We start from the raw sequence: 144,179 nt of genomic DNA on the forward strand, positions 1-144,179 counted from the left end.
CACTATGGTTAGGGGAAGTAGCGAGCAGATGATAGGTAGCAAGATACGTGTACGTAGCGCATCCAAAGCTACGCTGTCATGTGTAGTTGATGTTATGACCTCTCCGATGAGGAGCAGTGGTGGACATAAACCAATCCACAGTGATTGGATTGCACGTTTATCACAAAAACCTTTTCTTATTTTTCGTGATACATGTGAAGTAATTTTAATGTCAAGTTTTCGATATTCTTTTAAGGTTTATAACTGGAACAGCAACAAGCCACAAGTATGCTTGAACAAGGTTCATGTGGATCAGACCACTACCGGTTTTAGATATTTTACAAATCCATCTTCAGATGGTTGTTATACGTTTCGTTTAGTTTTCTGGTTGTCACAAATTCTACGCAGGCCAAACAGATACAACATTTGAAACAAGGTTTAAGTAACACCTGGATATCCTACAACTGAACAACTTAACCAAATCAGCCTTTGGATCCATCTTGCAGAAAACAATCACACAGTCGACAATATAGAAAACAACCTCCATATCTTACATTTGACAATGAATCTTCTACAGGAGATTGAGATTCATATGCATCAGAAAAATTTTCCTGATTTCATCCTGAAAGAACAGACAGAGTCATCCAACATCTCCTTCCTAAATAATTTCAGAAAGTCTTATCGTCGTTTAAACCAATCTAATATTCCCATAATTCACGACAGCCATAGGACTTTAAAAGTTATACCTTCACTGTTAAATTCAAATCTAAATTATATCCATAGTCTGATGTATTAAAACGGTACTATATATTATTTAAAAGGCCACCAGAGATTAAGTGTTCAAACTTAGCTTTATTACTGTAATAGAAATCGTATCTTCTGTTCAGTGTTTGCCATCATGTTCTGGTTGAAAGTAAATTATGAAGGGGTGTTACGCCCTTCGTGGGATGTTACATCTGTGATCGAATCACCAGATAGGTCTTAATAGGTCGCCAAATTTGGGAACAGATGCATTTCGTAGCCGACCACTGTGGCAAAATAAAAGAGGTGAACAAGAATAACTGGAAAAAAAAACAGAAAGGAAAATACTCAGAAAAATTTTAGGACCATAAAAGATAAAAGATGACTACTGGACGGTGAGGACAAATGAAGATCTGTATGCAAAGAATCACAGACACAATAAGAAAGACGAGATTAAAATTTTACTGTGATATGCACAGAATGAATGACAATAGGCTAACTAAGAAAAATTTTTACTTCTTTTACAAATAAAAAACACCACGGGGTGGCTGGAAGAGACAAGAAAGGACTTGAGAAAACTCAGAATCTCACAAAACACCATACATAGCAGGGAATGTTTCAGGCTGCTGACCAATACAGCAAAATTTTTTGTCCAAGAACGAAATTCACAAACTTGGAGTATGATGTCAAATGAACAGAGGCAGGCCACCAGCCAACGCATGAAGAAGTTCTGGGAAGCTAAAAAGAAAAAGATTGTACCGTTGTCTAAGGTTCTATGTGGTCTATAATTGTCCAAATTCCGTAATAATAATGAAAAAGAAAAGAAATCGTACCTTATCGTGCTTATGTATTGTACACGTTGTTTGGATTGCCTATAAGTGTAATCCTGACCATTCACCATATTAGATACTGTTGTGAATAATTCTGCTTCTTTTTTCGTTTTTTAAATTAATTCCATTGCATTAGCTAAGACATATTTTACTAAGTCCATACACACTCACAGCATCCGTAACCTAACGTCTTCATGACAGTAATATCTTTGAAAAAATTGTTTATGCCACTCACGTGAAGTAGGGTCACGTTTTCGAAATATTTATCGTCTATGCTGCCATTAGAGAATAATATGGAGTAAGGTGATTTCCAAGGAACTGAATAGCACTTCCACCTTGGACGTCAACAAATATGTTAATTTCAAAATTCACAACAAAACACAGGGCGATTTCGTCACCCAGAAGCAAACAGCAAGTAAATTCTCACCATATTTCAAATTGTAGTAAGTGCAGCAAACCAATAATGGTTACATATCGAGGCCCCCAATAAAAAACAAACGAAACATGTAACAAATGATTGAAGATGGGTTTCTGAAAAAAGTCCGAAATTGGTCAGGGGTTGATCTAAATAAATACTGCGCTGCTTTTTCAATCATAAATCCCGTAGTATTACGGACACAGTTGTCAAAACGTAAATTTTCGACAAAATAGCATTCGATAATCTTGTTTTTGCTGCTGCTCAAAACTACCGTTCTATCTTTGTTTCACTCTCACATCATTGCTCTCAGCAGTTGTAGAAGTTAGTTAAGTAGTTATTTCACTGTTCCATAGGCCAGTTGAACGAATTTTTTATCGAAATTATGTGCAGCGAGTGAGTTTACAGGTATCTATTCATGATTCCTCGCAGTGGACGGTTACAAGCTGCCAACCTACAAGTTTTTAAATGGCAAACATGCCTACATTTAACGTTAATTAACATAGTACACTGATGTACAAAAATCGCAGCACCACAAAATTATTAATGTAGAGTAATTATATTTCGGGAATACATGTTAATCATAACATTGCAACAGGTTAACGTAAACGAAAGATAAGTCATTGCAAACGTGAAACGCTGATACATTAATAACTGGTGTAACTGCCTGAATGTTGAATTTAAGCATGCAAACTCGCATGCATTGTTTTGGTCACGTGCCAGCTGTCAGTTCCTTGCCTGTAGCACTTCGTCGGGCAATACAGGAACATTTAATGCCGGTTATGGACGACCGTGAAGTTGTCGTCCAATGATGTCCAATATGCGCTCGACTGGAGACAGATCTGCTGATCGAGCAGGCCAAGGCAACATGTGAAGACTTTGTAGGTCGTGCTGGGTTACAACACCCGTATGTGAGTTAACGTTATCCTGTTGTGAAACGCATTCTGGAATGCTGTTCATATAACGAGAGTGACGTACAATTCGGCAGTCAGCGTGAGCGGGTAGCCACGAGAGTGCTCCTTCTGTCATACGAAATCGTACCCCGGACCGTAATTCCAGGTGTAGCTCCAGTGTGTCCAGCACCAGACAAGTTTGGGGCAGGACATCAAATGGCCGCCTCCTAACCAACACACGGCCGTCACTGGCACCGAGGCGCAATCAGCTTTCATCATAAAACGCCCTGTCCTCCAACGAACTCTCGCTTGACACCACTGAAGTCGCAAATGGCGGTGGTTTGGGGTAAGTGGAATCCACGCTACAGGACGTTTGGCTCAGAGGTGTCCTTTTAGTAACCGATTTGTAACAGTTCTTTGTGTCACCATGGTGCCAACTGTTGCTCAGACTGCTGCTATAGATGCATTACGATGCGCCAGAGCCATACGCCGAACACGATGGTTTTCCCTGTTGGTGGTGATGATGATGTTTGGTTTGTGGGGCGCTCAACTGCGTGGTCATCAGCGCCCGTACAAAGTCCCAATGTTTCCACAGTCAAATATTTACACAATCCAATGTAGCCACTGTCACGAATGATGATGATGAAATGATGAGGACAACAGAAACACCCAGTCCCCGGGCAGAGAAATTCCCCAACCCGGCCAGGAATCGAACTCATGACCTCGTGATCGAGAGGCAGCAACGCTAGCCACAAGACCACGAGCTGCAGACTTCCCTCTCGGTAGTGCCACGTGGCCGTCCGGAGCTCGGTCTTCTTTTGACCTTACGTTCTCGTGACCACCGCTGCCAGCAGTCGTGAACAGTGCGTTCATTCCTGCCAAGTCTTTCTGTGATATCACAGAAGGGACATCCACCTACTCGTAGCCCTATTACACGATTCCAGCTGCATGAGGTGTTAATAAAGGCGTCTTTGTCGCCTTAAAAGCACTCTTAATTAACATCAACTCACTACATCCAGTCTCAATGATAACGACCGCTCACGACCGTTACAGCCTGTATTTAAGTCAAACGTGATTTGTATCCTCATCTTGGCGCCATTTTCAAGCGACTGACGTGAAATTTCAGTAGACATTATGTTTCATGTAGAAACACGCCTAACGTGTTTCGTTTATGCCGCACAACTCTTTGTTGGTGTTGCAATTTTTTTCCGTCAGTGTAGATATTGTGAAGGTGCAGTTAAAACGCCTAAATCCTTGAAGAGGTATATACGTGGTGAATGCGGATGAACACCATATATTATTCTTACTGCTCGCCTTTGTGTAGTCACAATTCCTTTATAGATGATCTGCTGCTCCAGAAAAATATTTCATAAGAAATATTGGATGAAAATATGTAAAATGTGTTAGGAGATTAAATCGTTCGTTTCCAAGACTATCAAGTATACGAAGAATAAATGATAGCTGATCTTAATTTTTTGAGCAGCTCAGTAATGCTCCTTCAAAAAGGAAGGAAGGTCAGGGTTTATCGTCCCATCGACATCGAGATCATTGGAGACGGAGGACAAGCTCAAATTGAGTCAAGGATGGGGAAGAAAATGGACCGTGCCCCTTCAATGAAACTATCAAGGCATCTGCATGGACCGTTTTAAGAAAATCGCAGAAATGCTGAACCTGCATGGTCGGGCGAGGAACTCAACCGTTGTCCTCCCGAATATGAGTCCAGTGTACTAACCAATGTCACCTCACTCAACGTGTTTCTTCAAATTAAAGTTTTGATCAATATCCACACAAAACTTTTATAATTCTTCCGTGTTATAACTGCTGTTCAGAACTACATCAGTTACTGGTACGATTGAATTTTCTGTGTATAACTGAATACAGCGTGTCTTCTCAAAATTCAGAGAACCACTTAATAATTATTTGAACACCTTCGTTAACCATTTCTTCTGCTGCTTCTTCTCTTTTGGGATTTATGATAACACAAGTATCATCTGCAAAAAGTAGCCTTCTGCTCGGTGACTGTTAAATGAATGGTGATTTACGTATCTATGGAATAGCAGTATCATTCAAATCAGTTGTCTAAAAAACATCAACTTATTATTTTTCTACGAGCGTTACTGACCTAGACAATCAAAGGCCTCGGACAGACCACAAAAACCAAAATGACATATAACGGCGTCGTTATCATCACTCATAAATAAATCACTGATTCAAGGCTAAATTAAGGCATCTGACGAAGACGCCACGCTGTTAAAAGCTCTTGTATCGATATCGTTGGAAAGTAATGACAGAAACAGTAATTCCTAGCTGATATATTGCAAGCCATTCAAAGAAACACATCCGTCTCCGTAGCCGAGGTGTCTAAGGCCCGCCTGTGCAGAGGCGTTGAACTCCGGTTACGCCAGTTCAAATCCATGGTGCTGGATGAAGTTTTCACGGCCATTATGTGGCTGGCATGGGGAGGAGAGGTGATGGCGTAAAGTTCTTGATCACCAGTCTTTGCTCCAATTCTACTGAATTTAATTCTCTTATGAAATTAGGGTAACTGACACTCTTGAAAGCGGTCAGTCCGTCGAATGGGGACGGTAGCGTTGGCAGACACGTGGGAGAGGAACAGGCCATGGGCAGGCGCCGGGTTTCAACCTTTCACTACTCTCGGCATCATCGTACAGGGTGATTATAATTAAACTTTCAAACCGCTGTAGAAATAACACCACTGGTCAGAACGACTTGAAATTGCGACGGAATATTATCGGAGAAGGGGAAAACGTATGGCAGAAGAAAAATAATTAGTTACAAAATGTAGCAATAGATGGCGCTGTAAGCATCATAAATTAATAGAACGGTCGACTACAAATGACAAATGAATCATACAGCAATGCCTAAGGTGTACGTTTGACGTTAAACAAACTGTACTACTCAGTGTGCATGGGTGTATAAGTGTGATATTGTTAGTTACGTAAGGCCACCCACAACAGCAATGTCATATCACATCGGATGGGAAAAATCGATTTTTAACTGTCCTGAGCCAAAAAACAGACTAAAAAGCATCACTCACATCGATTTTTAACTATCCTGAGGCCAAAAACCACATAAAAAGTATCGGATAGGATTATTAATTTCCGCGTGAGGGCGCAAAACATGTTCAATTTGGGGCCGAGCGGTTCTAGGCGCTTCAGTCCGGAACCGTGCTGCTGCTACTGTCGCAGGTTCGAATCCTGCTTAGGACTGGATGTGTGTGATGTCCTTAGGTTAGTTAGGTTCAAAAAATGGTTCAAATGGCTCTGAGCACTATGGGACTTAACATCTGTGGTCATCAGTCACCTATAACTGTGAACTACTTAAACCTAACTAACCTAAGGACATCACACACATCCATGCCCGAGGCAGGATTCGAACCTGCGACCGTAGCGGTCTCGCGGGTCCAGACTGTAGCGCCTAGAACCGCAAGGCCACACCGGCCGGCGGTTAGTTAGGTATAAGTAGTTCTATGTCTAGGGAACTGATGGCCTCAGATGTTAAGTTCCATAGTACTCAGAGCCATTTGAAACATTTTTCGCTGTCCGCCGTTTCCTGCAACAAGTTGAAATCGAGAAACAGCTTGTTCCACAGCTGATCGAAGTGTTTCCGGCGTCACGTTCAGAATGTGTTGCGCAATTCGTGACTTCAGTGCAGCTAACTTTGCAATCGGTACACTGAACACAACAGCCACAGCCAGAAGTCACACTGATTAAGATCAGGTGACCGGGACGGCCAGGCTGTAGGCAAATGGAGGCTGATAATTCTAGCATTTCAGAAATGGCTCTTCAGCGGCTGCTTAACTGGATTTGCAATGTGAAGATGTGCGCCATCTTGCATACAAATGATCCCATCCACACATCCTCTCTGTTGGAGAGCTGGAATGACGTAGTTATGCAAAAGACACTCATAGAGCTTAATAGTGACGGTACAGGTAACATGACCTGAAGCACCTGTCTCTTCGAAAAAATATGCACCTATGATAAATGATTCCGTAAACCCTCACCACACATTGACCTTTTCATGACGAAGTGGTACTGGTTGATTTGCGTATGGCTTTTCCGTTGCTCATATTCGACAATTCTGTGTATTGACATATCCTGTCAGATGGAAGTGGGCTTCGTCTGTCCTCAAAATCTTCCACGGCCAATCATTGTCCACTTCCATGCGAGCAAGAAATTCTAAAACAAAGGTGTCTCTGGCTGCCAGGTCAACAGCAAACGATTCCTGCACATGGATAATTTTGAATGGATAGCAAAGAAAGATTTTAAGCATCGTGCTCACGAATATGTCCAGTGTTCGGGCAATTCTTCGTGCACTACACGTTTGCACACCACCACTCGTCTCCTGCACTGCTGTAGCCACTGTTTGTACTAACGTCGAATCAATTCGTTTCCTCCCTCTACCAGGTTGCACACCAAAAGAACCAATCTTTCCGAATTTCCGAATCATTTTCTCCAAACCCACGGCAGTCATCGGACCAATGCCTTTTTTCAAACCCTTCAGTATCCGGAACTTCTGCAGAGCGACGTATTCATAGTCATCATTCTTGTAGTACAGCTTTACAAGCAGAGCGCGATCCTGCATTGAGACAGTCATGGCGAACGTCGCAGACGCGAGAGGAGGAAAAGCCGTGCAACCGGCGTGTTTACATCAACTTCAACGGGTCGTGCGGATGACAAGTGTTTTGATATACGTGTTCCGACACATACAGCGCCATCTGTTGATCAATTTTCAAACAATTTTTTTTTTCTTCTGCAATACGTTTTCCCCTTCCGATGCATTTTGACGTCATTCTGACCAGTGGTGTTATTTCTACAGCGTTTTGAAAGTTTAACTTTTATTATAACCACACGGTAAAAAACAAACAATACTCTACATCATACACACATTTATTACACTCACCTACACTCCACAACTACACATACGACACAGCTCTCACAGAGATGAAGAAAAATATGGAAACATCAAAAACACATTAAAACTAAAGTCCTTCCGAAAAGGCCACGAAGGCCCAACAGTACTGACCTGCCACCGTGTCATCCTCAGCTCATAGGCGTCACTGGATGCGGATGCGGAGGGGCATGTGGTCAGCACACCGCTCTCCCGGCCGTGTGTCAGTTTACGAGACCGGAGCCGCTACTTCTCAAGCAAGTAGCTCCTCAGTTTGCCTCACAAGGACTGAGTGCACCACGCTTGCCAACAGCGCTCGGCAGACCGGATGGTCACCTACCCAAGTGCTAGCCTAGCCAGACAGCGTTTAACTTCGGTGATCTGACGGGAACCGGTGTTACTACTGCGGCAAGGCCGTTGGCCAAAAACACATTACCATGCCTAAAAGTGTAAGAAATCCGTTGGTTTTCAAAATAGTATCCATTCCTCTCAGAATGGACAAATACACGTCCTAAATGGTTTTGAAAGAGATCTCATACCTTTCTCCCCTCAAAATAGTTGAAAGTTCATCAACGATGATGGAGGTGCATAGCGATCGTGCCCCCTTCTCTCCAAAGTAGTCCACAACGGCTCAATAATACTGAGGTCTGATGACTGTAGTGATGAGGGAGATGCGACGATTCACCCATGTGTTCAAAAAACCAGTCCTGAACGATACGGGCTGTGTTAACAGGGACTCTGTTGCCTTGGAATATAGCATCACCATTAGGGATCAAACACTGTGCCAAAGGATGGACCTGATCAGCCAGACTGGTAACATAATCCTTGGCAGTAATGTGACCGTGGAGAGTAAACATGCGGCCCATGGAATACCACGAAGTAGTTGCCCAAAGCTTTACCGAAACTCCACCGTGTTTCACTCTTAGGACGTAAACTGTGCCAGAACTTGGAAACAGTGTAAAACGACCTAAAGACATTCTTCCATTGGTCCATGGTCCAGGTGTTACGATTTTGTCACCAAATTTTCTTGATAAGGACATTTCCATCACTGATGTCTGGTTTTGGAATTCCAGCTCGCGCTGCAATTCCGAAGTTATGGAGCTCCCTTCGTGTTGTTTTTGTGCTGACGGAGACCACGAGTGCGACACCCCCCAGGATAGCCGAGAGCGCAAACGCGCTGCTTCCTGGACTCGGGTAGGCGCGCCGGCCCCCGATCGAATCCGCCCGGTGGATTGACGAGGGCCGGTGTGCTGGCCAGCCTGGATGTGGTTTTTAGGCGGTTTTCCACATCCCGCTAGGTGAATACCGGACTGGTCCCCACGTTCCGCCTCAGTTACACCACTCGCCGACATCTGAATACGTTCGCACTATCCCATGAATTACACTAAACGCAGACAGCTGGGGTACGCTAATTCCGTCCCGGGGTTTACGAGGTGGTGGTAGGAAGGGCATTCGGCCACCACTTCATACTAACCTCGCTAAATCCGTTCCTAACACTGCCGACCCTGCGTCAGTGCGGGACATGGCACCAGTGAAAGAAAGAAAGAGTTCATGAGTGCGACATTCAGTTCTGCAATGACCTATGCAGCTGTCGTCCTCTCTCTACGAGATATGAATCAGGTACGGTACCTTTCGAAAACTAAACGCTTCGGCTACCTTGATTACAAATGCACCTTGTGCACGGGCACCAACAATTTGCCCGCATTAAAATCAACTTAGCTCCGACATACCACGCTCATAACTACACAGAACACCGTTCTGACCTCGCCTGACTCCTGCAACGTTTTGAGGACGCTGCACAGATGCAGTTCGTCGTCAGATACAGCAGCGCAGCCTGCAGACTTGGCTAATATCTGCGTTTATGCCCAAGCATGTATTTCTCGCAGTGATAATCTTTTCAGTTTTTTGGGCCTTAGTCATGTAGTAACATTTGAATGATATTTCCGCCATTTGACTCTACAACTTCTTTATTTCATATTACTATCATGACTTCGACCTTAAGTCATTATCAAGTAACAACGAAGTTGTGTATAATTAGACTTTGTTAAGTGAAGTTATCGTCAGGATCTACTGAAGTGGGTGTTCGAGTTTGTAGATAAGTACAAAATCAATGCAATGTATGGCGGACAAGTAGCTAACATAAAACAACTAGGAAACAACTGAGACACAGAATGAACACCAATACAGTGGCTACATGCGCAGAAGTTGTAGAGTCAAATGGCAGAAATACCATTCAAGCAAAAAAGGTTTCAACACTCCTTCTGCTAGGAGGCTGAATCCACCCCGTGGGGTTCTCAATCAGCAATGCCACACGAGATTCAAATTAATTTAAAAGAAAAACAGACGCAAATACAAATACTCATTTACACCTTGCGAGAAATTAATACGACGTTACTTTGGGAAATCTGAATAATTACGTATGATTCATATCTTCCAGAGCATCTAAACCATTGCCAAAATGACAGAGGCCCTTAATAATTGTCGGTCTCTTAGTGTACAACACCTAAAGTACCGACGCTTTCTTCTCGTGGTATGACGCGTGAATGGGCTGCTCTGGTGGTCCATGCCGGGCGGAATTGTTGTCTGATACACGCCTCTCTAATGACCTCGTCGTCTAAAGACAGTGAACTCTAATACGTACATAAACTTGATTTTTTATCCAAAACAAAAATAAGCCGTTTAATAAACACGAAATATGTAAAATGGCCACGGAAAGAGAACTTGAATTACGGCTTGAGATTCCAGAGTCTCAGAAGAAAGCACATGCTGTCCTTCATTGGTTATTTTGGGCACTGTCCTCTACTGGTTGATCGTTGGAAGGAACATACTGGAATCACAAAGCAGAAGGGTCCAGGGGACACGGGTGGGACAGTAGAAAGCACATGCTGTCCTTCATTGGTTATTTTGGGCACTGTCGTCTATTGGTTGATAGTTGGAAGAAACATCCTGGAATCACAAAGCAGAAGGGTCCAGCCGACACGGGTGGGACGCTAACTAGTCACATCCAGTGTGTGTCAGTTCGTCTGCTCCAATGTGTGCGCCAGGCGGTAAACAAACATTTGCCCGGCACAATGTTGTAAACACGAGATAGGGGCCGGGTGACAGCCAGAGCACACAGATTCGTATGCTCACTGCTGCTGAGGCAGGAAGTGTCGCAGCACTTTGCCTGACACCACAATGCGTATTCATGGAAACAGAAGACGGCGTGTGGCCACTATTATTTTCTGCATCGTCACTTGCATTTACATTCCACAACACTGTTAACTGTTTATGATGGAGAACACTACCCTTCCTACTTCATACCCAAGGTGGTATCACTTTAAGCAGCTAGAAGTAGCACCAGCATCCTTCACTGAAATTAATACTTTCATAAAAACTCTAAATACAAAGGCTAGTATTGGAGTGATGGAATTTCAAACAGAATCCTGAAAAGTTGTTGACAAGGAATGTCCTTAGCGATTTTTTCCAGACAAAATTTGCAATTGTTAAACTAGTTCTTCGGAAAGGTGACAAGACAGACTTAAACAATTATCGTCCAATTTCTTTACTGACATCTTTTTCTAAGATACTCGGAGACTCGTTGCACAGGTAATTGGAAAGAATTTACTTAGCACGTTACAGTTTCTGTTCCAGAAGGGTTTCTCGACAGAGAATGCTGTTTGTACTTTCACTCATCAAAAACTACAAGCCTTAAATAATAATATATCACCAGCTGGTATTTATCATTCCAAGGCGTTTGATTGTCTACATCGTGTTAATCTCACAGAAAAACTCAAACTCAAGTTTTATAGACTTGATGGATTTATGCACAGCTTGTTTGAATGATACATGAAAAAAGAATTCAAAATGTCATGCTGAATGATTCAGAAAACGTCGGAAAGCTAGAAAATGGTAATGATTGGGGAAGAAAAATCACAAACGGAGTCCCACAGGGTTCAGTTTTTGGTCCGCTCCAGTTCCTTATATATGTGAATGACTTTCCACATAACATTAAACAAGCAAAAGTGGTACTTTTTCCAGACGATACTAGTTGGTAAATGATATTTTAAAAAGAATTATTAAGTTTTCTTCTGAAAACGGACTCTCCTTAAATTTTGAAAAAAAGTTACATTGAATTCTGCACAAGAATAATCATATCAACAAATGATGTAGCACATGAGCAACAGTCAGTAAATACGGAGGAATGCTCCAAATTTTTGGGTGTGGATTTTGATGAAATGTTGAACTGGAAGAAGCATTTTAATGAGCTTCTATAGCAATTAAGTTCAGCTACTTTTGCTCTTGGTATAATTCCTGATGTTGAACACTGAAGTATCAACCTCCTGACATATTTTTCATATTTCCACTCAATAATGTATTTAGGAATAATTTTCTGATGTATCTCATCACTTAGAAAGGAATTATTCACTGCACAAAAGCGAGTAGTAAGAATAGTATGTGGTGTTCACCCACAGACATCATGTAGGTACCTCTCCAAGGAGCTGCGCATTATAAGTGTGCCGTCACAGTAGATATATTCGCTAGTGAAATTCGTCATAAATAATACACCCCAATTTGGGAAGAACAGTGACTTCCATGCCTACAACACTAGAGAGAAAAATGACCTTTATTACCTATTATAAAGCTGTCTCTGGTTCAGCAAGGACTTCAATATGCAGTAACAAAAATTTTTGATCATTTGCACAATAATATAAAATGTCTGACAGTTAGCGAAGCAAGGTTTTAAACTAATTTAATATCATTTCTTATGGATGACTCCTTCTATCCACTGACGAACGTCTACATACAGTATAGACAGTAACAAATTAAGTGTAGTTGCATGAGTAGAGCCAAAAATAATAAAGTGTTCATTGATGTTAACACAAATCATGTGCACATTTCCTGCAAACTGTCTCGTTCCACATCATTTTGATTAAAGAAAGGTTCAAACGATCTCTGGAACATGTAACTAACTAACTAACTAACTAACTGGCTGTATGCCTTTGTTGGTATTTTAATGTCCCCTGCGTTGTTATCATGATTACTATGTTAAAGATAAAGTAATGACAGTAGAGATGTTGCTCAGTCTATCTCGAATACCCTATCTCTACATTAACCATGAGGGACGCGCGAGAATAACGTCGTTATTCTTCCAACAATTCCCATTTAACTTCCCTCAGCGTCGCAGCTACAGTATTGTAGAGACTACAGCCACCTGTCTCCCTATTAGGCTGACGTGACAAATGCCTATCATATAGGAGCAGTTCTCTAGAATAGAGCAGGTGAGAGTAGAGCCGCGCATACTGTAAAAACCTGCACCGAAGTTTTAAACTGACCGCATCGATGCAGGAATTCACCACCAGGTGGCAGGTGCGGCCTATCTAACGTGTTGTCGTTACTTCTCTGATATTTTATTTGAACATTGTACATTGAAAGCCGGAAGGTGTAGCCGAGCGGTTCTAGGCGCTTCAATCTGGAACCGCGCGACCGCAGGTTCGAATCCTGCCTCGGGCATGGATGTGTGTGATGTCCTTGGCTAGTTAGGTTTAAGTAGTTCTAAGTCTTAGGGGACTGATGACCTCAGATGTTAAGTCCCGTAGTGCTCAGAGCCATTTTGTACATTGAAGTTAGAAAAGTCATGGGATAGCAATATATACGTATACGTATGGTGGTAGTATCGTGTACATAAATTATAAAATGACAGTTACTGGCGGAGCTGTCACTTGTTCTCAGGTGATTCATGGGAAAAAGTTCTCGGAGAGAATTAAGACTTTGCACGCGGGATGGTAGTTGGAGATAGACGCACAGGACATTCCATTTCGGAAGTCGTTAGGGAATTCAGTATTCCAAGATCCACAGTGTCAAGACTGTGCCGACAATAGCAGATTCCAAGCATTACAGCGCCGTGGCCGACGGGCTTCACTTGTAGATCGACAGTATCGGCGTTAGTGTAGAGCTGTCTGTGCTAACAAACAAGCAACACTGCGTGAAATAACCGCAGAAGTCCAAATGGGACTTATAACGAACGTATCCGTCAGAACAGTGCGGCGAAATTTGGCGTAAATGGGTTCCGGCAGCAGGCGACAGAAGCGAGTGCTTTTCCTAACAGCAGTAGTGCCTCTCCTGAACTCTTAGCCATATCAATTAGACCCTAAACGACTGGAAAACCGTATCCTGATCAGATGAATCCAGATTGCAGTTGGTAATAGCTGCTGGTAGGGTTAGATTGTGGTGGAAGTCCCACAAAGCCATGGACCCCAGTCGCCAACAAGGCTTTGTGCAAGCTGGTGGTGGCTCAATAATTGCGCGATCTGTGTTCATATGGAATGGTCTGGGTTCTCTGGTCCACATAAACCGATCGTTGACTGGAAATGTTTATGTTCGGCTTCTTTGAGACCTTTTGCTGCCATTCATGGTCTTCCTGTCCCCAAACAACGATAGAATTTTTATGGATGAAAATGCGGCGTGCCGGCGTCCCATATGTGTTTGCGAATCGTTTGACGATCATCTGTACAGTTATAGAGAATGACTTGGCCACACAGATCGCCCACCATGAATCCCATCGCACATTTAAGGGACATAATACAGAGATAAATTCGTGGAGAAAATCTTGCGCCGGCAACACTTTCGCATTTATTGATGGCTACTGAGGCAGTATGACTCAATATTTTTGCAGAGGACTTCCAACGACTTGTTGATCCATGCCAAGTCGAGTTGCTGCACTACGGCGGGAAAAAGAAGGTCCGTACATTGTATAATCAATGGTTGGAAAAGAAGAAGAGACAATGTACTCGTTGACAATACAGCATTTGGTTTTCACTTTGACGTTGATATAATTGTTCTATTTGGTCCGCAAAATCAAGATAGTGCATTTTTCAGAAAACGGCAAAATGGGGCACATCCCCGCAGCTCCAAAAATGTGGTAATTTATCCTAGTCAACCCACAATTACCACTTTTCGCCATTTTCTTAACATTTATGTTTAGAATATGTTTAGAATATGTTTAATGCAGTCTACTCTCTTTTAAAGAATTTTTGATTTGTATAGGAATGTTATAGTATTTATTTAAACTTATAATCAGTTCAAATTTCTTTAATATTGTACTAATTTCAATTTTTTTATTTTGTGGTCGAGGAACTGTATTTAAAAATAAAACAGAATTTAGAGCTAGGGCGGACATCAATCTCAATGAGGCACAGATGTTAATTGTAGCAGTCTTCTCGATTCGTAAGGCAGCCATTCACACTGAATTCCACGAAGGCACGCTAAGAAACCAATTGAAGAGGGGAGGAGGTCTCAGACTTGAATGATTGGAGAGTTAATTCCGTTTAGTTTGATATCTTAGTCCCTCATATATTTTTATCTCAACTGCACTGAAAACCAATGCAGGTGTAGAAAGTAAGCGCTTTGTGTCTAGTTTGGAAACAAACTTGTTCTATTCAGTAACAGTTCAAAATGGTTCAAATGGCTCTGAGCACTATGGGACAACATCTGAGGTCATAAGTCTCCTAGAACTTAGAACTACTTAAACCTAACTAACCTAAGGACATCACATACATCCATGCCCTAGGCAGGATTCGAACCTGCGACCGTAGCAGTCGTGCGGTTCCGGGCTGAAGCGCCTAGAACCGCACGGCCACCGTGGCCAGCCAGTAACAGTTCTTGGTGCTGACAATCAGTAACGCCCCTCGCCCCTACCCCCTTTTCAATCGCTGCAATTAGCCTTTAGTGCTGGTCGATTTTATCTCAAGTGTCTTTACTGGCAGTGGTACAATATGGATGGCGTTCCTGATGAAGAGTTGACCAATACGCACCTTGTGTAAGGGTTCACTGGATCCAGTAGAAAAGAGGCACAATAATTCTGTGCTGAGCTCTCCTGCAGCGACGGGGTAACCACATCACAGCACTTTTGCATCTGTCAAATATTGCATTACCTTCATACTGCGTCGAACATTTTGGTGATCGTTGTCATGAACGTACTTTCACAGACACACAGATAATTAATGTAACAAACCAAATAAATCATATTAATCTGGAACGAACCACAGAAGACGACCGATCCCTTATACCAAAATACTTGGAAAGTCTCACTATGAAACGCCCAAAATTTTGACGATGGATTTCGTCTCGCGCTCTGTCAGGATGGCTAAATGGCTTACTTCCGACGGATTAAAAAGAAAAACTGCGTCTTCGACGTGATTGGTGAACTCCATGACGGGCGCACCTCAGCTCTAGCAGCAGCCCAACTGGTTTCCCACCGCCCCTCTCGTACAAGCACACTCACACACGCATACACGCACGCCCTTGCTGTTACTATGCGGAGCCCCACAGGCAGACGTAACCCCGCCACTGCTATGCACGTAGCCTGCATTCAAGGCGCTAGCAGGCGCGGCCCAGCCACTGGCAAGACTATTTCTTCACCTTTCGCATTGCCTCATCTCCGTCGAAATCTGTAGCACGTTCTGAAGCTGAACCATGTCGAGTTTTAATTAATACAGTGTTCTGCCTTGATCGTTTTCATTATAAGTACACACAATTTTACACCTTTTTGGGCTAGGCCATCATCTGTATCGTATTTAAAATTGCATCGGTTCACACATTTCCGTCGGATTTCTGTATGCGAACACGTAAAATAGATTAGTGTTGAATCCTCTGTACTGGTATTCCCTATAACATACAATTCAATTGCTGGGATACACCAAACCGCATAAAGTTGTATCGTATGTGTAAATAAAAGCCAGCCGCTGTGGCCGAGCGGTTCTAGGCGCTTCAGTCCGGAACCGCGCTGCTGCTGCGGTCGCAGGTTCGAATCCTGCCTCGGGCATGGATGTGTGTGATGTCCTTAGGTCAGTTAGGTTTAAGTAGCTCTAAGTCCAGGGGACTGATGACCTCCGATGTTAAGTCCCATAGTGCTCAGAGCCATTTTAACCATTTTGTAAATAAAAAACGATCAACATGGTACTGATTAGAACTTACGGTCGAGGACTCTTATTATTTCACATCTCTATGATAAAAAGGTCCAGTTTTGCCTTTCTGCACGTTCGATACGGACCTCAGTTGCTTCTTGTAATTCACCAGGGACTTCATTATAGAATACACTCTTCAAACAACACCATGAATAATCGATTTTACCCGCAGAGGATAGAATTGTTTCGTTCTAGACTGCTGTATTCAGGGGTATGATACTCTATTTTTTCGTCACGACTATCTGGTTTTAGCATTGGCATTTGCAGGTGGTACCTATGAAACATGGAACGTATACGTAGTAAGTTACGTAAAGATTATATGGCTAATTAGTTTCAGCGACACGGTTTTATACTACCGAATGGCTATAATTACAGTGCGGCTGCTCACAGAGGTCGTTAGTAATCTTTACCGTGGACTTTAAGTATCGTACGGCAGCGAAAATTGGTAGATATGCTAATGCTTTAATTCGGAATCGTCTAACAATGGAAAAAATTAGTTCCAAATTGAACCAGCAGGTGCAAATCTGGCGCTGTAAAGCATCTCGTCGACGTGTCCGGTGTTCATATCGAACAAATTGTATAAGTGGCAGTTAATTCAGAAACCCAGATTATGCATTTCTTACTTGTTTGACCCTCCTTCTAACGGCCCGTTCCTAATTCTTTACAATTGAAACATTTCTGTAAGTCTTTCTTGCATTTAGAACGCCAGATTTGCACCTAATGGCCAAAACTGGAACTATTTTTTTCTATCGTAAATCGGTTCCACATTAACGCATTAGAATATCTAACAAGTTTCGCTGGCAGACGACAGTTGCAGTCCACACTGCACCTCGGTGAGTAGGTGGTCTGTAGTTATAGCCACCCAGTGAATATCGTCTGGTGGTATGGTCTTACCGACCTCCAGTAATTAAACAGACTTACACAGTCTGTTTAAGGGGGACATAGAGTTTAACGTGAACTCAGAATCACGGAGCAGATTGGCATTTTTCACATTACTACATCACTGCCGTAAGCGATGGAAGTGATAAGTGACAGAAAAAACATTTTAGCCAACTAGATACAGGTGCTGTGACACCTTTGGACTTATAGTTAGACACTCACTCACTCGTCGAACGAGAAGAATATACATAATACTTTGAAATGGATACAGCACGCCATTACGTCGTCATTAAAAATACGTAAATTTGTGTCGTGCTAGCTTCATTTTTGTAACTTGCCAAATCTCCAATCAGGTCACAATACAGGGATGGATAGTCCAGATGGGCGTTATAAGTACTTTTAATATTGTCATTCTGTATTTCACAGTTTAACCTTTAACTATTCTTGTTATTAACCACCAATATCGTTAGTAAATAAAGATATCGGCACATAAATGTAAGAATAGCAAGGTCCCACAGGAGATTTCTGTAAGGAGTTAGGTTGGTAACTTCCCAAACTATTCGTAATGTATTCTTCCCAAGAATAAATACGTGTCTGATTTTACCTGGGTTGTCCCACATTATTATGTCACAGATCAATATAGAGAGAAATTATGCAAAGTGTGCTAGCAGTCTAATCTGAACGTCAACACAATGAGAGAGAGAGAGAGAGAGAGAGAGTGATTTCTTAATGCAGACCACACATTACTGAGCACTTTGGCTAGCTTATATGCCTCAGTTTATTATCCATTATCTACATGTCCTTTCTTGCCACAAGCGCAACACTGAGCTTGTCAGGAGAGGCAGTCTTGACGTTTGTGCCGTGAATAACAAAATGGTTCAAATGGCTCTAATTACTATGGGACTTAACATCTGTGGTCATCAGTCACCTAGACTTAGAACTACTTAAACCTAACTAATCTAAGAACATCACACACATCCATGCCCGAGGCAGGATTCGAACCTGCGTCCGTAGCAGCAGCGCGGTTCCGGACTGAGGCGCCCTAGAGCCGCTCGGCCACAGCGGCCGGTCTAGGAACTTCACAGGTGAGGTTTCATATAGTGGGTGTTCTTTCTGGTACCTGTAAATCATTTTTTGTTTTCGGTTGCTTGACCCCATAATTTTATCCGTAAAATAACTGCGTCACTGCTGTTTAAAATTCTCCGTCACCACAGAGAAAATAAGGTCCATTTAGAGCAACATTTGTATTCCTTAACACGCGGGAGATGTTGAAAACGATGTTATTACTGGAAAAGTTAGACGTGTTGGTATTTAAAAGTTACACGTAAATCCTTCGTGTGCTGGGTTTGAAAAGGAAATTGCCCCCCATTTGTTGGTCGTAAATGACACTTATTTATTGTCCCAGAGGACACGAATTTCTGAAAGTCGCACTCCTTGAGTGCTGTTCACCTGTGGTGGAACGAGAAATAGTAGATATGTCTGCAATCGTGCAACTAACTTCTGGCACCCTTGAGAATAACTATACTTCTGTTGATGTTCGTTAAAGTCATAAATACCTGTAGTTAACTATACCCATTTTTATATTTGCATCAGGCCTCTCGACGTTACCAAACCAGTTAAAGCAGGGGTTTTAGGATATGTATCTTCAGCATGCCTTTTATTCTATAAAGACCTTTCCACCAAATCACTGCTCTCTTCGAAGAGTAAAAAATCATTGTCGATGAAAAACTTAATTAATAGTAATACTAAAAACGTACATTTATACTTGTAACTTCATAAGACATGGTAAGTGATACACCCGATCGAGAGAAGCTTATAGAGGGCATGATTTAGTTGCGAGAACTTGCAACAGCATCTTTGTGATCTTCACTAGAGCACTCTCTGCTGACTGTGGCACGAACGAAAACTGTAATCAGCATGTCCTTGGGTGTATAAGAGGTCACTACGGAGCTGTTACTGAAAGTTGTGAATATGCGTGGGGTTAACAAGAGGAGAACCACAGCGGTAATGGCCAGGGAAAAGCCCTCAGACGTTAGTGCGGCAGGTACATATAAACTCTGGCAGCGAGATGGATTCCAGTCCGTCACTAACAATGGAGGATGAAGTTTTGACAATGCCAAACACTCGTGCTGGCGAAACGTCAGAAAAGTCGTCAAACAAACATTGGCTGAAGAACACGATATAGAAGCCAACTGGGATTATATCCACAAGTGGCCACGGAAGCCTGAACAACTTTGTAACATGTTATGCGGTCGTCATGAAAGTGTGCCGAATATGGTTGCAACTTACGACATTGTTTTTGATTGACCTACACTTGGGACTAGCTGATCACTCGCACTGCCTGCTTACAAATTATTGCAGTTTTATATTAGATAAGAAACTGATTCAAATTTGTGAATAGGATAAATTAAAGTTCATGATATGTGCACCTGTCGTGGTTGACATCAGTTCTCGTCTTTCAAAATTATGCTTTCGATTTCACCCGCGAGTTCCACCCTCGCCCGTGTGGATCACTTCTCAACACGCTTGTCACCAATCAGCACAGGGCCTCGATAACTGTGGATTTCAATGTAACTTCTTTCGTTTGCACATTTTATGCCCCTCACGTCTCCAATGCACTTGTTAGGGTGCAAGAACAGTCGTACCTCAACATCAGTTCAAAAATGTTCAAATGTGTGTGAAAGCTTATGGGACTTAACTGCTAAGGTCATCAGTCCCTAAGCTTACACACTACTTAACCTAAATTATCCTAAGGACAAACACACACACCCATGCCCGAGGGAGGACTCGAACCTCCGCCGAACCACAACATCAGTTAATTCCAGAAACTGTCATTCATGTACCACCTTTACTTCAAATTTGTTGTCAGTATTCCAGAGTTATGCTTACATGTCTTATTCCTCCACACCGAAATCCAGAGATAGCTGTGCTAGAGTTCTCTTACCCATTCGGTGTTACTTCTGGTATTAAGCTATTCGCTGATAAGCCGAAACATTATAACCACTGCCCACCGCGACGTTGGTGGCGTTGCGGACAAAATGGCTCTGAGCACTATGCGACTTAACTTCTGAGGTCATCAGTCGCCTAAAACGTAGAACTAATTAAACCTAACTAACCTAAGGACATCACACACATCCATGCCCGAGGCAGGATTCGAACCTGCGACCGTAGCGGTCGCTCAGCTCCAGACTGTAGTTCCTAGAACCGCACGGCCACTCCGGCCGGCCGTTGCGGAAAAGTGACGCGATAAGAAAACTGTGTAAGCTCAGCAGGCACGGACGAGGGATCACCCCAGCGAAGAAGCGGGTTGCAAATGGGGTAATCCATTGAGATAAGCGACTTTGACAAAGGATGCAGAGAGCCTATGAAGGAGTAACGCGAAAACGGCGAAGCTGGTCGAATGTTCACGTGCTACTGTCGTGAGTATCTACGGAAAAAGATCGAAGGACAGTGAAACTTCCACTGGCCGCTAAAGTGTTGGACGTCGACAAGTATTCATAGAACGTAGGGTTCGGAGGCTTGTCTGCTCTGCAAAGTACGATGGATGGTGGTCTGTAGCATCTCTGCCGAAAGAGCACAGTTCTAGTGCAGGTGCAAGAGTTTCAGAGTACACTATTAATCGCACATTGTTCAACATAAAGCTCCGCAGCAGGCCACCCCCTACCTGTTCACATGTTGACCCAACGACGTGGCCAATTACGATTAAAGTGGGCACGAGACTGTCGGGATTCGATCGTCGGTCAATAGAAACATGTCGGCTCTTCGGCTGAATCACATTTTTGCTACACTAAGTCGATGGTCGTCTCCACAAACGCCGTCATCGAGGTGAATGGTGGCTCGCAACGTGCAGCGCGCCAGGGACGCAGGCTGGGATGAGCGGTATAATGCTATGCTTCTGCGTTTGCATGTAACCTGCAGCACTATTGAAGAAATGCCGACAGCTGCGATCCACCTGCATCCCTTCATGCATGATGTCTTCACCGGCGGCGACGTCATCTTTCAGCAGTAAAATTGTCCGTGTCTCGGAGCCAGAAGCGTGCTATAGTGGTCTGAGGAGCATTATAGTGAACTTACGTTAATTCCTCGGCGACCATATTCGTCTGATGTCAATCCTACAGAACCCATCTGGGATTCTATCGGGCTCCATCTCCGCGTACGCAAATCATCGGTCCGTTATTTAAGCGAAATGCATGACCTGCGCGTAGACATCTAATGCCACATACCTCCACAAACCTATCAACAAACTATCGGATCCCTGATGGGCAAAATCAGTGATGCATTTCATTCCAAAGACGAACAAGCTATTAAGAAGGTGTCATAATGTTTTGGCTCCAGACAGTGACCACACTTTGTTTCTCCGGCGCGAACTTCCGTTCTCTGAGGCCTCTGAGGTTTCAGCAAGGTGATTGGACCAGCCTGTTAACTATGATCACCACCGCACAAAGGTTCACAGTAGCTAAACACATTTCTCACCTGATTGTCTGACGAGCACAGTACTTTTCCCAATGATTCCTTTCTGCACAGAACATTTATAAACTTTAAAATTAAAGGGAAGCCCAATCTAGTGTGAAAGTCATATATTAAGTTACATACTAAAAATGAATATATGTGTTAATAAAAATATGGGGTGACATGTGACGTATCTGAGGATATGGTACCCTTACATGTGCATACAGGGCGAACACGAACTACACCGACAAAATTTTGGAGGTTGTTCAGGGACCTGTGGTAGCAACAAACATGTAAAGTAATGACGGCCGCTATACCTCTACAGGAAGTAGATCGAACAATTCGTATTTTGTTACTGAGTCCATAGCTAAACCATCACTGAAATAAAGCTATGACATTTTAAACAAGCGGCCTTTCAGCTTGGAACTGTGTTGGATTGTGTGTTGTTGTATGAGACAATTCTAGCTTTCGTTCATCGCTGCTGATTCAGGCTCACGTTATTTGCAACGTTCGCTCTGTACTGCGTTTTCGCCTATCGGATTAGCATCGATTCTGTTTTCCCACTACGGGGCTCAGATTGCGATAGTGACTACACCAATCGAGTGGAAAATTTTTTCCGTAAAAGACTACCGCTGGGAAAATTCTTTCGACAAAACATAAACAGTTGCTCTCACCTAACAGGAAATCTAGCTCCGGCGGTATCGATAATCTTACCTCCCAATAAAAATAAAGTGCCACCCCACGTTCGTAGTTCCAGCTCGTAAACGACCCGTTATATACCCTGGCCCTTCTCCAGATTGGTCGTAAACGAAAGGGGGTCACCAGGAATTTATATTTGTCAGTAAAATGTTACTGAATTTAATTCTGTTAGCTAAAGATAGCAGTGTATAGAAAAACTGCGGTAACTGTCGTAATATGAAGAAAAATGAAACAAATGCCTAAAAGTGGTACAATTATAAGGTTACACTTACCCATCAGTATAGCAGTATTGCGGGAGCAATGCCTGTAATCTGAAGTGAGCTGCTGAAAGAACTTGTCCGCGTCGTGACATCGTATCGCAGAGATTTTGATTGCATTTCTAGTTGCGTTGGGTTGTCTTACACGTTTCTCAGGTAGTGGTATTTGATCGAACTACTGATCATTCCTGGTAACTGATACGTTTCCAGAGTTCATATTGCCTGGTATTCTGGAATGTACTGCTTCCTACTATGTCACAAAATTTTGTGGTTTCAGAGAGATAACAAGGAGATTGAAAACATGACTTGTCGTCCATCTAGAAGTGACGAATTGTCCATTGCAGTCTCGGATGTCTATGCATCGTTTTCCGCTTCGTAATGATAGAAACAAAAGATACGTTAGACAGTATGATTTAAATTCAGGGTAAAAGACCAAGTGAAGAATTACAGGTCGTGTTGAATAGGACCAACAGTGTGATGAGTACAGAACATGGACTGTGAGTAAACCGATGAACCGGCCGGAGTGGCCGAGCGGTTCTAGGCGCTACAGTCTGGAACCGCCCGACCGCTACGGTCGCAGGTTCGAATCCTGCCTCGGGCATGGATATTTGTGTTGTCCTCAGAAGTTAAGTCCCATAGTGCTCAGAGCCATTGGAACCATAAACCGATGAAGGAGGAAAGCAATGAGGAGTAGCAATAATGAGAGTAACGATAAGCTTAACATCAAAATTGGGAACCGCGAAGTGGACAATGTTAAACGAATTCTCCTACCTTGGAAGCAAAATAGCAAATGACTAACGAAGCAGGGAGGACTTTAAAAGCAAATTTTCAGAGGCAAAGAAGGCATTTCTGGTCAGGAGAAATCTGCTAGTATCAGACAACGACCTTAATCTAACGAAGAAATTTGTGAGAATCTACGTTTGGAGCACAGTATTGTATGGCAGTGGAGCATGGATTGTGGGAAAGAAGAGAATCTAAGCGTTTGAGATGTGGTGCTACAGAAAATGTTGAAAATTAGATGGACTTATAAGATAAGGAATGAAGACGTTCTCCGCAGAATCGATGAAGAAACTAACATATAAAAAACATTGACATGAAGAAGGATGATAGAGCACATGTTGAGAAATCAGGGAAGAAATTTCATGATTCTAGAGGTAGCTGCAGACGGTAAACACTGTACGAGAAGACAGAGATTGGAATACGTCTAACAGATAACTAAGGATGCAGGGTGTAAGTACTACTCTGCATGGCACAAGAGATGCAAGAAGAAACATTTTACCTGGCTAGAAGTGGAACGTGGTCCAGTTGCGCTTCTCTGTGGTGTAAGATGAGCACATTTTGCACTCCCTTGCGCCGACTGTTGGAACATGTGACCAATCGGACAGCTGTTCTCTCTCTCTGTCCTTCTCTTCCCCTCCCTGTTTACAAAGTTTTAAGCCTACTACAAAATTCAATAACTGATAGAGCTAGGGTTTGGTAGGCAGCTTATTTAAGGTTATGATGAGAAAACGCAGCGTTGCATCTGCATTCACCACATTTCAGTCATCACCCACTTTTTTCTTTTTCTCTTCAGGTTTTTTTATACTATCCTTAATTTGTCTCGTTATCTAGACGCTTGGAGTGTCCGGTTCAGGTAATTTCCAGAATATTCGGAAATATGTGATATTAGGATTGTTTTTAATCGTACCAGTGTAACATCAGGAGCTGTACTTTAGAAAAATTTAACAATTTGTCTGATACTTACTGAATTCATAAAACTTTTGAGACGAACCATTTAAAGCTCCATACTTTCGAATTGTTCGAGTCAAAATGAAGGTATTACAAGGTGACGATACTGATGCAAGTGTTGCGGAGCTACTATTTTTCGGCGCTACTCAGTGAACCAGCAGCATAGCTAAAGCGGTCGCAAATGGGCCGCGGACGCCAATAAACACTGAGCGGACCAAAACATCGTTGCATCAGATTCAGCGATACCACCCACTGGTTTTCATATTGCGGACCAGAGGTCTGCGCTCGCAGTCCTGACGAAGACGGGCTGACCACGGCAACGGCACGCCAGTAGCCACACTTTCTGGCCGCCTCGTTTTGGTGTTCAATGAATGAGGACGGCCCAGGTCGTAGAATGGAGTGCTGCTAGTGGTTTACTAACATGGTGCGCAACGATGGAGAGATTGCAGAGATGATTGTGTGGTCTGATGAGGCACAGTTCAAACTCAATGGTACAGTAAATCGCCACAATTGTATCTACTGGGCAGCCGAAAATCCGAACGTCCATGCAGACAAAGCCGTGAATTTGCCAGGAGTAAATGTGTGGTGTGGGTTGTCCTACCGGGGCTTGATTGGGCCATTCTTCTTTGGCGGCACAGTTACCGGTGAAGTGTACCTTCGGAAGCTTCAGACACCCATTTTACCTGCCATCCGAGACTTGTGTGGAGACGGAAGAGTTTACTTTCAACAAGATGGTGCCCCAGCCCACTACCAAAATCGTGTTAGGGCGTACCTCGACGAAAACCTACCAGGAAGATGGCTAGGCCGTAGAGGTGCTGTGAAGTATCCACCACGTTCCCCAGACCTAACTCCTCTGGACTTTTACCTGTAGGGAACATTAAAGGACGTTTATCGACAAAAGCCACGCACATTGGATGAACTTCGAGAATCCATCGTACATTCATGTGCAAATATCCAACTGAACACGTTGCAGTCAGTAGTTCGTGCTGCAGTTCGAAGGCATCGTTTGTGTGTGGATTTTAATGGTGACCATTTCGAACACCTACAGTGATATATTTAAGTTGGACTTTAAGCTACACTTTCACCAAAAATGAGACAACTCCGTCAATTAGCTTGCAAGTTATGGGCTTTTTAAACAGTGGGTACATTTTTTGGACCCCTCTGTATAAAATGAACTGCAAATAAAAAATGACAATCAATAAATAAACCTATAGCAATCGGTATATCAACATGCAAACCAAAAACTCTTGGAACTTACGCACCAGTTTAATAATTAATATTTGACTCCCAAAAGCGTCTGGCGTTGGTTACGTTTGGTTGTGTTCTGACACTGGCTGTTTACGTATGTGATATCTTCCTATATATGCAGTAGCTGACGTATCCCCACCCACCAACGGTTCAAGTATCCATACACAGCGATCTCTCGTCCCATTTGTGCCTTGACAACGACTGGGTATTAACCAGCCGATATGTCGGCGGTTATCAAGAACAGATGACAGAGACTAGTAGATGCGACATCATAAGTTGGCCTCTATCACAACGCAGGCATCACTGCCCACAGTCTCGGCGAGGTGACCAGTAAACCGCGCAAAACGCAGTCCACGTGCAGTAGCAGGATCGTTTGGTGTGTGCGCAGGTGCGACGTGCCGATGCTGAACGGCGGCGGCGGGCGGCTGCAGCTGGTGGCGGCGGCGCACAAGGAGCCGGCGGCGGCGCTGCTGGGCCCGGTGCCGCCCCCGCAGCCGCCCCCGCCCCCGCAGGCGGACAGGAGGCTCGCGTGGCGCCGGCTGCGCGCGGAGCTGCTGGTGGCGGGCGCCTGCTTCCTGCTCACCGTCGTCAACGGCTTCCCCATCGGCTTCTCGGCCGTGCTGCTGCCGCAGCTGCGCTCCAACTCCTCCTCGCTGCCCACCTCGGACGACATGTGCTCCTGGATAGGTGAGCACCGCCTCTCGCCTCTCTCACAACGTTTTCCCTGCCCCTTACTAATGCGAATGAGTGATAGATCGGCTTAGGCCTGGAGTCCCTGTCCCACATTCACATAATGCTTGCTTTCCCTAAACGGACTACGGTATATGGAGGTATAAAAATACTTATTTTTTTGTCAAGAAACTGAAAAACACAAACCGACGAAATTGGGCGAGTATGATGCGCAGTAGTGTCCAGGCCGTAGGTGACAATGTATGTGCATGTAACCCAGACATATGAACAAATAAATATCGGAAAAGGTATTATCCAACTATTACCACCCACTTTTTTTTTGTCACGATTACGCCTTGCGAAATTTGATATTGGTGGAAATTCATTCTTTTGCAGAAGAAAAAATGTGAGCAATTTATTAAGAACTTCATTGAGGAAACATTAAGTATGGCTAAATCCGAGAAGTTGAATAAGATTTCATTTGTCACTGACCGAAGGGCTAATACTCTCTTACAGAGAGAGAAAAAGATGTACCACGAAGGATTTATCCGAATGGGACGATTATCATTGGATGAGATGTACGTGTACAGACAAACAATTTCAGAAAAATTTGTTGATATATTCAAGAGAAAGAGTTTCACAAATTGAGCAAGTCAGTAACGCGTTGGTCAACCTCTGGCCATTATGCAAGCAGTTATTCGACTTCGCATTTATTGATAGCGTTGTTCCCGAGGGATTACTGTGCCAAACTCTGCCCAACTGGCGCGCTAGATTGTCAAAATCCCGAAATGGTTCGAGGTCCCTGTTCATAATGCTCCAAACTTTCTCAGTTGGGGAGAGATTGCTCGTCGTTACTGGACAAGATAGGGTTTGGCAAGCACGAAGACAAGCATGAGAAACTCTTACCATGCGGAGGCGGTCATTACCTTGCTGAAATGTAATCGCAGAATGCCTTGCATGACGGGCAACGAAACGGAGCTTAGAATATCGTCGGCATAGCGCTGTGTTGTAACGGCGCCGTGGATGATACCCAAGGTGTTCTGCTATGAACTGAAATGGCGCCCCGCACCATCACTCCTGGCTGTAGGGCCGTATGGCGGGCGGCAGTCAGACTGATATCCATCCGTTGCTTGCGGCCCCTCCAGACACGTTTCCGCTGGTCATCGGGGTTAATTTCGAAGCGGGACTCATTACTTCAGACTGTTCTACTCCAGTCAATGCGATTCCACGCCGAAGACGTATCTCAAGACGCCACAGCGGTGGGATACCAATCTCACTGTTGCCCGCCATACGGCCTGACAACTAGGAGTGATGGTCCGGAGTGCCATTTCATCTCACAGCAGGACGCTTTGTTGTCATCCGCTTCATCTTTACAGTACAGTAGTACCTCGACGATATTCTAGCCTGTTTTGTTGCCCTTCTTGCCAGTCCACCCTGGGCATACATTTCAGCAAGATAATGCCTGCCACCACACAGCTGAGAGTTTCTAATGCTTGTCTTCGTTGCTGCTAAATCTTACCTTGGCCAGCAAATCTGAAGCACCTCTCCCCAACTTAGAACTTTGGGCAGGCCCCTCAAGCTCCCTCGGCATTTAACTATCAAACGCTCCAATCAGACAGAATGTGGTACGATTTCTCTCAGAAGGACGTCCAAAAACTCTGTCAATCTAAGCCAACCCTAATAACTGCTTGGATAAGGGCCACAGGTCGACCAACACGTTACTGAATTGCTCAGTTTGCAAAGCTCTTTCTCTTCAATAAATGAAGCAGTTTTTCTGAAACTGTAATCTTTCATTTTTCTGTTGATGTACGTCAATTGTACCGATTCCCGTCCTGTTCGGATAGTGCTGCGTCGTTTTATTTTTTCTTAGAGGCTATACAAGAAGCATTGCAATCCTTTCAGCATTACGCATGCATTACACTTGTTTAGAACAAAGCCCACAAGCATATTTTCGACGACAGTGATTTGAAAAATGAAGTCGGAATGGTTTACTGCATAACTTACGCTACCAAAGATACTGCTCGTTTCGTGAAGAAAACTGTTGACTTGAATTCGATACAGAGAGGCTTGGAACATGAAACAGTCTGTTTAAAATGCTACAGCATGTAGCTTGGCAATACGATAAAATCATGGAAGTTATTGCGGAGAAGGCAATATGGGATGTACGACAAACGTATCCGTTAGGACAGTGGGACGAAATTTGGCGTTAATGGGCTACTGTGGCAAACGACTGACCCGACGCGACTTCCGTTGCTAACAGCACGACATCGCCTGCAGCGCCTCTCCAGGGCTCGTGACCATATCAGTTGGACTCTTTACTACTGGGGAACGGTCGCCTGGTTAGATGAGTCCCGATTTCAGTTTGTAAGAGCTGACGATAGGATTCGAGTGTGGCGCAGACCGCGCGAAGACATGGATCGAAGTTGTCAACAAGGCATCGTGCAAGCTGGTGGTGGCTCCAGAATGGTGTGGGCTGTGTTTACACAGAACGGATTGGGGCCTCTGGTCCGACTGAACCGTTCATTGACTGGAAATGGTTACGTTCGGCCACTGCGAGACCATTTGCAGTCTTTCGTGGACTTCATGGTCTTAAACAACGACGGAACTTTTACGGATGACAATGCGACATGTCACCGGGCCTCATTTGTTTCCGATTGGTTTGAAGAACATTCTGGACAATTCGAGCGAATGATTTGGCCACAAAAATCACCCGACATGAATCCCATCGAACATTTATGGGACATAGTCGAGAGTTCAGTTCGTCCACAAAATCCTGCACCGGGAACATCTTCGTTGTTGCGGGCGGCTGTAGAGGCAGTATGGCTCAGTACTTCTGCCGTGAACTTCCAACGCCTTGTTGAGTCTATACCACCTAGAGCTAGTGCACTACGCCGGGAAAAACGGCATCCGTCACCACATTAGAAAGTATCCCATGTCTTTTGTCAAAAAAACATCACACGAATATTTTCCCTATTCATCTGCATTAAATTAAATTTTTCTACTTTCAAAGTAAGTTGCTGCACTTCACAACAAGTAGAACAAAGTCATCCGGTATCCTCTACAGTCAGTCATCGACGACACTTTCCCGGAAATCAGTCGCAGATGTACATGAAAGGAACCTCCACGAAGATTGCAATAAGAGAAGAACAATAAATGAGTAGCAATCGCGTGTAGCGTGGGTAATGTCGGAAAACGCTAGGAAGTGCGCTGACGGCAGATCCTTTCACAACCGGTCTCCATTTAGATGAACTGCATTCCGACCGGTCTTTCTCAAGACAATTTGTTTTTATTTCCATAAACATCGAGGCATTTTACCGAGAGAAAGAAGTTTTAGTAGCAAATTTATGTCAAAAATATACATGTGACATTCTGTTAGTCCAGGATACACGCTGGGGAAGTACTAAAAACCGTCCAAGAATTGCTGGTATGGAATAAATACTGGAAAGGCCTCGCGACAAATACGGCAGTGCCATCTTTCCCAAACCTAACGTGAATATCACATCAACCTCACAGACTGAAGACAACATCGAGCTCCTCACACTGTGAGCTCCATTATTCTGTGAAACATCGGTCTACAGACCGCCCGATGCCAATTTCAGCATTAAAACACCAGCCAACTTCAACGATCAGGACGTGTTCTTAGTCATAGGCGACTTCAATTGCAGAAGCACATCATGGGGATACCCAGATACCGACACAAACAGTGTAGAAACATGGACTGAGGCTCATGACCTACATCTGATCCATGATCCGAAGCTCCCACCTTCTTTTAACAGTGGCATGTGGAAAAGAGGGTACAACCCAGGCAACATCTTTGTTTCTTCAAAGGTAGCTGTACAATGTACGACGACTGTAGGAGAGCCCATCCGCCGTACCCAACATAGACCTGTCATATGCACTGTGAATCCTGAAGAGGTACAATTCGAGAGGAGGTTTAAATTCAAGATGACTGACAGGCAGAAGTTCAGTGAAGGGTTTGACTCAAAAGTGATAAACATTCCACCGCAACCTGAAATGTACGAAAACTTCATCAAATGCGTCCAAAAAGTTTCGAGGAAAGCTATTCCGAGAGGATGCAGAACTCAGTATGTTCCAGCCATGTGCAGCGATGACAAATTGTTGTTAGAAATAAACGAAACTCTGTATGATTAGGATCCATTTGCAGAAGAAACTATCCAAGCTGGTGAAATACTCCTGCAAGCCATTTCAGCAACTCGCAAGGTCAAGTGCAGTAACCTGGTAGAAAACCTCGAAATGAAGCTGAACAGTAGACAACCCTGAAAACTGCATAAAATCCTGAGTGGCGACCCTGTAAAGTCTCAAGACAATTTTACGAGTGTGACTCTTCATAAAGTGACAACCCGGCTCCTGCAGAACGGCAAAATAAAAGGAAGGACGCCCAAAGAAGCTCTTCAGCGCGACCCAGAAACAGAGCATCATTTTCTTAGGGACCCCCTCTCCATGGCTGAACTCGAAGCTGCCATCTCCAGTTTGAAGATGCATAAAGCAGCAGTTGTCGATGATCTTATGGTTGAACAGGTAAAGAACTTCGGCTGTAAAACGATGGAGTGGCTACTAAACCAATGAACACATCTGTCGCCAAGCTACACATCCCCAAAATGTGGCGGAAGTCTCGAATCATTGCAATACTTATACCTGGAAGGGAACAAAACGACTAAACAAATTTTCGACCTATCTCCCTTTTATGCCACACCTTCAAGATATTAGAACGGTTGATACTTAACCGAATCATTGCCACTCTAGAAGTGAAGTTTATCCCACAACAAGCAGGCTTTCGTGCTGGCAAATCATGCTGTAGTCAGGTCTTGAATCGAACCCAGCACGTCGAGGACAGTTTTGAGCGTGATGAGATTACTGGAGTCGCTTTTGTTGATCTAACAGTTGCATACGACGATTTGAATCATAGGAAAAAGTTAAAGAAACCTCTCTAAGGACTACATCCCGTATCAGCACCTTCCTTCAGAACAGAAGATTCCAAGTTTCAATACAGGATAGGAGGCGTAGACGGCGAACGCAGAAGAACGGTCTCCCCAAGGCAGCGTGCTTGCTCCAGCACCGTACAATCTGTACACAAATGATCAGCCAATATCAGCAAGTACTAGGCTCTTCACCTATGCCGATGACACAGCAGTAGCTGTTCAGGGGCCAACCTTTAAAGAAGTAGAGGGAAAACTGTCTCTAGCAATGTATGAACTCTCCAAGTACTATGACGCCAACCACCTGAAGCCCAATCCCAGTAAAACTCAAGTGAGTTCCTTCCACTTACGAAACACGGAAGCGCAGCAAAAGCTGGACACCCCATGGCGAGGAGAGCAACTGAAACATTGCCCAACACCAGTCTACCTAGGTGTCACACTGGACAGGACTCTAACGTACAGGCAGCAATGCCTAAACGTGAAACAGAAAGTCATTCTCGCAATGGGATGCTTAAGAAGATGATTGGCAGCAGCTGTGGAGCAAACCCGCACCTCCTAAGTACTTCTGCATTTGCGCTTTGTGTATCAGCCGCTGAGTATGCTGCTCCTGAGTCGAACGCTTCAGCATATGCTAAGCAAGTCGATATTGCGCTCAACGATACTGCTAGGATCGTCTCAGGATGCCTTAAGCCAACACCAGTGCAGAAATTGTGTCCGATTGCTGGACTAGTCCTACCCAACATCCGGAGAATGATCGCCGACACCTCTGTATGGTCATCAGGCAGCAAGATCCCGCCTTAAATCCCGCAACCGATACCTTGCTAGGACTGCACCACTGGAGAGAGCACCAGAGACAATTCGTCTTGCAATATGGAAGTTCTCGCTGCCCGCAGACGTCTCACCAAAAGAAGACCTAGCTCCTGGCGCAAACCTAAAAAGCCCTGTGTGGAGGTCCCTCAACGGCGTCCCCCAATGCAAGACGAACCTGAAGAAATGAGGAATCCTTCCACCGAGCGCAGACACCTATTGCGACTGCGGGGCTGAAGAATATCCAAGCCTCCTACTTGTATGCCCCTTCCTGGGCAACCCGTGCACAATACAAGATGTTAACGAAAGAAATGACAAAGCTGTCGCAGCTGATATTTTTTGGAAATTCTGACCGGACACCGAAATGAATGAACGAGTAGCAGATTGCTGGTCACCCTATCCGTCATAGCCTACAGAGAACATGAGCAGTGCTATTATTTTTCCTTGACGCTGCTGATGATACCATTGTCTTTTATGAACACTCGCCTACTAGAACCATATACTGAGTTCTGTTACTTACTGTCTTCTAACCAACGACATGTCAGAGGATCAGATAATAAAGTTAGATCATCAGATGAGATTAAAAAATAAAAAAAGAAAGAAGACAGAGATTAACAGAATCGATGGAACGTGGAAAGCTTCGGTAGTGCTAACAATGTGACACGAACACTGGTCCCTGGTTCACTGTTGGACAGGAAGAAGACGGCTGAGATATGCAGATCACGAAGCTATGCCGATGATAACACGTAGAGCTTTTATCTAGTCTAAGGAAGAAGGAGATGGGGAAATATTTAGTAGTATGCAAAGTACTACTACGATGATGGACATACCAATTTCTGTATTAATGAAAGGCAGCTGCAGTTGCCGATACGTACGTTACTTCAGTCCATTGCCGGTTTCGGCTTTCGCATCCCGGTTACTTTTAAGTGGATGAACATTGCTTCAGAACAGCACAACAACCACTTGAAAATGGCCTGGTTGACTCCCTAACCCAATCGTGTGAAGTATGTATCATTAACTGGAGCGGCATTTCATTAACTGAATATTCAGATGAAGGAGAACAGCACCCTCTGCACATGGAGGAATTTAATAAGTTTAATATTGCACTTGTGAAATGATGATATATGTTTGATAAATGAGGAAGGATATCGAGGACAACAGTGTCTATGAAACCGAGGAGGACAGCAGAGCATGTGTGTAGCCTGCCCGGTCACAGTCATCCTGAATTAGGATACAAATGACCTATACGATCCAACAACCTGTTGTTAGATAGATATTATACACATGCATTCAGGGCCAACTCTAATCGTCTAAAGTTTTTTTTTTTTTTTTTTTTTTTTTTTTTTTTTTTTTTTTTTTTATGCCGTGTTGAGCTACATTCAGCGCCTAGTAACATCACTGCTCTGCACAGCGGCAATGTGGGTTGCCTACAAAGAATACAAAGAAGGTCATCTTTTCCTGTCTAGAGTCCACAGTACGAAAGATAACGGATCGTGCTGAATGAAGTCAAGAGATACATGTTGTGAGACGGAATTATAGCAAGTGTCCTTAATTTTTGTCCTCGTAGGTGACTGCTTATAAAGAGTGGATCTCTATCATATAATCGACAAAGTATCCATCAGCAATCAGCATTCGAATATCATAAATGCAAAACATGATCGTGTGTAAAGTCACAAATAATGAGTGATTATCTTTCGGATGTTAACAATCTACAGCATCGTGTGACTGTTTGGGTGCTGTGTTCAGTTGCTCAACACGACTTCCTGCGTCAAGTAGGAAGCTGCGTTTTCTTCTACTGCAGATGCTACTGAATCATTTCCACATACTCTGTCCAAGTGTAGAGCTTAGAGCTAGAAGCCAGCAGATAACAAAGATGAACTACCACTTTTTCTGTAAGCCTCGAACTAAAATCAACTCGTGGCCTGATGACTAACATGAGCAAGAAATGCACTGTAAATGTCACAAAGCCGAACATAATTAGTTGTTAACACGTTTGTTTATGTGTCATTCACGCCGAACATGATACTCGCCAACGATATCCCCATAAGAGAGGATGACAGGATGCTTTGCATCAATCAATATCGCTACTATGAAATGTGACAGACAGCAGTCTCATTTGGTGGCGTGCACGAGATTTGATAAAGTTTCAGCTCTTGGTTGAGATGCTCATTACGAAATACAATTATGAAGGAAGTGGAGCGGTTTCCACAATATTACCAGCAATCTGTAAAAGGATACTGTTGCGCTCTTTATCTGGTTTATGCACATTTTGTATTTTTATGTACTTACGAAGAGCTATCTGTCAATATACGAGGGTCGTCCAGAAAGTAAGTTCCGATCGGTAGCTAAATGGAAACCACTGTGTAAACCAGAAACGTTTTATTTGCAACAGTTAGGTGCAACTTCCATATACTTCTCTACATAGTCGCCGCTCCATCTTCGAGTTCTGTCGTAGTGTTGTATCAACTTTCCATTTCCTCGTGATAGAAAGCAGCCGCCTGTACTTTCGGCCAGTTATCTCCAGTGGTCTGTAGCTCGTTGTCTGTGGAAAAAGTTTATCTTCACAGCCAGCGGTTCCCGCGAGCAGAGGTGAGACTCAAGGGGAGCCAATTACGGGCTGTATAGTGGGTGATCACTCCCATCGGAAACGCTGCAGGAGCGTCTTCATTGCCCGTGCAGTGTGCGGCCGAGAATTGGCATGAAGAAGGAACTGCTCGACAGTTGTGTTATGTGGACTACATGACATGGGCGAAATCTCTAACCAGGCTCTCATATTTGGTGCGAGACGCTATTCCCTACGCATCTTTACGTGCTCACTGTTCACTCAAAACTGAACAGAGCGACGCGACACGATCTACGGGCATACTAGAGACACTGCCCAACACATCTGCGCAAAGCTTTACCGGATTTTCCCAGTGGTTTCCATTTCGCGACCGATCGGAACTTACTTTCTGGACAACCCTCGTAACTAAGTGTAAATAGGTTGTTCAATTGTTCCTTATAACGATCGAGAGGTGTTGTCATACTACAGACAACAGCAATTTCAATGAGAAATTTTATCTCATAATTGCCTCATTAATCTTCTTAAGTACATTTTGTATATACACTCCTGGAAATGGAAAAAAGAACACATTGACACCGGTGTGTCAGACCCACCATACTTGCTCCGGACACTGCGAGAGGGCTGTACAGGCAATGATCACACGCACGGCACAGCGGACACACCAGGAACCGCGGTGTTGGCCGTCGAATGGCGCTAGCTGCGCAGCATTTGTGCACCGCCGCCGTCAGTGTCAGCCAGTTTGCCGTGGCATACGGAGCTCCATCGCAGTCTTTAACACTGGTAGCATGCCGCGACAGCGTGGACGTGAACCGTATGTGCAGTTGACGGACTTTGAACGAGGGCGTATAGTGGGCATGCGGGAGGCCGGGTGGACGTACCGCCGAATTGCTCAACACGTGGGGCGTGAGGTCTCCACAGTACATGGATGTTGTCGCCAGTGGTCGGCGGAAGGTGCACGTGCCCGTCGACCTGGGACCGGACCGCAGCGACGCACGGATGCACGCCAAGACCGTAGGATCCTACGCAGTGCCGTAGGGGACCGCACCGCCACTTCCCAGCAAATTAGGGACACTGTTGCTCCTGGGGTATCGGCGAGGACCATTCGCAACCGTCTCCATGAAGCTGGGCTACGGTCCCGCACACCGTTAGGCCGTCTTCCGCTCACGCCCCAACATCGTGCAGCCCGCCTCCAGCGGTGTCGCGACAGGCGTGAATGGAGGGACGAATGGAGACGTGTCGTCTTCAGCGATGAGAGTCGCTTCTGCCTTGGTGCCAATGATGGTCGTATGCGTGTTTGGCGCCGTGCAGGTGAGCGCCACAATCAGGACTGCATACGACCGAGGCACACAGGGCCAACACCCGGCATCATGGTGTGGGGAGCGATCTCCTACACTGGCCGTACACCACTGGTGATCGTCGAGGGGACACTGAATAGTGCACGGTACATCCAAACCGTCATCGAACCCATCGTTCTACCATTCCTAGACCGGCAAGAGAACTTGCTGTTCCAACAGGACAATGCACGTCCGCATGTATCCCGTGCCACCCAACGTGCTCTAGAAGGTGTAAGTCAACTACCCTGGCCAGCAAGATCTCCGGATCTGTCCCCCATTGAGCATGTTTGGGACTGGATGAAGCGTCGCCTCACGCGGTCTGCACGTCCAGCACGAACGCTGGTCCAACTGAGGCGCCAGGTGGAAATGTCATGGCAAGGCGTTCCACAGGACTACATCCAGCATCTCTACGATCGTCTCCATGGGAGAATAGCAGCCTGCATTGCTGCGAAAGGTGGATATACACTGGACTAGTGCCGACATTGTGCATGCTCTTTTGCCTGTGTCTATGTGCCTGTGGTTCTGTCAGTGTGATCATGTGATGTATCTGACCCCAGGAATGTGTCAATAAAGTTTCCCCTTCTTGGGACAATGAATTCACGCTGTTCTTATTTCAATTTCCAGGAGTGTATTTTCCTTAGGCTTACATTCAACGTTGCTTTCGTTTCTGATAAGGATCCGCCACCCAGTGCAACTCACTGTCTTCTAATACTCAAAAAATTTTCACGCTATTCACATAGCACAGAAACTACTCCTTATGATTATTGTTTCACACGAGTCGACAATATGACACACTGTCGAAAGCCTTTCAGAAGTGGACAAAGATGTGCTGTAGTTGTTCGTATGTGTCCAATATTTAATATTCAGGGTGTCCCAGGAGAAGTACTCAGTGTTCAGGGATATGACAGGAACAATCAATCGAAGCAAAAATGTCCAATAAACGTGGCCTCTAAAATTCATACGTTAAGAGCTATGAGCACTTCTTCATCTTCAATACTATGAAGCAAAGTACTTCTGCTGCAGGCTCTTTGCTACCCATATTTTGAGATGAGGTAATATGTTCCAAAACAATAAAAACTGTGTAGTAAACAGGGGCTCCAAATACGTACCTTAAGAGCTGTGATTACTTCAAGGTAGCAAAGATGAACAATTATTCAAGCTCTTAATGCATGCACTTCAGAGTCCATGCTGACTGGAGATTTTTTTATTTTGGTCGATACTGCCACCCCCCAAAATACGGAAAGCAAAGAACTTGCAGTAGAAGAGATTTGTTTCACCGAATCGAAGATGAAGATGTGCTCATAGCTCTTAATGTATACGTTTTAGAGCCCATGTTTACTAGACATTTTGCTTCCAATGACCATTCCTGTCATACCCCTGAATATTTACCATGCCTCCTGTGACATCCTGTGTATCTTGTGTGAGAAAATGATGTGAGTTTTCAGTAGCAGTGATCACCCTTTGGTTAAAGCTTCTTTCTGTCGATAATGTCATAAAGTTCGACATTTAAAACATGTTCAGGGTTCCACGATAAACAGACAGTATCGATATTGGCCTCGTACACAAAACATTCAATTAACCGTTTTGTGCCTTGTACATCTTCAAATGGACTATACAGAACTTCCCTCTGGGCTTTCACCAAGATGGATGTGCCGTTGTAGTGCTTAGAGAACTCTGCTGGACAACTCCCGCAAAAGAAACACCACAATATATTAAATGAATACAAACAGTTCGACCTCAAAACACAATTATTTAGTGACAACTGGTTTCGGTTGGCTTTTGAACATCGTCAGACCTCGTTCCATGATGGTAGGCGGTGGCGGTGAACGGAGCAGATGTTATCATTTCACGAATGTCAACGACGTCCGAAATCGGTAACCACAAAATAAATGTTTTTTTGCGGTCGACACTATTTGTGTTCATTTAAAATACTTTGTTCAGACTGCTGTTCTCAATGAGAAATGTTCTCAGAAATTACTGTAATATCGGTTGTCTTTTCGTCACGTAAACAAGGATGACGATGCATTACACCCTCAGACTGGCACTTGACAGGAGCAGTGTTTATTTATTTATTTATTTACTTTATTTCACACCATTTACACCATTGGAGCTTATTAGCTAGATGGCTAAAACAGTCCATACAAACCATTAATTTGTCACATATAATAATTATTTTGATAGTCTCCTAGGGTTTTCTGACAGATCCTGAAGATCACGGACAGACTGTCATCCCTACACGTCTCTTCATGCACGTTTATTAATGTGATCGATTCGTTCCAAAATAAAACGTCTAAACAATTATTGTGTGTTTCCGTTACTGAATGTGCCCCGAAACTACGCTGATTAACCACGTTCGTCTGTTGGATTTTTGGGCTCAGGATACAACATGAGGAATCCTTCACTGAGGCAATCAATTCAGCATTTCACTAAAGCGTTTCAGAATTCTCTTTAGGAAATAAAACAAGTTCTTGGTTAAAGTAGCGGTGACGTATTATCGCTTTAGCGATAGCTGCTTTTAAACCCACCATGACACACGGTTCCTGACATGAAATCATATACTTGTTCGTAGTTTGTACTCTTCCGTTCACTCACATAGCGTATTCTCTCTCGTGTAGTGCAGAACTCGCTGTCCAAGAAACAGCAATTTCAACTAGTCGCCCCCCAATAGTTGCCAGTTTTCTATTCTCGCACAGTATTACACAGTTCACCAATATTCAGCAATCTGACGTTTTTGAAATATGACTGCACAGTATCGCATGCGGAATTATTTTAGCCCATCGGAAGAAAGTCACAAAATTTTAAGTCCCAAAACTTCCGGAATTGCTGAATACAGCTGATTTCATCACTTTCCGAACCACTTAGCTTTACCAAATTACTGGAACACAAACAATAAACTCCCACGCTATTAAAGCTCAATAGCGACTCTTACAGAGAAGAGCGCACAAATCTCTCCTGCTTCCAGAACGACCGATCATTCTCCTTTCTGATTGACTGGATCGTACTGTAGCGAATCAGCTTCATAGCACTACGCGGTCAGTACGGTAATTTCTCTGCGTGACCAAAGCTCAACTCAGAATCTAATTTAATCACTTTCCGAATTTCGTATTTTCCTAAAAGCAAATAAACTAAAAATAATTACTTGTGTCAAGGACGGAATTGTTATTGTTGTTGTTGTTGTTGTTGTTGTTGTGGTCTTCAGTCCAGAGACTGGTTTGATGCAGCTCTCCATGCTACTCTATGCTGTGCAAGCTTCTTCATCTCTCAGGATGGAATTAAAGACTTTATTTTTATAATCATTAAACTAGCTACTTTACAATAGGCTTCGTGAGCCACCATTACATAATGTGATTCAGGCGCTCATTCGTCATTAATTATTAACAAATTCCAAGATTTACACGTCGCATTTTCCTTTTGTCTTGGCAGAATATTTTGTATATTATGAATGAAAAACACACGACACTGGTGTACTGTTCTATAATATGTATTATTTTACAAATCGGGTGTCGGTGTATCTTGAGGTACAAAGATTTTATACAGGGTGGTCAGAAACAGATTGAATAGCTTGTAATGGTATTGCAGGGAAGGTTAAACTGAGAAATAATTTCTAAGAAAAATAATCGATACTTTGCACCGTTTCTGAGTTAATTAGAATAGAATTTAGCCAAACAGCCCGTTTCGCGCGAAAATTCAAGCAGCCAGTCAGATACAATTAGTGTCAGTTCTCAAAGCGTAGACGACAGTCCATAACATGCTCAACCTTTGGCTCGGGTTCTATCGTTACTACCGTCGCACGTCCAGTTTTTATATAGCTCTTTTGTTCGGGTTTAGGAAACCAGGTGAAGTACGCGTTTGGTGACACAATCTCTTGCGGACCGCTTAAATTCACATGCAAACTGGCTAAATTCAATGCTATTTAATTCGGAAACGACGCAAAGTATCAAATTTTTTTCCTAATTATTTATCAGCACAACCCGTCCTGAAACACCCTTACGATGTTTTCAGATTGTTTCTCACCACCCTGCATATCTCTCTAAATGAAGATGACGTAACTATAATAAAAATAAATAATAGATACTATAGAGTATTACTCCAGTATAGTGTGTTTCTTTTTTTATGTTGAATAACATAAAAAATTGAAAATAATAATGCCCAGCAACTACAAACATTAGTTGCTACCTCTAAACTGAAAACATTACGTAACTTATCCTGTTAGGAAGGAAATACTATTTAATTATCCATTTAGCCAGAAAGCGTTCAGTTTAAGCCATTCTCTGATGCCATTAAAAAATCGTTTTAACGTTTCACGAAGGTACTTATAATGGAAGGCTGTGAAATCTAGGTTTAAGATAAATTTGAATTTCTCAGAAAGTATTTCCAATACAGAACTGAAACTGGTACGTTATTATCTATTTTTGTGCGTTATTTAAACGGTCTGGAAAGCGTACGTGTGTATGACAGACTGCGACCGGTGACTACAGAAACAACAGATGGCAACTTTCCAGTGAGGGAAGTTATTCTCTGTGGCATCGCGCCACTAAGATAAACCTTACATCTTCCTAATCATCACTATGTCACCTCTGATTTTGATAACCAATAATTTGGTCATTTCTGAGCTGTTACGATTGGTGGCTGTGCTATGATCTAAGCCTCCGTGGTATGGTATTTCAGCAAGATACGGCAAGACCTCGTGTTCCCCGTATTTCCACACGTGACTCGATACACGGAGTGTTCAAGGGTTGCTCTGGCCAACAAGTTTTCCAGGTGTCTCACCCACTGGAAACCGAGAAGTTGGCACGCCAGTGCTCGCCAGCTATTACTACTGATGACGCTGGCACGGATTGAAGCTGCGTGTAGCTGCGTCGTCTAAGCTCAGATGGAATTAGTGCCCAGCCACGTTAAGAGCCCTCGTTACTGTCAGGTGACCGCTCTGCGTACTATATTTTGCGCCCAGTATACCTGCAAACCTTCTATATGTTTAATAACATATTCTTCCATCTATATAGCATACGTATTATGAGTAAAATTCCGTTGTTTGCTATCCTTCTTGGTATCGAATGAAGCAACAAGTTTACTGTTACCAGTCACTGCTTATTTATATCCACAGAGTTTCGAAAATTTATAACATCCATCATTCAGTAAATTAACATGTTTTAGTACGACGCGTATGTGTTGTGTTATGACGTTGGAGTAACCTGGGGTACTGCATAGTGGAAAAATAAAACCAGTATTTCGGAACTAAAAACTAAACGCATGTCTAAATGTGAAAATAAAACTGCTAAAATAGATCTTATAATTAAACGTTTCCCTGAGACATTGAAGTCTCTTAATTATCTACGATAATGATCCAAGCAGAAGGAATGAATTAAAATTTTTACTGCGGCCAGGACACGAAGCCGGGTGTTGTTGCTTGTTAGGCAGAAATGCTAACCATTACTACATCACAGCACCAAGCACCTTTGCTGCACGAAGTACCTAAGCCGAGTGCCCTCCCCAACACAAACTTCATTTCTTCTGCTTATTTTCCCTTACCTGGTCGCTACTGCCAGGGTTCCTCGACATTGCAATAGCACCCCAGCATAGGACGTAATGGGAAAGTCCGGTACCAAAGGTGATCTTATAGATTTTATGATTAAATGGTCCCATGAGACATTTAAGTCTTTTCAGTAGTGACAATGTAAGGGAAAATAATCAGAAGATATGAATTGAAGTTTGTGCTGGGGACGGCACTCAACTCAGCTAGTTCGCGCAGCAATGTTGAACATCGTGCTGTGGTGGTGTAATGGTTAGCTTTTTTGCCTAGCAAGCAAGAAGACCCTAGCCGCAGCACTAATTTTAATTCATTTCTTCTGCTTCATTCATTATCGTACTAAAATAGAATATCTCCGCTGGTCACAGGCTCCTTTCTCTGCCTTTATGCAGGAACTCATTGTGGATATAAATGAACTATGACTGGTAACAGTAAATTTGTTGTTTCATTCGGTATCAATAACAGTGTAACCAAAATTGTTGATTCTCCTTGGTGTCGCAGTTTCAGTAACCAGCTGTACAGATAGGACTATGACCATTCAGGTAATGTGCCAGACCATCTCATTTGCAGCCTCTACCAGGTGGTTGGGAGAAATTTGTGCACTATCTGCTCAAAAGTGTCTGAATACCTATTAGAGGACATCAGTATGGCGTGTGTCCATCCTTGGTCTTTATGACGACCTGAAATATTTTCACTGAGGTGTGTGAATGTATGTGGACGAATTGCAGCCCATACTTCCTGAAAAGCTGAGTCGGCGTTCCAAATCATACCACAGGTGTTTGACTGGGTTCAGATCGGGCCAGTCCATTTCAAGAACGTTCTTGTCCACACACCATAGCCTCATAAATGCTACTTTATGACAGTGTGCATTTTCGTGATGATACAAACAATCGTCGTTTCCGACTTGGTCATCTGCAGTATGCAATGTGTTCACATCCTTCCGCATTTGGCGTTTTCTTAAGCGCAATAAGGGGACCACATTCTTACCACAAGAAACATTGCCATACCGTTTTCTACTGACAAAACAGTACGACCTTGTCATTTTATACTGACAGATCCTGACATCTGGTCGTCAATTCTGCATTATGTAGGGATGGCCGGATGGTTCAAGTAGTGTCGGAAGTATCGCGTTAATTTTGAACATGTGTAAAACGTGATGTTGTATTACACTACTGGACATTAAAATTCCTACACCAAGAAGAAATGCAGATGATAAACGGGTATTCATTGGACAAATATATTATTCTAGAACTGACATGTGATTACATTTTGGCGGCCGGAGTGGCTTCAGTCTGGAACCGCGCGGCCGCTGCGGTCGCAGGTTCGACCCTGCCTCGGGCATGGACGTGTGTGATGTCCTTAGGTTAGTTAGGTTTAAGTAGTTCTAAGTTATAGCCGACTGATGACCTCAGAAGTTGAGTCCCATAGTGCTCAGAGCCATTTGAACCATTTTTTATTACATTTTCACGCAATTTGGGTGCATAGATCCTCAGAAATCAGTACCCAGAGCAATTACCTCTGGCCGTAATAATAGCCTTGATACGCCTGGGCATGGAGTCAAACAGAGCTTGGGTGGCGTGTACAGGTACAGCTGCCCATGCAGCTTCAACACGATACCACAGGTCATCAGGGGCTTATTGTGACGTGCCAGTTGCTCGGCCACCATTGACCAGACGTTTTCAATTGGCGAGAGATCTGGAGAATGTGCTGGCCAGGGCAGCAGTCGAACATTTTCTGTATCCTGAAAGGTCCGTACAGGACCTGCAACATGCGGTCGTGCATTATCTTGCTGAAGTGTAGGGTATCGCAGGGATCGAATGAGGTTTAGAGCCACGGGTCGTAACACATCTGAAATGTAACGTCCACTGTTCAAAGTGCCGTCAGTGCGAACAAGAGGTGACCGAGCCGTGTAACCAATGGCACCCCATACCATCACGCCGGGTCATACGCCAGTATGGCGATGACGAATACACGCTTCCAATGTGCGTTCACCGCGATGTCGCCAAACACGGATGCGACCATCACGGTGCTGTAAACAGAACCTGGATTCATCCGAAAAAATGACGTTTTGCTATTCGTGCACCCAGGTTCGTCGTTGAGTATACTATCGCAGGCGCTCCTGTCTGTGATGCAGCGGCGTCAAGGGTAACCGCACCCATGGTCTCCGAGCTGATAGTCCATGCTGCTGCAAACGTCGTCCAACTGTTCGTCCAGATGGTTCTTGTCTTGCTAACGTCCCCATGTGTTGACTCAGGGATCGAGACGTGGCTGCACGATCCACGCGGATAGTATGCCTGTCATCTCGAGTGCTAGTGATGCGAGACTGTTGGAATCCAGCACGGCGCTCCGTATTACCCTCCTGAACCCACCGAGTCCATATTCTGCTAACAGTCATTGGATCTCGACCAACGCGAGCAGCAATGTCGCGATACGATAAACCGCAATCGCGATAAGCTACAATCCGACCTTTATCAAAGTCGGAAACGTGATGGTACGCATTTCTCCTCCTTACACGATGCATCACAACAACGTTCCACCAGGCAACGCCGGTCAACTGCTGTTTGTGTATGAGAAATCTGTTGGAAACTTTCCTCATGTCAGCATGTTGTAGGTGTCGCCACGGGCGCCAAACTTGTGTGAATGCTCTGAAAAGCTAATGATTTGCGCAACACAGCATCTTCATCCTATCGGTAGCACGTCATCTTCGTGATGTAGCGATTTTAATGGCCAGTAGTGTAAGTTTTCCGTACTGGCCTGTGGTCCACGTATCGCACGTACTTCCGTTTGATCGCCTTTCTTCATCGAACACAGTGGCGCTTCTTCTGCCGAGCCGCAGTGATGTCTGTCGCAGACGACCTTGATCCCCAGCCACTGGCGACGGCAGCAACAGCGTCTGTCGGCCTCGGAAGACAGGCGGGGTGGGGGCCCGCGGCGTGTGAGGTGTCACGCTCGCTTCCTGCGAGGCCGCGAAACAGGGTCGACGGCCCATTTAGACAAACGAGCGGCGGCCGCTAACTGCCGGCTGCTGATTGGTCGTTAACCTATAAGCGGCGCACTCTGCGACGCTGGGACGGGCGCACGTATGTGGTGTAAGGTCAGCGACGCGTCGCGGCGAGACGAGCAAGGGCGCCGTGGGACAGGCCGGCACTGGTATAGCACACCACTGCCTGCGGTCTTCACAGGCTGGGGGTGCCGGCAGCAACAAGCGACGCACTCCCTACTCATTCGTCCACTTAAGGTCGATTCACACCTAACGCTGACAAGGAGACGGCACGACAGTGGGGTCGGGGATGTGTCCGAAATTTTGTGTGGTGAAAGAGGACCCCTAACAGCTCACGTGGTTAAAATATTAGGACGCACTACCCGGAAAATCCCGAGAAAAATCGATCCAAAGTTTCTTAGATACCGTATGAGTATAAAATGTTAGTCCATTCCCGAGGCGCCGTTGGCCTACAAGGTGAGCGCTCGGACCCTTACGTCACACGTCTCGGGTTCGATTCCTCCTCCAGCACTTTTTTTTCTTCTGTTCCTTGCAAAATTGCAGCGCATTGTTACAGGAGAATCGTGAAATTAATTCCCGGGAAGATTGTATAAAAATTCATTCTATAATTCACCATCAATTATCGTCACCAACATTCCGAGACATGATTGAATATTCCTGGTTTCCCTTGAAATTATCAGAAACTCAAAACATTTTCGTAAATGTTAATGGGGCATGTTTTTGTACAGATTTATTGCAAAAGCCCTGTGATGTCGCAAGAATTATTGCATTGTTTGTTTTTACGATAATTACCACTGTGGTTCTTGTTTATAATTATTATATGTATATAAATTGAATGTTTCCCAATCGTCTTTGTTATTATGATTAAAAACCCAATGTATTTTCCTCATATACTTTACAATGAAATATGGAAAACCAACCGCCGTGAATTGTGTTGTTGGACATAAAGAATATAGTTTTTATTCAATAATGTAACTAATTTGTTAAAGATAATGTAGGTTTGGGGAAACTTTCTGAATAATTGGTGGAATAACAAAAGAAAATGAAACAGAAAAAAAAGTGCCAGAGGAGGAATCGAAACCGAGACCTCTGGCGCAATAGTCCGAGCCCTAAACATCTAGGACAGACTAACATTTTATACTGATATGGCACCTAAGAAACTTTGGATCGATTTTTCCAGGGATTTTTCCGAGTAGTGCGTCCTAATACTTTAACCACGTGAGGTGTTAGGGGTCCTCTTTCACCACACAAAATTTCTGACAAATCCCCGACCCCACGGTCGTGCCGTCTCCTTGTGAGATCTACTTATTGCTTAATTGGCATTAACTGGACTCTCTACCAATAATGTGGATGTTGTTTGTTGTTGTGGTCTTCAGTCCTGAGACTGGTTTGATGCACCTCTCCATGCTACTCTATCCTGTGCAAGCTTCTTCATCTCCCAGTACTTACTGCAACCTACGTCCTTCTGAATCTGCTTAGTGTATTCATCTCTTGGTCTCCCTCTACGATTTTTACCCTCCACGCTGCCCTCCAATGCTAAATTTGTGATCCCTTGATGCCTCAGAACATGTCCTACCAATCGATCCCTTCTTCTAGTCAAGTTGTGCCACGAAGTCCTCTTCTCCCCAATTCTATTCAATACATCCTCATTAATTATGTGATCTACCCATCTAATCTTCAGCATTCTTTTGTAGCACCACATTTCGAAAGCTTCTATTCTCTTCTTGACTAAACTATTTATCGTCCATGTTTCACTTCCATACATGGCTACACTCCATTCAAATACTTTCAGAAACGACTTCCTGACACTTAAATCAATACTCGATGTTAACAAATTTCTCTTCTTCAGAAACGCTTTCCTTGCCATTGCCAGTCTACATTTTATATCCTCTCTACTTCGACCTTCATCAGTTATTTTGCTCCCAAAATAGCAAAACTCCTTTACTACTTTAAGTGTCTCATTTCCTAATCTAACTCTCTCAGCATCACCCGATTTAATTCGACTACATTCCATTATCCTCGTCTTGCTTTTGTTGATGTTCATCTTATATCCTCCTTTCAAGAAACTGTCGAATCCGCTCAACTGCTCTTCCAAGTCCTTTGCTGTCTCTGACAGAATTGCAATGTCATCGGCGAACTTCAAAGTTTTTATTTCTTCTCCATGGATTTTAATGCCTACTCCGAATTTTTCTTTTGTTTCCTTTACTGCTTGCTCAATATACAGATTCAATAACATCGGGGATAGGCTACAACCCTGTCTCACTCCCTTCCCAACCACTGCTTCCCTTTCATGTCCCTCGACTCTTATAACTGCCATCTCGTTTCTGTACAAATTGTAAATAGCCTTTCGCTCCCTATATTTTACCCCTGCCACTTCTAGAATTTGAAAGAGAGTATTCCAGGCAACATTGTCAAAAGCTTTTTCTAAGTCTACAAATGCTAGAAACGTAGGTTTGCCTTTCCTTAATCTTTCTTCCAAGATAAGTCGTAAGGTCAGTATTGCCTCACGTGTTCCAGTGTTTCTACAGAATCCAAACTGATTTTCCCCGAGGCCGGCTTCTACCAGTTTTTTCATTCGTCTGTAAAGAATGTGGATAAAGGATGGAAAAGACCCACCATGGTTTAATAACAAAATTGGGCGGATGATGAGAAAGCAGAGGCTGTTGCGCTCTCTGTTCTCAAGGGAACGCTCAAATGACGACAAGCGAAGGTTAGCAGAGATTCTTGCGTCTGTAAAAAGATCTGTGTGCGAAGCATACAACAACTACCACAGTCACACCGTACCAAAAGATCTGGCAGAGAAACCGAGAAAACTCTTGTCTCACATAAAATCGCTAAGCTGCTCTAAAACTTCCATTCAGTCCCTTGTCGACTAGTCTAGTGTGGCAGCTGAAGAAAGCCGAAGTTTTAAATTTCACGTTCAATAAATCGTTCACACAGGAGAACCGCACAAACATACCGTCATCTGACCATCGGAGAGACTCCCGTGTAGACGGCCTAGTAACAAGCATCTCTGCTATAGAGAAAGATTTGAAAGCAAATAAATTACCAGGTCCGGATGAAATCCCAGTTCGATTTTACAAAGAGTACTCTACAGCATTGGCCCCTTTGATAGCTTGCATTTATCATGCATTTCTCGCCCAGCGCGAAGTCCCAAGTGACTGGAAAAAAGCTCAGGTGACTCCAGTACATAAGAAGAAGGGTAAAAGAACGGACTCGCCAAATCACAAATGGTTCAAATGGCTCTGAGCACTATGGGACTAAACATCTGAGGTCATCAGTCCCCTAGAACTTAGAACTACTTAAACCTAACTAACCTAAGGACATCACACACAGCCATGCCAGAGGCAGGATTCGAACCAGCGACCGTAGCGGTATCGTGGTTCCAGACTGAAGCGCCTAGAACCGCTCGGCCACAACGGCTGGCTCACAAAATTATAGACCTATATCCTTCTGTTTGCTGCAGTATTCTTGAACATATTCTCAGTTCGAATAAAGCCGGCCGCTGTGGGCGAGCGGTTCTGGCGCTTCAGTCCGGAACAGCGCTGCTGCTACGGTCGCAGGTTCGAATCCTGCCTAAGGCATGGATGTGTGTGATGGCCTTAGGTAGGTTTAAGTAGTTTTAAGTCTATGGGACTGATGACCTCAGATGTTGAGTCCCATAGTGCTTAGAGCCATTTGAACCATTTGAATGAGTTCGAATATAACAAACTTTCTTGAGACTGACAAGCTTATGTCCGCGAATCACAAAGCATCTCTCGTGCGAAACTCAGCTTGCTTTCTCTCTCATGACATACTGCGAACAATGGGTGAATGGCAACAGGCAGATTCCATATTTCTACATTTTCGGAAAGCATTTGACACAAGGCCCAATTGCAGGCTGTTAACGAAGGTACAAGCATATGGAATAAGTACACAGATAAGTGAGTGGCTGGAGGGCTTCTTAAGTAATAGAGCCCGGTTTGTTGTCCTCGTTAGCGAGTGTTCATCAGAGACGAGGGTATTGTCAGGAGTGTCCCAGGGAAGTGCGATAGTGCCGCTACTTTCTCTACATACGTAAATGGTTTGGCGGTTTGGCGCTTAGGGTGGGGAGCAATCTGCGGTTCTTTGCTGATGACCCCGTGGTGTACGATAAAGTGTCGTAGTTGAGTGACTGTGGGAAGATACAAGACGACTTAGACAAAATTTCCAGTTGGTGTGACGAATGGCATCTAGCCATAAATGTGAAAAAATGTAAGTTGATGCGGATGAGTAGGAAGATCAAACCCTTAACGTTCGGATACATTGTTACTGATGTCCTGCTTCACACTGTTAAGTCGTTTAAATACCTGGGCGTATTACAAATCTGTTAAGACTTTCGTGGCCACTTGTTGACAAACTGCCTTTTGGTTTCTGTCCCGGGTTCTTCGGCCGACGTTCATCTAATGATTTTACTGACGTTTCACCAGCACGAGTGGCTGCCATTGTCAAAGTTTCACCCTCCATTGCCGTTGGTGAATGGATAAATGTCACCTGTTGTTAGATGCACTGCACATCGCTACGTAATAGCTGAATTCTAGATATGCTGTAATAAAACGACAGGTTCCGCGTTCGACTGCTGTTCTTTTCTCCATTGTCAACATGACAGCGATCCACTGAATGACGGAAATACGATTTTACCATCTTAAAGCTACGCAAAAGGTATGCAGTGCCATCTTGTAAAGATCCGCACTTCTGTCGTTTCCTGAAAGTGCCTGCCAAGACTCTCACCGCAACAAGTGCCCACGCAAGAACTGCTTCCAAAGAAAAGTCCCCAACCTCCCTTTCAGTTGAGGCTGCTGCTTTTATTCTAGGGACTTATGGCGTCATACAAGCCCTTAGTCAGAATTCAGACGTGTCCTATGACGAAAATTAAGTATTGTGTGCATTTAAATTAGGCCGATGGCTTATAATACAGATAGTTCAGTGGATCCAAGTGACATTGGGGACCGCCTCACAAACTGCCGGTTGCGATCGCTTGCAATTTGTGTTTATACTGTTTTCGTTGAACTTAGTAGAAAAACGCCAAAATAAAATCTAACAGAATAGTACAACGATCAACATTAAAAGATTCAGTTTTCTTACAAGATTACAAAACTGTAACTGGATTGCGTCTAAGCAAAGTGTAATGAAAGGTAATGACCTGTATTTATCGATGTTTGTGTTACTTAATAGAAATTAAAACATAGTCTTTTAAGTTAAACTAATTGTCAGAAGCGAGCTATTTCGAACTCCTGCTCCAATTGATACACATCACTTGGCTCAAAAGACTTTTCTTTTAATAAATTTAATGAGCAGTGTTTTCTTATTAAGCTTTGCAGGATTAGTACGTAGAAGTTTTCCTCCAAAAAACCTAATACGTCACAGCCAATAACAGGTGGTTCGTACTTCCAATACGTGTTAGTAAAGCTACAGATAATATCCAAAAGACAAACCAAATACGAAAATTTTAAAAGCACGAACGAAACTGAGAAAGTAGATATAAGTAGAAGGTTTGATACTGAAAGCAACGGATAATTCCAAGCAATTTTTTGTAGTTCCCGAAAGTGTCCGTTCCGTTTCATCGGAACCAACTTTTATTGTGTGGAGTTTAGGTTATGGATAAAGTAACAGTTTTCATCTGAACCAGTTGATTTGAAATAGAGCGATTGGCAAAATCGACCTCTGATTTTTTAAAAGAGCGTTGAATGCAGTAGGATCACAATGTCACGCAACGGGACGTCTAAACATTCCGAAAGACGCTTCAAATGGCAGCACTCACGCAGCTGTCAACGGAACGGAAGTTGGACTTCAACGTCAAGAATTCTTTGAAACAAAATATGGACGTTGCTGTGGGGAGAGTGGGAGGTTCCGAGGAACGCGGAGCAGTGATGTCGTCTGCTAACATGAGAAGTTAACCTACTCTCGCGGCGCGCGCCCGTGTTATAGGAGTGGATTTTGTTCCTTTTCCCTTCTTAACCTTCATTTCATAGCTGGCTTTATTTTAGTAACACTTTGATAAGCTTCCGTGACTTCGATATTTTTTTCTGTGGGTACTCTGCTACAAAAGACGCTAAACATAAGAAAGCGAAAAATGATTTAGGTTTTACAATATCTGCACAATGTGAAAGCTATGCTCTGCATAAGTCATCGTAAACTGGGGTGGACCCTTCGGTGCGTTCTGTCTCCTTGATATTTGATCAAGTCATGTCTTCATTGGTCTTCCCGTAGATCTTTTGGCTATTGATGAACATTATTTTGTTGCTTTAGTGATTCTAGCGTTTGATATACGGTTTGTGTGTCCTTTCCACCATATTTAATATTGTCAATTATGTTTTGCATATTCAGTTGAGCTCGAATGTCATCACCTTGCTTTTTATCCATTACCGTTTATCAAGGCACTTATGTAAAGAAGTTCATTCCACATGCTTCTATTTTCTTTTCGTCTCTCTTCTTCAGAGTTCAGTTTTCGCACCCATAGAACAGTGCAGGTGCAGCAGTAACCTTGTAGAACTTCAGCAGAGTATGTGTGTAGACTTTCTTTCCCAATGTTCTGTGTATGGTAGCACAGAAATAATTAAACAGATCTAATTTATATGGTATTTTATTATTTGCCCCACATGTAATATTGCACCCAAACTATTTAACTGTCTTTTTATACGATCTATTATCTCCTTTTCAGTTTCGATCTTAAGTGGCATAGGTCGGTGTCCTAAAAATTCCATCGATTTTGTCTTTCTAATGAAGATTTACAGATCGTATTCTCTGGCTGTTTTACTTAAATTGAAAACAGTTTCTTGTAGTTCATTTTCCTTCTGCCTAACAGTTAGTATGTCGTTAGCAAAAAACAGTGTACGAACATTCACATTATAAATTTTAAATTGTTTTAATCTCCGTGAAAGGGGACACCCTTGTCAGACTCCTTGGATTATTTCAGCCATATTATATCTGTTTTCTGCTGTTAGTATTTGTATTTTCTTATTCATGTATGTATAAAACGTGTACGGCTCCCATAAAATGGGATAGAATCCATCTGTTTCTTAAAATTCCCAACAGTTCGTTTCCATTTACTTTATTAAACATCTTTTTCGATGATACAATCTCAGCATGATCGTTCTTTGAGAAAAACATGTTGTGCATCTGATAATACATTTTCACCGATTGGCGAGGATCGTAATTCTTAAAATTCTAGCATATTTATAACATATATTTAGAAGGCTAATACCTTCGTTGTTCTGACATTGATGTCTATTTCGTTTCTCATAAAATGGGCTATATTCCATTCTTCAAGTATATAACCACTTTGCCAGCACATATTCATAAAATCAAATATGTTAAGTGCATATTTTATTCGTTCTGTGTCGATTTTAGCACATACTGGAGTCTTCCTGTTCTTGCTAGACTTCATGGCATCCTGTAGTTCTTCAACGTTAGTACGTTAACATTTCTATCTGGTTCACTCGGAAACGTCTGCTTATTTTGCACATCCGTCCATAGTGTTTTACTGTATTTTAACCAATCAGTTTCACATATTCATTATTTTGTATGCTTTGTCTTGGCTTCCTATTACACCATGTTCAACATCTGTAATACGTTTTCCCCAAGTATAGCTTTCAACTTGCGTAACTTTCCTTTTCACTAGAGCTGATTCTCTTTAACCATCTAGTCCCAGATCAGGAACACCTAAGGAATGTAACGTTTTCGAATAGCATAAACAGGAACAAAAATTAGTGAACCGATGGTCATTAAAACATTAACAGCGAAAAAGGCAGTTCTGTTTTAGGAAAAAGCTGTAGCTGCTTTAACGTTATTTGGTTCTTAGAAAGAAAAAAAACACAGTGGATATTGTTTGATGAGTTTGTATGTATATATCTTCTCGAGCAAACAAGTGTTATCATTGGTAGCGATGGGACAATACGTTTCGTATCCTTTCACTTCTTAGCAGTGTGAAAAATTTACCATACGAGCTTGATCAAGAACATCCGTTACAATGATGCTTTGGCCATCAACAGATATCACAGGACTTCCTCAATTCTGCTAGTACATTCTGACTTCTGCTAACACCGACGGTATCCCATAACCTTACCTTTACCGTCCGGTATTGCGCTAAGCGAAGTGACAGTGTGTGGACGTTCCGCCTAGCTTGCACACATTCCCATGAGGTGACACTGCCAGCCAGCGTAAATAGACTTCCATATTCTGAGCTCACAGTCTTCATCCAGCCTTCAGCGCTTTGAGTTTGGTAACGAATCAAGAGAAAAGCGTGGAAGATAAGGAACATACTTCCTTGTGACGGCATTCTACTATAAAACTTTCTCTGTCATTGCCTTGTCTAGTAAGAAAAAAAAATCAAGCTTTCTACGGCTGTTTCCATTGCCTCCGCGAGAAACAGCTCGCTGTCGTCATATTGCAGATTTTTTATCGATGTCTGCGATGCTAGTGTGTCCGTTGGAAAGTGAAAAACTTGTCGAACTTCTCTGTTGGCTTTGAACACAGAGACCCCGCTTCCGTGCAACGGAGATTACAGTATTGGCCGTTGTTAAAGGTAATGGTGCAAATTCTCATCACTACAGCCTATTTGATGACCTAGCACAAATCGAGCTACGAGTGCTTCGTCTGCTTCGTCTGAAGAGAGTGAACAAACCAATAGCAAAAGATAAAAGAAATACAGACAAGCAACATTTTAAAATGGTTAAAAAAATGGCTCTGAGCACTATGGGACTTAACATCTATGGTCATCAGTCCCCTAGAACTTAGAACTACTTAAACCTAACTAATCTAAGTACAGCACACAACACCCAGTCATCACGAGGCAGAGAAAATCCCTGACCCCGCCGGGAATCGAACCCGGGAACCCGGGCGCGGGAAGCGAGAACGCTACCACACGACCACGAGCTGCGGACCATTTTAAAATATTTTATTCAGGTGCAAATTGGCTATTAGCGTCCATAATAATAATAATAATAATAGTGGATAAGGTAATTCGTTAATTTGGAGTAAAGTTGGCCAACCTGATCCTAGAAACTGTGACAGATACAATGTCAAAAGTACAGTTATGAGTGAATATGTCGACTTGTGTAAATAAATGCATCTTCCAGGCAAGTCTGTAGTTTATTTCTACTTTTTAAAAGTGTATCAAAGAGAAAAATGCAAGAATTTGGAATTAAAATGTTAAAGAACCCCTCATATCGCCACACGTGCTAGGGATAAACAACTAATGTGCTGCAATAAATAACGTAGCATTTGCGCAAAATTTTGCCATAGTTTCTGAAAGCCCGAGTGCTTCTGCAGCGCAAGTCATTCTCCTGGAAGAAAGAGCCTACAAGAGTGAGTTAAGAATCTATGTAGAGAAAACGAAATTTGTGACAAGTGTAGAAAATGCTCCAAATATTAAATAAATGTTGTGTCTAGACAAGACAGCCTAGACACAATGAGAGGAAACCGAAAGGCACGCGTTTAGCTAAAGCAGGAAGGCGTGAGGTCTGCGATCCCTGACAGTGGCGACACGCGGGTCCGACATGTACTAATGGACCGCGGCCGATTTAAACCTACCACCTAGCAAGTGTGGTGTCTGGCGGTGACACCACAATAAAAATGTTGGGAAAATAGAAAAGATAAAACAGTTCATATTTGTCTGGTGAACTATCCACGAAACTGTGGTATCGTCCAAAGATAGCGGTGCCACATCGATATAAAAGACTTAACGACATCTCACTGCAATCCGCAACGACGAATGGGAGGCGCTCCTGAAGATACCCCTCTCTCTCAGCACAGCAGCGGTCTTGCAAGCAGATCAATGTAGGGCCCAATGTGGAAGCGCTCTGCACCAGTTGGTCACCACAGCTGAAGCAGTCATCGTCAGTGAGAAGGACTAAGGAGTTTTTCAAATCTCAGATGGCCATGTTGTTTTGTAAATGTCCAACATTGTACGTCAAGGCGAGAGTTTGTTAATCAGTGCATCAGGTGATGCTTTTATAGTCAGTGACAGCTGTAAATTATCAAGCACTCCTGCAGCCAAGGATTTTATCATGTTCAGTAAATCTTTTTATCATTCGTGTAATAAAGCGAACAAAAGTTTCATATGTTGTAGTTAAGATGAGCCATCTCCCAGAGCAATCAGAGAATCCACAGTTATGGCCGGACGATTGCAGTTTCAGCTGGGCATAAGAAAAACGATTTAGAAAAAAAAATTACTTTAGAGAGAAAGATACAAAAGCGTTTGATGTAACTAAGAATACCAACAACAAAGATATTTAAGCTAAAGCACTACAACACACTATCGAAAGCCAATTTATTAGATGTCGGCAGATGTCTACTATTAAATTATAAGTTACAACTATTAAAAAGGAGAATTATACGAAAAATATTAGGTCCTCAGAAAAATGTAGCATTCGGAATATTAAGCGGTAACAATTAAACATAGAAAAACAAAGAACATAGAAAACATAACATAAACAGGAAGGAACAGAACATTACTATTTCTTGCACATGGTCATGGACATGGACGTGCTCACGGACTTGGAGCACAGCAGACTAACGAAGCAAACCTTCTTAGGGAGAAGAAATTACCAATCACCTGAATTCAAGAGGTTAGCAAAGAGTTAGAAAGATGTAACATAACAGAAGAACAAGTGTTGATTGGCGACTTCATGGAGTGCCGTGTGCACAACGACCATATACGTGAAATTTGAAGGAAGGTCAGCGTTGGCCGTAATATTGATGGTTTATTGATAGCTAAATCGATTTTCGGTCACATATTGATCATCTCCAGTGTTGGAAGTTAAAAATTTCACATAGCGATCAGTGAATAAAAAACAACACAGCACAAATACACCTGAGTATAAACCAACTGTTGGAAAGAACATACCTGTGGTGTACAAATTAAACTCATAGGCACTGGTATCAAGTTATTATCAGTAACCAAAGCTAAGAAACGATGACAATAACTTCTCTCCAACAGTTGGTTTATACTTAGGTGTATTTGTGGTGTTTTGTTTTTTATTCAGTGATTACTATGTGAAATTTTTAACTTCCAGCACTGGAGATGATCACTGTGTGACTGAAAATCGATTTTGCTATCAATAAACCATCAAAATTACGGCCAACGCTAACCTTCCTTCGAAGAAGAACAAGTGTTAGAGAGATTTTTAGGTTCAAATGGCTCTGAGCACTATGGGACTTAACATCTATGGTCATCAGTCCCCTAGAACTTAGAACTACGTAAACCTAACTAACCTAAGGACAGCACACAACACCCAGCCATCACGAGGCAGAGAAAATCCCTGACCCCGCCGGGAATCAAACCCGGGAACCCGGGCGTGGGAAGCGAGAACGCTACCGCACGACCACGAGATGCGGGCAGATTTTTAGGGATAATTTATAAAACTAGAAGTATCCAAGACGGGAAGAAAAGAAAATTGTGTGAAGATAGAGAAAAGGCACCAATAGAGAACTACTGAAAAGAAAGCAAAGAACAACAAAAGATTAAGAACTGTAAATCTAACGTGCTTCTTTGAAGGCCTTAACGCGAGAAAAAGGAGAATATAACGGCATAATTACAGATTATTAATCACAGGTCTGAAAGGGGTAAAAAATGGTTCAAATGGCTCTGAGCACTTAACATCTCAGGTCATCAGTTCCCGAGAACTTAGAACTACTTCAACCTAACTAACATAAGGACATCACACACATATTTGTCCGAGGCAGGATTTGAACTCGCGACCGCAGCGGTCGCGCAGTTCCAGACTGTAACTATTTACTATTAAAACCAGTCTTGATCACGATTTATTTAACAAGGTGACCGGTTTCGACCACTACTGTGGTCATCTTCAGACCATTGAGTAGGAACCTCTTTCTGTTGGAGAATCACTACTCCAACAGAAAGAGGTTCCTACTCAATGGTCTGAAGATGACCACAGTAGTGGTCGAAACCGGTCACCTTGTTAAATAAATCGTGATCAAGACCGTTTTTAATAGTAAATATTTATAAGGCATTGATCACTGCTGTTCCCGTAATGCATTCAAAAGTAATCCAGACTGTAACGCCTAGAACCGCTCGACCACAAAGGCCGGCTGAAGGGGGTAAAGTGACGACCGTTGCAAACGATTGCGACACTTGCAGAGCTCTTTGGATCGTCGCCTCCTTTCCTGCCCTACATAAGCCGAGTGGAGTAGCGTGCCACTACTGTGCGTGGTGAGAACAGGGTTCGTGGCGTGCCCCCGCGCCCCTGTACCTCCCACCTAGCGCCGGCGCAGCTTGCCCAGCCCGGCCCCAGCTGCTGCCATTGGGCTATCCGCCCGCGCCGGCGCCGCGCCGTTGAGCGGTCGTCAACCTTTTAAAGAGAGACAGCGAGAGGCAGAGCTGCTCTGTGCTGCGGTCGCCTGAACCGGCTGGTGTCGAGCCGAGGATGTTGGCAAGGCCGCCGCCGGGCAGCGCCGAAGATAGCAAACAACTGGCCGCCGTTCTCCACTCACCACCCTCAGTTGCTTCCCTACAGTCAACAATAAAACGTATCAGCTTGTTTCCAAAAGCAACGTTCAGGTGAACTTTTCTGACAAAAATCAGGCTGTTTGACTGTTATAGGTACAAACGAAAGGGGCGACATGATGACAATGGAATGGTGATAGTGGTGGTGGCGGTAGTGCTGGTATGTATAGGGCGCTCAACAGTGAGGTCATCAGCGCCCAAAATCAAATAATGCTAATAAACACAGGTCCTAAAACCAATGGTGTCCTCAATAGGATGTATGCACGAGTGCAGTCATGCTACTTGTACAATAATGTTAAAAAAAAAAATGGCTCTGAGCACTATGGGACTTAACATATATGGTCATCAGTCCCCTAGAACTTAGAACTACTTAAGCCTAACTAACCTAAGGACAGCACACAACACCCAGTCATCACGAGGCAGAGAAAATTCCTGATCCCGCCGGGAATCGAACCCGGGAACCCGGGCGCGGGAAGCGAGAACGCTACCGCACGACCAATATTGTTAACAGCTAAAGATAATTTTTGGATGATGTCCCTTACAGTGAAAGGATACGTGTGTGGCACAAGCATTATGATGCACTGGCACACTTTCATGTGACTGTTCGGGAATACGTATTGCAAATCTTCAACATCTAATGTGAGGGTCATGCATCCCCAACACGACGGCCTCCCAGGTTCCCAACACGAACCAGCTAGACTTTTTTTGTGGGGATATTTAAAACCTTTCGTGTATCCCAACGTTACTGACAGTGTCGATAAAGTATGAGAGCACACTGTGAATAATTGTCAAAGCATTTACACTACTTCCCATTAAAATTGCTACACCAAGAAGAAACGCAGATGATAAACGGGTATTAATTGAATAAATATATTATATTGCATGACATGTAATTGCATTTTCACGTAATTTGGGTGCATAGGCACTCCGTCTTCAGGCCACAACTGGCCCACCGGGACCATCCGACCGTCGTGTCAACCTCAGCTGAGGATACGGATAGGAGGGGCGTGGTCAGCACACCGCTTTCCCGGTCGTTATGATCGTTTTCTTTGACCGGAGCCGCTACTATTCGGTCGAGTAGCTCCTCTCCCGGTCGTTATGATCGTTTTCTTTGACCGGAGCCGCTACTATTCGGTCGAGTAGCTCCTAAATTGGCATCACGAGGCTGAGTGCACCCGAAAAATGCATGGCAGCTGAATGATCACACATCCAAGTGCCGCCCACGCCCGACAGAGCTTAACTTCGGTGATCTCACGGGAACCGGTGTATCCACTGCGGCAAGAATTTGGGTGCATAGATCCTGAGAAATCAGTACCCAGAACAAAAATCCTCTGGCCGTAATAACGGCCTTGATACGCCTGGGCATTGAGTCAAACAGAGCTTGGATGGCGTGTACAGGTACAGCTGCCCATGCAGCTTCAACACGATACCACAGTTCATCAAGAATAGTGACTGGCGTATTGTGACGAGCCAGTTGCTCAGCCACCATTCACCAGACGTTTTCAATTGGTGAGAGATCTGGAGAATGTGCTGGCCAGGGCAGCAGTCGAACATTTTCTCTATCCAGAAAGGCCCGTACAGGACCTGCAACATGCGGTAGTGCATTATCCTGCTGAAATGTAGGGTTTCGCAGGGATCGAATGAAGGATAGAGCCACGGGTCGTAACACATGTGAAATGTAACGTCCACTGTTGAAAGTGCCGTCAATGCGAACAAGAGGTGACCGAGACGAGTAAAGATGAAAATCTATGGCGTCTAGTCACTCGAAAAATAGCCCATTGTCTAAAAAAATTTTCTAAAAATGGCTAAAAACGAGTGCTGTGAATATTTGAATGAATACTTGAAATACGGATTCATGTTCACACCTACAAATGGACAACTATCGTTGTACCTAATTTGTGATAAGGCATTACAAAACGAAGCTATGAAGTTTTCCATCTTAGGAAATTGCAATCGTACAAAGTGGTTATTCCTAGCTAATTTTTTACAGATATAGCACCAAAGTTTGAGAAACGCTAAATTGGAGGCAAGGTAAACGAAGAAATCTAATCTTCGTGCTTACAAATGCCTCTTTGCACCGTCTGTAATGGCCTCGATGTCACGGGGCGTTAAACCCAATCTCCCATCCTTCCATTATATGGGTGCTGTAGAAATTGAAATTTCGTTAAAAGCGTCGAATCTGTGGTGTGCTGGCAAGCTCTCGAAGAAGAACAGGTCTGCAACGATTCGTGTTCTTGCCTGAAATATCAACCGTACCGTAACGCTATTCAGTATTTCATTCCATTACTTGAGGCCCATTCATAGCTCAGAAGATACTGAAGAGGAACTTATAATCAGAGACTTGACAAATGAAATTCTACTTACCGAGCGAAGTCGTATATCATAGTCTGAACTTTAGCCCTTATAATAACACTATCGGATTTACACCCTTATAATAAAATATGCCTTTTTGCCTTTTGGCATTTTATGGCGTCAGAAATTGTATTGGACGTCTGCTCACGAATGACTCGTCCGCATCGTATCCTAGGCTTGCACCAAACTCACAGGATGCAATATCTGAAAAATCTCAACAATGATTAGATCTAGTACTGTTTTACGGTTCTCTGGTCAGAACTTCATACAAATCATGACGTCATTGTGTTCAACATTCTCACTAGAAGAAGCCATGCTGGGACAGCAAGAATGGTGTTCATCAATACTGACGTACATCAGTTTTCATGGGCGTGTATCGCTCGTACACCCTTCTCTTGATGTGAACTTACCGTTACTGTGTTCCATCACCTTTCTTTGAATTTTTATCGATATTTTATGCTCTCCAACGACAAATATATCTCCTTGCAATTATTCTTCATTGCACGTCACCGTATTTGATCAACTGCTCCTCCCAATTCACAGGCTTGCTATTTTTGTGCTTACGTGAACATTTTCTCTAAGAAAGTATCTTTTCCTCGCGAGAGTGAAATGCCTGGTAGTAAAAGAAGAAGAATAGAGCTGAGCACCCCCTCGACAATGCTATCGTTAGTCTGAATTGATATTAGGGTTTAAAGTTCTGCCAATTACGAGGTCATTAGAGACGCAGCTCGTATTGGGGAAGAATGGGAAAGGGCATCGAAATTGCACGTTTCGAAGGAACCTTGCCGTAGTTTGCTTTAAGACGATTCGAGACATCATTGAACTCACCCGGGATTGCCAAATCGTAACGCTAAACGGGGAGCTGAACTGCCTTCCTTGCGAATGCTAGTTTATCATCTTAACTGATGTTGCCCAGTCAAAATTTCTGGTATGCTCATTACATCTGATATAGTGAATTTGGTTTTGAATTCCAGTAAACTCTCGTGTTTGCTTGAAACGACGTGAAACCGCGAAGTTTTAATTGAAAGTGGCAGCTGAATCTAGCTGCGATTCTGCTCTGACACTAATGCCACCCAGCACCGGTATTCTTTTTTTACATAGGTGGTATGAAGCTGTGGATTCTGATTGACTATGGAACCTCACCTCTCGAGTTCCAGCTGTGAAAGGCCCTTCACATCCGCAACAGTTTCAGAACCCTTTTCCTGTCCATATATTCTTATCTATTGACTATTTCATTACCCACGGCGCCCTCATTTACCATTGTAGATACCACCTATAATCTTCCCGATCGTCATTCCAACATACCGTTGCCAGCGACGCCCATCTGTTCCTCTTATAAGTGCAGTCACCATCTAAACCATGTTCTAACCCACAATCTTCAATCCTCGTTATCTGTTCCACCGATCTGCTACAAAATGTAACAAAAATTACTCCCACCACCAGAAAATAAGAAGTTAGCTACCGTCTCCAAGTGCTCTGTTCGATATTCTGCTAACTGTCATTGGATCTCGACCAACGCGAGCAGCATTGTCGCGATACGATAAACCGCAATCGCGATAGGCTACAATCCGACCTTTACCAAAGTCGGAGACGTGATGGTACGCATTTCTCCTCCTCACACGAAGCATCACAACAACATTTCACCAGGCAACTGCTGTTTGTGTACGAGAAATCGGTTGGAAACTTTCCTCATGTCAGCACGTTGTAGGTGTCGCCAGCGGCGCCAACCTTGTGTGAATGCTCTGAAAAGCTAATCATTTGCGTATCACAGCCTCTTCTTCGTGTCGGTTAAATTTCGCGTCTGTAGCACGTCATCTTCGTGGTGTAGCAATTTTAATGGCCAGTAGTGTAATAAACCGTTTGGTAATGTACTCAAGCAAATGGAAGATGCTTATCCCGGTCAAGCCCGAATAATTTATACATCTCATATTACTGTAGAAATCCATAGTACGACATTATTTGTAATGTTTCTCCAATTTTTACAATGCTATAATTATTTTATGTGGAATTTGTATGTCCTACTGTATTCGAGGTGGAATGAAGTAAGGAAATAATTTGATGAGGATAGCGAGTGGGAACGGTGCAAAGAAATGAAAGAGATTCCCAGTATGCCGTAATACTATATCTTGTAAGTCAAAGACTGAAATCTGTAGAAAATTTTAACATATGGTTAGGGCTGCAAAGTTCTTTATTTAAAAAGAACTGTCTGATTGTAGGAGCGTTCGTGTTTTACATACATGCACAGACAATCCTGCGGAATATTACGCTTAGGATCAAAGATTTCGTTTATCTTTTACAAATGCTCAATGTATCCTCCAACTGACGAACAACAAACATCCAAACGGCAGTGAAACTCATCCCATACTTTTTCCAACATTTCTGGAGTTCATGCATTCGTTGGTGTGGTATAAACTGTCACAAAAAAATCTCATGCCGTGAGATCTGATGGCCTCAACGGAGTCTTCATCCACGTGGTTTGTGTTCAACAATGGTTGCTGGTTGCCTTTAAGGACAAGTTTATAATTGAGCATATTCCGGACATAATTGACGCGTGCCATGTCAGGTAAATATGTAATCCAGGAAAGGTGTGGTACCTGTCGTTGTTCGAAGAACACTTGCACATTCCTCTCATGACTGGAATTGACCTGCTCAAATATGACACGAGGAGCAGTACCTCGAGCACTGAAACGTATCTGATACAGTTGTTGGCCGGCCGCTGAGGCCGAGCGGTTCTAGGCGCTTCTGTCCTGAACCGCGCTGCTGCTACGGTCGCAGGTTCGAATCCTGCCTCGGGCATGGATGTGTGTGATGTCCTTAGGTTAGTTAGGTTTAAGTAATTCTAAGTCTAGGGGACTGATGACCTCAGATTAAGTCCCATAGCGCTTAGAGCCATTTGAACCATTTGATACAGCTGTTGCTGTTGAGGCTGGCCTCAGTATGTAGTGGCTTAAGATCTTGTATCAGGGTGGTGCCCATCGTCGCGTTTGACGTTTGTCTGTTATTCTAGTCAACAGTCCAGATTGTCAGACTGATTATTAGGATGCAAGCTCCGCGTACCGAAACCAAGATACCGACAGCCGGAAGGAGAACTATGGTGCGGCTTTCTGACGCAGTGTTCGCGCTACACAGGCTCTTACTGGCACGGCACGGCACGGCACTGTAGTTACTTAGTAACGGCTATGGTACAAATACTGCATTATTAGATCACCAATGTTGTCGACGGCTGGACACAAGATACTTGTGAGGCGAAGTCGATCGATTTCTACCTGCTTCAGATTATCCAGAATTAGGCAGCCCTCTTTCAGGCCTTACGAGCAAAATGTTATCATATTTCGCCTTCCAGTGTCGTTTTTAGAAGCAAGCGATCCTGTTCTTCGAGGGGGCGTTCAATAAGTAATGTAACAAGTTTGTTTTTCCTCGGGCTGATTTCGGTTGAGAAAACGCAATTTTTTGCGGTACACCGTGGAATATTCCCCCTTAAAGCCCTATAGTTTCATGAAGTTCCGATAGGTGGGGGCGCTATACACAACCATCACAATGACGTCTGTAACGGAGGTGCGTTCCAAGCAAAGAGCTGTCACTGTGGCGGAAAACCAGAGCATCGCGGAGTCCTTTAGCGGGGCATTTGTGATCAGCCCAACAAGGTCGCGCAAATATGTCCGACCTCCCACGTGCCAGTCGGCAGCACACAGTTGTGACTCCTTCAATGTTGGGACGTGTGGACACTCTCATTCGAGGTGATCGATGGATCACAATCAAAGACATCGCTGCATAACTGGAAGTCACTGCTGGTAGTGCTAACACACTCGTCTAGCAGTAGGGGTATTCAAAAGTATGTGCCCACTGGGTTCCTTCCTGCCATGAAGAGCAACGAAGGACCATCTGTGCGGAATTTCTTTCGCCTTACTAGGCTGATGGTGACAATTTTTTATCTAACATCGTCACAGGCTATGAAACACGGGTTAATGACTTCAAACTGGCCACACCATCTCTCCTCCGAAGATAAGGTTAAAAGGCGCACCTTCAGCCTAGTAAAGTCATGGCGATGGTCTTCTGGGACTCTGAAGGGGTTATTCTGTCTGATATCCGCCATGGTGTAACAATCAGCTCTGAACTGGCCCTGAGCAAACTGGAAAAAGGACTTCAGCATGTTCGTCGCCACAAAAATGCAGAAAAACTTCTCCTTCTTCATGACAACGCAAGGCCTCGTAGAACTCTGAGCACCAGAGAAGAGATCACAAAACTTCACCTGACTGTTCATCATCCTCCTTACAGCCGGATCTCGCACCTCCCAACTTCCATCTGCATGGCCCAATGAAGATGCACTCTACAGGAAGCAGCACTTGGATTGTGGGGAAGTTACAGATGCAGCAACACGTTCGCTGCAACGTCGACCAGCAAAGCGGTACCATGAGGTCATACAGACTCTCTCAGTAATATGGTGTAAGTACTGGAGCTAGGCCAGCGCCAGTCCATTTTGTTAGTGCAGGCTGCCTATATCAGGGGCAGGTATGCATTCAGGGGCAAACCTATTGTTCTCGTTTGATTGACAGGTCCTTAACCTATAGTTCTGTTAAGTGGTTTTCCATATCACCCCCATTTCCTTATGATTGACAGGCTCTTAACCTATTGTTCCCCCCACCCACCCCCTTCCCCAACTCTTACCAATTTGATTACTTAATTAAATTGTTCAATTAATTAACCTCTCACCCACTGGTAAAGCCCCTCCCTTCTCCTCCCCCAGAAAATGGTGGGAAGTTCAAGTTCCATCAGGACAATGCAACATACCATGGCTACCGCCACTAACTGGGTTAAACGCTGTGATGTCAGTATGTTCACAGGCTATACACATCAGATGTGTCCTGTTAGAATAATGATAGAGAGAAAACGGTCGAACAGATGAGAGGGATGATAGATCTCTCTGGTGTTGGTACTGTGCACTAGCTCACTTGTTCACCTCATGGGGAACACACTGTTTCCCGCCATATTGGACAACAGTACTTGTGTCATCGGCTGATGTCATTTCACCATCTTGGATTACGTCACAATTGCGAATGCACTCAGGTGGCAGTATTGTGTACTAGGTCAGCTGGAGTCTGGAATTCGTGGTGAACACACTAGATGGCTGTACTGCATCAAATTGTTTATATAAATAGTGCATGCAAAATTAAAATTTATGTTCAGCACAGGTCGAGTCCTCTTCCCGCCATTTCCTAAGATGAGATGGTGGTCGGGTGACTTAGGTTTGTGGAGGTAGCCCAACTGCCCTTCCTTTCACGCCATTTTCTTAGGTTAGTGAAGGTAGCCATGGTATGTTGCATTCTCCTGGTGGAACATGAACTTCCTACCATTTTCTAGGGGAGGAGAGGGGAGGGGGGAGGTGATTTACCAGTGGGTGAGAGGTTAATTAATTGAACAATTTTATTAAGTAGTCAATTAAATTGATAAGAGTGAGAGGACCTACTCCAATAATTCAGACCTGAAAGTGTACCTGCAGCAGCGAGGAGGGAGAGGGGTTGGGGGTAGGGGTGGGGGTGGAGGAAACAATTGGTTAAGTTCCAGTCAATCAAAAGGAAATTGGAGTGACATGGAAAACAACTTAACAGAACGATAGGTTAAGGACCTTTCAATCAAAGGAGAACAATAGGTTTGCCCCTGACTGCATATCTGCCCCTGATGTAGGCAACCCGCACTAACAAAATGGACTGGCGCTGGCCTAGCTCGACTACTGGTGTAAGGATGTCGCATTTAACGCCAACTGTGCTGAAAAATAGGATTTGTAGCCCAAAGAGTAGGGAGTAATGTGGCATATTGGAATCCTGAATAAAACCTACCTGCTTTCAGAAAGAAAAAAATGTGTTGCATTACTTACTGAACCCACATTGTACACGTTAGTTTTGTGCTGTTGCCCTGCCGACTGACCATACTCCTCATCCCAACGGATTCCTGTCCCTATATTGGGTTCTTTGATGTTGACGAACCGTATTGGCGAGTGCTTTTACGTTGCTGCTCAGTCAGGAGGCTCTCCCCGCTCACGCACGCCTCCCCGGTGTTTGTGTGCAGCGAGCATCCACTCTGCGGTGACGCCGCTGGGCGCGCTGTCCTCCAGCTGGTTCTCGGAGCGGCTGGGCCGGCGCGCCACGCTGCAGCTGACGGTGCTGCCCAACGTGCTGGGCTGGCTGCTGCTCGCGCTCGCCAGGGACCACGCCGTGCTGCTCGCCGGCCGCGCCGTCTGCGGGTTCGCCGTCGGGCTCGCCGTGCCGCCCACGCAGGTGAGTGCCTCGCTGGTAGCACCTTACACCCTTACACCACTTTCAGCAAGTAAGCCAGACCTAATAAAACAGCAGGCCGCCACTATAGAGTGGTACAGCTGGTACAGCCTTCACTCCCTTACACTTCCAAGATCATTTATAATCCATATCGTACGCTAGACAGCGCTCCACCCTTCCATCTGAAGTCCCTTTGGATTTACAGGTGTTGATCAAAAATATGGAAACACGCTCGAAGTCACAGTACCAAGTTACGACACCTGAAGATGGGCATATAAGAGCTCGAAACCGGTCGTATCATAATAAAAGAACTCTACAACTGTAGCGGTATTTTCAACCTCTGGTATAATGCTCATGTTCCTCCAACAGGATTGTTTGAAAGTAAGTAAATTTCAACATGGACAATTTGTTGGTGATCGTGCATTGGGTGCTTCCGTAGCCAAGTTGTCGAAGTGTTTGGTGTTTCAAAAGACACCTAATCGAAGACCTATACAGGGAAAGCGGATACACATCATCCGCTAAGTCACAATGCGCACCAAAGTTGTTCTGTGTGATCGTGATGGACGGTCGTTGGAAAGGATTGTGAGGAAAACAGCCAGTGGTTCATGTGAGCAGAGATGAAACTCAGAGAGACACAATTACGGGCTGTATTGTGGGTAGTCAAACATTTCCAGTTGCAACCGATGCAGGATCATCTTCATTGCCCCTGCAGAATGCGGCTGAGAATTGTCTTGAAGAAGAAAACGCACGACAGTTATGAAATGTTGACTGCATAGCTTAAGGCGAAATTTCTCACCAGGCCGTCGTACTTGACGGGATACACTATTGTTCTCGGTACCTTTATGTGCTCCCTGTGTGCTCAGAACTAAAAGGAACGACGTAATGCGATCGACAGGCATACTACAGACACTGCCCAACACACCTGTGCAAAACTTCATCCGATTTTCACAGTGGCTTCCATTTCGCGACCGATCGTTCCTTACTTTCCGAATAACCCTCGTAAGAAGACGCCAGCTGCAGAACTGAACGGCGCACTCGCGAACCGTTCAGCACCAGGACAACGCCAAGGGAGCTCCATAACGAGGGAACTACAGGGCAAGCTGGAATCCGAAAGACACTCATCAATGATGCAAATGCTCGTAACAGGAAAACGTTCTGCGGAAGCCATAAAATGTGGAGTATGGAGAAATGAAAGAAAACCATTTTGTCGGACGAGTCTTATTTCACAGTTTCTAATTTCTGGCCGAGTTTACGTCCGAAGAGTGACATATGGCCAGGGTCTGCCAATTTTTCGGACAGTCGTAGTGGTATTCCATGGACCCCATGGGTATTCTGCGAGGCAGCATTATTGCTAATGATTAAGTGACCAGGTCCGTTTCACGGGATAATGTCTGTTCCCCAACTGTGATGTTGTGTCCCATGACGACAGGACACCTGTTCACACAGTTCCCACCGTCTTGGACTAGTTTTGTGAGTTGTGAGCAGCAGGATGAATTACGGTATCCCCCAGAACATCATAATCACCAGATATCAATATTATTCTGCCTTTGTGTTCTATTTTGAATTTACCTATAAGAATGGTATAACATTCCCTCTGGAAACCACGCAAGACCTGTATTTATCCTTTCTGAGACAACTGCAAGCTTTTTCCAATGCTAACGGTCTTCGTACACCGTACTGGGCACAGCCGTGTGTCGTGATTTCGCTCTTTCCACACTTTCGTCCACCCGTCTGTTTGTAGGAAGATTATATGGTGTTGCAGCGGAAAACCTTTCTTTACAATGCACCATGGAAAGAGATACGAACTTCAAATGTAAACCTGAGTTTCTTCTGGCGAATAAAATGTTGAAGTAACTAACAGGAATGGAGCCGGGTGACGTCGTCGAGAACCGCCGAAATTTCGGCAGGAGCACACCCTGTCATTTTCAAGGCAAAACTGTAAGAAATAAGCGCTGTGCAGCAGAGTTTGAAGAGCAGTTCCGGAAAATTAACACACACACACACACACACACACACACACACACACACCGTAAACACTAGCGCAAACACACAACCAAAGATCACCGACATCGAAAGTTGTCGACTGCGAAAATTAGAAACGAACGGGTGAGGTAGTATTAAGTCCGTTCCTCTGTCTGTTTACAAGGGAGAGAGCAAGAATCCAAGCATCTCTATTTTTAAAATTACTTGCTAATTTAATTTCTTGTAGCACGTCATATGCTGGACAGAGTGTGGAGGACCATTGTACGAAGCATAATCATCACAAGACGCTTACAGCAACGAGCAATTCCGCTATTGCAGAGCACTGTCTTGGCATCGTTCATCTTATGGAATACAACAACACAGAGATTCTCGCATGCACTTCCACGTATTGGGATAGCGTTATTAAGGAAGCAGTTGACAATAAATTAGCAAGTAACCTTGTAAATACACATGAAGGTTTTTGTTTAAATTTTGCTTGGAATTCTGTTGTCTTCCTTATCAAGAACAGAAGGGTAGAGTTCACTATCGATAACTTCTGACGTCGGTCGTCTTTGTCTGTGAGAAGGTGCCTTGTATGTATGTGTGCGTTCCGGAATTACTCTGCAAACTGAGGCTTTAAGTTCCCTTGCACAGCACTTATTTGATACAGTTTTGCGTTGACTATGACTGGTGCTCACCCGTCGAAACGTTGGCAGTTGTTAACGATGACACCTAGCCGCATTCCCGTAAGTTACTTGGGTTCAAATGTAAATTGCCATCGTAATAACTATAACGACCCTACTACACCATCTCCAAGCTGTAAACTACCCAGGAGGATTTGCTGTCACCTAATTGTGCGTTCTCGCTTCCCGCGCCCGGGATCGATTTCCGGCGGGGTCAGGGATTTTCTCTGCCTCGTGATGACTGGGTGTTGTGTGATGTCCTTAGGTTAGTTAGGTTTAAGTATATCTAAGTTCTAGGGGACTGATGATCATAGATGTTAAGTCCCATAGTGCTCAGAGCCATTTTTGAACCTAATTGTGACGGGAACAGGCCATACCAGGACGAGAGCGACGCTACAGAGCTGGGGTATAGTTGATAGATTTGAGAGCAGTGCGTGGAGTACGTGGTCCATGACTGCCCCAAGAGAAGATATTTAGGAAATGTAACTACAAAAAAATGGTTCAAATGGCTCTGAGCACTATGGGACTCAACTGCTGTGGTCATAAGTCTCCTAGAACTTAGAACTACTTAAACCTAACTAACCTAAGGACATCACACACATCCATGCCCGAGGCAGGATTCGAACCTGCGACCGTAGCGGTCGTGCGGTTCCAGACTGTAGCGCCTTTAACCGCTCGGCCACTCCGGCCGGCAAATGTAACTACAACTAAAGCTCTTATCTGAACATGTAACATTAGAGTTGTTTATGTACGATACTGCGTATACACTCCTTAAGGAAAAGAGAGTCGCACCAGAAAGGAAATTACAATTCCAAAAAAATTGCATGATTTGTTCGAGAGAAAGAGTTTTACAAATCGAACAAGTGAATAACGTGCTGGGCGACCTTATACAAGCAGTTATTTGGCTTTGTAGTGACTAATAGAGTTGTTGGATGTCCTCTTGATACATTGTGGCCAGTTGGCGCGTTAGATCCAGCGATCTTGCTGGCCAAGGGATGGTTTAGCAAACACGAAGATGGCGGGCCGGGGTGGCCGAGCGGTTCTAGGCGCTATAGTCTGAAACCGTGCGACCGCCTCGGGCATGGATGTATGTGATGTCCTTAGATTAGTTAGGTTTAGGTAGTTCTAAGTTCTAGGGGACTGATGACCTCAGACGTTAAGTCCCATGGTGCTCAGAGCCATTTGAACCAAATACGAAGACAAGTAGCAGAAACCCTCGTCGTTTGCATGTAGGCATTATGTTACTGAAATGTAAGTGGAGATGGGCAACAAAATGGAGGGTATAATATCGTCAGCGTACTGCTGTGCTGGAAGGGTATCTGACCGCTGAATGGGGCATCTCCACAGAAGTCTTTGCTGGCCAGTTCTATTCCATTCAGTGAGATTCCAGGCCGAAGACATGTCTCGAGACGCCTGGTGGTATACCAACCTGACTGTAGCCTGCCATACAGCCTCATAAACAGGAGTAATGTTCTGTGGTGTCATTTCCTTTCATAGCAGGACCTATTTGCTCGTCATCCACGGTATATTGCAGGTGCAAGTGGAATGCTTTAGAAAGCACCCCTTGAGCACAGCGAGGTAAAGGCTCTTTTATCTTTCCTGGTCTCCTTTGGGATAAGTCTTTACAGTAGGTAACGGCTGTGGACTTTAGCTGGTGGTGCGTGTGCAGGTGTACCTGGGCGAGACGTCGGAGCCGCGGGTGCGTGGCATGCTGGCGGGGTCGCCGATGGTGAGCTACTCGCTGGCGATCCTGGTGGTGTACACGCTGGGCAGCTGGCTGGAGTGGCACACGGTGGCCTGGATCAACACGGCGCTGCCGCTGGTTGCGCTCGCCGCCGTCTCGCTGGTGCCCGAGAGCCCCGTGTGGCTGGCGCGCAACGGCCGCCTCGAGCAGGCCCGGCGCGCCCTCACCTGGCTGCGCGGGGGCCGTTTCGCAGACCCCCACGAGGTGAGTGGGTAGCCCAGGCTGCTGCCTGCGCACAGTGTCCAGAGTCTGCTTTTGTCCTCATCTTCCTTCATTTCTTTCCCACCACATAGGAGGGGGACGGGCAGCATATCACTGACCTTCAGCCTAACTATACAGTCTGGTCACATTAATGCGACCACTGCCTATGTTCGGCCTCAACGTGCAGTAACCACTCACATACGGCAGGTGGCAGCACTAGAAATGGAGGGTATATATAGCGTATTAGGGGAAAAAATGGAAATGAGCGTTTGGCGCCTTACAGGGTCCTTTACGGGGCAGGTCCGGCCGCCTTGCTGCAGGTCTTATTACATTCGACCCCACATTGGGCGACCTGCGCGCCGGATGGGGATGAAATGATGATGAAGACAACACAACACCCAGTCCCTGAGCGGAGAAAATCCCCGACCCAGTCGGGAATCGGGCCCCTTAGGATGGCAGTCCGTCACGCTGACCATTCAGCTATCGGGGCAGACAGCATATTGGGGGGATATGGGCAAAAGTGCAGACGCTGTAGTAAGGTGGAAACAGACATCCAAAGGCATGATGATTGGCTTTCGGGCCAAGGGTGGAAGCTCGGCTTGGTTTGTAAACCGTTTGCGTAATGCTGTGGTTAAAGTACACCACGCGTGCTCTGAGGCAACGGTGGCGCACCATAGACTATGGATGAAATGGGTGACCGACGCCTGTTGAGGTATGAACAGATGAATGTATGTGAAAGGTTGAGCAACTGACCGCCCAGACGAACCATGGGGCTGCCAACAGTGTCTCGTCAAAGACCAATCAACAAATGTTACTGCCTATCCGTCTCCCCTTCGTGCGCCTGGTTCATGCATCAATGGTGACTGGTGTTCACCGGCGACGAAGGCAGGAATTTGCATACCGATACCGTAATTGGGAGTCCACTGAGTGGTAATCAGGTTTTACGCACCATCGAATGGATGGCCGTTATCCTGTGTGGCCCTGCAGCAATAGTCGAAAGAGTCCAGGCAGCAAGAGAAAGCATTATGGTCTACAGAATGTTTTCGTGCTCTTTCTGGTTGATCTCGTTATTCCGGAAGACACAGTGGAACAACACAAGTACGCATCTATCTTCGGGAACCAAGTCCATGCATCATGTCACACAGCTCGCAGTGACATGTGGGGTTTGAAGAACATCAGGATGAGTTTACGGTACTCCCCTGACCACCGTACTCCCCGTATTTAAACCCAATCGAGAAACTGTGGGACCAACTCGATCGGGCTGTACGCATTGCGGATCCTCAACTGAGAAACATAGCTCTGCTGGGCACAACACTGGGTTCGGCATGGCTTCACACCCCTGTCTGTACCTTCCAGAGCCTCATTCACTCTCTTCCTGCACGACCGCCCTAAAAATATTGTTATTCAGGCTTTCGACATTAGGACCAGCCTAGCGTGTGCCTAAACGAGCGCAGGAAACCTTCGACATCCACACTCAGGCTGGCCAGTTCACCGTACCAAAGTCGTTAGTCTGCTATGTGTATTTTATCCAGGTCTGGGTTGCCTCTCTGTGTAGCAAGTTAGCACATTGCGCTTTAAGCTGAGCGAACAGGTCAGTGAAAAATAATCCCCATGAAAAAAGTAAAACAGAACTTTACTCTGAATTTAAAAAAGAACAGTAACCAAAATAAAGGAACTTTCTTTGAATTCGCACTTGAGCAGTTATATCTGCTTGTGGGTATCGTGTTGCTCCATCCCCCACATTATAAAATGCTTAGATTCACCTAGGCATAGTGTCCACAGCTGTGCCAAATGCTGTTCCTTAAGTGTGTCCTACTCTTCGACGGCAACTGTCGTGAGGTCATCCAGTGTGTGTGTGGAGGGTTCCTGCGACGAGGCTCCTCAAGTTTCGGGTCGTCTCAGACATGCTCAGTCGGGTTCATCTCAGCAGAAGCCGCACGCAGATTTCTAAAAAATGGTTGCTGAACGGTCGTGTAAAATTTACATCTTCCTAGATTCCGAAATCCGCTGGTGAATGTGCGGACCAAACTTTATCAGAGAGATTCACTACCTTTGACAGCGTAACTCGGTACTTGAACACTTAATGACCCATACCCTTCAACATGATGTTACCCAATAACCATGTTGCCTGGTTACAAGACGCTCAAACGGTGCTGGCTAAATCCAACAAATGAACAAATGAACATAATGTTGGTGACACGAGTCGCGGCGTCACTGATCGCTTAAATGCCTTCGAACCCGACCACACGCAGTTCCTGTTAGGCAAAAGGCTTTTAGGATGGAGAAATAACATTACCTTGACACTCTGCGTCTGTTACAACTGCCAAAACATTCCTGAAGAGAGAGAAACCTTACAAAGTTCCAAAGTGAAACGCAGTAAGACTACATAGTAATTGTTATCGACCATCTCAGTAAAATTACGATGTCTCAAATCTGAACCGATATTGCGGAACAAATTATACGTAATGTTGAGCCAGGAGGGACTCGTGTGGTCTATCTCTCGGACTTCGACAGGTATGAGTGTATTTATAAATTCCGTCTCAAACCGCTAAGCGGTACTAACAATTTATTCTATACGCTAATAATTTAAACGTACCAATAATTTATGCAGCTGTGGGTTTACAACTTCCTACCTCCGTATTATACTTGTGTAGTGTACGATCACTCCTAGTTCACTCATAGAAATACGAAGATTTGCATAGTGGAACACCAGTGCAATACATAAATCAAACTTTGTGGAGATATCCATTAATTAACGGGTATTAAATGATTAAAATTTCATCCCATTCGAAAACGGCACGCACATCGACGTTAGTATGAGATATGAGGCCCATAGGCTATAATACATTCTTGGGTTCGTTACCACTTGGAAGTAAATAGCCTTGAAATGTCGTCTTCAGGATTTCTTTCCACGTGTGGAACAAGTGCTGTGTAACTCCATGAAGATTTTTTGATGGCGCCTGGCATGAAAATATTCCCAAAGCGTAACACACATGCTATCCTTATGGCAAATCAGCGGAGTGGACGGGGCCCTAGAGGTTCCGTACATTCCTCAACGCGTTTGTAGTGTGAACTGTAATCTGGGGAATTGCTTTATCTTGCTGAAATAAGCCATTTGGTACCCTTGGCATGAAGTGTATGACAGCAGCGTTTACCACTCTTAGCACATACTGGCGAGCATTCAGCCTACTTTAGACAATTACGAGAGCACAAACAGTCCTGTTGGCGTACCAACGTCTTTAATTTTTAAAATTAAAATTTAAAACAGTCTTGATCGCGGTGGAGGGTCGACGGAACTCATCTAGCAGTGTCCATCCACCACTCTGGAGCCTGAAGATGACTCATTCATAGAGTCGAAACCGGCCACTCACTCCAATAAATAATATTTTAACAAGATTGCGATCAAGACTGTTTTAAATTTTAATTTCAACAAATTTTAAGATCGCTGACTACGTTTTCAAAAATTTCAAAAATTTTATGTCTTTAATTGTGTCCCCCAAATGCCCAGTGTTTCTACGATTGTATAATTTGATGATTCCAAAAATTGCAGAGGTACGAGTCTCGTGTGACCATTGACAGTGTGGTCTTCAAACATGCTGGCGTCCTTCAGACTAGGACAAGCAGAGCCGTGACTTGTCATTCAACAACACATACTGCCACTCAGTGTTCCAGATGATCCTGATACCATGGAAGATTCTGTAGTTTATGATATTGTTTCACTGATAACCAAGAGATCTCAACCCAGAGTCCAGTAATCCGCTCTCGACGGTTTGTGTTGATAGTCGCTACAACCTCGGCCCGCATTTTAGCTGTTGTCATATATCTATTCATCACAGCCAGTTGAATAATCCTACAATCTTCTTGTGGTGTATCCGTGCCTCACCGCTGTCCCCAGTCCACCTCATCGCTAGTCGTTCTGCAGTCACTGCACTAACGCCAACTGTCTGTGTCATCTATTGGTATGATGCTCCCGTGTTCCTCATACCAATGATGCGACCTTTCCCAAAGTCTGAAAGATGATTATAAGCTGCACGTGCATGTCCTCCAGGCACGCCGTAATCTGATCTCCGTGTGAAAACTACCAGTAACATAAGATACACACAATACTCACTACTTACTGACACCACTCTTCGAGGAAAGGCTGTCTTCTGTACTGAAAATGATAGACTTTTAATTAAACTATTCCACAGGCATGGAAATGTGGAGTATCACTTTGGTAGCATACGGTCACCCTGTTGATGGTGTAAGACTTTCAACTTCCGCCAGTGAATATGAAACAATTTGTCTAGGACAATGGACAATATTTTCCTAGAAAAAAATTAAAAACAGTTGTAATTCCCATAATTCTGACTAATGCTTTGAAAAATTTCTCTTCGTCGTAAGACAAATGCTGTAACTGTATTCCCATCGCTTTTATTCCAGACTAGGAACCTCTTCACTCGTCAGGTAACTGTTTTGAAACTAACCGATGCTTTATAATGGGCCTCAATTATGTGGCAAGCCTTCATGTTGTTGCCTGGGACATATAGTCCTAAAAAATCAAAACCAGTCCCAATCATCGGCTGCGACCAATATTTTTGGGAGGTTTCCTTTGGTTCTACAGCAAATGCTGGAACTGCATGTCCCCTCCCAAATATTCCCAACTGCGAGCTCCTGTGCTACCCTACCACGCCACCTGGCTTTTGATTGAAAAGATTTCGGCTTTGTACTCAGTCACGTCTCGAACAGGCCCCACTGCCCTCCGTGGGAGAGACTGCAACTTTGTACATTATGAGTACCTTCATAAGAGACAGTATGATTTCCTAGGCGGATGTCAGTTAACTCATAAGAAGGAGTACATTGTTCGGAAAGAATTTTATAAATCTTACTTATGGCCGGCCTCTGTGGCCGAGTGCTTCTAGGCGCTTCAGTCCGGAACCGCGCTGCTGCAATGGTTGCAGGTTCGAATCCTGCCTCGGGCATGGATGTGTGTGATGTTCTTAGGTTAGTTACGTTTAAGTATTTCTAAGTCTAGGTGACTGATGACCTCAGATGTTAAGTCCCATAGTACTCAGAGCCATTTGAACCATTTGAATCTTACTTATGTTATTTAATTTGTGTGAAGCTGTTTTACTACACCCCACTAGCTCACGTACATTGTGCATGTACTGTTTTACCATTATCCTACATCCTACATTTTGGAGTGCTTAGAAAACCTGCCAGTGAGTTAAGATACAGTTCTGTTCCCGTGCACACAACAATCGAATGTTTTCTCACAACTCACTGATTGTGAACAACTGTATCGGCCTCTACAAAGAGACAGAGGGAATCACAATTACAAATTAACAAGCTGTGATGAACTAAGTATTATCGCCATTTGTTCAGTTTTATTTTTTCAGGAAATATGCCAACATTTGTGTAAGTATACCTATAAAAATGAAAATGTGCTTACCTTCAAGTAAATAAAGTAAATGAATAATTCTCGGGTCAGTCCAATTCTTATTTTCCTTCTGTTTACACATAATCAGTAAGTTAACATTAACCAACACTTTAAAGAAGAAGTAGCAAACTGACAACACAATCACGATTTGCATACATTAGAGCATTTACTTTGAGCCGAAAACTTTGAGCTCAAACCCAGCAGCCACAACCTGACTCCGGAATGGACATTAGAGTGTTTATTTGATCAGTCAAAAGGGGTATCGGGAAATGGAAAGTGTTGTTTCGTGAACATCTTGGCCGAACACTACAAAACTGATACTGCGGTATTTAAATGTCTGTTGAATATGTTAGCTGATTTTTTGCCTTGCGCACTTGATTTCGATATAGAAGAAAACGAATTCCAGAGACGAATGATGGTGTGAGTACACGCTAGGTGTTGCGCGTGTCCCACGTTACTGAAAGTTATCAGATGGAGATCGCAAACTTGCTTGCCTAGACGATGTGCACGTGCAGCTTATCTCTTTCTTCTATAGCACATTGATAAAAGTCAAAATTTTGGCATTGACGTGGGAGTCTCTTACTGATATATTTCACGGACATTTCGCTGCAGTGTAATAACTGCTGAACGAGCGGTAACAGTTTCTAGCGCAATCATGTGACGAACAGTGGGCAGGGGTCCTTCCAGAAGGAGAGTGCCACGAGAAGATAGTATGATTCTTCGGCTGGCTCTGATGAATAACCAGATTACAACAATTAAAACACCGGCCACAGGTCAGAGGCAGAGAGTCGTCAGGAACAGATTGCTGGAAGCTCAGTGTAGATCTCGAGTTGTCATGCGACGATTGCTATCCATATCGTACTGCACACTATTGATACTTGCATGGCGTACAGCCAGAGTCAACTGGGAAGTTGGATGGCGTTCTGTGGTGTTTAGCAATGAGTCTCGCCTGTGTTTATGGTAGTCTGATCGACAACCTGGTGCATGGACAGGAACTGTCAATGACATGCCTCGCTCAGGCCGCCCAAGGACTACTACTGAAGTTTTTATTAAAAATGAAACTCCTCCTGCTGTACTTAATACCCCATCTCGAGACCCCCAATTCCGGGAATCAGGATGTCGTGAGCCATTGGATATGACAGAAAAAAATTATTGAAAGAAGGCTGAATGCTCGCCAGTATGTTACAAGAATGGTAAAACCTGTTGTCGTACCCTCAAGACCAGGGTACCTAATGACATATTTCAGTAGATTAACGGAAGATCCCACAATGCAGTTCCCGTGACGAACACCTCAGAGAATGTACTAATCATTGACTGGCAGGGCCAGTTCCGTTATTGTAACGCTTAGAGAATGTCTCGGATGCTATGGACAGACGTATACTTTATTCCAGCCATGAGCTCAGTCTGATAAACTAACGAAGGGCGTGTCTCAGATATGGCAAGAAAATCCTCAAGATAACATTCGGAATTGCTTCTGTGCCACAACGAATAGAAGAGGTATTCATGCTGGTTGAGGCGACAGTTCATACTGGTGTTGATGATGGACATCACTTCCGAATAGTATGAAATTATAATTATTCAGCACAAATTAAATGAGAACATCCTCACAAACTTTGATAAATATCGGACAGCTACTTCACATTTTCATTTCCATCAGTGTAGATTTATGGTAAATCAAAATTGGGACGCTCTATATAGTGCATCTATGTGTTTGAAAATGCTATCACGAAACGACCAAAGGCTGCTGTAACGTCTGTTTATTTAACGACTGTCAGTTTCGGTCGAGCGACCATGTTACAGTCACGAATACAATTACATCAATTTACAAAAAGGTTTCTTAACTTCAAGTACGTAATTAACCTCAATTGTAGCATCTGTCACACCAAAAGGTTTCGAAACTGGATTCATAAAAAGTATAAAAAGTTAAGATTGTGGTTTCAATGCTCTGGATGTTTTACATAGCATACAGAATGTTCATACAAACGTGTAAAATCGTCAGAAATGTCGTTGTTTGAGATGGTGTTCAACTCGCCGGTCTTGGATACTAACAAACCATCAGAGACCCATACTGCACTTTGTCGTTTTGTGGTAGGTTCGTATTGATAACACCAGTTCTTATCACCCGAGATGGTTTCTTCCAGAAAGGAAATATCTGCGTTTTTCATTTGCATCAAGTCGCGGCAAGCTCCTACGTATCGCTGTTTTTGTTCCGAAATCAAGATGTGCGGGACAAACCTTGCACACTTGCCTGTTCTACAAAACATTGTGGAGGAAGTCTTGAACGTCTGATGTTTCTCCACTGCGAATTGTGACACAACGGCTTCACGTCCACTGTTTAAAATTTCCTGCTCACAACTACCTAGTCGAATGCACATCCGTTGCTTACACATGTTATTTCAAGCTTCATACCGTAGTTATTCCGCTGACGTCACCTACACGCAATACACTGTTGGGCGGGTGGTGTATACATGCATGCATTTACTTATATACAATTAACAGACGCTGCACTTAATAATATTTATGACCACTAGAGAGGCAGCTCTGGTAATGCTTTTGCTAATGGAAAGAAGGCTGAAAAAAAAAATCAAGATACTGTCATAGGGTCTGTCTATCTAGAAAAAGCATTCGACAGTGTGAAATGTTGCAAGACGTTCGAAATTATGAGAAAAATACGAGTAAGCTATAGGGGAAAACCTGTAATACACAACGTGTACAAGAACTAAGAGGGAACTATAAGACTGGAAGTACGAAATACTCTTATTAGAAAGGGTGTAAGACAGGGATGCAGCCTTTCGCCCCTAGTGTTCGATCTATACATCGAAGAAGCAGTGACGGAAATGTGTGTGTGTGTGTGTGTGTGTGTGTGTGTGTGTGCGCGTGAATTATAAGGGACCAAACTGCTGAGGTCATCGCTCCCTAGACTTACGCACAACTTAAACTACACTACTGGCCATTAAAATTGCTAAACCACGAAGATGACGTACTACAGACGCGAAATTTAACAGACAGGAAGAAGATGCTGTGATATGCAAATGATTAGCTTTTAAGAGCATCGGTAAGCTCAGGGGAGTAATACGGAACGCCGTGCTGGATCCCAACGGCCTCGTATCACTAGCAGTCGAGATGACAGGCATCTTATCCGCGTGGCTGTAACGGATCATGCAGCCACGTCTCCATCCCTGAGTCAACAGATGGGGACGTTTGCAAGACAACAACCATCTGCACGAACAGTTCGACGACGTTTGCAGCAGCATGGACTATCAGCTCGGAGACCATGGCAGCGGTTACCCTTGACGCTGCATCACAGACAGGAGCGCTTGCGATGGTGTACGCAAGGACGAACCTGGGTGCACGAATGGCACAACGTCATTTTTTCGGATGAATCCTGGTTCTGTTTACAGCATCATGATGGTCGTATCCATGTTTGGCGACATCGCGGTGAACGCACTTTGGAAACGTGTATTGTCATCGCCATACTGGCGAACCACCGGGCGTGATAGTATGGGGTGCACTTTGAACAATGCACGTTACATTTCAGATGTGTTACGACCCGTGGCTCTACCCTTCATTCGATCCCTGCGAAATCCTACATTTCAGCAGCATAATGCACGACCGCATGTTGCAGTTCCTGTATGGGCCTTTCTGGACACAGAAAATGTTCGACTGCTGTCCTGGCCAGCACATTCTCCAGATCTCTCACCAATTGAAAACGTCTCGTCAATGGCGGCCGAGCAACTGGTTCGTCACAATACGCCAGTCCCTACTCTTGATGAACTGTGGTATCGTGTTGAAGCTGCATAGGCAGCTGTACCTGTACACGCCATCCAAGCTCTGTTTGACTCAATGCCCAGGCGTATCAAGGCTTTTATTAGGGCCGGAGTTGGTTGTTCTGGGTACTGATTTCTCAGGATCTATGCACCCAAATTGCGTGAAAATATAATCACATGTCAGTTCTAGTATAATATATTTATCCAATGAATACCCGTTTATCATCTGCGTTTCTTCTTGGTGTAGCAATTTTAATTGCCAGTAGTGTAACTTATGCTACGAGCGACACACACACGATGCCCGAGGGAGGACTCGAACCTCTGGTGGGAGGGTCCGCGCAGTCTTTGACATGATGCTCCAAACAACGCGGCCACTCCGCGTGGCAATGACGGAAATAAAAGAAAGTTTCAAAAGTGAGATTAAAATTCAGGGTCAAATCATCTCAAGATAAGATTCACAGATGACAATGCTATCCTCAGTGATAGGGAAGAACTACACGATCAGTTGAATGGATTGAACAGTATGATGAGTACGAAATATGGATTGAGAGTACACAGGAAAAAACCAAAAGTAATTAGAATTAACGGAAATGAGAATAGCGAGAAATTCAACATCAAAATTGGTGGTCAAGAAGTAGACGAAGTTAAGGAATTCTTCTATGTAGGCAGCAAAATAATCCGTGACGGACGAAGCAAGGAGGACATAAAAAGTAGACTTTCACGGGCAAAGAGGGAATTCCTGGCCAAGGGAAGTATACTGGTATCAAACATAAGTCTTAATTTGAGGAAGAAATATCTGAGAATAACGTTTCGAGCACAGAATTGTATTGTAGTGATCATGGACAGAAGAAAAGTTGGACACAGGGGAAACGAAGCGTTTGAGATGTGGTGCAGCAGAAGAATGTTGAAAACGAAGTGGGCGAAGGAGGAGGTTCTCCGCAGAATCTGAGAACAGAGGAAAATGTGGAGAACACTGACAAAAGAAGGGTTAGGATGATGGGATCTCTCTGCCTCGTTATGACTGGGTGTTGTGTGATGTCCTTCGGTTAGTTAGGTTTAAGTAGTTCTAAGTTCTAGGGGACTGATGACCATAGATGTTAAGTCCCATAGTGCTCAGAGCCATTTGAACCATTATTTTGATGATGGGACATGTGTTAAGGCATCAGGGAATAACATCCATGGTAGTAGATGGAACTATAGAGTGTAAACACGGTGGGTGAAGACAGAGACTGGAATACATCCAGGAAATAATTGAGGATCTAGGCTGCAAGTGCTACTCTAAGTTGAAAAGGTTGGCACAGAAAAAAAGGACGTGACACCAAGGAAGCTTCCATTAATTTGACGACAAAACAGTATGAAGATGGTCGCTCGACTGCAGCTTGTTGTCGCCAAATAAATACACATTAAAGCAGCTTTTGGTGGTTTCCTGATGCCGTTCTTTGAAGGGGCGGGGGGTTTTAGCGTTCACGAAAACCACACACTGTTTAATACACACCACATCCATGCCAAGATAGTGCAATGAAATTTTGTATCATGTTTTACACGAAATCAACACATTTATCGTTAAGATACTTGGGTTAAATATGTATTCCTTTTTGTACAATTTAAAAGTGATATTTTCAAAAACAAATATATGTATGTTTTTCTCAGAAAGTACTCAAGATATTTCAACAATATGTTCTCTGTTTAGTCTCTTTGTCCCTTTGCACTTAGTAAGCTTCTCTCATGAAGTTTTTTTAATATATCGAATAGGGCAATTTTAATATGTTTTAACTATACTTCTGAAAGTATAATATAAAATTCATGCAAAGTTCTATCCACTTTGCCTCATATCTCAACTTATACTCAGAATTTCAAATTTTGGTCTTGAGATAATATGTATTGGATATATAGAAATAAGTGTATAAAATTGCGTAATTCTAGTCTTCACAGATTCTGAGAAAAAAGTACATAAACTTTTATTATGCCACCTTTTCATAAGACCCAAGATTTGTATTCAGGTTCCTCTTTCATTTAAGGCTTCTCTTCTGGTTTCTTGTTTTCTGCCTTCTTTCCTTTACCAGGTCTTCAACGAACTTTTCACCTGGAGAGAGGCGCTGTAAATGTATTTTTCTCAAGATCTCTTGAGTGAAATTTCATATGTTAAAGCCCATTCTCTCTAATATCTCCGTCCTCCTTACGTTCCCGTCATTAAATAGAAGAACCGCTTCATTGGTTGCACAACGGACAACTGTAGTAGATAAAAACGTGGTATTAAAAGGCGTCGTTTCAATGTGAGTGAATTTAGAGTGTCATTTGGATTTTATGTTTTGTCAAGAACGTACGATTTTAGAAGGTCAGGATCGGTCAGAAACCTGTAAGTAGGCTTGACAACATCCAGGATACAATTTGGAAGCCTTTCCTTGTGAATGTAGTGGTTATTATCCCCTCTAAACCAGTAGATATTTACATCAGCTAATGTGGAATACATGATGAATGGGACGTTCGTCTGTTGACACCATGTGGAAATTTATTACCCCTACTGCACTTTTCATGTCACCTACTCTAGATAGGTTCTGTCTGACAGCATAGCCATGATAGTCTCGAAGAATGTCTCTCATTTTCTTTTTGAGTCTGTTGTGTCCACTCAGTGCCCTTGCCATCTTCCAATGTTTTGCCGTTTCCTCAATATAGAGCCCGTTCTCTTCTGGACGTGACCAATGCATCCCGTGCAAATTTGCTTGAAAGAAATTTAAGGGACCGTTGTTCACCCAGCTAGTATTGAAGTGTTGCTTTAAAAAGTGGGCATGGCAGAAAGGTCGCGTCACACATTTAATTATCTTTCAGGCAGTTCAGATATGATTTCATTTATTTTCCTTTCACATCTGTATCTCGACTGTTTTGATGCGCCCCGCCACGAACTCACGAACTCCTCACCTGAGTCAACCTCTTCATCTCAGAGTAGTACTTGCAACCTATGTCCTCAATTATTTGCTGGATGCATCCCAATCTCTGTTTTCCTCTACAGTTTGTACCGTCTACAATTCCCTCTAGTACCGAGCGAGGTGGCGCAGTGGTTGGCACACTGGACTCGCATTCGGGAGGACGACGGTTCAATCCCGCGTCCGACCATCCTGATTTAGGTTTTCCGTGATTTCCCTAAATCGCTCCAGGCAAATGCCGGGATGGTTCCTTTGAAAGGGCACGGCCGAGTTCATTCCCCGTCGTTCCCTAATCCGATGAGACCGATGACCTCGCTGTCTGGTCTCCTCCCCCAAACAATCCAATCCAATCCAGCTCCCTCTAGTAGCATAGAATTTATTCCGTGATGCCTTAACAGATGTCCTGCCATCCTGTCCCTTCTTCTTGTCAGTGTTTTCTATATATTCCTTTCCTCATCGATGCTGTGGAGAACTTCCTCGTTCGTCATCTTATCAGTCCACCATTCTTCTGTAGTACCACATCTCAAATGCTTCGATTTTCTTCTATTTCGGTTTTCCCACAGTCCGTGCTTCACTATCATACAAAGTTGTGCTCAATATGTACATTCTCAGAAAATTCTTCCTCAAATTAAGGCATATTTTTGATACTAGTAGACCAGGAAAAGCCTTTTTGCCAGTGCTAGTCTCCTTTTTATGTCCTCCTTGCTCCACCCATCATGAGTTACTTTGCTGCCTAGGTTGCATAATTCCTCAACTTCATCTACTTCGTGATCACCGAAACCTCTGTTAAGTTTGTGGCTGTTCTCATTTATGCTACTTCGCATTACTGTCGCCTTTCTTCGATTTACTGTCAAACTGTATTCTGTACTCATTAGACCGTTCATTTCACTCAACAGATCCTGTTATTTTTCTTCACTTTCGCTGATGATAGCAGTGTCATCAGAAAATCTTGTCGTTTCTATCTTTTAACCTTGAATTTTAATTCCATTCTTGAATCTTTATTTTATCTCCATCATTGTTTCAGATCGATTATTAGGGGCAAAAGGTTACGTCCCTCTCTTGCACGCTTTTATAAATCAGAGCACTTCTTTCTTCTTTTCCGCTGTTCTTGTTCCCTCTTGTTCGCTGTTGTACATTACCTGTCTTTCCCTATAGCTTACTCCTATTTTTCTCAGTATTTCGGAAGTCTTGCACCGTGTTACATCGTCTTGATTTTTCTTTTGTATTGCTGCCATTATCAACCGCAACGTCAGACTATCCTGTGTGGTGCCTTTACTTTCCTAAAGGTAAACTGATCTACTAATAAAAAAATTTGTATTTAGTCATGACTGTCTTAAAGAGGGCGACTAAATGCAAGTTTTTCTTTGAAATTCATTTGACTTCATTTCAGTAGCCAAGCTATAGTCGTATGATTATATCCTGAATTAGACACAGGACTGGGAAATAACGGTTTGCTGCATTTTATTTTGGATGTATGTGTACGTAGCTTGTAACCGTGAAAACAGCACTCAATAGCACTGTCTGTTAAATTAAAAATTGACACTTTTGGCGAGTTGGATGAAGGTCTGCTCTTAAGTAGTGTCAACAGGAAAGTGGTGTGCAGGTGGAGGGGGAGCTGCAGGAGATGGTGTCTCGCATGCATGCCGAGCAGGCGTCGGTGGCGGCGGCGGCGCGCTCGGGCAAGGCGCGGCCGTCGCTGCTGCAGACGTTCCTGCAGCCGCGCGTCTACCGGCCGGTGCTGATCGTCAACCTGGTGAACATGACGCAGATCTTCTCGGGCACGTTCATGCTCATCTTCTACTCGGTGGACCTGATCCGCGAGGCGGACGAGGCGGGCGAGGTGGGCGTGGGCGGCGAGTTCGGGGCGGCGGTGCTGACGGCGGCCGTGCGGCTGGCCGTGGCGGTGCTGGCGTGCGCGCTGCTGCTGTGGCTGGGCCGCCGGCCCATGGCCGTGGGCGCGGGCGCCGCCACCGCCGCCGCCGCCTGCGCCGTGGCCGCCGTGTGCCGGCTGCGCGAGGCGCGGCCCCCGGGCCGGCCCGCCGCCCCCGGCGAAGCGCCCGCGCTCGTCGCCTGCCTGCTGCTCTACATCGCCGCCAACACCGCCGGCTTCTTCGTGCTGCCCATCGTCGCCACGGGCGAGCTGCTGCCGGCGCGCGTGCGCGGCATCGCCGGCGGCTACATCTACTTCTTCTTCAACCTGGTGCTCTTCGCCGTCGCCAAGCTCTTCCCGGTGGCCGTGCGCGCCGTCGGCGTCTCCGGCGTCTTCTGGGCCTTCGGCGCCTTCTCGCTGCTGGGCACCGTCCTCATGTACCTCGCCGTGCCAGAGACCAAGGGCCGCACGCTCAACGAAGTCGAGGACTACTTCGACGGCGAGAACGCGCTCTGGGTGACCAGGAGGAAGGGCAGCGAGTTCTCCAATCGCCGGGCCGCCTACAAAGCTTGAGGGCTTACGAAAACTGTGCGGTGAAGCAACGGAGTTAGCAGCCACGTGCAGGGATCGCCGTGGAGCAGCACAGAGCTAAGAGAAATCCAGTGGAGAAACATTCCGAGTGACAAAATTGTCGAGGCCTTCGAGACCAGTTGTTGACTTACTGCGTTTCGCCTTCCACGTCGTGATTCCTGGCCGACGTTTCTTCTACGACTTTCCTGACTGGGCGTTCGATCCCAGTCCACTGCACGCAATGGAAGGTGAACCTTTGACAGTGCCAGCCACTCGTGCCGGGGGAAGCCAGAAAAATCTATTGATCCGATGGAACTGCATTTTTCTGGCGATATACGATTCTCAACTCTATCTTCGCTGAGGATGGAATCTGAAGTAATGAATTAAAATTCGTGCCAACGCCGGCCGGACCTTGATCCCAGATTTCCTGCTTACTACACAGATGTACTAACCAATTACACAAGCCTGCCATTTTGCGTACCACAGCTCCACAGACAACCATAGTCCACTGGCCGAAGTAAGGCTGTGAGGACGGGGCGTGAGTCGTGCTTGGGTAGCTCAGTTGATAGAGCACTTGCCCGCGAAGGGCAAAGTTCGAGTCTCCGTCCGTTACACAGTTTTAATCTGCCAGGAAGTTTCATATCAGCGCACACTCCGATGCAGAGTGAAAATCTCTTTCTGGAATCATAGTCAAATTCCCTCCATAACACAAGGAGGCTTCAGCACATTTTCCCCTTCATAAATCGCCAGTATTGCCGAGGTTCAGCGATACTGAAATAGCACTTTTATGTCTGCCTGGAGCGGCAATTGGAATTGATAGCAGGACGAGACCGGGGTGTGACGCAAGATCTGATGGCCGAGGAAAGATTAGTCTCAAAGTAAGGTTCCAGCGATCAGGAGGATTACATATCTTTATTCTCCACACTGAAGCACGCACCGTCTATTGATGTCATAGCAAGTAGCTACGTGATTAAGTTCACAATACAATTCACAAATCCACAGTGCAATCCAAATCGTAACTAAGTTCTAAGCCCAAGGTTGTCATATAAGGTCTATACAATAACACTTCGATATTAACACAGCTAGCGAGCAAGAGCGAGTGGCCGTGGCATCAGGTCTGTGCTCCCGTTATATCTTGTGGCCATAGAGGGAGCTGCAGGCAACAACTATTGAATGGCGCGACGTCTTGAGCCGGAGATGATGCCATGAACCTCTGGCGGCCGCGATGTGAAGCTAAGGCCGACCACCGCGCACGTGCAGCCGGGCTGAGCGACGGCAGGGCGCACGTGATTCGGTTAGGTCCGCGGACATAGCAAGCACCCCAGCTTTCTACGTAATGAGGAAATCATGCCTATAACTCAGGTGTAGGTGATCGAATGGAATTGCATTTCCCTGGAATCGGACGCGTCTCAGCTGTACCTTCGTTAAGGACAGAAGAGCTTAATTGGTTTGTCTTAGGGAGAGCATTCGACTAGGGCGTCCGAGCAGCTGTACGAGCTACAGTGCCACAGTGGTGTAGTCGTTAGCACATCTGTCCAGGAAGCAGGAGACCCGGCTTCAACTTCCGGTCTTAGCAAGAAATTTAATTCATTACTTCAGCTTCTTTCCTTATTTCGGTAAAACTTTTAAACAAAAATCGGCCAAAGATCCCGACGCAAGAGCCAACTGGCCATTGTTCCGAGTGAGATCAGCAGATAGCTCTAGTTCCAGTAACAGAGTCGCACGTAAGAAGCCAAAGAGCAGCCCAAGAGTAGAGTCAATGTCAAGGATCCGATATCCTGGTGTAGCGACAATTTACCATGACATTCATAACAATGCACAACTAGCTGTTGCCTGTGTGGCCAGTCCGTATATCTGCAGAGCAGCTGCCAGACTTATAGCCCACTGCCGCCGCAGAAGGCCTTGCGTCTCACGCTGGTAGTGCCCTCGGTGGTGTGACAATAGCTATAGATCTCATATCGCTGACTGATGCGAGTGCCAGGCGGCCATTCCCTCCCTACCTCAGACTTACCTGCAGAGTATCCACGCTGCCTCGTATTACAATTTCCCTTCGGCACCTACTACAGTACTACTCCACCACTTACAATAATCTTGAATCACGCGTTTGGCACCACCACCATTCTCCAATCAATACCAAGTAACCTGATGGCCAGGAGACGAGTTAAACGGCAGAGGAAACATTGTACAAAGACTGAATCACTAGATACCTGGAAAAGTTATTACAGTGCAAGCAACAGTTCCATAGAACCTTAGTACAAACTAGTAGGTTCGTTACTCAGTATTATATTTCTTTCGTTCCTGAAGAATAATTTTTGAGTGATTTGTCAAACTGCCTTGAACATGTAGGGTTCTCACTGAAGAGAGACTGAGCTTTTTAAGGTGTAAGTGATTTGTGAAACTCAGTTATTTTGTAGACTGTGATCTGTGTCATCTAGCACTGTTACAATACACTTGTATTTTTGGAACACTTACATGACAAAGATTTAGTGAACGGTGCCTTATGGATTGTGGACCATTTTAATACCAGAATTATAAGTTTTGTCTAATAGAATTTTTACTGTAAAATACATATTTTATTTGCGGCCAGTACTGAACCATAGGAAGAAAATGGAAGGAAAATGTACTTATTTCTGTCTCTCTTATGGTGTTTCCTTGAATGTACTTATCGTTTTTTCGTGCAGCACTGTTGCTCATTTACCTATTATTAGCAAACGTAACATTTATTTGTTTTAAGTTAATACTGAAGGGACTTTATATGTTATTTTCGTTTCAGTGTCAGAGTGTATGTGTTACGAATCACAACATTTGTCTGAGACAGAGTACGCCCTCCATATACGATATGTATCAGTCATGATAATATAAACATTCATTAATTTGAGTATATATGTAATAGATATAAATGTGCATGATCCTGTTATTTTACCAATAGTCTATTTACTTTACACATGCTGTGCTATTTTTTGGACTACTTGTGATCCCTATTATGCCATGTGTGCTCTCTCATACATTATATGTTATGATGAGGATAAATTTTTTGTAACAATGAAACAGTTGCAACATTTTTTTCGTTTCTGATATGTAACAATATTTATGTCTGTATAATTAACTCATGCACACAAAGGACCATCTCTTATGTCTCATTCATGCATTTAATACCAGATTTTTTGGGGAACTTACTGCTGTGACAATTTATTTATTTACAGCAGTTTACTTATTCAGCATATGGAACAAATGTTATTTCAAGACACATAAAGAAAAAACACATAAAATAAAAATTTTGTTTGTTAAGAGTAGTAGCAGTTATCAACCCTAGTCACATGTCTGTTGAAACAAAGAACTCCATTGGATCATCATAATAGCTCTCAACTCACATTTCTCGACAACGTGACCAATGCATTGTCTACTCCAGAAAGCACAACATGATCCTGTAGTAAATAAAATCCACATGTACTCATATCACAAGATAAGGACTATCCTGAACCAATTTGAAGCTACTGTCATGATGTTCCTGTGCTTCCAAATCATTCACAGATGTGTAGTCATGGACTGAAACACCTCTTACATCTGCTCTTGCGAGATTACTTCTGTCTCGTCACTGAAATGATTTTCGACAAAGGATTTGGCGATGGGGCCGTAGAGACGAGATTCATATTGCTGACGAGTGTGACACTAAAACTCTCCTAACTTCTTCTTAGTTCTGCTGTTCAGTGAAGACTGTTTATTAAAAACTGCGTGCACTGTCACTCAGCTATTTGTTCCATAATGACACCGACAGTGTCCTACAAGTAAATATGCAGCTGATACCTTCCACCACCTAATCAATTAGAGTGTAAAACATAAAAGTGCCTTACTGCACGTAAACGATAAATGTTCTGAAGCAAGACATTCACCAAAACAACTCGTAAACTGTTGTTATTAAAACGTTTCACACCCGTCCATTTAAACCAACTCCAAAGCAGACTGCTTCTACCCTGAACTAACATATCAAATCATATTTTAGATCATATCTGTCTCTAAGAATGACTGACTGAGATCGCAGATATGGAACACAAGCACAGTTCAATCACATCTAAGTGAGACATATATACAAATAAAATACTATTTAGCAAGAGTTGGCGTAGCAATAAATAACTCCGGAAATCTGAATTGGCAGTACATGTTTGTTATGCGGAAAAGTCGTTTCACCAAGCTGGTTACTTTGATGTTAGCAGTTTAAATGTGCTGCAATTCAGGATATCCTTGGTGGGAAACTTTAATTACTAAGAAAAACAGTCAACAAACAAATAAATGATCCGTTATTGGAATAAAGTTAATGTCAGCACTAAAGAATGAATGATTACCTCGCTTTAGACAATGTTTCTGTAAGGAGTTTTGATTTAAGTCGTAGTTAACTGATTATAAAGGCATCAGCATAAACAAATATGTCAACGCACTTTTTTATGGGACAACTACGTAAAGTTCTGGCATTTGAAACAGTCTTTCATAGCACAGAACGTAAATCAGAGATGTTACTGCAGAAATACTGTTGAATAGTAAATTGAAAACTGACTTGAATTTACTAGTGCACTTTAATAGTGGGAATTTGTATTGACAATTCACAACAAGGTAATGTCAGTTGACAATCAGCAATGTGATTGCAGAGATGTGCATGATGTAGATTCCTACCTGAGAGCAGCCATCCTGATTTAGGTTTTCCGTGATTTCCCTAAATCGTTTCAGGCAAATGCCGGGATGTTTCCTTTGAAAGGGCACGGCCGATTTCCTTCCCAATCCTTCCCTAACCCGAGCTTGCGCTCCGTCTCTAATGACCTCGTTGTCGACGGGACGTTAAACACTAACCACCACCACCACCACCACCACCTACCTGAGAGGACTGTTGTAGCATCTTTGGAGCCGGTACATCGTTGTATTGTTTTCCTACCTGTCAAAATACCACAAAAAAACTTCGCTGATTCGGAAGAGCGGAACAGGTCGATCGAGTAAGTTTAATACTAAAAACATAAGAAGATTTACAGAGAACAATAGTGGACGGCTGGCCTAACATCTACCTTAATGTGCAGTCCGCTCGTTTATTTTTCACAACGCCAGAATTAAATTGTTTAGGAACTCGTCCCCAACATAAATTTCATATATAGTTTTGAGCATAAGGAATCTGACCATACACAGTTCACTGTGTAATATGACAACAGTCTCTCTCACCCGTAGTGTTCAGCTATGCTCGTAATGGCAACATACCATAACTCGTCATCTGTCCCTTTGTAGCCTATTCCACATTATTATATTAATTTTTCTACTGAGACGAAGCCCTCGAATTACAACGAAATTACATAATACATGGGAACAACGTTACACAGTAAATATTAATATTGATTCTATGTAATACTTTACATTGCACCTGTACATACAAAATCATTATAATCCAAGATAAAAAGCGGTAAAACAGCAAAGAATAAAATACAGAAAAACTACATACAGACCTCGTTGATATTTTACAGGACGACAACGATCATTCGCAGAGAACAACAGTGGACGGCTGGCTGAATATCTATCCTAATGTGCAGTCCGCCTGTTTATTTTTCACCATATAATAACAAAAGCCAAGTAAGTCCGTTACAACTCGAAGATTGAGATCTGCCTGATACTAATTCTGGATGTGGTCTCCGATTAAGAGAAAGGCGTCCAGGAATAGTATTATCTCCAAACTATATGAGTCACTACGAGTTTATTCGTAACGAAAAACACTCTGAAACGCTCTTTTCTAACATGAGGTGCCTTCGCGACAAAATACAAAGTCTAGCGTAGAGTCAGTGAGCCAGATGCTAAATCTCTGTGTAACAAAGCAGTAGCAAAAACGGCTAAGCTCATAAGAGAAGCCGCAGACAGAACAACCTTTGTCTTCCATAGTTCTGACCGAAAACTGACTAGAACTGACCAAATTCTGTCCTCCGATTTAGGTTTCATGCCGCCCAGACTGTGTCTTTCTTGTGAAGGAAGGAGAGCTACCACTATTGGAGATTGATTACGACAGTAGAATGTCCCCAACCAGTGTTTCTGTCTCTTCTCGGTCTCACCTTGCGCTTTGTAATTTACTGAATAGTGCGGCTCCAATGGTTTTAACGATGTTGAAAGCTTGATTTTACTGCCTAGTTTACGTTCTGGCTTCCGGCCAATTCCCAAGAGAAAGTGAGAATTTGTTCCTACGCACTATGTTTGAGTAATTACTCTTTAACGGTGATAACACGTGCACCCATTGTAAGAGGAATTAATTTCTGCCTTGCACGCTATGTCACTTGTTCATCATACGTCACAACACAGAACGTGTGCCCATTATTCTACGAACTTATTTCAATATACGCTACGGCAGCAATTTAATGTCGCCCTAACAGCGTATCTTTTTGCTAACTTTCCGAACACTTGGCTTCTCACTTGTGAATACAGTACAACGCTTCTCAGTTGATTGTCAATGTTTATTCGAGAGTAACAGCATTATCTCCACTTAGGATAGGCAGTTTTATTGACCTTTGTGAACCTGCACAAAGTTTGTGCCCCAGAACTTTCCCGCATTGTTCATTCTGACTCTGGTCATGATTCTAGACTACTCTTGTCTGTCGAGACGCAGTCGACACGCTTTGTTTTGTGAAATCATCGCACCACAAACCATGCAGAAATGCTAGGACTCGCTGACAATTACGCACACAACGTTCACTCGCTATGTCTCCTTCAAACGCCTACAAGAAATACAAAGCAACCCACAACTCCCTATCCATTATGAGACAGTTATCCTAGAAAGAAACCAGCTTCGATCAAGAATATCATATATGGAAACAGCCCCCGAGCTGCACACCTCTCAGTTCCACTGAGCAGCCTCGTGGGAACGAGACTAGACAGAAGCTTGCCCTCCACATTGCCAGAACTTGTGCTGTGTGAGGATGAAATTCCCTTCCCTCGACCAATCGCGCATGATATGGACAACGATCAACAGAATACACACCAGTTATGGTAGCAGCACGGCCTCTCGTTAAAGATGGGGTAAGGCTGCAGCTGTGAAGCCTCCAGGCAAACCGTTCTTCTCATTGTTTTTTTTTTTTTTTTGTGTGTGTTCAACCCTGAGGTTGGTTTGCAGCAGAGAGCCATTCCTCTCTTCTGTCTGCCTTCCTCTTCATTACCACGTATGTGTTACATCCAACGTCATTCATGATGTGTTGCATGTATGATATGCTTGGTCGCCCCGGCCGATTCCTTCCCTCAATAGCACCTTCTGCTATTGTTCCAATGATGTTGTGTCGTAGGATGTGTCCTACAAGTTTGTCTCTTCTTGTTTGGATGTGCCTCCACAGAGATCTGGTTTCCTGTACTCTTCTATGCACGTCTTCATTTGTTACTTTGTCTTTCCAGGTGATCTTCATTATCCTTCTATAGCATCACATCTCCAGGGCCTCTAGCAGTCTTCTCTCTTCTCTTCCAATTGTCCAAGTTTCACATCTGTATAGGGCCACACTCCAAAAGAAACCTTTCATCATACGTTTCCATATTTTCAGACTGATGTTATTGCTGGTGAGTACGATTAAATGCAATTTTGGCCTTTTGTATTCTGCTCGAAATTTCTTTCCGGCTTCTACCACCCCTTGTGATTTTGCTTCCCGTTGTTGTTTTTGTTGTTGTTGTGGTCTTTAGTCATGAGACTGGTTTGATGCAGCTCTCCATGCTACTCTATCCTGTGCAAGCTTCTTCATCTCCCAGTACCTACTGCAACCTACATCCTTCTGAATCTGCTTAGTGTATTGATCTCTTGGTCTCCCTCTACGATTTTTACCCTCCACGCTGTCCTCCAATGCAAAATTTGTGATCCCTTGATGCCTCAAAACATGTCCTACCAACCGATCACTTCTTCTAGTCAAGTTGTGCCACAAACTTCTCTTCTCCCCAATCCTATTCAATACCTCCTCATTAGTTACATGATCTACCCACCTTATCTTCAGCATTCTCCTGTAGCACCACATTTCGAAAGCTTCTATTCTCGTCTTGTCCAAACTGGTTATCGTCCATGTTTCACTTCCATACATGGCTACACTCCATACAAATACTTTCAGAAACGACTTCCTGACACTTAAATCTATACTCGATGTTAACAAATTTCTCTTCTTCAGAAACGATTTCCTTGCCATTGCCAGTCTACATTTTATATCCTCTCTACTTCGACCATCATCAGTTATTTTACTCCCTAAATAGCAAAACTCCTTTACTACTTTAAGTGTCTCATTTCCTAATCTAATCCCCTCAGCATCACCCGATTTAATTTGACTACATTCCATTATCCTCGTTTTGCTTTTGTTGATGTTCATCTTATATCCTCCTTTCAAGACACTGTCCATTCCGTTCAACTGCTCTTCCACGTCCTTTGCTGTCTCTGACAGAATTACAGTGTCATCGGCGGACCTCAAAGTTTGTACTTCTTCTCCATGAATTTTAATACCTACTCCGAATTTTTCTTTCGTTTCCTTTACTGCTTGCTCAATATACAGATTGAATAACATCGGGGAGAGGCTACAACCCCGTCTCACTCCCTTCCCAACCACTGCTTCCCTTTCATGCCCATCGAGTCTTATAACTGCCATCTGGTTTCTGTACAAATTGTAAATAGCCATTCGCTCCCTTTATTTTACCCCTGTCACCTTCAGAATTTGAAAGAGAGTATTCCAGTTAACGTTGTCAAAAGCTTTCTCTAAGTCTACAAATGCTAGAAACGTAGGTTTGCCTTTTCTTAATCTTTCTTCTAAGATAAGTCGTAAGGTTAGTATTGCCTCACGTGTTCCAACATTTCTACGGAATCCAAACTGATCTTCCCCGAGGTCCGCTTCTACCAGTTTTTCCATTCGTCTGTAAAGAATTCGCGTTAGTACTTTGCAGCTGTGACTTATTAAACTGATAGTTCGGTAATTTTCACATCTGTCAACACCTACTTTCTTTGGGATTGGAATTATTATATTCTTCTTGAAGTCTGTGGGTATTTCGCCTGTCTCATACATCTTGCTCACCAGATGGTAGAGGTTTGTCATGACTGGCTCTCCCAAGGCCATCAGTAGTTTTAATGGAATGTTGTCTACTCCCGGGGCCTTGTTTCGACTCAGGTCTTTCAGTGCTCTGTCAAACTCTTCACGCAGTATCTTATCTCCCATTTTTTCTTCACCTACATCCTCTTCCATTTCCATAATATTGTCCGCAAGTACATCGCCCTTGTATAAACCCTCTATATACTCCTTCCACCTTTCTGCCTTCCCTTCTTTGCTTAGAACTGGTTTGCCATCTGAGCTCTTGATATTCATACAAGTGGTTCTCTTCTCTCCAAAGGTCTCTTTAATTTTCCTGTAGGCAGTATCTATCTTACCCCTAGTGAGATAAGCCTCTACATCCTTACATTTGTCCTCTAGCCATCCCTGCTTAGCCATTTTGCACTTCCTGTCGATCTCATTTTTGAGACGTTTGTATTCCTTTTTGCCTGTTTCATTTACTGCATTTTTATATTTTCTCCTTTCGTCAATTAAATTCAATATTTCTTCTGTTAGCCAAGGATTTCTATTAGCCCTCGTCTTTTTACCTACTTGATCCTCTGCTGCTTTCACTACTTCATCCCTCAAAGCTACCCATTCTTCTTCTACTGTATTTCTTTCCCCCATTCCTGTCAATTGTTCCCTTATGCTCTCCCTGAAACTCTCTACAACCTCTTGTTCTTTCAGTTTATCCAGGTCCCATCTCCTTAAATTCCCGCCTTTTTGCAGTTTCTTCAGTTTCAATCTGCAGTTCATAACCAATAGATTGTGGTCAGAATCCACATCTGCCCCTGGAAATGTCTTACAATTTAAAACCTGGTTCCTAAATCTCTGTCTTACCATTATGTAATCTATCTGATACCTTTTAGTATCTCCAGGATTCTTCCAGGTATACAACCTTCTTTCATGATTCTTGAACCAAGTGTTAGCTATGATTAAGTTATGCTCTGTGCAAAATTCTACAAGGCGGCTTCCTCTTTCATTTCTTCCCCCCAATCCATATTCACCTACTATGTTTCCTTCTCTCCCTTTTCCTACTGACGAATTCCCAGGTAAGTAAATTCCTCTATCACTTCCAGCTCCTCTCTTCCAATTCTCATTCTCAGAGGTTCATATTCTGCTCCTGCTCAGGAGCAGACCAAGAGTAACCAGACTGAATATCCCTCTAGTCAGCTGTTACAACACGTGGAACCACAGGAATCCCAGTCTGCCAACACGGAACAAAAGAGAACTGCAACTAGGCTATCTGAAATCTCGGAATCGGTACTGTAGACCAGCCATTCACCAGTCACCATCTCATTCACACTACCAAAATGAAAGCCGCCATTAAAGGAAAAACGTCTTTCAACTGTTCCAAGCATATTGTTAACACCGTGTGTAGCAGAGCTTTGCATCTGAGTATGTGCTGTGTAACACGAGCGAGAAATGCCAACGGCCGGGAGAATGGTGTACTGAATATACGGCTCTCTATATCCGCATCCGGTGACGCCTAAGATCTGAGGATGACACGGTGGCCGGTCGGTACCATTGGTCCTTCAAGGCGCGTTCATACGGTGTTTGTTTGTAACAAAAGGCCAGTCTGGGAAGTTGGAAGCAAACTTCTGTTTCTGTCGTGCAGAACTGAGTGAGTTACTGACACACAGTGATACATCATCGTTAAGATAGCACAACCTCATAACTCAAAAATTGACAGTTTTGAGTTACATGTTTCCACACAGTAAAAAACTGTGTCATGGATAAGATGTAAAACCACGTATCTCAATTCAGGCATACTCACGTTTTCTGTAGCAAACTATCGGAACCTCATATCTTGTAGTCTCACGCCTCAGAAGAATATTTTTCTTTTAAAATTTACCAATCGTCTTTTATTGTTGGATCAATGTAACAATTATTTAGTGTTTGCTGGTGATATTTATAACATTCTTTGTATAATTTCTGTTATAATGTAGTCCTTAATATGTAATAAGTCATTAATTGTGCAAGTGATTCATTAATCTGTATAGAAGATTAAATAAACAAACAAACACCGTCCGAAGAGGCCTTGATGGCCCAACGGTACCGACCGGCAGCCGTTTCATCCTCAGATCTTAGGCGTCACAGGATGCGGATACGGGGTAGCATCCGGTCGGCAAATAGCTCTCCCGCCCGTTGTCAGCTTTCGTGACCGGCTAGAACATTAAACACACGTCCAAAAATTGTAACTACAAAAACAGTGAAACACAGGCCTGTTATAAAACAAAATTCATAAATAAAAATAAGGTTAGCTCAGATTTGAATCGCGTGATTTTTCCCTCCATATTAGTGTACTTTATTGTACCAAAGCTAATGTTTCATTTTGTAGATATGTCTCTGTGTAGGTAGATAGCAGTGTCATGCTATAGACGTATAATATTTCTACAGAGTGTCCCAGAAGAAAAGGGCGAATGAATTTTTCCTCTTGAGTCAGAAAGTTTTCTGAAAGTTTCTCTTAATATTGCAGAAATTCAAATACCAGTAAATAGTTACGAATCAAGGGGAGTAGCATACTGGTGGCCCTACAATTATTTGAAATTTCGTGCTCAGAACCAAGTGTAGGACCAGCATCATTCTCGTTATCAAGTGAACTTTCAGCATCTAGTTGTAAGTAGGCTGTTTGGGTTTTTATGTTGGTAACGCCATATAGTGCTCTGTATGAAAATCGCTGACTGCACTGTGTGCAGTCTGTGACTGGTTGGACTCATTGTTGAAATATTCGCTAGTGTAGTGTTAGGCAGTTGGATGTGAACAGTGCGTAGCGTTGGGCAGTTGGAGGTGAGCCGCCAGCATTGGTGGATGTGTAGGGAGAGAGATGCCAGAGTTTTCAGAGCGTGCGATCTGGACGGGTGTCCGTCAGAAAAAGGAAATTTGTAAGACTTGTTTGTTCTCTATCAAAATCTTTCATTTGCTAACTACGCCTTTCAGTAGTTAGTGCCTTCTGTAGATAGACTCTTTTATTTAGCTGGCAGTATTGGCGCTCGCTGTATTGCGGTAGTTCGAGTAACGAAGATTTTTGTGAGGTAAGTCACTCGTGAAAGGTATAGGTTATTGTTAGCCAGGGCCATTCCTCTGTAGGGATTATTGAAAGTCAGATTGCGTTGCGCTAAAAATATTGTGTGTCAGTTTAGTGATGATTTGAATAAGTAAAGAGAAAACTGAGTACTTTGAGTTTTACTCAGCTGTTTCTGTATCAAATAACGTAAGAGTTTTTCCAGCACTGTCATTCATAATTTTTCTAAGGGGATGTTTCATAATGACTTAATTTCATGGATCTCGGTACAACTTATGAGCCTGCTACAACACAAGAATCTGAAGCCTAACAAGTTGATGATCCAAACCTAAAAGAAAATGAAGGAAGAAAGTTGGTTTCAAAATGGCCAAAAAAATGAAACAAACGAAAAAGCAGAAAACATTACTTACAATCAGTTACAGTTGTTGAAAATAAAGTGGTGCTAGATAATTAGAATCTAACTGAAAGCCAAGCTGAACAAGGAAACTTTCTGAACAATACTGTGGATCCAGGACCCATTAATGAATTCAGTGAAATAAGAAGAAATCGTGCTAAGAACGGTAAAGCAGTGCATTCTGTATCGAAACGGAATGACACTAAAATTTCTGGAATGAAAGGCAAAAAAAAAAGGTACTGTGGGTAAGAAAGATGCAGACCAAACTGAACTAACAACAGGACCTTTGACAATGGGTCCACGATGCCCATGAAATTTCTGTTGCAAATCAAAGAAAAAGATAATGTGTTCTCCAGTATCTGAAGAGAACCGTTGAAACGTCCCCTTAGAAAAATTTGTACATGACTGTGCTTTAACTGACACACAATATTTTTAGCGCAACGCAATCTGACTTTCAGAAATCCCTACAAAAGAATGGCCCTGACTAACATTAACCTATGCATTTCACAAATCGCTTACCTCACAAAAATCTTGGTTACTCGAACTACTGCAATACAGCGAGCGCCACTACTGCCAGCTAAATAAAAGATTCAAACTACGGAAGGCACTAACTACTGATAGGCATAGTTAGCAAATGAAAGATTTTAATAGAGAACAAACAATGTATTTACCTTAATAGTCATAATATATATAGCAGTTCATGACAAATTACAAAACTCCGCCATCTCTCTCCCCACATCCACCACTGCTGGCGGCTCACCTCCAACTGCGCAACGCTACACGCTGTTAACATCCAGCTGCCGCTACCCAACACTACAATGGCAGACAACAATGCAAACTAGCCACAGACTGCACACAGCACAGCCAGTGATTTTCATACAGAGCGCTATGTAACATTGCCAATAAGAAAACATAAACAGCCTACTTACATAGCCCCCATGCTCCCCACAAAAAATTTTACAAATTGTTTTGGGCAGTGGCCAATAATGATTTGAAAAAATTTTTCATAATTACAATAACAAAGAAATCAAATGCACACACTTATTGATACAATGTTGGTCAAAAGCTATATAATTTTCTCACAGTCCATAAAGACAGTTCTGATCATTCTTCACAGTGAAACTGCCGTTTCTTTTCTCAAAGTCTCAGCAATAAAAGATAATGCATATGGAAGTAGTGGATTTCCATGCAGTCTTGAAGAAGTAGTGTTGTCCTTCCAACGGAAAGACAGTGCTGACTCTCGACATGCAGACAGGTAATGGGCCACAACAGAGCAAACTCACAGCAGAGTCAGTCGAAGTTTTGAAGAATATTGGTAGGTAAGTCATCACAGAGTAGACCCACTGTAGTCCTGGTAGAGATTACGGTATTGGTGGGCCACCAGAGGTGCAGACCCACTGTAGTCCTTGTAGAAATAATGGTATTGGTGGATCACCAAAGGTGTAGACCCACTGTAGTCCTTGTAGAGATGGCCAGCAGCCATCTGTTGCAAATGTGCCGGTGCACAATCACCATCGAAGAGTCTTGCGGACAATATAGCAAGTCCATAACCACCACTTGTGCACTCACAAAGTTTCTGGAATTGTCCTTAGAACCAGCAATGCTGTTATCCAGTCCCTTGCTGAATTATTAACACACGTGCAAACACTAACAGTCCCTACTTCTCACATATTGTCCATATACTATGACCAACAGAAACGTGTGCAGTGAAATGGAACTTACAAGTTACTTAATTTGATGAACTGGTGTCAAGTACAATTTTATAACATAAGAACACAATAACAAAGGTACAAAACACATCATTAAAAACATAATAATACAGATAACATTTGTAGTAATACAGGCTTTACAAAAGAATAGAAATAAACATATACATCAGTGTTACAGGAATTATGTCTACGTAAATACATAAAAGATCAGAATAACTTTTGAAACATCAACTTTACACATGAGCATTAAAACAAAACAGAATAAATAATGTCTAAACATATTTACAAGGTAAATAACATTATTAATACCAATTACATTTGAGGATAACAGTATTCCTCATCATAGTGAATGTAGCTTAGTATTAGAAGAAAAAGAAATTCTATGAAACTACACAGAGACAGGAAGAAAACAAATACACAAGGGTACACAAACACATAGTGGGATAACACAAAGGGAAAGGACAGGGTTTGTTTTTACTGCAGTATCTTGCAAAGAAAACTTTCTTTACTTCTTGGAGATCTCCCTTCGTTCTTCATTATTTCAAAAAGTGCTATCTATACCTGCTTTCTGTATTCTATTCATATTTCTTTCAAAATAATTATTTCTCAGTGTACAATACTCATTTTGGCCCAAATCTTTTTCATATAACTTCTCAATGCATTCTTTCCCTATTGTCCATAGTCAGTTTCTTATATAGTCTACCCCCTCTTAAATCTACTGAGCTCAGATGCATAAACTAAGGGACGAGCCAATGCAGCAGCGCAAAACAATTAACACAAACAGCAATGCTAAAAAATACAAAAGGCAAAGCAAGCAGCATAAATTACAACTAATATAAGGCAATGAGCAGCAAACAAGAAAAATAAATCAGTAGTAAAACTGGCTTAAAGAATAATACAAAGTGAAATTTAGTAGCATTATGCCTGGTAAACAGCAGCAGTAAATGCTATAACGTATACCTAAGCATGACAAAGCTCAAGCAGAAAAAATAGTACACTAAAGACAACAATGCAGATAAAGGAAATGTATAATCGCATCTTAATGTCTATGTAATTAAAGTGGTGCACCACAACTTATTCTACAAAAATAAATTACCAAGTACTTGAAAAGAAAATTATGAATGCAGTTCCTGTGAAGGTAAATGTCTTTTTGTGCTCCCTCATTTTTTAAAAAAAAATTATTATTTACTCGATCTGTAGACAGAAAATATTTATATTAGTAAATCTATAAAATTTTATTTTAACCAATGCTGCAGTGCAGCTAGAAACTAGATATTAAACGAAATGAGCAAATATATACATAAAGCAAGCCATATGGCATTTCTCTCAGCTATCAAGATAATAGATGTAAAAATGTTCCTCGTCATTTCATTAGGCAATTTAGTAAATATCATAAATTAAGAGCTCCACAGTGTAATTATATGTTATCAAGTTCGACCGTGTCGTTTTTGCGATGCTTTCTACAAAGGAACGTCAATAGCGAGGATCATGGCCTCCCTTTTTTTTCCACCTGTGCCTCTTGAAGGCACACGCTAATGGCTTTTTTCCAGGCGACTGTCGCCCAGCTGGGTGCCCACGACGCATTACGTGCAGGTGGTCACTTAACTTTCTTACCGAAATATTTACGACACCAGTTTCCGCTACAGTGACAGTCTCATATAAAAAAAAAATCACAGGTTGAGAATTTGCGTTACAAATGTATAGAAACAAAATCCTATGAATATAACAGTGTTCAAAAAATTTTCGCCGGCATTGTGATACATTCACGCATTTACACACATTTCATAACTCTTAAAGTACGATTCTTGGTTTCCAACATCCTTTTTCACAAGTCAGAGTCCCTAACCACTACTCATTATTCCTTACCTTATTACACATATACATATTCGTCGACACTTCTTCAATATTTCATCATAAGAAATATGTAGCATACTCAAATAACTCATATAGCATCAGCTTATTAATCATAAACATACCGCAACAGCATAATACACATCATCATCGTAATAATAACATCATAAAACCTCAGCCAAATCTCATAATCGTCGTAGCTTCCTCCAATAGTTTCAAAAGCAAAAAAAAAATTCTCTGCTCATTTCAATAGTGTCATCTACCTCAAACATACTTTACAATCATGATCGTCATAGCTTCCTCCAATAGTTTCAAAAGCAAAAAAAAAATTCTCTGCTCATTTCAATAGTGTCATCTACCTCAAACATACTTTACAATCATGATCCCATACCAAATACATCATTCAAAGCTCTCATAGAATCACAATGGTTCTGAAAAAATATGAAGAGTTCACAAAGTACATACAAAATACAATTTCATAAGTGTGAAGTTATCCAACTGTGTAATTACATAAACATCTGTCACTGATGTAGTAAAAAGAATGTTTGTTTCTCTGTCAAATAATCAGATAGCTGTGTAATTTTGTGTTAGAGAAATATGGTACCGATGTGTAAAGTTGTATAAGCAAATACCATATTAGCTAGGGCTCCTTGTGCTTGCCAAACACATGGTACACAAAGTAAGCGTGTACCCCCCTGAGGATTAATGTAATTATACTCTCAGGTGTTACAGATTACAGCAATGGAATGAAATGTATCACGGAAATCCTTTGTATCATTGTACTTCAATATCTTAAAAAAATAAATGTTTCAAGTACAAAATTAATCACTCAAATACGTGTACTGTAGCGCTAAACTGTGCGCCTTGTTGTAAGATAATCTCTGTGGAAGTGTCGTATTTATCGTCCTCTGAAAGCTAAGTTCTGCAAAAGACAATGTACTTACCTCATGATAAACAAAAGTGAAATGCTTTGCGTATAGATATCTTAGTTATTACGCTTATTGCCGTGATGAAGAAAGTACTGTGCTGTAACGTATTGTTGTGCTACGGAAAAGGCAGTCTCATTGTAGCTATACCACAAAAGTTACTACTAAAACATGTTTTAATTTCCAGAATAATACAGAAAAACTGTGCAGATATAAAACAGAAACACCGCAAAAGCAACATTGTAAATCATTACTCATTAGTAGCGTCGTGATAAAATCGTGTAGCTCTTACATAAACTAACCTCTATGTCATCTGGTATCTCACAGAAAGTACTTTAAATCCAGAATGTTTTTTTTTTGTTTTTTTTAGTAAACCAAAATGTTGCATTAAAATCTCATTAGCAGTACAAGTATATGTTCTAAGTATGGAAGGCTGATAGTCGTTACGCAATACAATTATCATGTGGTATACGTCTGAAAGGAATGCTATATCTTTTCTCAAGGTTAGCGTCTGTGTTATTTTTCTCTGAGCCAGCCGGGGCAGGTGACTGCCTGCGGTGCGAGTCATTGTCTGTTTCTTTGTTGGCGCGCGTCGTTACTGGGATTTGGAGACCTAACTTCTACAAATTCACCTTGCCCAGAGGGCCCAGCCCTGTTTAAATCCCGCCAGTTCTGATGAAATTCAGGTCTGTCGTTATGTCGGTAGTTGACATAGTTTCTTGTTTGTCGGTCATGTGGTGGAGAATTTCTCCCGGAATCGTAACTGCGCGCTGGACCGTTGCGTCTAAAGTTATTCTATCTCCCTTGATAATAATTATTTTGGTTCCCAAATTGTCTGTTTCTCTGATTGTCTCTGTGATAGTAACAACCGCGGAGAGGTGATCTTTCCCTGTAATTATTACTGCTCTGCCAACGGTTGTCATACGGGTGGTGTCTGTTTTGGTCACGATATGTGATGTGAGAATAGCCTTGTCGTGTCCAGTTATTATTTCTGTCATCGCGGAATTGTGACAGATGTGACCTGTAATTGTTGTGCTCCTGTTTTCGCGATCCGCGAATGTCAGTGTCAATTTCCAGTTCTTGTAAGAGCCCCTGAAAAGCTTCAATGTTGTCTCTGCAACGTCCTGCCAAAATAATATGCCGTAAATGTTCAGGTAATTTGATTAAGCAAATGCGGATGAGTTCTGAGGGGCTGTATGGGTTTGAAAGATACTGATTCTTATGCAACATGTCTTCAAAATATTTCACAAGACTGGAAAATTCAGATTGTTCGAAATGTTTCATCATTATGATGCCATGTTTTACTCGGTCTTGTGTGGCTTGAGACCAATATGCTGAGAGGAAGGCATGGTAAAATTCTCCTTCACTGTGACAATCGTGAATGACCCATCGCATTCTTACAGCTGGTTCATTCTCTAAGTAGCCACACATAAATTCTAATCTGTGCTGCAATGACCAGTTGGGAGGAAAACAATGAGAGAATTGATGGAGCCATGCTTGTGGATGAATGACGTTGCCAGAATTCTTATTTGAATTTACGTGTAGTAATGAACAGCTTATAGTCAAAGTCATCAAGTCGGCGAGTCGCATATCGGTCATTGTTACGTCGTTTCGGCGGTTCCATTTCAAAATTCGGTGCACCTTGCCAATTTCTTTCATAATTTCCGAAGTGTCCTGTGTTATTATTTTGTGGCTGTTCCGTATTTCTATGTCCCTCTTCCGTATTGGGGCGCGAGTGTCCTCTGAAATACGTAATTCTTGTATTACCTGTGTCAGCTGATCTTGTACTTCGCGGATTTCTCTTTGGTGTTGCGTATTAATTTGATTCTGATTTTGTTTGAATTTCCTAATTTGTTCGCACTCTTTTGTGTCATTAAAGACTACCGGTTTTGTGTCATTGAGATTATCATCTACCTTCGTAGATAAATTAGTGAACTGATCCGAAAGTTCGGCTACTTTCTCCGATAGTGTACTTATTTCCTCAGTGTGTTTTTCTGAACCAAGTTTCAGAGTATCTACTGTGTCCTTTAAGTTTTCCTGAGTTTTTGCAAGTTGCGTAACCGAATCGGTAGATGCAACTGAGTCAAATTTGGCTTACAAGGTCTCATGATTTTCATGAACAATAGTTTGCAGTTCTTTTATGGCTGCTTCGTGATTCTGTAATGCATTTTCATGACCCAAAAAAATAGGTTGGGAAATGCTCACAAATTTGTGTTTTTACGTCATTACAGACTTTTTGACATTTCGATTCGATGTTATGTAACTCAGTAGTTAAATCTTCACGTGTTTGATCAAGTGTCATGTCTAACTTTTGAAGATTTTGTTCCATTGTGTCTAACTGTTGCTGTGTTTGTCTCTGATTTTGTTCCATTGTGTCTAACTTTTCAAGCTTTTGTCCCATTTGTTGCATTAATTGTAATAACAATGCACTGGTGTCTGAAACATGTTCCTCAGTGCTTTTCGGCAGTGAATTTGCACCGGCAACATTCACATTTTGACAAGCGGAAAATGTGTCTTGACTCATTTGAGAAAACGGTGAGGACGCAAAACCTGAATCTACGGTATTTGCGAGATTGTTTCCTGTCATTTCGGATTCCTGAGGCAAGCTGTTGCCGACCGATCGATCGATAATGCTTCCCTGTTCACTAATTGTTTCACTGCCTACACCATTATTTGACGCCCGCTCCATTTCCCTATGCACAGTTACCAAATTACTACTTTGAATATTTATTAATTCATTACACAGTGGTGCTGATAAGCTACGCTCGTTGTCACTATTATTTCTCAGTTTACTTTGGAGCTTAGTGTTACGTTTTTCACACGCCATTATTGTCACAATATTTCACATGATAACACAGAAGAGCACAATTTGAAGAGCAAAAATAAGAGAACACATTAACATAGCACTGAAAATAATATGTAGTTAATTGCAAGCGCAGCTGCGAAATACTTGGTGCAAATCTACATGCATGCCACAACTGTTTTACTGTACAACAATGAAAGACTGCAACTACAAAGGAGATTCTCTCTACAATTACGCGCTAGCAATAAACAATAGCTACACTAATTACACAAACTACAAGAAAAAAATCAGAAGATTCCAGTGAGGTATCCTCGGCTAAGGGTCGACATATGAAACGTCCCCTTAGAAAAATTTATACATGACTGTGCTTTAACTGACACACAATATTTTTAGCGCAACGCAATCTGACTTTCAGAAATCCCTACAAGAGAATGGCCTTGACTGACATTAACCTATGCATTTCACAAATCGCTTACCTCACAAAAATCTTGGTTACTCGAACTACTGCAATACAGCTAGCGCCACTACTGCCAGCTAAATAAAAGATTCAAACTACGGATGGCACTAACTACTGATAGGCATAGTTAGCAAATGAAAGATTTTAATAGAGAACAAACAATGTATTTACCTTAATAGTCATAATATATATATAGCAGTTCATGACAAATTACAAAACTCCGCCATCTCTCTCCCCACATCCACCACTGCTGGCGGCTCACCTCCAACTGCGCAACGCTACGCGCTGTTAACATCCAGCTGCCGCTACCCAACACTACAATGGCAGACAACAATGCAAACTAGCCACAGACTGCACACAGCACAGCCAGTGATTTTCATACAGAGCGCTATGTAACATTGCCAATAAGAAAACATAAACAGCCTACTTACACCGTAATCAAATATTTCACACAGTCTTCTGGAATACGAACTGAGAACAACGGAAATTTTATGTTCTTACCTTACTTCACACGAAATAAGTTGAAAACAAATAGGAGAATCAAGAAGAAAATTTAGTTTTCAGTGAAATTTAAAAGTAGATGATGATGTGTTACAGGTGTGCAAAGAAATGTTCCTTTCAAATTTAGAACTGGTGAATAGTCTCTCTTCAGTTGTGTTAAAGAGAATGGAGAGGATAATAATTTTAAAACAGGAAGAGAACAGAAAGTAGAGGTCATGTACAGAGAGAAAACGCTCGTAAATTGTTAGATAAAATTCGCTAGTTGACGTCCTATTATTACCGGGTATTTACTTCCAAGGTTTCTTTGATAGTACATTTAGTGAATTGTACAGAGCGTTCAATAGTTATTGCATTAGCAATAATGTTGGTTAAATTGCTGTAAAAGCATAATTTATAAAGTAAATAAAGGAACATAACATTGCTGTATTCCATATATAGAACGACGGATGTACTATCTGTTTTTTTTCTTACAAGTTACATAATATTTCAGAAAGTTAGTACAGTTGTTCATTAGATGAAGAAAGTGAGGGCAACGCAGGAGAATCCAAATGATACACACGCAGCTGAAGCGTGAAAATGTGATGTGTTTACCACGCATGTACAAGCAGTGCACCCAGTCCATGCAACACAGGTCATTTGCCTTTTCTTTCAAAAGAAAGTAGCGTTTCACAATTTGACTGTTTGTAATTTAGACGATCGTTCAGTGATATTTTATGTTTCGCACGATGGAGAAGAAGATTTCCGTAACAAGTTTTTTAGACACAGAAAAGAGAGTGACAAAAATAAAGTTAAAATGCACGTTCCACAACTGAAGGCAGAAAGATAAACAGGGTGCGCTATTCCACGACTGATGTTCGTTGTGATTAGGAATTGTGATGTGGCAGCGAGGGTGGGTATAAAGTAAAGTATTTATCTCATGATTTTTAAAGGCACAAGGTCCATTGACAATGAAAAAATGTGAATTGATTATTAAGATACACTCCTGGAAATTGAAATAAGAACACCGTGAATTCATTGTCCCAGGAAGGGGAAACTTTATTGACACATTCCTGGGGTCAGATACATCACATGATCACACTGACAGAACCACAGGCACATAGACACAGGCAACAGAGCATGCACAATGTCGGCACTAGTACAGTGTATATCCACCTTTCGCAGCAATGCAGGCTGCTATTCTCCCATGGAGACGATCGTAGAGATGCTGGATGTAGTCCTGTGGAACGGCTTGCCATGCCATTTCCACCTGGCGCCTCAGTTGGACCAGCGTTCGTGCTGGACGTGCAGACCGCGTGAGACGACGCTTCATCCAGTCCCAAACATGCTCAATGGGGGACAGATCCGGAGATCTTGCTGGCCAGGGTAGTTGACTTACACCTTCTAGAGCACGTTGGGTGGCACGGGATACATGCGGACGTGCATTGTCCTGTTGGAACAGCAAGTTCCCTTGCCGGTCTAGGAATGGTAGAACGATGGGTTCGATGACGGTTTGGATGTACCGTGCACTATTCAGTGTCCCCTCGACGATCACCAGTGGTGTACGGCCAGTGTAGGAGATCGCTCCCCACACCATGATGCCGGGTGTTGGCCCTGTGTGCCTCGGTCGTATGCAGTCCTGATTGTGGCGCTCACCTGCACGGCGCCAAACACGCATACGACCATCATTGGCACCAAGGCAGAAGCGACTCTCATCGCTGAAGACGACACGTCTCCATTCGTCCCTCCATTCACGCCTGTCGCGACACCACTGGAGGCGGGCTGCACGATGTTGGGGCGTGAGCGGAAGACGGCCTAACGGTGTGCGGGACCGTAGCCCAGCTTCATGGAGACGGTTGCGAATGGTCCTCGCCGATACCCCAGGAGCAACAGTGTCCCTAATTTGCTGGGAAGTGGCGGTGCGGTCCCCTACGGCACTGCGTAGGATCCTACGGTATTGGCGTGCATCCGTGCGTCGCTGCGGTCCGGTCCCAGGTCGACGGGCACGTGCACCTTCCGCCGACCACTGGCGACAACATCGATGTACTGTGGAGACCTCACGCCCCACGTGTTGAGCAATTCGGCGGTACGTCCACCCGGCCTCCCGCATGCCCACTACACGCCCTCGCTCAAAGTCCGTCAACTGCACATACGGTTCACGTCCACGCTGTCGCGGCATGCTACCGGTGTTAAAGACTGCGATGGAGCTCCGTATGCCACGGAAAACTGGCTGACACTGACGGCGGCGGTGCACAAATGCTGCGCAGCTAGCGCCATTCGACGGCCAACACCGCGGTTCCTGGTGTGTCCGCTGTGCCGTGCGTGTGATCATTGCTTGTACATCCCTCTCGCAGTGTCCGGAGCAAGTATGGTGGGTCTGACACGCCGGTGTCAATGTGTTCTTTTTTCCATTTCCAGGAGTGTATATTGTATATAACCTAATCGTATATTAACTTGTTTCTTAAATACTAGGGGCTGGCAACTGGCTAAACGTTAAACTCCATAGCATCCGCTGAGTTCCTTCTGCAGCTTTTTCTAGTAACTTCTTATTAACACGTCTGAATACGTAAACATTTATTCCTTTTGGATCAGTGTCTCTGTTGTAGTTTTTTTTATTATGTTATGTAATGGCATCTTAGTTTGGCACTAGTGCTCAAGTGTTAAGTCACCCTTTACCTGTAATTATTTCATTATACCTATTTTGAGGGAAGTCCTATATGGGAGTTTAAAGATCTCAAGTTTGTCAGCAATTCCCTTTTCTTAATTTGGAATTGTTTGTTAAGAGTACTGAGTACGTTGGGTTTCTAATTGTATTTTCAAGGTTTTATCTAGTGGCTCGTCCACAATTTGTAATTCTCAAATTGTCTTTTAAAGACGTAATGCCACTAAAGTGTCTTAATTATAAAGTGTGACTACCAACCATGATTCCATCCCCCTTCCTCTTTTATGGTATTTAAGATATACTGTGCAAGTTTGGTACAATGGTACGACTAAGGATTCACATATCACATGGTAGCAGAGAGAGAAAGGGTTGGGGGGTTGCTTTTGTCATCCTCTCCTCTGGTAAGTAACATGAGTCTCCGAGCTTGCCCTGGCATAACTTATTTACGGAAAGAGCAGCTGATGTATGAACTCCGTGTGCACGGGCTGTCCGTAGACGGAAATGTCTGATTTGATGGCCAGGCTTCGTGCAGCGGTTGACATTCCCGGCGCCACACTGACAGACATCGTTAACGAGGTAGGTGACTAGTTGTCGAATATCGAAACTGCAGGTCGGACGATTGAATTTCTGGCATCTACTCAACCGACGTATAAAAAAATTTGTCGCGTGCAGGCGCATTTAGCCCATTACTGTAATTGTTTATCGGATATCGCTTCAATCGATCTCAATGATCCAATGACTGCGTGTACTTTCAGAAGATACGAGTTGGTTTTTTTAAAAATAAACATACCAGGAATGTATTAAATGCACTGCAAGTGCAATGAAGCTTTAACCTCGATTTCCTATAAATTTATTTCCAGCCTAATGTATCTTCACTCTGAAACTATTTATAAAAGAGCAACGAAATTGAAACAGCCAGTCGTCGTAGTACATGTGCGTCAAGTGGCATCTTTTTAGCCTACTAGCTAGCATATACTTGATTTGATTTTTTTTAAAATTTGCCTGAAAAAAGGGTCATTATTTAAAAAATTTAAAAATATATTATTCTTAAAACAGCTTGTTAGCAAACAGTGTAAATGTACGTGAAAAACTTTCTGTATTCTACTTTAATATTCTCTGAGAAAAGTACATTGAAAAACGTTCAATGTAATGTCGTTGTGGTATAAGGCACCTTCTCCTCTTAAAAACTTTTCTGAAGTTCTGTGGTACTAATCAGTTTGTCCAGTGAATAAGGTAGAAGATACATGTGCTCTGAAGTACAGTTCATCTGTGCGTATTGATTAGAAACTGAATTTTGAACAGGAATAAAAATTGCTTCCAAGACGCCCCAACACAATCATCAGGAATCCAAAAAAAGTCTGTACACTGAACCAGTTGCAATTTCTGCACAAAAGTTCGTGGTTCATTGCCTCTAAAATAAGTTATTCGAAAAATTATCAACTTTCTTATGAAAATCTCCTTTATAAATGATGTCAAGTAAACTGTGGGTGAAGTACAAAGATCTTTTTCATAACTTTTTGTGTGAAAAAGGCTTTAAATTCAAATTAAATTTATTTTTTTTTGTATGCTCAGTTCTGTTGTAACATCGAAAACTATTTGAGTGCAGATAGTCGTAATTTGTTGCAGTTAACGATGTTTTGTTGCAAAAGATTGCATCCTATAAAATGGAATCATTAATGCCTAAAATACCGAGTAATCTATGCAGCAGATAGTGTTACTATAATTTCTGACTCATCATCTCTCTAAACTAGAATCACTCTTATCATTCCAAATTGCATGTATTACTAGATTCTTTTTTAAGTTTCCTGTAAAACTAGCAATTTTTAGATACAAGTTTTGCTATCTTAACGACATTGTGTGCAATACTTTTGCCACTTCTCCGTAGATTTGAAAGGTTCTGATGCATCTCATGTGGCGATTTAATCGTAGGTGTGCCATTTAACAGTCGCCCATATAACTGCCATTAATGTGGAGGTGCTGCGCGTTAACCCAGTTGGTAAGATTTTATTAACTTTTAGCCTCTTTTTAATATTACTCCAAAACTGGTGATATGGGTCCTGGCGCTTCTGTGCGACGTTTAATTTTTCTCCACACCCAGTTATACTGCTACGTTAAATTTAAGGAACATTACCTCTCCCATCAGATTATAGATAGATAGATGTAATTATTCTATACCTGACTGTTATTTGTAATTGAATTAGATAAACCTTGTATCGTTATTAGCCTTTAATTTTTTACAAATTACGAGAACACTATAACGAAATGTGCAAACTGACTTGCTGTACAGACACTGAAAGTTACTGGTCTTATCTGTAATGATTCACTTGAAAATGTTGCTGAGATCGATGTTTGACGTTTTAACAGGAGTTTAATGAAACTCCAGCTCATAGGAATGATTTTTCTGAGTGAATAGACCATTCCTCATATATGTGCTTCTTTTACAAACGTTTTTCTTTTTCTAACATGCCTCTCGGTATCTCTCTTCCTGTCATTGCCCATAAATGATATAGTATTGGTCACGTATATTCGAGAGTGCATGACACTTCATAATATTTCATTTGTGGTATATGGGAATAGCACCATATACGACAAAGTTATTGTGTTGTGCGATCTGTAAGACCTTCAGTACACACACCATCAGATTATTTGACTTGTTGCTCTAACGAAGTAGGCGAGTGTCAGCATTATGTCTCGTGGTCTTATCGTGGTGTGTTTATCTCTTGCCATTAGGTCAGACGATAGAAATGCCACTTGCACGCTTAGAGTAGCGGATTGACGGTGACCAACTTTAAACAGAACTTGATTAATTTTCACACACATTTATTAAAATAATAAAAAGCATACAAATTACTTAACTTGATTCTGGTTGCTGTTTACAATTGACAATCTGAAGTTCCTTTGGTCTTGGTACATTAATCTTATTCTCACTTAACTCTGATACTTGACAAAATGTCTATACATTTCTCTTCATGGCTATGTACAGGAATATGATAATCTTATTAGGCGCAGACAGAAACTTGACTACAGACTAATGCAGACTAATGCAGACTGACTAATCGGAGGTCTGTACTCTCGTTATAATACTTCGAGCGTTCAGGTATCACTGCGCGAGTGTGATCTGTGAGGAGAAAAGGTTCTACGTTAGCAGCAATCTCATTGCGTGACATATTAATACGTTGATCGGCGGAAGCAGAATTTGGTCCGTCTCTAAGACAGCGCCATCTCGTAGTGCGGAGATGGACGAGCGCTGCGTCTGCACTGTTGTGCTTAGCGGGGCGCCCTCTATTGCGAAAGTTGTGTACGCGCTGACTACGCAGAACTATGTACACAACAGTTATAGTGTGATATACTCTGTTATAGATCTTGGACCCTCTTATGCATTATGTTCGTGGAACCAGATCCATGGTACAAGTAGGCTTCAGTAGGTACAGTGGGTTAGGATGCGTTTATAGAAATAACCACAGTCTTCAAAAGTTATTATGAGCTTTATAAGATCCGTTTTCAGAGATTTTTCTGATACTGAGTTATTGATGAAATGTCTTTATGTTCAAAATCACATGAGTTTGAACACTGTGATTTGCACCAGAATTCTGGTCGTCAGACCAATGACATTTCTTTGAACTTTGTCAGAGATGATGCCTCCACACCAGCAACATGATGAAAAATAGCAACATTGTCCGTAGAAATTGTCATTTTACTGTTACATACACACTTTCCTCGATTTTTCTTTTTTAAGCACTCATTAACTGAATTGTGCAAAGTTTACATGGAATCAATAATAAAATTCACAAAACAACAAAGATATTCCGTTTTCCTTTAAACTCATTGTCTTTAAGGCAAACAGTGGTTGTCGTATGATGTTAGATAACTGTGGGAGTATGTTTCACAGTTATATTATCCGTGCAGTTAGCGAAGAGCTTTAATAACAATTTTTTCAGAGAACATGTCACAATCAAATGTCAAAAAGATTTTGGAAAATACATAAAAATTATGTGGAGTGAAGCTAAATATACAGTACATACAAAATTTAGAAAAGATAGTGTTCCCTATTTTAGCGGTCCAGAGACCATTTTACTATAAATATGGATTTATCGTACTTTCCCAGTTGTTAATAACGACTTGACTGTATAATTCGACGGTAACATTCCTAAAGCGAGTAATTTTGACACTCTGAAATCTCATATTCCCCAGGACGCTAAAAGAAGAAACTAACGCGCTAAGAAGATTAAAACTGGAAGTGAAACTTACTTAGATTGATGTTAATTTTATGTGAGTACATACTAAAAGTGCTTATGGATGATATCAATTTTTCTTTCACTGCTTAAGATTACTCTTTCACCAATTTTTCTATAGCTTTGCACAATAAGATTTAGAAATTTACAAAGTATTCCATAAAAAAATAGCATTAAGACATACAATATTTTCATGATCAATCGTACATGAATACCTTAATGCTATAAAAAGGACTGAAGGAAACATGGAATTTTAAGGAAACGCTTTACACACACAGTGGGATGAATTTATACAATTATATTTTGAGATCTGTTGAACTACAAGCAATTTAGTCATGATTGAATACCCCTGAACATAATTTTAATTTTCAAATACTATACTCTTGACACGAACACAGCTTTTGTCAGTAATTATGATGCAATATGCTGCTGTTATTAGCAAAGTTGGAATTTTGGGTTTGTTAGGAAGTAGAAACGCGTTTTAACTTGATTTTATACGACATTACAACTTATCATGATAGACCTATATAGCCTACAAGACTAACGCCATCATAGACTTTTACTCACAGATAGCACAAACAGTTCACTTATATTTTTCCTTGAGATTCATTGCCTTGAAGACAACCAATTGGTTATTGTACGATGTTAGATATAAATCTGTCTTGAAGTGTTGTATTCAAATGACGCAGTCTAAATTGATCACGGTACCTTGGTCACAGGTGTGCTGCTCTCTCATACGTTCATATCATTTAAATGTTACTCACACTTTTTTCGCTCTTTTTCTTCGTGTCATTTGAGCTCCACATCCGCCTCAGCGATAGCAACGGCGTTCTCCAGCTCGCTGCTTTCCTGTCGACCAGTGAAATCCTTCCCACTCGTTGGATGAAGGCCACTGGTTTCTTTCCGTGCAAATTATTTTATTTCTTGTTCCCATGTTGACCACAGTATCAAGTGCACACATTGTTTCTGACGAAAACGGTTTATTTCATCTATGATTTTTTAAAATATTTTTGAATTTGTTAAAAATATCAGTACGTTCTTTTGATTTACAGGTTATTCTCCGTATATTTCATCCATTTCGATGTCACCCCTTATTTTATACATTGGTATCTCCTCATTTGCATCACCCATTGCCTCCCTTTGTGCAACAATGTTGTGGCGAATGTCATTTTGCACTGATCGATTGAAGGAGACGGAGAAGTAGTTACTCAGCCATCAATACTTTCCCACTATCCAACTATCAACGCACAGATAGACACAGCTGTTTTGTACGGGCAACAATGGGAGGTTACAGGTAAAGCATGTTTTGCTATGCTCAGTCGTCTCAGATCGGCTGTGCTGTTGACCTGTTACTTCACCATGATATCTGAAACTGCTGACACGGGTATATTTATCATGGCTGAAACATACCCCTTTGATTTATCTGATCATCGAAAAAGAGAACTGCCTAGAATGGTTAATTGTGATATCTGATGCTGTGCTTTGCTGGCATTCTGACATTTTAATGCAAACAAATTCCTGTATTTCATTACTGACTATACACTCTTGATAGATATGAAACTGTGGTTTTCCTTTTTAATTTACACAGGGTGAGGCCGCTAAGAGAGACTTCCTTGAATTTATCCAGAACCCCTAACCATATGGAAGTCAGATTTCCGGTAAGCTATAGCTGACAATATGACGATATTTTTTCGAGACTTTGTAAAGAATCTTCGAAAAGGATTTCTGCGACGTTGGCCGAGACTCTTGCAGAAAACATAAATGTAAGTGTGTAAGGGGTTACATGCAGGCAAGGCAAAATCCCTGCGATAACTTGAGTAAGAGACGCACATTTTTTTAGGTTAGAGTCAGGTTCCAGAGAGTTAGTCTTGAAAGAAATAAGAACAGACAAGGAGGGTAATACACTCTACGACAAAAAAAGAAAAAAAGCGCACCACGAAGCAATTATCAGAAAGGGACGGAAATAGGTAGATGTGCCGTACATGTGCAAACAAACAAATGATTACAGTTACAGAGAAATTGGTTCTTGTATTTAAGAGAACGAACTTAACAAACTGAGCAAGTCAATAACGCGTTGTTCCAACTCTGGCCCTTATGCAAGCCGTTATTCGGCTTGGCACTTATTGATAGAGTTTCTGGATGTCCTGCCGAGCGATATCGTGCCATGTCTGTCCAGCTGCTGCGTTAGATCGTCAAAATCCCGAGCTGGTAGGAAGGCTCAGCCCACAAAGCTCCAAACGCTGTCAATTGGGGAGATATTCGGCGACTTCACTGGCCGAGGTAGGGTTTTGTAAGCACGAAGGCATCCATTTGAAACTCTCGCCATGAGTGGGAGGGCAGTATCTTGCTGAAATGCAAGCGCAGGGGCAACCAAACGGGGCGTGGAATATTGACGACGTGCCGCTGTGCTGTAAGGGCGCCGTCGATGACAACCAAAAGGGTCCTGCCGTGAAAACAAATGGCACCCCAGACCATCACCTCTGGTTGCCAGGCGGTATGGTGGGCGACTGCCAGGTTGAGATCCCACCGCTGTCTGGGGCGTCTCCAGGCACATCTTCAGCCTGGAATCTCATTGGCTGGAGTAGATTTGTCTTCAGTGATGATTCCCTGTTCGAACTTAGCCCCGATGACCAGCAAAAACGTTGTTGTTGTGGTCTTCAGTCCCGAGACTGGTTTGATGCACCTCTCCATGCTACTCTATCCTGTGCAAGCTTCTTCATCTCCCAATACCTACTACAACCTACATCCTTCTGAATCTGCTTAGTGTATTCATCTCGTGGTCTCCCCCTACGATTCTTACCCTGCACGCTGCCCTCCAATACTAAATTGGTGATCCCTTGATGCCTCAGAACATGTCCTACCAACCGATCCCTCCTTCTAGTCAAGTTGTGCCACAAACTTCTCTTCTCCCCAACCCTATTCAATACCTCCTCATTAGTTACGTGATCTACCCATCTAATCTTCAGCATTCTTCTGTAGCACCACATTTCGAAAGCTTCTATTCTCTTCTTGTCCAAACTATTTATCGTGCATGTTTCACTTCCATACACGGCTACACTCCATACAAATACTTTTCAGAAACGACTTCCTGACACTTAAATCTATACTCGATGTTAACAAATTTCTCTATTTCAGAAACGCTTTCCTTGCCTTTGCCAGTCTACATTTTATATCCTCTCTGCTTCGACCATCATCAGTTATTTTGCTCCTCAAATAGCAAAATTTCTTTACTACTTTAAGTGTCGCATTTCCTAATCTAACTCTCTCAGCGTCAGCCGATTTAATTCGACTACATTCCATTATCCTCGTTTTGCTTTTGTTGATGTTCATCTTATATCCTCCTTTCAAGACACTATCCCTTCCGTTCAACTGCTCTTCAAAGTCTTTTGCTGTCTCTGACAGAATTACAATGTCATCGGCGAACCTCAAAGTTTTTATTTCTTCTCCGTGGATTTTAATACCTACTCCGAATTTTTCTTTTGTTGCCTTTACTGCGTGCTCAATATACAGATTGAATAACATCAGGGAGAGGCTACAACCCTCTCTCACTTCCTTCCCAACCACTGCTTCCCTTCCGTGTCCCTCGACTCTTATAACTGCCATCTGGTTTCTGAACAAATTGTAAATAGCCTTTCGCTCCCTGTATTTTACCCCTGTCAACTTCAGAATTTGAAAGCAAAGACGTAGTATCGTAAAAAATGTCATTGAAATGTCCAGAAATATTCACGTCTTGGCAGAAATTAATAATGCAGGTAATAATATTGAAACTATATAGGATATCAGTAAACACAAGAGAGCACAACCAGTCATTGTGCAAGATACCATAACAATAAAAAAATAAGTCAACGATGTTGCGACTGATAGTTCGCAAGCGCCGAATGTTTTCAACATCTACTTACTAAACGTAGTACCAAAAATAGGATTAAATGGTTGTTGAAGAAACAAAAGAATATATTTGAAATGCCATTCCACAAAAATTTAAGCAACTGGAAACAGCACCAATATCGTTCACAGAAATTAACGGAATTATAAGAAATCTAGAAAACGAAAATTTATTTGCTGTTGATGGAATTTCAGACGGATTCTGAAAAGTTGTTCTAATTTACTAAGTAATGTCCTCAGTGAATTATCTAATGCAACCCTGGAATTTTTCAAGACAAGTTAAAATAAACTATTTTCAAACCTATTTATAAGAGACGTGACAAGACAGACTCAAATAATTATCGTCCAGTTTCCTTACTGACATCTTTTGCCAAAATATTTGAAAAAGTAATGTATCCGAGAGTTGCTTCACATTTAATTAGAAACAATTGTCTTAGCATTTCACAGCTTGCATTGTAGAGGGTTACTCGCCTAGTATTACAAGCCTCGAATAGTAAAATGTCGACAGCTAGTAATTTTTGTGACTTTTCCAAGGCGTTTGGTTGCATAGATCATAGTACTGTCTAGCGAAAACTCAAGTTTTATAGAATTGATGGCTTTACACACAACTGGTTTGAACAGTGCTAACAAATGGAATGCAAAAAGTTGTGCTAAATAATTAACACGATACTGGAAGAAGAGAAAATGTTAGTGACGGTGGAGAAATCACTGACGGAGATCCACAAGTTTCAAATTTCGATGCGCTCCTGTTCCTTTTATATGTGACTGGCTGCCCAGTTAAGTCATCAAGCAGAACTGTTACTTTCTACTGATGATACTAATAGTTTTACAGTGAAATGCATTAGAGAGAGAGTAACAGAAGAGATTGCTAATGGTGTTTTTCAACGAAGTATTAAGCACTTCTCTGAAAATGGACTGTCGTCAAATCGTGAGAAAACACACTATTTTCAGTTTCGTACCAACAATTAATGTAGCACATGAACGGTAGTCAGGAAACATGGTAGGATTTTCCAGATTTGTAGGTCTACATATTCATGAAAACTTGAACTGGGAGAAACAAATCAGTCATCTGCTGAAACATGTTAATTTCGGCTAATTTTGCTTTACGTATAATTGCTAGTCATGGAACAAACGAATCACCCTCCTGATATACTTCTCATATTTTCACTCAATAATGTCAGTGGAATAATTAATAACTCATCACTTAGAGAGAAAGAACTGATTGCACGAAACCGAGCAGTATGAATAAGACGTGGTGTTCACTCGCAGTCGCTATAGAGGTACATCTTGAAGAGTCAGGCATTTTAACCGGGCCATCACAATACATATATTCGCTTATGAAGTTCGTCAGAAATAATCCGTCACATTTTAAGAAGAACGGTATTGTCCATATTCAAAACACTAGTGGAAAATGTTTACTTTATTACCTATTATTTAGGCTGTCAGTGACTCAGAAAATAGTTCAGCATGCAGTAACAGAAATTTTTAATCGTTTGCCCAATATCATAAAGTGTCTGACAGATAGCAAAGCAAGTTTTAAATCGAATCTAAAGTCGTTTCTCCCGGACAACTCTTTCTATTCCATGGACGAAAATTATTTGAAAATTGGTAACCTATAGAAAACATATTTATTAAATATATCGCGTGAGTAGGGCAAAAAATAATTTGTTCATTAATGTTAAGACTAATCATGTGCGCCTATCCCTAAACTGACCCATTCCACATCATTTCGATGAGAAAAGCGTTCAAATGATTTATGGAAAGTGTAAATAACTAAGTAACATTTGTGGAACTTGATAAAACAGTAACAAGATAACATCTCTGGGAACAATCATCCCTTCCATCAGGAGAAGAGGCCCAACAGCAGTCGGCCAATTGAATCTAATGTATTGTTAACGGATGCAGTCAGATGTAAGTAAATACGTAACTCAGTCGCGGCTCCTTTGTTTGTTGTTGTAACTGACATATCAAGTCCTTAAAATGTGACCGACACCATGTTACGTCACATTGATGACAACGAGCTCATCGGTTTCACTAAGGTGCGGGAAATTGACAAAGTTATGTCTCAACTAAACTCACGTAACTGCCCTGGTGTTGATGGAATAAACAACATGATATTAAGAACATTTCCTCCCAGTCCCTGAAGATTGTTGGCCACCATTGTTAATTAAATGTTAAAACGAAGATATTCTCCCAGTCTGTGAACCAACCAGACCATAGATATCCCTAAAAGCACAGGACGATTAGTCTCTTGTCATTAGTTTCGAAAGTAGCTGAACGGATCATATTTCTTCAACTCCTCAAACTCTGGAACGACAGATAAGTTGTACCAAATTCCCAGTTCGGATTTCGTCCATTATATTCAGCTCCACGGCAGTTGCACAGCTGGTGGAAGCAATCACAGGTGGCTACAATGATGCTGAATCAACAGAGGTCATATACCTTGACGCTTGTCAAGACTTGGTAGCGTATGGCACGAAATTTAATAAAATTAAAATTCCCAAAGTGAGATGTCAGCTTGATTAGTACCTATCTTAAAGACTGTACATTTAGAGCATTCTTTTGTGATAGTGCTTCTGATGTCTACCCTATAAGCGACGGCGTACCAAAAGGTGTTATTTTGCCACCTGTTTTGTTTATAACACATTTATCTGACGTACCAGATTTTAATCGAGTAAACATAACTTCTTTTCCCGATGATACAGTGGTATATTTCATTGACAACAACGTACCGAACATTCATGAGAACCTTCAATGCACTCTACCACTGCTTGAAAAGTAGTTATGGAAATGCGAGTCAAAATAATTGTTAGTTAAAGTCCACCAACATTTTATACAAGAAAATGATAGAATTTACTTATTCCACTTCTGTTATTCAATGAAAGAGATTCCTTGGGTTGACTCCGTCAAATTTCTTGGAATTCAACTGGATTAACGTCTTACCTTTAAGAAACATATAGCCGACGTACCGAAAAAAAGCTAATAGTGATTAGCTGCTTTATAGTTTTCATTAAACAGAAGATCTTCTCTAAATAGGAAAAGCAGTTTCCTACTTACAAGTCGGTAATACAACCAGTCATGTTGTATGCCTGCCTCATAAGTGGATATGCGACGTCGACGCATTTCGGCAAAATTCAGTTTAACCAAAACAATAGAGTGTGAATAATGTTAAATGTTCCACCGTTCGTTAGAAACGCAGCGAGACCAACACCAACATAAACGTCCTAAGTTGCTACTGTGATCAAGTCAGGAATCAAACCGAGGTTGACATTCAACGTACGACGCCATAATCATCGTACTCACGTATTCACGTGTGATACAGGTCACACATCATTGTCTTTGATATTCTGTAATATTGTAAATTGTAATGTTGTAAGTGCAATACTGCAAATTGTAAATAAAATTTTGTTAATTTTATAATAAGGATGCATATTGTCCAATACTTTTGTTTAGTGATCATTGTAAATAAACATTTAATTATGATCTAGTCCTTGTAACACAAAACGTGAATGTTTGTTTATTTATTCGTCGGCGCTTTGTCATGTTGTCGGCTTTGGTTGACTCCATGGTAAAAGTTTCGTTCCGTTAAGTTCCGTTAAGTATACGAAATATTTATGTAGTTCATGTAAATAAATACATGAAACGATAATGAAAAACATTGATACGTAGTGGCTTCGGAAAGTAAGTTACACGTGTCGTCCCACGCTAAGAGCGTTGCGCAGCAAGAGCGGCGGACTGTCGGGTGAGAGCACATGTTCTGGGTTTCTAGCAGACGGATTTCTGCTGCGGTGTGCTTAACAGTGTGGAAAGGAAATGGGAGTCCCTCCCCCAGTGGCGGACACTGATGGGTTCAATCGGGCGGACATGAGCCAAATCCTCCAGGTCATCTCCTTTCTCACGAAACCCCACATCCGGGCTGTTATTCGTGACACTGCACAAAAAATCCGTCGGTAGGAGAACGGGCTCTCCAAAGTCATCGCCCTAGTCGAAGGGCTTAGTCAAATATTGTTTTAATGGCGAATCGACCTCCACACCACCACAAGCCCCCTCGGGATCCTGTCACCTGCATTTTTAATGCCAATGGCATAAAACGGGTGAAGACGGAATTGAACGCCTTCCACCATGACCATCGTGTGGACGTTTTACTGGTCACAGAAACACACCCCAAACCGGCAGACGATTTCCGCCTTCGGAACATGGTGTGTTACCGCTCTGACCGCCTCGACCACCGTGGTAGAGGCACAGCTGTGTTCCTCAACAAAGCTCTTGTCCATACCAAAGAGACTCTCCAGCCAATGGAACACATAGAGGCCACAGCGGTTACCATCTCCATACGCCTTGGTGCCATTACCCTTGCAACAGCGTATTTGAGCCCAAACAAGCCACTGCTGGAAGCAGACCTCCGCACATTGGCATCCTTCGATAGGCTCATCGTTGGGGCGGATCTCAATGCCAAGCACCCAGCTTGGGATTCTCGGGTCTCTAACCCCAAAGGCCGGCTCCTCCTTGACCTAGAGGATACTTTAGCACTATCGGTCTATGGCCCCCACGAACCTACCCATATTCCAGTCTCTACTAACTGCCAACCAGATGTTCTGGATATGGCCATCTTCAAAAACATCACTGGTCAGTTTTCACTGAAAGTTCTCCATGAACTGTCCTCTGACCATGAGCGAGTACTCTTGCACCTCACCAATGCTGTCCTTTCATTTGATGTTCGTTCCACTGTGACCCTCACCAATTGGGACAAGTTTGCCAGAGTACTTAATAACACCACTCGACACGACCTCGATTTGACAACACCAGCCAATATAGTCCGTGCTGTGGATTACCTTGCTGCCGAAATATAGAAAGCAGTGAAACTCTCCACCTCCACTGCACCTCGGAATTTAATCCCCCTGGATGATTTGCCCCCTGTGTTACGGGAGCTGAAGGTGCAAAAGAACCGCTACCGCCAGCGGTGGAAGCAGTTTCGTGACCCTCAGAACAAACGCCAAATGACACGCCTCCAGCGCGAATTCTGCCACCGGATCGCCGACTGGAGGTCCGAACAATGGGAGGACAGGATGTCCGCTTTCCTACTCCACTAAAAATCTGACTCGGCTGTCATTCGCACGCTAAGCCTTTCTATGCCAGCGACTGCCCATCCTATTCGCACGGCAGCGGGCTTGTCGTATGATACCCTCCAAATTGTGAAACCGCTGGCGGATGCATTCGAAGCCCAAAACCGCCCTCTTGTCCAGGACCTTTCTCCGGACGAACTACAGGAAGAAAATGAAGTCCTGACAGCTGTTGCTGCTTTCCGCAACTGCCCACCCCAGTCTGCTCCCCTCCTTACGTCCATGGCAGAAATTCAGCACATCCTTTGACGGAAACGTGGCCGGTCGGCCCCTGGATTGGAAGGAATTTTAAATGAACATCTTTGCCACCTTCCTCGCACACCACTCGTCTTGTTCACCAAGATTTTAAACTGTTGTCTCACGTCTGGCCTCCTCCCCCCCTCCCACAGTGGAAACAAACCGATTGCAATCTCCAAGAGGTTCAAGGACCCTACGGTCCCCACCAACAACAGACCCATCAGCCTCCTAAATACTATGACGAAGGTCCTTTAATCTGTGATCCTTCACCGACTTTCACAACCTCTTGCGTCGGCTGGGACGATCCGTCCTGAACAGTTTGGATTCACTTCGCACCTCTCTGACGAACTTCAGGTCCTACGGATCACTGCACGCATCAGCAAAGGCTTCAACACCGCCAAGTCGACAACTGCCGTTTTTCTGGACTTGCAAAACGCCTACGACAAGATGTGGCAAGACAACCTTGTACAGAAGATGCTGACGCAGACCCCTATACCGGATATTTATCTCAAGATCGTGGATGATTTCCTTCGCGGTAGGTCTTTCCTAATGGCTCAATGGGGAATGCGTTCTGGCATTCGACAATTGTCGGCAGGCACTCCGCAAGGATCGGTGTTATCTCCCATCCTTTTTAATATCTATGTAAATGATATGCCAGTCATCCCCGGGTGCCACCTAGCACAATATGCTGACGACACAGCACTATACACCACTGGCCGCATTACAGACGCCGTCGTCGCCCACCTCCAGTGACAGGTGGACGCCACCATCACCTGATGCCGGACAAACAAAATAGCTCTCAATGCCGCCAAAACTACGGCAGTCTATTTCACGAAACGGCGCCCAGTCCTCCGCCGCAATACTTGATTGCAGGCGTGCAGGTGCCCTGGTCCCCGACAACCACCTATCTCGGGGTCCAGATGGACCACAAGTTGCTCTTCCACTGTCATGCGGAGTATGTCGCCAACAAGGGGCAAAAGCTGACCAGGGCTTTGTACCCACACTTCCGCAGTAGGGAGCTTAACCTGTATACCAAGCTCCGCATTTACCGAACAGTTATCTTGCCCGCCCTCACCTATGGATCTGCTGCATGGGCTACGATTAGTGTCACCGGGATGCGGACGTTGCAGTGCCTGCAGAACAAGGTGCTCAGGTGGAGCCTGCACGCCCCGCCACTCACGAGAATTGTCACTCTCCACGAGGAAGCGGATATCGTTCCCCTAAAGACGACCATACGCAACAACGCACGGCGGCTCTATGAGAAAGTGGATGCCTTGAGGGACACTGTCCACGGGTTACGCCACGTTGGAACCACACTTCCACGCCACTGGCATCAATATCCGGTTCCCCTAACCATCCTAGAGGAATCGGATTCCGACCATGGCTAACGATAGGTCTGGCAGGCCCACCACGGATGCATCCTTTGGCGGGACTAGTCTCCATTCTACGTCCAATACTTTCCCATCCTATCTGCCCACGTTAGGCTAAATTTTTCTCCCTGACTGATGCATTGCTGTCACCGTAGCAGGGTGGTATGGGACTACAAGTACCACCGCCACACCTCCGAAGTGTATTGCAGTGACTCAGCGTCACTGCCCTGGGGATAGATTTACTGCCTCACCAATACAGTTAGACCGTAAAAGACCGGTGATGCTGTATTGTAACATATCACCAAAAAAAAAAAGGGTTGGCAACAAGAAAGATATTCTAAAGTGGAAGCACGTGAGACATAACGATTCTTGTAGGTAAAACGTCTAAATTAGGTTAACCGAGAAATTCTGGCGGCATATAGACCAAATGCAACGTCGCGTCCAGTCATAGTAAAATGATGCCAATGATCCGACGGAGGTTGCACACACTTGGGTGGTGATAATCTGCCGAAGAGTCCAGATCCTATACCATACGACTGACGTATTTCCGGCATGCTGAAAGAAGACCTGCAGGAAAAGAGATTTCACAACGAAGAGGGAGTCCACATAGCGGTTCTCGAATTGCTCCGTGAACAAGGAATGGATTTCTATCGTCGAGGCATTGTACGATTGGTAGAATGTGCCGACAACTGCTTACAGAGGTTTGGTGACTAAGTTGGAAAATAATGTCATGTGTCTATGTCACTTTGAAGTGTAGTGCAGAGTTCAATGAAAGTTACTTGACCAGCCATAATAATGTGTTACTTTAGGTTGTGACTTGGCAAGACAGCCAAGTCACTATGAGGTGAAGCCGAAAGGCACGCGCTTAAGCTCACGCAGGCTGGCGCGAGGTCTGGAACAGTTAAGGGAATTAATAGTAGCAAATAAAGTACGTAGTTGATGTAATAATTAACTTTAATCCATAATTGGTGTACATCGCTCTTGTTGATACATCAATAATAATCTCAATACAAACTGGTAATGGCGCCTTGCTAGGTCGTAGCAAATGACGTAGCTGAAGGCTATGCTAACTATCGTCTCGGCAAAATAGAGCGTATTTGTCAGTGAACCTTTCCTAGCAAAGTCGGCTGTACAACTGGGGCGAGCGCTAGGAAGTCTCTCTAGACCTGCCGTGTGGCGGCGCTCGGTCTGCAATCACTGACAGTGGCGACACGCGGGTCCGACGTATACTAACGGACCGCGGCCGATTTAAAGGCTACCACCTAGCAAGTGTGGTGTCTGGCGGTGACACCACACTTTATATCTGAAGTCCCTCGTACTTGCTGTTAAACGATTCAGTACATATACTACTGCAAACTGAATTGCAGGACTTACCGCAGCACAGTCCCCGGTTTGGGCCTCTTGTTTTAATTCTCCGCATAGACATAAGTCCAGAGCGCGCATGCCGTTTTGCCTTTGTCGAACGTCTTGTCCACCTATGTCCAAATGTTGTGTGGAGAGGGGAATGGGCGAGACATCCATCACGTCGGCAGCAACGGATTGGCTTATGTACAGGCTAATGTATGCCAATAGCTGTCCGGAATACCCATTAAGAACTGCAGATATTTGTGGTTATTTAAATTCACATTAATAAAACATGAACCAGTGATGCTGTTCTTTACTATCCCACACCACATGCTGACAGACTAACGTCATTGCTTCTCCATTTCCCTCAGACTGCGTGACATTTTATCGGATCAGTAATGCATTTTCAGTAGTCAATATACTGTTCAAAAACGCCACATCACTATGCAGTTTTCGTAGACACTACAGAAGAACTGTAAACGGTTTTGAAACTCGTTATCATGAAGCTGTTTCTTTTTGGAACGAAATGTGGAGATAACGATGAACGTCGAAATGTAGTACTGGAGAAATAGACCTTTGGCTAATAAGAGGCGCCCACCGAAGCGGAAGGAAGAATAGGGTTTAAAGTTTCATAGACGGTGTCATTAGAGACGGCGCACAAGCACGGGTTCGAGAAGAATGGCGAAGGAAATAGGCTGTGGCCTTTTCACAGGAAACGTCTCAGCATTTTCCTGGAACGATTGAGGGAAACCACGGAAACCTAAATGTAGATGGTCGGACGGAGATTTGAACCGCCGTCCCTGTAGATCGTGCGCTGTGGATTGGCAGTACTAAAATGTTTATTGGATTGTTCTCGTCAGTTTCTGTTCTACAAGGGTTTTTGTGTTTCTTTATAATGTTCGCAAAAACAGAGCGCGAGATCGTTTCACTATCAACATATCGTTTGGCACGCTTTCGTGACATCCGCCGTAAACTAAAACCGTTTATATTTTCACGAGTTTCGCATACGTTGTGAAAGCCTGAACAGCTTCGCGACTTTCTGATCACTGTAACAGCACAGCACATACTGAGGGGGTTCTAGGCGCTACAGCCTGGAACTGCGTGACCGCTACGGTCGCAGGTTCGAATCCTGCCTCGGGCATGGATGTGTGTGATGTCCTTAGGTTAGTTAGGTTTAAGTAGTTCTAAGTTCTAGGGGACTGATGACCACAGATGTTAAGTCCCATAGTGCTCAGAGCCATTTGAACCACATACTGAGGGGCGTCGGGTGCAATAGCTAACAAACGAATTGCCCCTGAGTCACGTGTTTGTTTACATTTGGCACAGAAGGGGAGGCGTTTGTGAGACCACTTCTCCTGCAGAGGAACAGTAGATTATTTAATAGAGATCCACACTTAAAGGGGCGGTTGTCATAACTCGCCAGTTATGAGCGTGAAAAATTACTTGCGTACGATAGAAAGTTCGGCATATTATCCGTTATAAGCTACTGAAAACCAACTCCCGATGTGTTTATTCGCTCTGGATGTATTTGGGGTGGCTTGTATAAGCTGCCTCCGCCTTTATATCATACGAAGGTAATATAACTATTTACAATCGTCTACACTTAATATGTATATACCTTTGCTCAGTAGGTACTCAGGTAATTGTAACACATGAACAGTCTTATGTATTTTGATTTGTATAAACAGGCGAAAAGTGTTTTAATTTTGTTTTTTATTACGGTATATCGATGCAGGTTTATTTAAATGACTTCTTCCTTGTGTAAGCCAATGGCCTCGCCAAAGTGGTAACACCGTTTCCCGTGAGATCACCGAAATTAAGCGCTGCCAGGCGCTGTTGGAAAGCGGGTTGCACTCAGCCCTTGTGAGGCAAACTGAGGGACTACTTGATTGAAAAGTAGTGGCTCCGGTCTCGGAAACTGACATACGGCCGGGAGGGCGGTGTGCTGACCACATGCCCCTCCATATCCGCATCCAGTGATGCCTATGGTCTGAGGATGATACGGCGGCCGGTCGGTACCGCTGGGCCTTCATGGGCTGTTCAGGAGGAGTTTAGGTTTTTTAGTTTTACCTTGTGTAAGTCCTGAATATTTCAGGTGGTTGTATTCTTCTAAAATAGTCTGCGTGAATGGTAGATGCAACCTGGGAAACGACACATGTCTTGCATAAGTAATAACAGTAATTTTAAGACCTATGATAATTACCTCTACTCCTTCTTACTTCTGCTACACACCCTGTACAAGCTGAGTGTCCGCCATGTCTTGTGTGGTCAGTGTACCACGTTATCTCTTCCCGATATCAGCAGCACTCGATTTTCTAATATTTTGGCCCCGCGGGAATAGCCGAGCGGTCAGGGGCGCTGCAGTCATGGACTGTGCGGCTGGTCCCGGCGGAGGTTCGACTCCTCCCTCGGGCATGGGTGTGTGAGTTTGTCCTTAGAATAATTTAGGTTAAGTAGTGTGTAAGCTTAGGGACTGATGACCTTAGCAGTTAAGTCCTATAAGATTTCACAGACATTTTTTTCTAATATTTTGCTTTATTCCCCCGTTCATACCGCTGCAAAACATCAACAAAAGTCTCATTAGCGCGCGCGCTTTTGTGTTTGTTTGTGTGTGTGTGTGTGTGTGTGTGTGTGTGTTTGTGGGCGAGCCTGCTCCCTGTACATTATGTAGGGCCCTCATGTTCTAGGTTAGTTTGATTCCTTGCGTCTTCTACTGAAAAGTCCGGGATACGAAATTTCGTTCCAATCGTTCAAATTGAGGAGCTGCTTGAGAGACCAGCAGCGTCTCTAGATCAAAACTGACAACAGCTGGGAGAGCAGCGTGATGATCCCACATCCCTCCGTACCGCAAGCAACGACGCTACCACCGCGGGATGACACAGTCGCCCGGTACCGATGGACGTGCAGGATCTGTGGACGGAGTTTACGTTAGTCACAAAAATGTAGGCTGGCACTATCTGAGACTGTGAGGAAGCAAGTAAGGCTTTCTCCGAGTCTCCACCAATTTTTAGACAAACAGCCTAAGCTCTGTCCGTCGCCGGTGCCGAGAGCTCAACGGCGACATCACGGCCTGTTGTGCACTAATTTTAGAGTCACTAAAGAAACCTCGTGCTCTCCTTTCCTATTTACGAATCACTTCCAAATTGAGGAAATTATTGTGAAATTAATGATTTTCACTAAATAGTATAAAACGTGTTTACAGTAACTGCCCTTCAGTACATATATTTTGATACATTGTACAGTACAGAAATTCATCTACATCTACATCTAAATGATTACTCTGCTATTCGCTATAAAGTGCCTGGCAGAGAGAGTACAGATATTTTGATATACAGGGTGGTCCCGAATTCATGGTACAAACTTTAATGGTAGGTGCAGGACATTGTAACAAGGATATATTGTATAGGAATGTATAGTCCCAGGTGACGCGGTGAGGCGTAAACAGGGGAAATAACGGCCGAAAGGAAAACGAAAGATTTTATTGAAATCGTTGTTGACAAGTGTCATGTTTACAGTAAGTGTTCAAAATTGCGTCCACCATGAGCGATACATGCTTGACAGCGTCGGTGCAGCGATTGGCGTACACGTTCAAAGATGCCTGGTATTTCACGCACACCTGCAGCAGCTACAGATATGCGAGCAACGAGATCCTCATCTGAGTCAACTGGAGTCTCATAAACAAGACTCTTAAGATGTCCCCATAAAAAGTAATCGAGGCAAGAGAAATCAGGAGATCGGGGTGGCCAAGGGACTGGTCCACCACGCCCAATCCATCTAGCACCAAACGTGGCATTCAGGTAATTCCGTACAGCAGTGCTGAAGTGTGCTGGCGCTCCATCGTGCTGAAACCACATGCGGTTACGAATGGCGAGCGGAACATCTTGCAGCAGTTCTGGTAACACTTCTTGCAGAAAAATAAGATAGCTTTCGCCACAGAGTCGCGTGGGTAGTAAGTATGGCCCAATCAAAAAGTCGTTCACAATACCAGCCCACACATTAATACCGAAACGTTGTTGATACGCATGTGGACGCGTTGCATGTGGATTATCTGTTGCCCACACATGGGAATTGTGCGCATTAAAGACACCCTCGCGTGAAAATGTCGCTTCATCTGTAAATAGCACATGACCTACGAAATCCGGCTGCAACGCACATTGCTGCAACAACCACTGGCAGAAGTTCACGCGAAGAGGATAATCTGCCGGATTCAATGCTTGTACTTTTTGAAAATGGAAGGGGTGTAAGCGATTTTCATTTAACACTCTGCATACAGTCTGATGACTCACATGTACGTCACGCGCAACAGTTCTTGTGCTTGACTCGGGTCTATCAGCCACTATGTTCAAGATGCGTTCTTCCAGTCTTGGAGTGCGTACAGCTCTTAATCGACCAGCGTCATGTCTGTTGACGTCGAACGTACCTGTTTCACAAAGTTGACGATGTAACCGTTGAAAAATTCTATGATCCGGCATTCGTCGATTAGGATACTCCGCGCGATACATTCGTAACGCAGCTCTGGCGTTACCATTTGCACGGCCGTACATGTAATGCATGTCTGCTTTTTCTGCATACGTAAAGTCACCCATCGTCTACGGCAGCACAATTGTGAATGGCGCTTGTCCCTACTGCGATACATCATGTTCATCTACTGCCCTCTACCGGCAGTGACACCAACCGATCACTCCATTTCTCTTTCCCCTGTTTACGCCTCACCGCGTCACCTGCGACTATACATTCCTATACAATAAATCCTTGTTACAATGTCCTGTACCTACCATTAAAGTTTGTACCATGAATTCGGGACCACCCTGTATTGTACAGAACAGAAATTCATCTACATCTATACCTAATGATTATTCTGCTATTCACTATAAAGTACCTGGCAGAGAGTTCAATGAACCACCTTCAAGCTGTCTGAAATTACAATGAAATATAGACCTTTAGCTGTTTACAGGCATCTCTACCGTTCCACTCTCGAACGGCGCGCGAAAAAACCGAGATCTTAAATTTTTCTGTGCGAGCCCTAATTTCTCTCATTTTATCATGATGATCATTTCTTCCTATGTAGGTGGGTGCAAACAGAATGTTTTTGCAGTCAGAGGAGAAAACTATTGATTGAAATTTCATGAGAAGATACAGTCGCAACGAAAAACGCATTTGTTTTAAAGACTGCCACTCCAATTCACGTATCATGTCTGTGGCACTATCTCCCCTACGTCGCGTAATACAAAACGAGCTGCCCTTCTTTGTACTTTTACGAATTCATCCGTGGCCGAGGGGTTCAAGGCGCTTCAGTCACGAACCGCGCTGCTGCTACGGTCGCAGGTTCGAATCCTGCCTTGGGCATGGATGTATTTGATGTCCTTAGGTCAGTTAGGTTTAAGTAGTTCTAACTCTGGAGGACTGATGACCTCAGATGTTAAGTGCTTAGAGCCATTCGAGCCATTTGAACCATCATCAGTCAGTCCTACCTGATGCGGATCCTACACCGCACGTCAATACTCCAGAATAGGATGCACAAGCGTGGTGTAAGCAGTCTCTTTAGTAGACCTATTACTCCTTCTAAGCGTTCTGCCAATGAATCGCAGTCTTTGGTTTGCTCTACCCACAACATTTCTATGTGATCGTTCCAATTTAGGATATTTATAATTGTAATCCCGAAGTATGTAGTCGGATTTACAGCCTTCAGACTTGTGTGACTTATCGCGTAATCGAAATTTAGTGGATTTATTTTAGTACTCATGTGAATGTCTTAACGGTAGCATTCTCGCTTCCCGAGCACGGGGTCCCGGCTCAAAATGGTTCAAATGGCTCTGAGCACTATGGGACTTAACATCTGTGGTCATCAGTCCCCTAGAACTTAGAACTACTTAAACCTAACTAACCTAAGGACATCACACACATCCATGCCCGAGGCAGGATTCGAACCTGCAACCGTAGCGGTCACGCGGTTCCAGACTGAAGCGCCTAGAACCGCACGGCCACACCGGCCGGCTACGGGGTCCCGGTTTCGATTCCCTGCGGGGTCAGCGATTTTCACCTGAACCGGTATAACTGGGTGTTGTTACGTCGTCATCATCATCGTCATTCATCCCCATCACGGTCGGAGGAAGGTGACCACAAACCACCTCCATTAGGACCTTAGCTCCCGACGTTAGTGATATGGGCCTGATATTCAACGCATTAGTTCTGCTTCTCTTTTTGGGTATTGGTGTGACTTGAGCAATTTTCCAGTCTTTAGGTACGGATCTTTCTGTGAGCGAGCAGTTGTATATAATTGGTAAGCATGGAGGTATTGTATCAGTATATTCTGAGAGGAACCTGACTGCTATACAACATGGACCAAGAGGTTTTTCCTTTATTAAGTGATTTAAGCTGTTTTGCGACACCGAGGATATCTACTTCTATGTTTCTCATCTTGGTAGTTGTTCTTGATTGGAATTCAGGAATATTGACTTCGTCTTCTTTGGTGAAGGAATTTCGGAAAACCGTATTTAATAACTGTGCTTTTGTGGCACTCTCATCAGCGACTTCACCGTTATCGCGCATGAAGGTATTGATTTCGTCTTGCCACTGGTGTGCTTTATGTATGAGCAGAATCTCTTTGGGTTTTCTGTCAGATTTCGAGACAGGGTTTCGTTTTGGAAATTATTGGAAGCATCTCGCATTGAAGTAGACGCTATATTTCGAACTTATGCAAAACTTTGCCAGTCTTGGGGATTTTTCGTTCTTCTAAATTTGGCATGCTTTTTACGCTGCTTCTGCAACAGCGACCTCACCCGTTTTGTGTACCATGGGGGATCAGTACCGGCACTTATTAATTTATGTGGTATATATCTCTCAATTGCTGTCGATACTATCTCTCTGAAATTATTCCACAACTTTTCTACGATTACATGATCAGATCGGAAGGAATGAAGTCTGTCTCTTAAAACGACATTAAGAGCATTTTTATCAGCTATTTAAATAGGTATACTCTGCGTTTCTTTTTAATGGTTGTAGGTGTTACAGTATTCAGCCTAACAGCAACTGCCTTGTGGTCACTAATCCCTGTATTCGTCACGATACTATTAGTGAAGGATTATTTGTTGCAATTCGTAGGGATATGTGGTTTTGGAGCAGCGTAAAATTATTATTGCACCCGAAATGAAGTCTTTATGAAGTCCTTCTGGGCCCAAAATCCACCATGTCACGTCTTTACAAAAAAATTCTCCTGCCTTTTCTGGATGTTAAAAATTATCAAACTATAGCAGAGACCAGAGTTGGAATGCTAGGAGTGATTTAGCTGGTCAGATGGACTACATTTGCTTGTGGTGTAATCAGCCACTATCGAGTTGAGGGAAAATGCCCCAACCAATATGCGCTCCACCAGATGACAGCTGGGTTCCTCGCTGGCCAATCAGACTAGAGTGAGTGATTACGTTCAGGCAGGAGCAATGCTCAGAGTATGTCTCCGTCGCCTTTCACGCGACAGGGTAGAGGTGACGATAACGTCTCCTGTATGCAAAGCCTTCCAGAATGTGCTCCGCCACGACCAGAAGATTATGTCCACGACTAGCAGACAGAGGCATGACTTCGAATGCAGTGACTCACATACTTGTTGTGGGAGGACTGCGACCGATATACACTAGTCATATTGGTCACCCACACCACCACCACCAACAGCTTTGCAGAGGTTGTAACTTAAGATGGGTCAGATACTGCCAGCCAGCAACTGAGTACAGATTGCCGCAACTGACAGATATAATTTGCAACGTACATCAACTGCGACGGATGCTGCCACCACACCAGAGGCAGAAGCACGTGTCGCTTTCCTAATGAGCCTCATTCCAGGACCTAAGCGCAATGGAGGTGGAGCACCAATCATGGAAGTGCACAGCTGATGCGAACAATGCCGTCCAAACGATCTATCCTGAGTGCTGCCAGGAAGTGGACCAGGACCCAGACACAGCCTTCAGATGATGACGACATCTTCATCAAACCAAACCAAAGTGCACTGCCAGGGCCACTGTGCTTTTCTCACCATCAGATCTCAACACAACTTGAACGACGAAGTCATAGAGGCCATGGAGGAACAGCAGAGGATGAAGTTCACCACCCCTACGCCCTCCCCTCGCCCCCCCCCCCCCACCCCCTAATATCTTATTCGTCATCTAGAGGATGGACATTTTCAAACCAAGCATACATTCGTACATCTTCAAACCTTTTCGAGAGAAGTTCAAAGTTGTTAAAGCTGCAGTGAAGGACAGCTTAACAACTCGTATCTCTGTGTGTGTGAGTTGTACTGATTCATCCACATACACTGCAGAAGACTACTGCAGAGTCATGGACTTCATAAACAAGGAGGTTTCTACTGATTCATCCATTCCTTGGAGCCAGTGAAGACACTGAGCATCATGTTTCGCAATCTGTCGTTCAGCATGGACTCTGGGTACTTCAGGAAGCTGCTTGGAGCTATGTACTTGCCAACATCCACCACCACATCACGTATGAAGTCGCTGAAGGACCAATTTGGCACCCCACAATTCGTGGCTATCCTCGACGATAATGCCGAGAATGGGGAAGATTTTCCATGTCAAGCATGTGAGGAATGTCAGAGTAACTGTGGAGACACTCTACAAAAGAAGAGGGCTGGCACAATGTTTCACAAGCCAAAATATGCACTACGTCGCCTATCGCCAATTCCATCACACTGAAGTATGTGGGCAATCACCACAGCTGGAAGTGCCTGCTGCCAAGGAACGATCCACCATTGTGCTACAGCTGCAGTGAGAAGGACATGGAAAACTTCCATAGCTCCATCACATTCAAGAGAGCAGCTGCGAAACAGTGAAGAAGTCTGAGCACCTTCCATGCAACTGAAGCAAGGAAGGAGCTTCGTTGCCACTGCAGTCAGCGCCACCCAGACCAGCCCAAGCGTCCCCTGCTCCCCAGCAGGTTCAGTGGCGCAAACGCCAAGTGGAACAACCTGTTTGCTGCAGGAGGCGTGCACGGGAGCATGCAAAAGATGAAACGCCCATTGGCAACCATGGCTATCCGTGACGCAAACAGTCGGTCATCAAGGCCATCATCACACTAGTATACCCAGCAGCTACTCATGACTAACACACCAATTCTGGGATAGTGAGTGGAATGCAAACAGCATCCAAAACCTGGAGGCCAAAATCGTTAGTTATTGCATGACGAGGCTGCAGATATAGATCTCATCACCGAAATTGACCTGAAACATGTGGGAGGCAAATTCCCACTATTACTACACAGATCAAGCAATGGTGAGTCGTTGGACGGCTATGTACGTCAAAGCGTCACTGCGCCACCAACCTGTCCAGAGGTGGCAGCAATGGAAGCCACCAGTGTTGCAGGCAAAACTTTTGCAAGCCAAATCACATTTTTTGTACAAATATTGGCCATTGTAAGGCTTCCTGCAACCGATGACTTCAACGCCAGGCATCCAGAGTGGAACACTCATCACCAATATTCGCAAAGGGGCCAACAACCACGATGCGATTGTTGTGGGACTGTATGACTCCACAATTTAGCCACGTCATGGCCTCTATGATGTCCTCGACGTCTCCAAGGGGATCACCCACGATGCAGTCGTGACCATTCGCTGTGCCCTGTCGTCTGACCATCTGCCAGTGATCTTCGACATAGACACAGTCTAGATGGCGCCACTGGAGAGCTGGACTCTTCTGCACAACAGCTGTTGGGTGTGCTTCCGGGTGCACATGGTCGAGAGGGACATCACTACACATTATAGGATGTCAAAGGCGCTGAAGCACATCTGCTGCATTCACATCTTGGACCCAGCAGACACAGCCACACCACAGTGACTGTGGAAGCCAAAGTACAATTCCCACCAGCTTTCAGCAGACATATTCCAGACTACCAGGGAGAAGAGGTGGGTTTCTTATGAATGGCAAGCCACGCGTAATACCACTATAAAACACGTGTTCAACTGTCTTCGGCACAACAGCTAGGCTGCAGTCGCAAACCACCGCAACTGTAACACTCAGATCGACTAAGGCGGGGCCTTGCATCCCAATGCTGCAAGTGGGACATGACATCATCGTGGAGCTGGCGAGAAAAGTCAAACACCACGCCTCGCGCCGCGCTGGCTTAGCCGAGCGGTCTGAGGCGCTGCAGTCATGGACTGTGCGGCTGGTCCCGGCGGAGGTTCGAGTCCTCCCTCGGGCATGGGTGTGTGTGTGTGTGTGTGTGTGTGTGTGTGTGTGTGTGTGTGTGTGTTTGTCCTTAGGATAATTTAGGTTAAGTAGTGTGTAAGCTTAGGGACTGATGACCTTAGCAGTTAAGTCCCATAAGATTTCACACACATTTGAACCACGCCTCGCGCCGGAACCCAAACCTTTCCGCCGTCTCCGGCCACAGCACTCCAGTGATAACACACGCAACGAGCATGAGCACCAAATAAGGGCCAACCTCTCGAGCCCGTTGTAACCGCAGTCGACACACCACACAGTGAGGTCTTGCTGCCTCGACGCTGCCGACTTAAATAGGTGAACAAGTGACTCGCGGCCGGCCAAAGCGAAATGTATGGCAAAGATAACACTACAAGAAAGAGGTACTGGCGCCATCCGCGCGACGTATCAATAATAAAAATAAATAATTAAAAAGAAATAAAAAAGAAAGTGTGTGCCCTGACTCGGGAAACGTGTAAGTGTAAACTTAGAAGATTCTTCATCACTCCAGATGGTAGACATAGATAGAGTATACTCTGTTTCCCACACCATGTTTTGCTGTGTTACTGAAGCACTGTAAACGTTTTAAAATATTTCTCGTTTAATGTCAGTGTGTAATCCCCTTGGCGAGTGGATTTTTTTCACATTAAGGAACTTTAACTGAACTTTATGTTTTCAAGAGACACTTCAGGGGAGCTGGTAGATTAATTTTTCCGACAGAGCTTGCAACTTTTCTGGTAGTCAGGTTCGGTGAGTCCGGACTCTGAATGTCAACAGTGAGGGAAGAACTTGGCTGTATCGGTGACACTTACTGTACAGGAGTTGTGTTACAAAGGGTTGCAAGATGCCAAGATTTTGCCACCACATACTTAACATTCTTGTACATTTATGTTTCTATTACATCATATTTATGATGCAAAACCGGATAAATCATTTCATTGGCTGTTACTGGCTAGCACCAAGTACTAAAAAGTTCTATGATAGTGCCTTTCTGGGAGTTAAATAGTGCTGAGCACTGACATAAAGGGACAAGTGGTCTCGTGTTCCTCAGAAGCCGCTAAGGAAGGGCTGGGAAGCGTCTTGTCATGTTCTGCGAGGAGGGACATTTATTGCCCCTGAAAAAGAACTATGCGTGGCGGCGGTGTTTTATGATGCGAGAGTTCACAGATCCCCCATAGCGCAGGGACAGAGCAGGTGGGAGGTGCTCGCTGGAGAGACGAAAAAATTTCCGAATGTGTACCTGGGGGCGGAACAACACGAAAAAACATCCTTTTAGAGCAAAGGACTGCATGGGGTCACGAACGATACTCGCGTTCGCGAGCTGACATCTGTGGAATCTTCTCACAGGTAGCACTGGATTATGCATCCAGCCGGAAAGAAGCGGAGACACATTTACGAGGGGAAACGGACCCTTCCATAAATTCTTTTGAAGGGAGCGCGACCTTCGACTGGCTGGCAGATTCATGTTCCACGTAATGGGGTGTAATGTTTTGTAACAGCCGCTGGGATTCGTCGCCTGCTGCGCAAACGTAGACGCCGCGTATGCAGCTTGGAGCGGCGCATGGTGGGAAAAAAGAGACTCCCCTGGCGGCAGCGATCAAGAGCATTTGTCAGCGAAGATCACAAGAAAGAAAATCGCTGATGATAGCCACAGCGGAGGAGCCTGTGGTCAAATTTTAAAAGCTGGTGCTTTCGACACGCAGAGCGCGTGAGTCGTTTCTCTGAGACAGAACTGTTATTCTGTTTACCCGAGTGACGACGCTTCACTCTCTTTGTAGTCTGACACACACTGAAGTGATTCTTCACGGGCTAGTACTTGAATTTCTGTTCCTGGCTAATGAACAAATAGATCTCATCTCGTCTTCTGTCTTTACTGAGGTAATTTCAGCCTTAGGAGTTTGCGGACGGCATATCTCGTCCATTGAGTACGCAGAGAATTGCATCTGTACGCGGCTAACGGCCTAATGAGCAGATCATCGGTGCAGTACAAGTGCTGTCCGTACTTCAGTAGGTATTATGGACACTCCAGTTCGGCTGTTGGGCAAACAGTTACAGTAAATGTGTTGAATTCCATTTGCTTTTCCACTGAGCTTTTTTCTGAAAGTGCCATTCAGGGTGTAGTAGGTCTTCTGTTTCTCACCACTAATCAGTGCCACCCAACTTTGTGCCCAACTAATAATGAGAGGACGCCGTCTAAAGTCATGTTGTGCCAATCTCTAAATTACAGGTAGGTTAGAATTACATATTTTGTATTTCATATTTCTACAATTTTTGCATTCTATATGTTATTTAAGAACAAAGAAGTTATAGTGTCCCGTTGTAAGCCGTTCTAGTAGCATCCAGATAAGAATACTTGGTCTCACGTGTTAAACTGGAGTGAAGTAAAACTACAACACGATACTTCGTTTTATGAAAATCCCTAGATGTAGCCTGTCAATGAAAGGGTCAGTTTAATCATTTATAGGCGTGAGAATTCCATTGTGGAGATACATTAGTCATGCCTACGCTCTCCATATTTCATACACACGGGGGGGTTTACAGGTAGTGACGGCTTTAAGTGCAGATATTTCTGTTGATGATCAGGACGTTGTGTTGAACAATATTACATCAGTATATATGTCATTTGCAGACTATAATTATAATCACTACAAGTCGTACGTTTTTAGATTGGTTAGTACCTCCAAATACAGGCGGCAAGAGCAAGCCATTAATGTTTATTTTTTCCTAGGTAACCGATCAGGTACTGAAGTATGGATTCGCCAAAGCAAAACGCTTAGTTTATGCCGAAATGCGCAGTCCACTTAGTGTTGCTTTACGACCACGCAGAAAATTTCAGGTCGTAAGATTTGTGACGTGTTTGTGGAAAGACTGTTCGATGCAGAGGAAAAACAACTAACACACTTATGTGTGTACATGTTAAGGTACCACGTAAAAATACATCTGCACATATACCCGTTTAACTTGAATATTTTTTAAGAGATGTTGTTTCCAGAACATAGACGACAAAATGTAGCTGCCACCACATTAAACGTGTTGCATGGCTGCAACGGAGAAGTTTTTTATTCCAGGAAACCACCTGAAGAAGCCTGCATGCACGAAGACATTCGAAATCACTGTTTTTCTTCCCTGTATTTTCAGGTGACAATATCACTTGTCTGTGCAACTCCGGTAGAGTGGGATGGAGATTTCACATTGTCGCAACAAAGGATTATAAACTATGACGATAGAATAGCGCGTATCCCCACAAAATCAGCACAAAATCAAAAAATCGAAACGTAATATGATAAATTTGCGTTGAATATGCATGCTGCTCTCACAGGAGACTAAGTTCTTTTAGTTACTTTCACCAAAGATAAAACGTGAATCGTCAGCTGCACACTAAAATCTTTATTTGGTTCATTTAACCAGTTGCGACAGTTTAGCCTGTCATCTTAAGAAGAAAAATAGGCTGTCAAAACCGGTCAAGTGGACCAAATTAAAGTTTCCTTGTGCAGCTGATGACGGACTTTTTATCTTTGGCGAATTACTCTGCAGCTGCTGAACTACAGCTGTGACCAAAATCATATTAGTTACTTTATTTGTGAAACTCGGTGAGTTTCCCGGAAATTTATAATATATCACAACATATGCGTGTGGACTGGTGACTCACTGGGTAAGTGCTAGATTACATATCAGTAATTACCAGTCATTACAAGGCTATACAGTTCCTTAAATCTATGGCTATGGTTTATTAATGTGAAAATTCCAAGTTGCACCTTAATTCGGAGGCCACACTAAGTTAGGGGTCCCCATTTACTAGGTATTGGATGAACTGAGCGCTTGGCTTTCTCCGACCTTTGAATTGACTTCCCGAACCAATTACATGCACACTTCGTGTTGAGAACAGCTACCTTTACTTATAACAATAAAAAAAGACTTTAGCAATGCTTCAAATCAAAAGCGATACGAATCGAATCACTTGCTCGGTTTCCACATATGTCGTTCATGCGTAAATTTATTTGCTGATTTGTCCTAACTTCTTTGGTCACATCTCATACACAAAGAAATCTAGACACTGAACTGAAATTCACAATCACTTTTCACAGTCAGTAAATTTCGTAATAGTTGGATAGTTTTATCTTCCTTATTACATCACAAAACACGGAACGCATACAAGTCTCTCAAATGCGTCTAGACGATGCTGATTTCGCAGATCAAAGGAGGGTACCAACTTTGATTAATATTTGGTCACTGTTCTTCGTGATTTGACATCGTGGTCTATCTTGAACTTAACTACAAGACAGTATTGAACACCTTCTTTTTAAATTTTATTTTAGGATTTCAATGCCAATGCATATAGGTTCATATTAAGATAGTAGTCAGTACTTCTTTCATCAATAAGTCTTCTTCGGTTGTTGTTTAATTATTTGTACAAAGGAGAGATGTAACCTAAATTACTTCTTCTCTGCACAAACCTCTCTTCTCTGGGATGAAATTTCAGTCGTGGTTGGGGTTAGAGACTTCAAAATAGCTCACATGTCCTAAGTTAATATGCTGAGAAGACCCTTCACAAGGAGAATTTCGGCTGAGATTTTCTGAGTTCAACACCAAATGGGGGACATGTTTTCAAATATTTCCATATTATTTGTGTTTTATGCCATCGGTATTTCAATACGTTGATAGTGCTGAATGGCATTTCACTACTTTTATGCAACGTCCTTGGGTTAGCAATTTCTCACAGTTTTTGTTATTTTCGTAGTGGTTTTAAATTTTTGGTATTTTATATTAATTAAATATGTGTCTCACTTCTGCCTAGAGACACTGTGATGCACGTCTTGAGATCGGCCTCTGCAGAGTTGAGTATAGGTATGAGCTTCTTTCCCAAGATACCAAAATTTATAGCTTCCTATGTGTTTTAACCAAGATTTCGCCAGAGGACTGATGACCCCAGAAGTTAAGTCCCATAGTGCTCAGAGCCATTTGAGCCAAGATTTCGCCATCCTCATTTCTGGCACTGTCGTTTGTACTCAAATGTTCATTTCACGCGTCGTGGATTTAAGTTAAAAGTAGGGACATTACACTACTATCATTATTCAAGGGTCGCACCAAGCCCACCACTTATCGAAATTGCTCCTTAACCAGCTGCGAGTTTCCGGTAGTTCACAGAAAGTACCCAACGCAAGTTTCAGTACTGCGGATATGGAATTTTCACCTCAACTTTCTGCGAGCGGTGATGATAATTTTTTTCTTCGTTGAGTGCATTAATTATAAAGTGTGAAATCTATAGCTCGGTCCATAAGTTCATTGACAGGGCTATAGATATTTAGTAATAACGTCCAGATAGCTCGCCCTTCAAAATGGTTGTAATTCCCAAGCGTTCTTTCTCGCTCTTCTCAAATACTGTATAAGCAACACTTACCATCCCTACGTGGGTTTCGCCCGTGTAAACGACATTTTACGCATCTTAAGTATTGCACAAGTACCTTATAGCATCGGCTCTCGAAGACGATAGTTTCACACTCTCTAAATCTCTTAATATATCTACGTATCTTAAGAATTACATTTGAAACTGCATGTACAAGTTACGTATTAAAGTTTAGATTTCCTTACACGGTATGTATACACCTTGAAATATTTTAAGTTACAGTCGAATCTCATCTTATTTGGCAGTAGGTCGCAAGCTGTGTTCAGATGTACTACCAACGCCAAGTCTCTACTTCGCAAATGTTTCATTACACCGAGACATAACTCTTTCCAATCTTGACATCCTTCAACACCGTAAAATTATCTCATGCACAAGAGACAACTGCTGGAGGTGGCGGTATCTTCAGTCATTTTCGCGAAGAGAGGAGAGAACGTCTTCTTCATCGTTGGTCGTGGAATCTTGACAGTTTTTTCACACAGGGTTGGGGTGTCAGGTACTTGTAAAGGTCGAAGCCTTCAACGATTTCTGTCGTTTGAACTGTACTTGTATGCAGCAAACACGATTTCTGCACTGCATAAATCAAGTCCCTGCATCGAGTTCCCAACGGACTGAAAGTGTTGGAAGTTGTTCAGTCAAAAATTGTTGAGAGGACTACTAGAAGTCACGAATGCCTTTAAAAAAGCTTTATTTCTTTGCCATGTCCGGTTTTGGATCAATATGTTTCATTTCATGGTCAGCTTCGTCAGTCGCGTGATGGATACTCGTGCGTTTCATAAGATTATTTGTACAACTACTGCCCTTTTACGTGCTGTAAGGATGATTTACATACATAAAAATATATTAATGGGCACGGTATCGAAGACACAAAAAGTAAATGAGCTTTTATCAATTATATTGTAACCTCCCCACAATAAAATATAATTATACACTCCTGGAAATTGAAATAAGAACACCGTGAATTCATTGTCCCAGGAAGGGGAAACTTTATTGACACATTCCTGGGGTCAGATACATCACATGATCACACTGACAGAACCACAGGCACATAGACACAGGCAACAGAGCATGCACAATGTCGGCACTAGTACAGTGTATATCCACCTTTCGCAGCAATGCAGGCTGCTATTCTCCCATGGAGACGATCGTAGAGATGCTGGATGTAGTCCTGTGGAACGGCTTGCCATGCCATTTCCACCTGGCGCCTCAGTTGGACCAGCGTTCGTGCTGGACGTGCAGACCGCGTGAGACGACGCTTCATCCAGTCCCAAACATGCTCAATGGGGGACAGATCCGGAGATCTTGCTGGCCAGGGTAGTTGACTTACACCTTCTAGAGCACGTTAGGTGGCACGGGATACATGAGGACGTGCAATGTCCTGTTGGAACAGCAAGTTCCCTTGCCGGTCTAGGAATGGTAGAACGATGGGTTCGATGACGGTTTGGATGTACCGTGCACTATTCAGTGTCCCCTCGACGATCACCAGTGGTGTACGGCCAGTGTAGGAGATCGCTCCCCACACCATGATGCCGGGTGTTGGCCCTGTGTGCCTCGGTCGTATGCAGTCCTGATTGTGGCGCTCACCTGCACGGCGCCAAACACGCATACGACCATCATTGGCACCAAGGCAGAAGCGACTCTCATCGCTGAAGACGACACGTCTCCATTCGTCCCTCCATTCACGCCTGTCACGACACCACTGGAGGCGGGCTGCACGATGTTGGGGCGTGAGCGGAAGACGGCCTAACGGTGTGCGGGACCGTAGCCCAGCTTCATGGAGACGGTTGCGAATGGTCCTCGCCGATACCCCAGGAGCAACAGTGTCCCTAATTTGCTGGGAAGTGGCGGTGCGGTCCCCTACGGCACTGCGTAGGATCCTACGGTCTTGGCGTGCATCCGTGCGTCGCTGCGGTCCGGTCCCAGGTCGACGGGCACGTGCACCTTCCGCCGACCACTGGCGACAACATCGATGTACTGTGGAGACCTCACGCCCCACGTGTTGAGCAATTCGGCGGTACGTCCACCCGGCCTCCCGCATGCCCACTATACGCCCTCGCTCAAAGTCCGTCAACTGCACATACGGTTCACGTCCACGCTGTCGCGGCATGCTACCAGTGTTAAAGACTACGATGGAGCTCCGTATGCCACGGCAAACTGGCTGACACTGACGGCGGCGGTGCACAAATGCTGCGCAGCTAGCGCCATTCGACGGCCAACACCGCGGTTCCTGGTGTGTCCGCTGTGCCGTGCGTGTGATCATTGCTTGTACAGCCCTCTCGCAGTGTCCGGAGCAAGTATGGTGGGTCTGACACACCGGTGTCAATGTGTTCTTTTTTCCATTTCCAGGAGTGTATAATTCACATTTTAGCGTAACCTACCAACAGATAAATTTCGTAACCTACCAACAGTTTATTATTCCGTAACCTCACAATAGTAACATGACTAACCTCTCAATAAAACTGTTTGTTACTTATAACCTTTCAATAATTGGCTGCGAATTTAAACTGGTAAATTTTGGACGTCAGCACTACTGCGTCATGGCCCTGAAAATTCATCCTGAATAAACTGAAAATTCGTACCTCAATCAGGTCGCCGGATAACGCGTATATATATCTGCTCCTATAAGAAATTTTTCTGGCACAGCCCAGTGCAATGCTAGCCGATAGATTTGTCATGCACAAAAAGAAACAAATGATTTTTCTTTACAATAATCGGGATGACCATGGATTGGTGAAATTAGTAAATTCTTCAAATTCAGATGAATGATTGTCAAAAGTTTATTTTTATAAGAAAGATTATTACTAAGAGATTTTTTTAAAAACAATTACATGGGACTCGATATTACAATAGTTGATATGCGCGAGGCTGCTTTTACCTTATACTACAACGCTCGCCACGAGCGGCCCAGCCAACTCGATACACACGACTGCTAGCAACTACTTACTCCTACTGACTACTGACACTGCTCTTAGTGAGTACAACACTGCTCTCTGGTCTGAGATTCTCTTATAGCTTACATATCGCAGGCAGCGCGTCAGCAATCCATCGAAATTACACCTGCTCGAGTGCGCTAGCAACAAATTCCTTAATCATGGACCTCTTACAATATGTACTGCAGTGAAGATTGTTTTGTTAATCCTTCATACACATTAAATTCTGGAGATGAAGCACGAAATAGAAAAGAAAGAAATGCAATCGACTGTGACATACAAACATTTCATAATATTCCTTATAATAGTCGCAGCGTCACACACGTACTTTATAAGCAATGTTTTTGTTCGCTAGACATGATTATCCACCAAGCAATGACGTTAGTAACTTCCTACCTGTAAAGAAGTTAGGGCAAGTCACGCGTACAAAGAATGTGTTAGAACGATCGTATTTTGTTAAAGTTAACGAAATGAATCAGGGAGATTTTCTTTAAATGCGAACATTTTTGGTAGCCTTTAACGGGATGGATTTTGCAATCAAAGTCTTGAACAGCTAGAGCACCTGCAGGGTAATTTGCTCCCCACCGATAGCTTGCCGTCCCATCAGCAAATTGACGGCCTCAGAAAGCTACTCCGTTCAGCTTCCTCCCCGGGCTGGCAGTCCTGCAGAGTTTGCAGAAGAGATTCCGATCGAAGGGGAACTGAAGCAGAGCGAGCGGGCTTTGGCAGTGACCATCCTTGTGAGCCGAACTGCATCTGTCCTCTCGTCCTGGCAGGCCGGCCGCTTCCCGACTGCGCAGATACTGAAACCTGCATCCGCTGCGCCCGTAACTTACAATTCAAGTGCCCAGGGAGTAGTGTACATTGTGTACAGTAATTAATAGCAAAAACTAACGCGGGTGAAAATATAAGAAGGTAGGAGCCAAAAAGAGACAGCGAACGTAACTTCGCAAACGAACCGTTTCAGAGATAACTGCGAACGAGTGGTTCCATGTGAGGAGTTGAAAATATTGATAAGTGAACACAGTAGGAAGAACACTTCACTTTCATTTTAACGAA

At 43.3% G+C, this 144,179-nt stretch overlaps 1 protein-coding gene across 1 annotated transcript; it reads left to right on the forward strand.

Moving 5' to 3' along the window:
- The first annotated feature begins 14,638 nt into the window (after positions 1 to 14,638).
- On the forward strand, positions 14,639 to 88,186 carry LOC124788463 (facilitated trehalose transporter Tret1-like). The gene is made up of 5 exons (XM_047255733.1): positions 14,639 to 14,670; positions 26,363 to 26,661; positions 65,712 to 65,920; positions 70,232 to 70,510; positions 84,218 to 88,186. Exons 1-5 carry the CDS (start codon positions 14,639 to 14,641, stop codon positions 85,055 to 85,057), a joined length of 1,659 nt encoding a protein of 552 aa, XP_047111689.1. The 3' UTR covers positions 85,058 to 88,186.
- Positions 88,187 to 144,179: the final 55,993 nt, after the last annotated feature.

This window comes from Schistocerca piceifrons, chromosome 3 (assembly GCF_021461385.2).
Source record: "Schistocerca piceifrons isolate TAMUIC-IGC-003096 chromosome 3, iqSchPice1.1, whole genome shotgun sequence".
NCBI classification, from domain to species: domain Eukaryota; kingdom Metazoa; phylum Arthropoda; class Insecta; order Orthoptera; family Acrididae; genus Schistocerca; species Schistocerca piceifrons.

Excerpts from the sequence above, each read along its gene's own strand:
- LOC124788463 (XM_047255733.1), top strand. The coding sequence starts at position 14,639 with ATGGGGCACATCCCCGCAGCTCCAAAAATGTG. Across the intron at positions 14,671-26,362 it reads CCCGCAGCTCCAAAAATGTG|GTGCGACGTGCCGATGCTGA; the intron begins GTAATTTATCCT and ends GTGTGTGCGCAG. Across the intron at positions 65,921-70,231 it reads TCGCCGTGCCGCCCACGCAG|GTGTACCTGGGCGAGACGTC; the intron begins GTGAGTGCCTCG and ends GTGCGTGTGCAG.